At 40.7% G+C, this 144,179-nt stretch overlaps 2 non-coding genes and 1 pseudogene across 2 annotated transcripts; 2 read left to right on the top strand and 1 right to left on the bottom strand.

Annotated features, from left to right (window-relative positions):
* Nucleotides 1–9,247: 9,247 nt before the first annotated feature.
* LOC131219808 (small nucleolar RNA R71) lies at nt 9,248–9,354 on the bottom strand. Its single transcript, XR_009158451.1, has one exon. It is a non-coding gene; the product is annotated as a small nucleolar RNA R71 (small nucleolar RNA).
* Nucleotides 9,355–28,600: 19,246 nt separating this feature from the next.
* On the top strand, nt 28,601–28,707 carry LOC131219776 (small nucleolar RNA R71). The gene has a single exon (XR_009158420.1). It is a non-coding gene; the product is annotated as a small nucleolar RNA R71 (small nucleolar RNA).
* Nucleotides 28,708–52,206: 23,499 nt separating this feature from the next.
* On the top strand, nt 52,207–118,405 carry LOC131218096 (uncharacterized; annotated as a pseudogene).
* Nucleotides 118,406–144,179: the final 25,774 nt, after the last annotated feature.

Genomic DNA, 144,179 nt, shown 5'->3' on the forward strand with positions numbered 1-144,179 from the left:
CCACTCTCTGTATATGATGTGCCAACTAAGGTTGGTTATCTCATGATACGTCTGATAACATGCTGGGGTATTTATCCTAGTAGGACACACTAATAACATGTCTAGTATAATGGATATTATGCCCATTTATATGCCCATACGCATCATTTGTATGCTCGCTGTGGATGAAAATTGTTCATAACATGTCCTTCGTCTTAAGACACGTATAGGACTCTATATGAGATAGGTCCACCCCATATGCTTGCACAATACACGCAAGTTTGGTTCATGACTTAGATAGTTTGAATCATGTATTTCGCATCTTGTATCTCATGATCACTTTTACACTCTAGCGACATCGAGGTTGAGGCCTCCACAGACATATTGTCACGCCCCAAACTCGAAAACCAGGCTCACAGAATTCCCGATTGCCAAATCCGTCGCCGACAGCCTCCGTAGTACCCCATTCTCAGCTTCCTGTGCCCATACGCCAGATTCTGATCCTGGGATCCTACAAGGAGGATTTTCATTGTGATTTTTTTTGTAAAGGAGCATAACCACAAGCATAACCAAGTCACAAATGACAACATCAACACCACATATCCTCAATGCTAAAAGGAAAATACATAAATAACAAAATCTCCAAAGTAATCTACCATAAGCTCTTCCCTCAATGCTACTGTGACTTAACGTCACCTGCATGCAACGGTCGTGCATAAGTTTATAGAAAGCTTAGAGAGTGGTGTAAGTGTGTGCGCAAGATAAGTGCCAAACACAAAAATATCAGAGTTAGCAGAAATACTGGCAAATCCATAAGTCATACAATATCAGAGTATGTAATGCAGATCGGCTATGCAAATGTGGAGTCATAGTGAGCCAAATATCATATGCCGAGGATGCAATGCAATATATAATTCTTGACGAACCACGATTACCATTAGCCTCATTTAGGCCTTATAAATATAGAAACATAGCAACCCAAATGCCATATGCTGCGGATGTAATGCAATATGCAGATCCTGGCAAGTCCATAATACCATCAACCTTATTCAGGATATGCAATATAGAAGCATAGTAAACCATATGCTATGTGTTGAGGATGCAATGCAATATACGGCTGGAGTGTGAAATCGGGATGATAGTATGTAGTATCATAAGCTTGGGGTTCATCACAAGGGGCTTCTATCCAAACTGGCCCATACCTGATTTGGATAGCTGGACACAATGTGATAAACTCTTGATTTCAGGTTAGTTGCGTACTTAACCTAAATCATGGCCATTACGAGGGTACACATAATGATCTAGTTATGCACCACCAGCCTGAGTGAATAGTGAATGAATGACTGAATGAGATGCTGAGTACACAACTCCCACTCAGTAAGTCCACATATCAGTATCGAACATCTCTGGGATCACACTGGCCGCCACCTCCCTAGCCACGCGAGTGAAAGAGACCTCACTACCTGCCTACTAATATCGGCCTGGCTCATCGGTAGTGGACTCACTCATGAGCTGGTCAAACTTAGCCTAGCATACAACCCCCTCACTCAGGTGGATAAGGCAACACCCCCTTCCAAACGACCATGACATAGTGGGAGACAAGGCCTAATGGTATACGACCCTTATGTGCTCATGTATCCACTCGGTCTGGATGTTGGAGCGTCTCGTAGCCACGGAGGTTTAGAGACTTTCACCCATAGACAACTAACATGCCCAGATGTTCGAACCAAACATTTTCGGTGTCCCATCTGGCCATCCATGATATACTTGCGGAGGCCATGGTCCTGATGTCGCTAGGGCTAATAGTGGTCATATCACAAAATAATAGATGCATGAGTCATGCCATCCAGTCATGCATCAAACCTGCGCATATCGCACACTCATGTGGAGTAATCCCGTCTCACAAGGAGTCCCCTAAATTTCTCAGCCCAACGGTAATGCTATGATTAAACATTCCTTACAACAAGCGTACAAATGATACGTATGAATATGTGTCATGATGTAATACTAAGCATGTTCTCAGTGTGTCCTACCAGATTATGTACACTAGCATGATTATCAGATATAAACAATAATCGACTTTAATCGGTATATCACATAAAAAGAGTAGGAGCTAAATGACATGCCCCTTCTACAACTATAGTAATCTATGTGGTATGTCCTACGTTAGACTAACATTTGCCTCCCAGGTACTAATATATCATATATGCCAAGATGGGGTCCATTGGAAGGATGATGGATCTAACCCATACATTGAGATAGGTTCTACATAGTGGATATACTAAATCTGGTACCACATATTCTTCCATCTATGGTAAGAGGTGATGGTGCACTAACATTAAGGATAGGCCTCACACCTGTCCCAAAGAAGTAAATGGACGATGTGGACGATATATACGTGACACCGAGGTCCTAGCAACTGGATACAAGGATTAGATATGTCTCATGGGGTGAGTCAAGTGGGTGTACCACAAGGTGAGCTAAGAGGGTGAATCTATATACAACAAGTGGGCTTCCTCACCCTCTCTATCATGTAATAAGTTAGGCTTTCCTACGGGGAGCCTGATATGTACACAAGGTGGCTTGGTGGGGTCCATACATTTAGGACTATGTGTCCTTCCAAGCAGATTGGGTAGCTCGCCCAACACCTAAGTGGACCATGGGTATGGTCACTAAACTTAGGCAAGCCCAAGTATCTAAATGGGCCACACTTCCCATGGAAGGCGTGGTGTAACACAAGGTGGGCTTCATTGTTTAGATAATCCTACAAGGTATGGTGGAAAGCACCATAATCAAATGGGGACCTAATGGATTGAGATAGCCTAATCAAGGGAAATGTGGGTATCACTAGCATCAATGGGGGCCCAAAGGTTTGGGTTTGCTTGGTGGGGGTGAGATGGGTATCATCAATGGGGGCCCAACGGTTTGGGATAGGCTAATAAAGTGAGATGGGTCATACTAATAACAGTGGGGGCCCAACGAATTGGGTTAGCCCATTAAGAGGAGATGAGAATGGACCTAACAACGGGCCCCAGTGAAGATTACAATGTGGACATTTAACCATCATTGCCCTTTCAATGTGGACATTTAACCACCATTACTCCCAAGGTGCGATCCATTTAGGATCGGAATCAAAATCATAATGGGGCTCTCGGCCCTCCAATTATCTTGAAAATGGATGGACAACACGTGCCCATCACTCACACATGGTGGGCCTGAATAAGGCAGCCCCATGGTGGGCATATAATCCATAAATTAGGGTGGGCCTCTCAAGGCAATGGGGCCCACGACCTTAGAGAAATGGATGAACGGTGTGAATATAACACATACATCATGGTGGAATCACTTATCATAATTGGGCCTCATATAAGGGCCTCGTATACATCACATTGGGCCTCACACAAGGGTCACATATACATTACTTGGGCCTCTTACATGGGCTACATATACATCACAATGGGCCTCATTACATGGATTGCACATACATCACATTGGGCCTCAAACACAGGCCGTATATACATCATAATGGGCCTCTCATACATCACATCGGGCCACAATCCATGAGCCTCAAATACATCATGATGGGCCTCATATCTGGGCCTCAAATACATCACAATGGGCCTCATATATGGGCCTCAAATACATTAGGTGGGCCCTGCATCACATGAGTCTCCTATACATCAAGATGTGCCTCATCACGGTGGGCCAAATGGACGGACTGCTTGCATGAAACAGATACATTAGTGCGTCCTACGTCCAGCCTTTGGGCGATGTGGATATAACACGTACATCATGTGCATCTAGCATTGTCCCAAATGGCTAGACGGTGCAGATGAAATATATAAATCATAGTGGGGTCCACATCCAATGGACTGGACGGTGGATGAAACACCACATCAAGGTGGGGTCCACATCCAATTGACTGGATGGTTTGGATATAACACATACCTCATGATCAGACCCACATAGCTTGTTGACATCAATGCAGCGGCTATGTAGCTGGTGGGGTCCATAGATGGACGGTATAAATATAACACATACCCATGATCAAGCCCATAGAACTTGTTGACGCCAACACAACAACTGTATTGCTGGTGGGGTCCACATAGATGGACGGTGTTAATACAAATACATACATTACAGTGGGCCCCACCCCACACATGCAGCATGTGTGGGTGAGCCCCACGTCCAGCCAGATGGACGGATGGTTGGATATACAGATACATCACGGTGGAGTCCCACGCAGCACCGTCCATCGATGGACAGTGTGGATACAAAATTCATACATCAAGGTGGGCCCCACCCCTCACATTCTGCACGTGTGGGGTAGGTCTCACACCCAATAAAATGGATGGACGATGTTGGATATAACTCATACCACACGATCAGATCCACAGACTTACTGACGTCAATGTAGCAGCTATATAGGAGGTGGTCCCCACTGTTGGGCGGCTTGGATGAAATGCGTATATCAGGGGTGGGTCCACACATATGTGGCCCACCATTCATGACCTAGACGGTCTAGATAAAACACTTACATCATAGGGGTGTCCCACTGTCTAGCAGACTGGACGGTTGGACAGTGTGGGTATTCAACACATCATCAAGGTAGGATCCATCGTCCAACCAATGGCCGGTGGATGGCATGGATGAAGAGCATACATCAGGTGGGTCCACATGTATGGCCCACCTGCTTTGCATCAAACTGATGTTTGTGTTATCCCAATCGTCCAGGCTTGTTGGACGTCATTCTGACGGACAGCCTAGATGAAATTCGTGGGCCTACTGGGCCACTGCCCTTATCAGGCTGGATGGTGTGGACATTGTCCACACATCAAGGTCGGCAACAAAGGGGAAAGAGAGAGAGAGAGAGAGAGAGAGAGAGAGAGAGAGAGAGAGAGAGAGAGAGAGAGAGAGAGAACGGTGATGGAGGGAGCTCCGCCACTATGAGCTCCCTTCTATGATACAATGCATACATAAAGATGGGTCCCACCACATGTGGGCCCTCAAATCATAAAAATCAATGGTGAAAATCCTAAGATCACCCACCGATTTCACTTCTTCTTGGTTCCTTGGAAAGCTAAGCTCCTTGGCTTCTTTAGCTCTTAAGCTCAACCTTTAATGGTGGAAGATGAGAATTGAAGGGTGGAGATGGGAGATTAGGTGGGTAGGAAGTGGGCCACACTTGGCTCCTTGCTCTCGTTAGAGCTTGGACGGTCCTCTCTCTTGGAATGGGTAGAGAATGAGAGAGAGAATAGGATTTGCTGTAAGGGATATGGATGGGAGGAATGGGTGTTGTAAGGGAAGTGACATGAGAGGTATAGGCTTGGTTGACTTTGGGAATGGAGAGGTATCGGTTGCTATGCATTGTTGGTAAGAGAGGGATGGGTTGTGTACTTGACTAGTACTTGATTGATTGATGTGATGGATGGTAGAGATTCTCTCGGGATTCGCAATGCGCGACGTTTCTTCGAGATAAACGCGGGCCCACAACTCTTAGCCTGGGTATCGCATCAGTGCGCAAGATGCGGCGTCAGAACCGCGACAATGCTGCGGTCACTAGGGTACAAGTCTTAGGTCAGGCCGACTCAAATCTATGGGATGCGACTTAGGGTCGTGTGCAAACATCGATTACTGGTAGCGGGTTGTAGGAATTCGACGGGGAGGATCACGGAAGTCTAAGGAATGGTATGGACTAGGATATGGGCCTTACACATATTGTAAATGGTCGGATTGGATACCAGAAATATCTATTCTAATACTTGGGCACTATGGATATCCATGGGTAAAAGTCCCTAAACCGTTGTGGTACTAGTACGATACTTCAATGTCGAGACCGAGTGGATATCATGAACGACTGAGTGCGAAATACCAGTAAGCCACATCTCCCGCTGTGTGGAGATCGGTTGAAAAGGGTTGTGACCTTCTCTGCCTAAAGGTAGGGGGTTATAAGCTAGGTTAAGTCTGACCAGCTCATAAATAGTTCCACTATGGACAAGTAGGTGAGCATTGGCATACCACTGATAAGGTAGATAGTGAGGTCTTTTCCACTCACTTTGTCATGTGTGCCATGGGCAGCAGCTTGTGTTGGAGCGTACTAGACCCCGGTGATTTTTTTTAGATACGATCTATACAGATATGTGGACTAGTTAAGGATTGGCATGTTTGTGTTGCATCTCTAGCATATGGCACTCGACCATATAGGCCTTGCATTATATAGCCTTGCATTACATAGCCTTGGTATGGATAACAACATTCATGGACTTTTCAGCTTAGCCCTTCATCATCTTCTGTATACTCTGATATCTGAATTATTTTCATATGCATTGTGCGCCCGCGCGCGCACACACACACTCTATTGAGCTTTGTAGGAAGCTTATGTGCATTTATTTATGTTGTAGGTGATGTTAGGGCATATCAACAACGTTGAGCCCGAAGCATGAGCCTGATCTTTTGAGTTCTAGTTATATCATGTATTTCTTTTCCAAGACTATACTCAAAGATTTTATTAGTAGATATGTGGTGATGATGTTTTGTGACTTGGATACATTTGTGGTTATGCTCCTTTACAAAAAAATAATAATTCTCCTTGAAAATACTCCTTGTAGGATCTCAGGATCGAAACCTAGCGTATCGAAGCCAAGAGCCAGAAGTCGAGAATGGGATACTACGGAGGCTATCGACACCAGATTCGGCAACTGAAATTTTGTTAGCCCAGTTCCTAAGTTTGGGGCATGACATTAATCCTGATCTTGATTGTCTAAGTTCTATACAGAATGATTTGGACATTAAACGATGGATCAACTCCATTTCATTTCATCCAGTGCATCTGATCTTGACCGTTTAAAGCTCTGATTGATACCATTAGTTATGAAAAGACAAATTTGATCCAACATATCCTTTTTAAAACTTATTTCCTTGTCAATTCATACGCTACTTTGCTGGAATTCCTTTTTATATTTACATAGGCCCTATAGGCTACTATAATATTTTGATTTCTTTAGTTTGTTAGAAGTTTCTTGAATCCCTTTTCAAAAGCATACAGCTTGGCAAAGTTAAAGGTCATGCTCTAAAAAGGCGGGAAAGGGCACCTAGCCCCTTCCTTTTTTGTAACTGAGGCCTTAGCCCAAATCAATGGTGCAAATTGATCTAGGAGTTATGTTAAGTGTCAAATATTACATATTTTTCCCTACTTATATCTTCGTTTTATGAACATGATACTATTTAATGTTATATTTTATACATATTTGTGTTACAAGGTGAATCTGAGAGCTTGGATTGAAAAGAATGTTAAAAGCATGGATTTGATGCTCAAGAATCACCAAAGCAAAGGATGGATCTTAGGAGACCTAAATTGAAGAATTCACATGCCAAAGATCCAAGGAAACCAAGTGAGGAATGAAGAAAATTGATGATTTGAAGTGAATTTGTGTGATTCTCGACTAGCCTAAGCCCTGGCTCTGGCTTGACTCGTCTAAAAAACTTCGGTTTGAACTCCACCAACATTACCTATTAGATTCGCATGATCCTCGACCAGTCGAAGGTGACCCTCGACTAGTCGAAGACTGTCCTCGACTAGCTAAGGGTTACGCAGATTTTGCGTGAACTACGTAAATTTGAGGCGGTTTTCGGACTTTTCCAACTCAGTGCGAAAGTTGGAGCTCCCCAGCTATAAATAGGAGTTTGTAGGCATCTTCTAGGGTTTGATGAGTGGAACAAAAGGGTGGAGCCACCATCCAGGATTTTTTCTTCTTCTTCCTTAGTTGATTTTTATGTTTTATTTAAGAGATTTTGGTTTAATTATGTCTATGGTTAACTTAAACCTCTTAGCTAGGGCTAAGAGGTGAAGCTTGTAGTGTGATTGGGATGTTTACTTTGCTTTGATTCATGTTTTATTGAACTTCATTGTTTCTATTTTGATTATAAGGAATATTTTCAGTTTTTAATGGTTTGTTGTACTCAAATTACAATAGATCTACAATAGCTTAGAATATCTTCTTTTTCTATTTGAGATTGTGGGATTGGTAAATCCTATTGTTCACCATTGTCTCCTGGGCATGATTGGGGGATGGAATCTCTTCCAATCATCACAATTCTCCTTCATTGAGAATTAGGTCAATGAAAATTCAGATTTGATTTAATTACCTTACTTCTAATTGGGTAGGACAGGACTCCAATTCCAATTGTGTTTATTGAAACAAGAAAGGTAGCATCTTGATAGCTACAAGTGGATCATTGGCACCCTAGTTCCCTTTCGATATTTGATCAATCCTTCATAATTACTCTTTTTTATTCCAGATTTAGGTCTAGATCTTATTTTACTTCTACTTCTAGTTATTTTCAGAATACGTACAAGTTTAGTCCTTGTGGATTCGACCTCAGTCTTACCGAGTTATTACTATATCGCGACCCTACCCTTGGGGTTGTGAACAAGTTTTTAGTGCCATTGCCGGGGACTACGGTTGCATTTTTCTGAATTTAATTAGTTTTAGAATTAGGTTAAGATTAAGATTAACTTTCTATTTTGTTTCTAGGTTTGGTATTTTTCTAAACTTATTTTTTTAGAAACTAACTTTGCTATCTGTTTTGTAAGATCCTAACCTAGCATCTCCTATCTGGTAACTTCATTCTAACTCTCTTTCTCTTACTTCTTGTTTATTGTAGTTTTCAATTCTTAGATTTTAGGTTAGATTCTGAACTTGAAAACTGAGAGTATTTCATTCCCAAGTGGGTCCCTGATAACACTCTACGTCTCTCATGTGAATGAGGATTAGTCGAAGGGTTGCCTATCCATCATCGGATTAGACATCGCTTGAGATCCTTAAAGTTAATAGAAGTGATGGCTGCTAATCAACCTTAACCTCCAGTTGAGGAGGCCCAGGATAAGAATGAGGTGCATCATGTTCCCCTGCCCCATACTTTACGAGATTTCTTACAACCGGTGGGGGTGAGCACACCTTCCTGTATGATTTTTCTAGAAAATACAAGAAATATGGATATCAAGCCAGGGGTGATCCAACTCCTTCCAAAGTTCCATGAACTTGAATATGAAAGTCCATAACTGCACATGAAAGAGTTTGATGAGATCATAGCCACTTTATACTTTCCCAACATGTCAGAGGACACGGTCAGGCTGAAACTCTTTCCTTTCTCATTAAAAGAAAAGGCTAAGACATGCTTGCATTCACTACGTCTACGATCTATTGGCAGATGGAATGACATGACAAGGGAGTTCATAAAGAAATTCTTCCCATACCATAAAACGAACACTATCAGAAAGTCAATCATAAACTTTACCCAAAAGGAAGATGAAACATTCTTTCAATGTTGGGGGTAGTTCAAGGATCTTGTTAGTTCATGCCCACAACACGGGATTGAAATGTGGTGCATAACAAGTTTCTTCCATGAAGAACTAACATCTTCCATGCGCCAATTCGTTGAGGCGATGTGCAATGGGGAATTCATGAACAAAGATGTCAATGATGTGTGGGATTACTTTCACAAACTCGCTGAAACCGCACAATCATGGGACATCTACCCAAGACCTAGCACCACTTGCAAGCCTACTCAATCAAAGGAGAAGTGTGGAATATATATTCTGAAAGAGGAAGATGATATAAACGCTAAAGTGGTTAACCTCACCAGGAAGATAGAGGCCATGGAGCTTAAGAAGGATAAGGCTAAGGAAACTGTTTGCAGTATTTGTGCTTGCAATGTACATACAACTAAAAATTGCCCAACCATACCTACTTTTCAAGAGGTACTGAATGAGCAATTGAATGCCGTGAACAATTACCAAAGACTTTTTAGTGGACTCACCTTAAATACATACAATCCTAGTTGGAGGAACCATCCCAATTTCAGTTAGAGAAATGGGCAAACAGCTAACCCTCAGGGGGCTCTATCTCAACTTTTAAATTAAAAGAAGCCTCATGAGGATCCAGTTTTAAAACACATTCAAAATCAGGAACTTTTCAATAAAAACACATTACAGGCTTTCCAAGACCTTAAAAAATTCATTCAAAGGATTGAGGCACACTTAGCGATTGGGGAGAAAGGGATGCTTCCAGCCCAACCTCTCCCTAATCCAAACTTGCAATGTGAAATTAGTGACCTAAGCTCCTCAAATCAAATGGAGCAAGCTAAGTCTATCAACACTCTTAGGAGTGGAAACGCAATTGACAAAACTATTTCGGTAAGGGCTGAAAAGCCTAAGGACCCGAAAATAGATGAGAATGATGAACTTAACATTGCTCCACATGGGTTAGAACCAGAACCTCAAAGAAAACCAATTGGTCCATTCCCCTAGCGGTTGATTGCACCAAAACCTCTGGCCAATTCTTAAGATATTCTAGAGGTGTTAAAAGAAGTGAAGGTCAACATCCCTTTGCTGGATGCGGTGAAACGAATTCCCTCCTATGCCAAATTTCTAAAAGATTTATGCATGACCAAGAGGCGACAAAGTATCAAAAAGAAAATTTTTCTAACAGAAAAAGTAAGTGTCATCCTCAAGCAAAGTGTGCCACAAAAATACAAAGATCCTGATAGCCTAACTATCACTTGTATAATTGGGAATCACCAAATTGAGAATGCACTATATGACTTGGGGGCAAGCGTAAATCTGATTCCTTACTCGGTTTATGAACAATTGGGTTTAGGTGAATTAAAACCCACCCAGACCACACTACTGCCTGCTGATTGCTCAGTTCATGTACCGAGGGGGATGAATGAGGATGTGTTGGTCCAGGTTGACAAATTCTACCATCCAATAGATTTCATCATCCTAGATGCTCAACCTATTGCAGATATGAGCACTTAAATTCCTGTCATACTTGGTCAGTTGTTCCTTGCTACATCAAATGCTATCATCAATTGTAGGAGGGGTCATGAATTTATCTTTTGAAAATATGACGTTGGAGCTCAATATCTTTTTCAACGTGACTAAAAAAGTAGAGGATAATGACGAGGCCCATGACATTAACATGATAAACTCTTTCATGGAAGATAGAGATCTGATGACCTTAACCTCTGACCCTTTAGAGACGTGCTTAGCACACTCCCCCAATTTGGATGATGATATGATTAAGGAGTTGGATGCCATGCTTGATACTATGCTGGTACTTGAAGTTAACCAGTGGAGGCCACAATTTGAGAAATTGCCTCTAAGCAATGTAGTGCCTCTGCCGAAGCACCGAAGCTTGACCTAAAACTATTGCTTGCTGATCTTAAATATGTCTATTTAGGTCAAGATGAGACATCTGGTGGTGATTTCTTCCCACCTTGAGAGAGGACATGAGAGTATGCTAATCACAAATTTCATTAAACATAAAAGAGCCATTGGATGGTCAATTGCAGATCTCAAGGGAATCGATCCTTTGATTCGTACCCATCGCATTCATCTTGAGGATAATGCGAAAACCTCTTGACAACCACAACATCGACTGAATCCAAATATGAAAGAAGTGGTTAAAGGAGAGGTACTTAAATTGTTGGATGTGGGCATCATATACCCTATATCCGATAGTCAATGGATGAGTCCAACTCAGGTGGTCCCTAAGAAATCCAGAATCACCATCGTAGCCAATGCCGACAATGAACTCGTGCCAACTAGAGTTACTACTGGTTGGAGAATGTGTATAGACTATAGAAAATTGAATACCGTCACGAGGAAGGACCACTTCCCCCTTCATTAACCAAATCTTGAAGAGGTTAGCCAGTCATTCCTATTACTACTTCCTCAACGAATATTCTGGCTATAATTGGATAGAGATAGCCCTTGAAGATCAAGAGAAAACAACGTTCACATGTCCCAATGACACCTTCGCCTATCGGAAGATGTCATTCAAACTGTGTAATGCTCATGCCACATGTTAACGATGTATGTTGAGTATTTTTTCTAGCATGGTAGGGGAATATTTAGAGGTCTTCATGGATGACATCTCTGTCTTTGGTCCATCCTTCAATGAGTGCTTAAAAAATCTCAAATGTGTGTTGAAGCAATGAGAAGAGAAGAATTTGGTTCCGAACTAGGAGAAATGCCATTTTATGGTTCCCAAGGAAATTATTTTTGAATATATAATTTTGTTTAAGGGAATTGAGGTGGACAAGGCCAAAATCGATCTTATCTCTAACATACCACTGAAAGTGCCTTGGTTTGTCAATTAGCATGAGTGTTGAGTCAGTCAAAATGCAGAGCCTCATAGGAAGATCTATTGAAAGCGTCTACCTCAACCGGATGTGTGCAAGCTTGTCACAGGTAAATCTAAGCCTCACATCCCAAGTCCCAAAACACTAGGTATATAGAACCCTTAAAATCTATTAGAACATTATAGGGTTTTTGGGTTAGAATTTTTTTTTTACAAAAACCATAAAATCTCTAAGTTTTCTAGCTCTGTCGATTTATCGACATCAAGCTCAATAAAATCGATAAGCGCTGTCGATGTCCTCGAAAGCTCAATCGATAAAATTGAATGAGGACATAAAGTTTCTAGCAACCACATATTCATTTGGATGGAATTATTGATGTATTGATACCCCTATCGATATCATCGATATTTGAAAATCGAGTTTATCGAACTAGACTCAATTTGATCGACAACAGAGTATCTAAGTCCCTGTTTTTTATAGGAAAATCATGAAGACCTTCGATATATCGAAGTACCATCGATATCATTGGAATTCAAATCTCGATGATATTGGAAGGTCTTCGATGATATCGGTCTTGGACTCAGTTCTCCAGCAACAATTTTTCAGGTGATTTTTATTTCAGATCGAGGGTCACTCGATAGAATCGATATTCAAATATCGATGATAACAAGGCCAGATCGATGGCATCGAGAATGGACATAAACTTATCCAGCAAGCTTATTGGAAAATCCTTTGGATTTATCGATGCACCAACACGACCTTCGATATCATCGACATTCAAATTTCGATGATATCGAGTATCCCTCGATCATATCTAATGACCTGAAAAATTTCAACGCAAGTCTCTATCAATTTTCAAATGTCGAGGAATCGATCCTCGTATCGATAATATCGGAGTTGGAAATTCGATGACATCAACATGGGTTTCAATGCCCTCGACCAGCTGGCAATTGGTTTCAAAAGCGTATGACATTTGAATTTGTGTCATCGAGCGGACCATCAATGCTATCGAGAGTATACGCTTGATGATATCAATCCCGCTCGATGATATCGAACTCTGTCATAAATGTGACCATATTATATCCGTTGGAACCTTTTGCCTATATAAAGAGAGCTTTGTCTATTGTTGCTAGTAAAGAAAGAAGAGAGTGCTTTTGAGTGTTTCACTTCCGATCATTTACCCAAAGCCCTTTCTCTCAAGGAAGTTCATCCTCCAATCCACCCTCATCATTAATATTCAATAGAGTGGGTTGGGGAATGAACTTCCGCATTCAAGGATCCTCCAGCTACTACCTTAATAACATATCATTAAGCTGGGATGCCTTGAATGCAGAGATGATTGGAATCACTCTATCTCCTTTATAGGAAAATATTTGAGAGCAGGATTTCATCATAACCTTGACCCAACCTGTCGCCATATATTGATATATCTTTTGAGTTGCGGTTCAGGGGAGCAAAAGACTCTTCATTAACAGAGGAGATCTTCATCAACGTGCTGAATGAGACTCATCCACTTATCTGTAAGTTATCAGAATCCAAAGGACCCTTTGATCATTCCTTTGTAGGATTAGCTCTAAGGTGTTTCTCACCCTTGCAAGTCCTCTAGGAGGCCTCTGGTGGGAGTGTACGTGGTGGGTGCGTTGTGTGGACCCTTGCTCTGTGGAGAGCATAAACATCTGGTTAAAGGTGAACCAGTCAAAACCTTAGGTTTGAGGTGAACCATGTGAAACCTTGGGTTTGAGGTGAACCATGTAAAACCTCGAGTTTGAGGTGAATCCTGTAAAACCTCAGGTTTGAGGTGAACCGTGTAAAGCCTCCGTTAGGGTCTTGTGGAAGATCCTTGGCCAATGTGCCTAAACGTGGGTGCAATGTGTGGACCCTTGCTTGTGAGAGCATAAATAGTCAGCCTTAGTGTAGGTTGTAAAGGTTGAAGGTGAACCTAATTTATAACCTTAGGTTTGAGGTGAACCGCTGTGAAACCTCCTTAGTGAAATCCGGTACACTCAAGGGTTGAGTACGGTTACCGGGAGTGGAGTAGACATGTAGTCGAACCACTATAAAAATGGCTGTGTTTGAGATTGCTATTCTTTTTTTTTATGTGATTTACTTTAATATTTTCATATCTGAATATTTGAGATCACACCTCACACACATACACAGTCATATCCATCATAAACTAGTTTACACATTGTTCACTTTCTAAATAGTTTGTGATTGGATCCTCTACCGGGCTTGGAAGCCAGTAGAGTTACTTATGAGTAATCTTAGTATGTGCTTGTTTTTAGGATTGGTGTAATAGAAATTTAAATAAACCATAAAAACTACAAAAAATAATCCTATTCACCCCCCCCTCTAGGACATATTGGCATATTACTACTTCAACTAACGCGGTCTTCACTGCTATTTCAATTGGTATCAGAGCGGGTCTCTCTTTAAGGGCGTCACTACCTAGAGAGTGATCTTGAATGAAGTTGGGAATATAGCCAAAGGAGAGGGCTCATTGGTCTCTGGATCTCCAGTATTTGATGGTTCAAATTATGCTTGTTGGAAGTCTAGGATGCACTGTTTGGATCATGATGTTTGGACATAGTTGAAACTGGATATGTGCCACCAAGCGATCAAATTGTTCCTAAAAATGGCACAACTGTCTCCAAACCTAAATCCAACAAAATGTGGACTGCATTCGCGAAAGAAAAACAAACATCTGAAGCAAAAGCAATTAATGATATCTACTGTGCTGTGTCCCAAGAAGTATTCATGCGACACATCTAAAGAGGCATAAGGTCTATTGAAAACAACCCATGAGGGAGCAAGAACAGTAAAAAGGTCCTAGGTACAACTCTTAACATATCAATTTGAACACATTAGAATGGTGGATGATGAGACCTTCATGGAATTTGTTACAAAACTGAATATCATTTGTAATTCCATGGGTGGATTAGGAAAGAAAGTTCTGGTCTAAAAATTTGCAGGAAAACTAAAGGACAAGCCATGGCAGCTACTTGGGATGACACTGAAGAATCAAACACTGACTTCAGTGATTCAGAAAGTAAGGGAGACTAAAAATCATTGAAAATACTCATGACCTCCACATCCACAAACATCCCAGTATTAAATGAGAAAATTGATGAACCTCAAATCAAAGAGTCATTTCCATCGAATGATGAGAAAGAAGAAGAAAAAGATGAGAAGGATAAACTGCAGGATGCCTATAATCAACCTTATAAACATAGCATTCATATCCTTAAAAAACTTGGAATGAGGGAAAATGAGAATAATTTTCTGTAAGTAGATCTAGTTAAAACACCGGAAATTAATACACATGTGATCAACAATATGCAGCCTTACCACTCTAAAAATGACAAGCTAGAAAGAATGAATCTATCCCTAAAATCTGAATCCTTAAAATTGATCAAACAGATTGAACTACTGAAAGAATGAAAATCATACACTTAAATTTGATGCAGAACAATCTAGAAAATCTATTGAGCTAAACTACAAAATTTCCCAGAGTAGTGACAAATTAGAAAGACTTTTAAGGATGAGAAGACCTAGTAAAGACAAGAGTGGATTGGATATGTAAAAGGCAAACCAAGCTCCAAAAGTGCAGCACAAACACTTGAGAAATCAGCTGCATCAGGAAGTAGAACTAGGGCCACTCTTGTTTGTCATTTTTGTGGAGACTCAGGCCACTACAAATTTGAATGCATTACAACTGGAAGGACTCAAACAAAATATCAAGAGTCCACCAAGGTACATGGCAAGAGGTAAGAAACATCCGTCTCCACCAAGAATGACAAAGAGAATGGATGAGCTATTGAATCAAGTGGCCCAACTGAATCAGAAAAAAAAATTGAACAATCAAGGGAATGTGATTCAATTACCAAATGTGTCCAGACAAACCCATAGTGAAGTAAAAACAGCGTCTTCAAGAAAGACTGTCACAAAAAGGGGTAGTGAAAAACAAAAGAAATTACCTTGTGACTCACTCATTTTTAAAAACAAGCAATAGTGCTAAGGGGTTCCTCGATAGTGGTAACTCAAGACATGTAACGGGTGACAAATCTCTTCTCACAAATTATTCAAATCTTGATGATGGGGTGGTCACATTTGGAGACGGATGCACCGCTAAGGTAATGAGGTATGAGACTATTGTTAGATTAGAAATGCTCAAAAATGAGAATGCTCTCCTAGTAGAAGTGTTGACACACAACCTTTTAAGCATTTCTCAAATATGTGACAACAAGCATGAGGTTACATTCGACAAGCTAAAGTGCAAGATCCTAGACTTATCATGAAAACTAGTTATGAAGGGTCTTCGCACCAGTGATCACTGCTATGTTATAAAAAATGATGATCCATATGCCCAGTAAAAATTGAGTGTGGAAAATAAGTCCAAGTCATGGCTTCAAGATCTGGATGGATGAGAGAAATGATGCATTTTTGGCAATTATCATAAGATATCTGAGGTTTCTATCCCTTAAAAACTTTTTTGTGTATAAACATTCTGATGTTTATAATTTTGGATGGTACAACTATTTTTTGTATACTGAAGCTGACATGAAAATATTTAAAGATTTGCATGTATGGAAGATTATCAAAGACTGGAGATAACTTGTCCCATCTTTCCTCTTGATAAATGAATCATTGGATCGAACGAATTATCTGCACAAAATCAATCCCATCAACGACCTTTCAAGAATCTGAATCGTCGGGTCGATTAGTTTGCCCTCGAACTCATCATTGATAACATCGATTAAGGGTATATCGATAGAAGTTGGGCGAGCGTGGCATTTCATCTTCCAGAGCATTTTTCTTCTCTTGGTTAGCTATTTTTCCTTCAAAGTTTCAATGTTTAAAGACAAGAGTCTTGCCCTCATACAAAGTGCCTCAACTAGAAACAAGCAAGGTAAGAAAAGTGTAACTGCCTCATATTCATTTTCAGATCTAGAAATTGTGGCAGAACGAGCTGTTCATAGTAAATGTGTTGAACCCTTTGGGATCATCAATCTCTTAGAACTGATCGGATGGGGCAATATTGTGAATGTTGGAGGGGAATTTCAACATAATCTTGTGCATCAGTTTCTAAACTTAATCTAAAATGTTGAAAATAATCCTCCATTCATTTCAGTTGCTGTAAATAAATCAGACTAAGCACATCACTCCCAGACTGATAAGTCGTCTGGTTGGTGTAGAAGTTACTAGGATACCCGTGTTGGAATGAAATATGAATGGTCTTGGTGTATGGGGAGAAGTTACTCAACGGAGCTACGATCCCCAGAAATGCAGAGAATGTTCTTCATTTCAAATATCTCAATCCTGCATATAAAATTCTTCACAGTATTTTCAGAACAAATGTCTATCCCTTTGAAGTCTCTGGAAACAAGTTGTCTCCATACATTCTAAATGTGTTGTATGATGTTCATCTTGGTATTCATGTCTGCCTACCCACTCTCATTCTTTAACAATTAAATCAGGTGTCTTCAGATGAATCCATCACTACACTTGCATTCCCATGTCTTGTGTCTAAGCTATCATGACAATTTGGGCTGCCTCCTACTAATGATCTCCCACACCCGTGCGTCTGGTTTAATCATGAAGACATCTACAACATCTTTGCCAACGTGCCTTGTGGGGGAAAAATTGATTCAAGCTCAGACAAAGGCTATCCTGTGCATAGCCCTGTCTCAGTTAAAAACATTCAAGCTGTCACCAAACAAGACACTATACAGGATCTGCTTGATAGACAATCTTACATAATGAAATGGCTGAATGTCTGTGAATCCTGTCTATTGGAGATTAAAACCATGCTGAAAACTCTGCAACATGATACACAACAAATTCTAAATGTCTTACCAGCACAGTAAAGGTTTTTGTTTATAGTACGATCAATGCATCACATACCTGGATTCTCCCTTGAAATGCTTAGGGCATAAATATGCTTTTTGAATGCTCTTCGCTCATACATAAGTGTGATGCATTACTAACTTACAAAATTGAAAAGTCTCATTTTGGTGTAATATCCTCTCTGTGAGAAATATTTTCTTATGGTTTTCCGTCATACTACTGCAAATCTTGGGTAGTATATATAGATATAGATGTGTGTGTGTGTGTGTGTGTGTGTGTGTGTGTGTCACTACTTTAATTGATCTGATATGCATCCATACCTTCTGAAATTGATGTATGCTTAAAACTAGTTTAATCTTTTTACATCTATATCAGTTTGTTCTCCCACATGTCTTTAAAAACTTCAGTCAATATCTACTGTCTTGTAATCTTTGTCAATGACTGACAAAAAGGGGGAGAACGATTCAAACACCCTGTCAGGAAATGTATATCTGCTTGAGTATGGTGTTGCAGGTGTTAGGGGGAGCAGCTAAATCAAGCGAGGGGGAGTTTGTAGTTAGGGGGAGCAGCTACTGGTTGTGTGTACTGTACTTACTAGATATTGTAAAATTGTGTAAAATCATGTACACACAATTTAGGATGTTGTGTGTAGATATTGCTCTAGGGTGTTTTGGTATTTTGTCATGTAATTAACAAAGGGGGAGATTGAAAGTGCCCTGGTTTGTCAATTAGCATGAGTGTTGAGTCAGTCAGACTGCAAGCCTCATAGGAAGATCAATTCAAAGCGTCTGCCTCAACCGCATGTGGGCAAACTCGTCACAGGTAAATTTAAGCCTCACATCCCAAGTCCCAAAACACCAGGTATACATAACTCTTAAAATCTATTAGAGCATTATAGGGTTTTTGGGTTAGAAAACTTTTTTATAAAAACCAGAAAATCTTTAAGTTTTCTAGCTCTATCGATTTATCGATATCAGGCTCGATAAAATCAATAAGCGTTATCGATGTCCTCGAAAGCTCAATCAATAAAATCGAATGAAGACATAAAGTGTCCAGCAACCACATATTCATCTGGATGGAATTATTGATGTATCAATACCCCTATCGATATCATTGATAGTTTATTGAACTAGACTTGATTTGATCAACAACAGAGTATCCGAGTCCTTGTTTTTTATAGGAAAATCATGAAGACCTTTGATATATTGAAGTACCATTGATATCATCGGAATTCAAATCTCGATGACATCGGAAGGTCTTCGATGATATCGGTCTTGGACTCAGTTCTTCAGCAACAAATTTTCAAGTGATTTTTATTTCAGATCGAGGATCACTCGATAGAATCGATATTTAAATATCGATGATATCGAGGCCGAATCGATGGCATCGAGAATGGACATAAACTTGTCTAGGAAGCTTACTGGAAAATCCTTTGGATTTATCAATGCATCGACAGGACCTTCGATATCATCAACATTCAAATTTCGATGATATCGAGTATCCCTCGATCATATCTAATGACCTGAAAAATTTCAACGCAAGTCTCTCTCATTTTTCAAATGTCGAGGAATCGATCCTCGTATCGATAATATCGGAGTTCAAAATTCGATGACATCGACACAGTTTTCGATGCCCTCGACCAGCTAGCAATTAGTTTCAAAAGTGTATGACATTTGAGTTTGTGTCATCGAGCGGACCGTCGATGCTATCGAGAGTATACGTTTGATGATATCGATCCCGCTCGATGATATCGAACTCTGTTATAAATGTGCCTATTTTATATTTGTTGGAACCTTTTACTTATATAAAGAGAGCTTGTAAATTGTTGTTGTTAGAGAAAGAAGAGAGTGCTTTTGAGTATTTAACTTTAGATCATTTATCTAAAGCCCTTTATCTCAAGGAATTTCATCCTCCAATCCACTCTCATCATTGATATTCAATAGAGTGGACTGGGGAATGAACTTTTGCATTCAAGGATCCTCCAGCTACTACCTTAATGGCATATCATTAAGCTGGGAAGCCTTGAATGCAGAGATGATTGGAATCACTCTATCTCCTTTATAGGAAAATATTTGACAGTAGGATTCTATCATAACCTTGACCTAACCCGTCGCCATATATCGATATATCTTCTGAGTTGCGGTTTAAGGGAGCAAAAGACTCTTCATCATCAAAGGAGGAGATTGTCATCAACATGCTAAATGAGACTCATCCACTTATCTATAAATTATCAGAGTCCAGAGGACCCTTTGATCATTCCTTTGTAGGATTGGGTCTAAGGTGTTTCTCACCCTTGCAAGTCCTCTAGGAGGCTCCGACAGGAGTGTACTTGGTGGGTGCGTTGTGTGGACCCTTGCTCTGTGGAGAGCATAAACATCTGGTTAAAGGTGAACCAGTCAAAACCTTGGGTTTGAGGTGAACCGTGTGAAACCTCGGGTTTGTGGTGAATTGTGTAAAACCTTGGGCTTGAGGTGAACCGTGTAAAACCTCCATTAGGGTCTTGTGGAAGATCCTTGGCCAGTGTGCCTAAAAGTGGGTGCAATGTGTGGACCCTTGCTCGTGAGAGCATAAATAATCAGCCTCAGTGTAGATTGTAAATGTTGAAGGTGAACCTTATTTAAAAACTTAGGTTTGAGGTGAACCGCTGTGAAACCTCATTAGTGAAATCTGGTACACTCAAGGGTTGAGTGGAGTTACTGGGAGTGGAGTAGACATGTAGTCAAACCACTATAAAAATAACTGTGTTTGTGATTGCTATTCTTTTGTTTGTGTGATTTACTTTAATATTTTCATATCTGAATATCTGAGATCACACCTCACACACATATACAGTCATATCCATCATAAACTAGTTTGCACATTGTTCACTTTCTAAATAGTTTGTGGTTGGATCCTCTACCGACCTTGGAAGCCAGTAGAGTTACTTCTGAGTAATCCTAATGTGTGCTTATTGTTAGGATTAGTGTAATAGGATTTTAAATAAACCATAAAAACTAAAAAAATCCTATTCACCCCCCTCTAGGACATATTGGCATATTCCTACTTCAACAAAGCAGCCTTCACCGCTATTTCAACCACCTCCAAAAAGCATGCGTGACGTGCAATCGTTCTTAGGACACGCTGGATTTTACAGATGATTCATAAAGGACTTTAGTCACCTCTCTTCATTTATGTAAACTGCTTCAAAAGGATGTCCCATACGGGTGGCCGAGCAATGCCAGGAGGCTTCTACTAAGCTCAAGGGCATGTTAACTACCGCACCCATCATACAACCACTTGATTGGAACATCCCTTTTGAAATCATGTGCGATGCATCTGATTATGCTATTAGGGCAGTGTTAAGCCAGAGAGAAGAGAAGAGGCCCTATGTTATTCACTACACAAGTAGAATTCTAAATTCTGCCCAAATGAACTACTCTACTACTGTTCACAACCCCAAGTCTAGGGTCGCGATGTAGTAATAATCTCGGTGAGACTGAGGTCGAATCCACAGGGACTAATCTTGTGTGTAGTCTGAAAGCAAGTAGAAGTAGAACTAGAAGAAGATGTGAATCTAAATCTGAATTAATTGATAGAGTAATTATTATTAAAGTGATTAAAACTAACAAATTCAAAGGTGGTAACTAAGGTTTCCAAGGATCCACTTGTAGAGATCAAGGATCCCTCTTACTTGATTCAAGTCACGTGATTGGAATTGGAGTTCTATCCTATCCACTTGGAAGATATACAGTTAAGATCAATCTGAACTTTCCTTGACCTAATTCTCAATGGTGGATAATTGTGATAATTGGAAGATATTGCATCACCAAAGCATGCCCATGAGACAATAGCTAACAATAGGATTTACTAATCTCACAATCTTAAAATTAGGAAAAGAAGATACTCAAAGCTATTGTAGATCTACTGTAATTTGAGTCAAAATAAACCATTAAGAACTGAAAGTATTCCTTTAAAATCAAACTAGAATCAAAGAAGGTTCAACATAAACATGAATCAAAGTAAAGGAAACATCCCATCATGCTACAAGCTTCACCTCTTAGCCCTAGCTAAGAGGTTTAGCCAACCATAGACATGATTGAACTAAAATATCTTAAGAAAAGCATAAAAACAACTAAGGAAAAGGAAGAAAAACTCTTGACGATGGATTGTCCACCCTTTTGCTTCACTCCACAAACCCTAAAAGATGCCTAGGAACATCCTAGGGAATTCTATTTATAGTTTTGCAACTCCAACTTTTACACCGAGTTGGAAAAATCCAGAAACCGCCTCAAATTTATACAGTCCGTGTGCTGTCTGCGTAACCTTAGACGAGTTGAGGAAAACCTTTGACTAATCAAGGATGATGGGAAATTAGAAGATTTTGTTGCTAGAGTTTGAGTCGAGAAATCTTTGACTAGTTGAGCAAGAGCCTTAGACTGGTCGAAGGAGGGCCTAGACTAGTCGAAGCAGACAGATTTTTAGGGTTATTTTTCTTTACTTCAAGTCTTTAATTCTCTTCACTCCTCACTTGGTTTTCTTGGATCTTTGGCGTGTGAATTCTTCATTCTTAGTCTCATAAGATCCATCCTTGACCTTGGTGATTCTTGAGCATTAAATCCATGCTTTTAGCATCCTTTTCAATCCAAGATCTTCAATTCACCTTGCAACACAAACATGAGTAAAATAGGATATTAAGAAGTATCATGTTCATAAAACCAAGATATAAATGGGGTCTAATATGTAATTTTGACCCTTAACACAATTCTTAACCAGCATTTTTCTAGTCCCAAGCAAAGTATGCGAAAAATAAATCTCAATGCTTAATGTCAGAAATCTTTTTCAGAAAACAATCTTTTGTGCGCTCAAGGATGAATGGGTAGAATTAAGATACGAAAGTGAGATCTTGAAAACCTAGAACACAATCACATAAGTAACTAATCAAATAAGTTCTTTATCCACTAAATCAAAGCATAATTTGTATATCAAGTCTTTCAATGTGCTCAGCGAAAGTCAATTTACTTCCCGTACAAATATTATCAATTCATCATGTTAGCTATGCTCATCACTTCACGATCAGTTTGAAACTCAAATACTGATTCCGAACTTATCCCCTTTTCCTTCTTTTTCCAGTTTTAATTTTATATCGACGGTCAATTTTTATTCATTCTTTTTATTTTTGCATTCTTTTCCATATTTTTCACTCTTTTCATTCTTTTTCATGACCTCTCTGTTGATCTCCTATTTTTTTAAATTGGTTCTTTTCTTCTTTTAAGGTGGATAAAAGTCTCCAGACCTGATTCTTGCCATCTATCAGTGATTCACATACTAATAATTAGAACTTTTAGTATATCTTACAGAAGACAAATTGAATGTGTTTTGTAATTTAACATGATATTCAAACTTCCTCTTAATCAATTGAGCGCAAGAACTATAATTGATACATTACTTAGATGATCAAACTCCAACAATTTAAAATTCAATCTATATCTTATCATCACACTCAAAACATTCTTAAATACACAATTTATCGCTTCTAAACAGATAAACATTGAAAAATTTTCAAAATTTTTGCAAATTTTGCTCAAAACTGAGAAAACACTGATTAGTTTACCTAATCTCCCATCCCCAACCTAAAATCTACATTGTCCTTAATGTAAAAGAAATAAGTATGATTTGCAAAAGAGACAACGTAATTGAAGGAGAAGTGATGGAAAGATATTACCTGATGAAGGAATTTTAAGGCATTTTTCCAAAGGATCTCAACGTGAAGGTGAGTTAGCACAAGAATTAAACAACTGAAAAGAAAACTATCCTAAACAAATGGAAAGCAAACTATCCTATAACAGCGGAAGCAAACTATATTAGTCTTAAATTCTATGAAAGCAATAAACCTAACTATATCTCCAACAGACGAAGAGGTTAATCCTGGTAAACAGGATCAATCAAAGGTATGGACATGTCTTTTGAATCAAATTTCTCAACAAATAACTTCAACCGATGTCCATTTACTTTAAAAGCATGGTCATTGTTCGGATTCTTTATCTCGACGGCCCCATGAAGATAGATATTAGTAACAGTGAAAGGACCGGTCCAACGAGATTGGAGTTTACTTGGAAAAAAGATGTAATCGAGAATTATACAAAATGACTTTCTTACTAGCTAAGAATGATTTTTGAAGGATGTTCCTATCATGGAACACCTTCATCCTGTCCTTGTAAATTCTCAAGTTCTCGTTGCGTCATTCTGGATCTCCTTGAGTTCATTCAATTGTAGTTTGTGCAGCGAGCCAGTGTTGTCCAAATCAAAGTTCAAATTCTTAATAGCCTAGTAGGCTCTATGTTCCAACTCCATAGGTAAGTGCCAAGCTTTCCCATAGATAAGTCTAAAGGAAGACATTCCAATAGGAGTTTTAAAGGCTGTATGGTAAGCCCATAAAACATCGTCAAGAGGATTGACTAATCCTTACGGTCAGGGTTAACCATTTTTTCCAAGATATGTTTAATCTCCCTATTGGAAATCTCAACTTGCCCACTTGTCTATGGGTGGTATGAAGTGCTTACCTCATAAGAGATGTTATATTTCTTTATTAACTTCGCGAATGGCCTATTATAAAAATGTGAGTCCCCATCACTAATGATGGCTCGAGTTATTCCAAATAGGAAAAGGATGTTCTCTTTTAAGAATTTAATGATAATTTGATGGTCACTGTTCCAACATGGAATCGCTTTGACCCATTTAGTGACATAGTGTATGGTGAGCAAAATATATAAACTTCTGAAAGATTGGGGGAATGGTCCCATGAAATTGATGCCCCAGCAATCAAATGCTTCAATGATCAGAATGGGGTTCAAAGGCATCATGTTTTGACGGGACAATGCTCCCAATTTTTTACAATCTCACAAGCTTTGCAAAATAAATCAGTGTTCTTGAACATAGTGGGCTAGTAAAAGCTGTACTGCAGAATTTTAGCCTTAGTCTTTTTAGTAGAAAAGTGACTGTCACAAGCCTGAGAATGACAGAAGGAGATGGCACTTTGGTATTCATTGTCTGGCACACATCTCCTAAAGATTTGGTCTAGGCAATATTCAAATAAATATAGATCATCCTAGAAGAATTTGCATACCTCGGTGAAGAATTTTTTCTTATCTTGCGCAGTCCAATGCGTCGGCGTGAAACCTGTAGCAAGATAATTAGTGATATCTGTAAACCAAGGTGAATGGGAGACTTTGAACAATTGTTCGTTAGGGAACATGTCATTTATGTGTGTTATCTCAAGGGAATCAGAGAGATCAAGGTGAGAAAGATGGTCAGCCACTACGTTCTCTACTCCCTTTTTATCTTTTATTTTCAAATCGAATTCTTGGAGTAAGAGGATCCATCATATTAAGCGAGGCTTAACATCATTCTTAGAAAGAACATACTTGAGCATCGCATGATCTATGTAAATGATGATCTTGGATCCTATCAAGTAGGACTTAAATTTGTTCAAAGCGAATACTACGGCTAAGAGTTCCTTTTCCGTAGTAGAGTAGTTCACTTGGGCAGGATTTAGAGTTGTAGTTGCATAATGAATAACGTAGGGTTTCTTTTCTTTTCTCTGGCCTAAAACTGCCCCAATAGCATAATCAGATGCGTCACACATAAGTTTAAAAGGAATGCTCTAGTCAGGTGGCTGCATGATAGGTGCAGTGGTTAACATAACCTTGAGCTTAGTAAAAGCTTCCTGGCATTGCTCAGTCCACTCGTATGGTGCATCCTTTTGAAGTAGACTGCAAAAAGGATGAGAGAGGTGACTAAAGTCCTTTATGAATCTTCTGTAAAAACCGTGGTGTCCTAAGAAGGATCACACGTCTCATATGTTCTTGAGTGGAGGTAAGTTAGAGATAAGATCAATCTTAGCCTCATCGACCTTAATTCCCTTGGACGAGATGATGTGTCTAAGGACAATTCCCTTAGGAACCATGAAATGATACTTCTCCCAATTCAGTACCAAACTCTTTTCCTCATATCGCTTCAGTACACATTTAATATTCTCTAAACAATCGCTGAAGGATGGACCAAAGACAGAGAAGTTGTCCATGAAGATCTCTAGATATTGCCCTACCATGTTAGAAAAAATACTCAACATGCATCGCTGAAAAGTGGCGAGGGCATTACACAGTCCGAATGACATCCTTTGGTAAGCAAAGGTGCCAAAGGGACATGTGAATGTGGTCTTTTCCTGATCTTCAAGGGCTATCTCTATCTGCTTGTAGCTCGAATACTCATCAAGGAAACAGTAATAGGAATGACCAACTAGCCTTTTCAAGATTTGATCAATGAAGGGCAAAAGAAAATGGTCCTTCCTTATGACGGTATTCAGCTTCCTGTAGTCAATGCACATTCTCTAACTAGTAGTAACTCTAGTTGGCACGAGTTCATTGTTGACATTGGCTACGATGGAGATTTCGGACTTCATAGGAACCACCTGAGTTGGACTCACACATTGACTATCGGATATTGGGTATATGATACCCACATCTAATAGTGTAAGAACCTTGGCCTTAACCACTTCCTTCATGTTTGGATTTAATCTACATTGTGGTTGCCGGGAGGTCTTCACATTATCCTCTAGATAAATGTGATGAGTACAAATCGAAGGGTCAATTCCCTTGAGGTCCGCAATCGACCATCCAAGGGCTCCCTTATACTCAATGAGAGTAGATATGAGCATACTATCTTGTCTTGCTCAAGGTGGGATGAAATCACCACCGGGTATGTCTCATCTTAACCTAAATAGACATATTTCAAATCAGATGGCAAAGTTTTAGGTCAAGCTTCAGTGCCTTGAGGTTAGACGGTAGAGGCGTTACATCAGTTTAGGGCAATTCTTCAAATTATGGCCTCCACCGGTTAACTTCAAGTACCAGCATGGTATCCAGCATGATCCTTATCTCCCTAATCATATCATCATCAAAATCATGGGAGTGGCCTAGACACATCTCTAGAGGGTCAGAGGATAAGGTCATCAGAGTTCTATCCTCCATGAAAGAATCAATCAAGTTAACATCATGGGCATTGTCATCATCCTCTAACTGTTTACCTATATTGAAAAAGATATTCAACTTTAATGTCATATTTCCAAAAGACAAACTCATGACTCCATTCCTGCAGTTAATGATTGCATTTGTTGTGGTAAGGAATGGGCGACCAAGAATGGCTGGAATTTGAATGCTCATGTGCATGATGGGTTGAGTATCCATGATGATAAAATCTACTGGGTAGTAAAAATTTTCAACCTGGATTAACACATCCTCAATTATCCCTCTCGATACACAAACTAAGAGATCAGCCAGTTGTAATGTGGTTTAGGTGGGTTTTAATTTACTCAACCCTAGCTATTCGTAGACCAAGTAAGGAATTAGATTTATGCTTGCTCCTAAATCAAGAAGTGTGTGCTTAATGCGGTAATTCCCAATTACACAAGCAATGGTTAGGCTACCGGAGTCTTTATATTTCTGTGGCACATCTTACTTTAGGATGAAACTCACTTTTTCAGTTGAAAAGATTTTCCTTTAAATATTTTGTCGTCTTTTGGTCATACATAAGTCTTTCAGAAATTTGGCATATGAAGGTATTTGTTTAACTACATCCAGTAAAAGGATATTTACCTTCACTTGTTTTAACACCTCTAAAATGTCTTGAGAGTTAAAGAGAGATTTTGGTGCAATCAACCATTGGGGGAATTGTGCAATCAGCTTGCTTTGGAGTTCTAGTTATAACTCTTGAGGAGTGTTGCTAGGTCTATTAGTTTCATCTACTTCCGGGTCTTTAGACTTTTCAGCCCTTATTGGAATAAATTTGTCAATTATCTTCCCACTTCTAAGAGTGGTGATAGACTTATCTTGCACCATTTGATTTGAAGAGCTTAGATCACTTCTTTTGTATTCTGGTTTAGGATTGAGGAAATGTTGGGTTAGAAGAATCCCTTTTTCTCCAATTGAATTTTTTGTCTCATGCCCTTGTATGGCCTTTGAAAGGTCTTGAAGGGTTTACAATATACTCTGAGTGATAAGCTCTTGGTTTTGAATATGTTTCCAGACCGGATCCTCTTGAGGTTTCCCTTTATTCAAGAATTGGTTAGGCATTCCTTGAGGAGTAGCGATTTGTCCATTCCTCCAACTAAAGTTCAAATGATTTCTCCAACTAGGATTGTATGTGTTAGAGATGGGTCCATTGAAAGGTCTTTGGTAGTTGTTCATGACATTCGATTGCTCATTCAGTACCACTTGAAAAGCAGGTATTGTTGGACAATTTTCTGTTGTGTATGCTGCAAGCGCATATACCTCAAATAACTTCCTTAGCCTTATCCTTCTTAAGTTCCATGGCCTCGACCTTCCTTGCGAGATTGGCCATTTTAGCATTTATATCATCATCCTCTTTCAGTAAGTATATCCCACCTCTCTCCCTTGCTTGAATAGGCTTAGATGTGGTGCTCAGTTTTTGGGAGATGTCCCATGACTGTGCGGTTTCAGCGAGTTTGTCAAAGTAATCCCATACCTCATTGACATATTTGTTCATGAACTCCCCATTACACATCATCTCGACAAATTGGTGCATGGAAGATGTTAATCCATCATGGAAGAAAGTAGTTATGCGACACGTTTCAAAACCGTGTTGTGGGCATGAACTAACAAGATCCTTGAACCGTTCCCAACATTGGAAGAATGTTTCATCTTCCTTTTGGGTGAAGTTCATGATCAACTTCCTGATGGTGCTCATCTTATGGTATGGAAAGAATTTTTTTATGAACTCCATCATGTCATTCCATGTGCCAATATATCGCGGACGTAGTGAGTGCAACCACGTCTTAGCTTTCTCTTTCAAGGAGAAAGGAAAGAGTTTCATCCCAACTGTGTCCTCAGACACGTTAGGAAAGTATAAAGTGGCTATAACTTTGTCAAACTCTTATGAGTGCAGGTATGGACTTTCAAATTTAAGTCCAAGAAACTTTAGAATGAGTAGGCTTCATATCCATGTTTCCTGTGTTTCTTGGAAAAACATACAAGAAGGGGTGCTCACTTCCGCCAATTGTAAGTAATCTCGTAAAGTACGAGGCGGGGGTGTATGGTGAACCTCATTCTCAAAATGGACTTTCACTGGTTGATTTGCAACCATAACCTCAATTAACTCTGAGGATCTCAAGTGGTGTCTAACCTTGTGATGGATAGATAACCCCTCAACTAATCCTCCTTTGCTCAAAAGACGTTAAGTGTTGTAACAGACCCACTTGGGCATGAAACACTCTTAGCCCTCAATTCATAATCTAACCTAAACCTAGAAAGAAAAAGAAGGAAATATAAATCTAGAAATAGAAAGAGAAATAATTAGGAAGAAGTTACCAAATTAGAAGGTTCTATGTTAGGATCCTACGAAAGAAAAAGGAAAGTGAATTAGTTTCTAAAAAGAAATAAGAAAGTTTCTAAAAATAGAATTAGAAAGATGAGTTAGTTTCTAAAATTGAAAAGGAAAGTTTCTAAAAAAAAAAAAACACAACCTAGTTTCTAAAAACTGATTAGGAAAGTTCTAGACCTAGAATTAAAAAGTAAGTTATTTTCTAAAAATAAATCAGAAAAATCTTAACCTAAAAATAGAAAGTAAACAAATCCTAATCTTAACTTAATTCTAAAACTAGTTAATCTCAGAAAAGTGCAACCGTTAGTCCCCGACAACGGTGCCAAAAACTTGTTCACAACCCCAAGTGTAGGGTCGTGATGTAGAAATAATATCAGTGAGACCGAGGTCAAATCCACAGGGAGTAATCTTGTGTGTAGTCTGAAAGCAACTAGAAGTAGAACTAGAAGAAGATGTGAATCTAAATCTGAATTAATTGAGAGAGTAATTGTGATTAAAGTGATTAAAATTAACAAATTCAAAGGTGGTAACTAGGGTTTTCAAGGATCCACTTATAGAGATCAGGGAGCCCTCTTACTTGATTCAAGTCACACGATTAGAATTAGAGTCCTATCTTATCCTATCCAATTGAAAGATATACAATTATGATCAATCTGAACTTTCCTTGACCTAATTCTCAATGGAACAAAATTGTAATAATTGGAAGAGATTTCATTACCAAACCATGCCCCTGAGACGATGGCTAACAACAGGATTCACTAATCCCACAATCTCAAAATCAGGAAAAGAAGATACTCAAAGCTATTGCAGATCTACTGTAATTTGAGTTACAATAAACCATTAAGAAATGAAAGTATTCTTTTAAAATTAAACTAGAATCAAAGAAGGTTCAACATAAACATGAATTAAAGTAATAGAAATATTCCATCATACTACAAGCTTCACCTCTTAGCCCTATCTAAGAGGTTTAGCCAACCTAGACATGATTGAACTAAAATCTCTTAAGAAAAGCATAAAAACAATTAAGGAAAAGGAAGAAAAACTCTTGGCAACGGCTTCTCCACCCTTTTTCTTCATTCCTCAAACCCTAGAAGATGTGTAAGAACATCCTAGTGACTCATATTTATCGTTTTGCAACTCCAACTTTCGCACCGAGTTGGAAAATTTCGGAAACTGCCTCAAATTTACGCAGTCCGTGTGCTGTCTACGTAACCTTAGACGAGTCAGGTAAACTTTCAATTGGTCGAGGATGATGGGAAATTAGAAGATTTTATTACTGGAGTTCGAGTTGAGGAATCTTCGACTAGTCGAAAAAGAGACTTAGACTGGTCGAAGGAGGGCCTATACTAGTCAAAGCAGGCAGATTTTTAGGGTTCCTTTTCTTCACTTTAAGTCTTCAATTCTCTTGATTCCTCACTTTGTTTACTTGGATCTTTGGCATGTGAAGTCTTCATTCTTGGTCTCATAAGATCTATCCTTGACCTTGGTGATTCTTGAGCATTAAATCCATGCTTTTAGCATCCTTTTCAATCCAAGCTCTTAAATTCACCTTGCAACACAAACATGAGTAAAATAGGACATTAAGTAGTATCATGTTCATAAAACCAAGATATAAATGGGGTCCAATATGTAATATTTGATCCTCAACAACTATAGAAAAGGAACTCTTTGTCGCAGTGTTCACTTTGGACAATTTTAGGTCTTATTTAATCGGATCTAAGATCATCATCTACCCAGATCAAGTGGCGCTGAAGTACCTTCTTTTTGAGAATGATGCTAAGCTCTGCTTGATAAGATGACTCCTACTCCAGGAATTTGATTTAAAAATAAAAGATAAAAGGGAGTAGAAAACATAGTGGTTGACCATCTTTCAAGACTTGACCTCCCTGATTCCCTTGAGATGATACATATAAACGACATGTTCCCTGATAAACAACTGTTTAAACTCTCCTACTTATCTTGGTTTGCTGATATTGCTATAAATCTTACCACAGGTTTCACGTTAATACATTGAACTATGCAAGATAAGAAAAAAATTCTTCACCGAGGTTCATAAGTTCTTTTGGGATGACTCATATTTATTTAAATATTTCCCAGATAAAATTCTAAGGAGATGTTTCCAAACAATGAACACTAAAGTGTCATCTTCTTCTATCACTCTCAGGCTTGTGATGGTCACTTTTCTGCTAAAAAGACCACGACCAAAATTCTGCAATGCGGCTTCTATTGGCCCATTATGTTCAAGGATACTCATGAGTTCTGTAAAGCTTGTGACTATTGTCAGAAATTGGGAGCGTTGTCCCATCGAAATACGATGCCTATGAATCCCATACTGATCATTGAAGCGTTTGACTCCTCAGGGATTGATTTCATGATGCCATTCCCCCAATCCTTTGAAAATTTATACATTTTACTAACAGTAAGACTATGTCACTAAATAAGACGAAGTGATCCCATGCCAGAACAATGACCATCGAACGGTCATTAAATTCTTAAAAGAAAACATCCTTTCCCGGTTTGGAACACCTCAGGCCATAATTAATGATGGAGGTTCACACTTCTGTAATAGGCCATTTGAAGGCTTAATGAAGAAATATGGCATCTTGTACCTCCCTGAAAATCAAGGGTGGAGTAAAGCTCAACTCCTAAGTTCCAACGCATCACTTATGCAACATAGATAATGATGTTTAAATGTTATCCATACTAGTGCATTAAACATGAGTGGGATTACACTAAAACAGCATATCATACTTTAGAGTTAATGTAATTATGCAAGCGGAAGACTGAGATAGGTATATAAAGTATATGTACGGGTGTCATAACCTCCAGAGTATGATCATGTAGCCAGGCTGAATATATACATATTTCTTTTCAAAATTCACAAAATATCAAAATGTAAATGTTAAACTAATCCAATATCCTTGTAATCTCGACGACGCAGCTCTAGGTCTACACAGACCCGCCTGAGAGCTGTACGTAGGAGAACTCCTCCTCGTCAATGAAATTTGGCTCTATCGTGAAAGCCTCGTCGTAACCTGCATTTAAATCAGAGTCTGGTTGGTGTTTTCAAAACACCATCCCAGAGTGGGAGTGAGTGATCAACTCAGTGGTACTATAAGACAAAGGTTAACATGTTATCAATTCAATCAAGCAGTAATGATAAAGCAATACAACAATCACTTCCTAATTACTCTTGTTAATGTAGGAATGATATGTAGTGATGATGCATGCCCTCTCCTGCACTCCCTTAGCGACTTCCTCTAACGATCGCGCATGACAAACTCCTTAAACGTGCACTTCCTCGCCAAAGCACATGCAATGCGGTGCCTGGTCGTGTTAGCCAAGTAATTGATTAAGCTTATTCATACAGCAGATTCGGGAAGCTAAGGTACCTCCCTTTTTTATCATTTACCCAAACAAGGATCCATCTAGGATTGTCAATCCTAGTTAATCACATACGATAGACAAGTTGTAGGGAATCACCCCTGATGAAAATAGTGGATAGGCAAGTTCAAGAGTTTACACTCGAGGTCACTACGGAGAGGCTCATCACCTCAGCGTAGGCCTAGTTTATATTCGAGGTCACTCGTCACCTCAGCATAGGCTGACAGCTCGAATACAGTGTCTTATACCACCGTATTCAGCTCACGAGTTTAGGTTGCTCACTGGTCATTACGGGGAGGCTCGTCACCCCAGCGTAAGCCGACAGCTCGACCACGGTGTCTTATAGCACCATGCCTGACTTATGAGTCTTAGCAGATCATAGTACCATAGTTGAAATGGGTCTTTACAATGGAAGGGGTATCTTAGATTCAAGTATTCATACATGGTAAATACACAATAGCCAATTGGGTTATTTGACAAGTTCGATTGGTATAAGCGCACACTGAATTAATCGACATGGAGCGCGCAAGTACTCCATGTAGCCTAACTACTGTCGACAATCATTGTACGGTTCGGATTCATCAAACGTATCCAATGTGGCGAAACTAGTTCAACCACTCATCAAGAACCGTTACCAATTGCCTGGACTATGTAGTAGTCCCAATTGTACTCAAACGTAGTAGGTAGTTACATATGTTAATCATAACAACATTTAACAAACAATTCAAACATAATTCTCATTTGAGCATTTTATCAAACACATTAAACATGTTGTTATACATATGCATTTCATCCATAAATCACATAGTAGCAATTTACATTACATGAAGGAAACTATAAATATAGATAAGGTAGTTAAGAGCCCTATCTCAACACCCTTATTAAAAGCGATTCATCAAATAATTTCTCATTCAGACATTTTATCAAACACTTAGACTACACATTACTACATACATGAACTAAATTAGTTATAATATATATTATGACAAATCCTTTCACAAAGGAGTTGTCATACATACAATAAACATGTATTCTAGATTAATGGTCATGGCAAGCATAAATCATAATTACACTTTCATTCAAACATTTCAACAAACACATGGAATGCATTAAATATTCACATAGTTCACACACATGTATAGTTTATCGAATACATCGTAACTAAGATCATATGGAAGTAATCAAGTCAGGCATAAATCATTGTTGACATTGAGAGCCTTGAAAACCATAACCTAAATGTTTATAGTCCGCACCTTTCGTCAGTTAACTCGTTTCGAACTCGATTCGAATCCTATGCACCCGAATACAGAACAACGGTACCTAAACATCGAAATAAGATAGCTATTTCACTGATTCCTCTACTTGGATTCGTAAAACAAGATTAGGGTTAGGATTCCTTACCCAAATTGTAGCTAGAATCAATGGTATAGTGATGGTGGGGTGGCGATTCGGCGTGTGGAGTCGTGGGAAAGAATCCTAGCAACGATCTCCTTATCTCACTCTCTTCTCCTCACTCTTTTCTCCTCTTTTCTCTCTTCTCTTTCCTAGGGTTAGAGAAATTCGTATGGAATGAGAGGGGTGGTTTAAGGTCCTTATATAGGCTCAAAACTGATGTCAATGGCACTAGAGCCATGGTATACTTAGGTTATAGCCAAAGAGTGCTTGTTTTTTACAAACAAGGCCCTTATGAAGGTTCATTTCTCACCTAAGTCATCGAGCAAGTTCCCTGAAAATGGATCTACGCCAAGACTGTGTTTATGGTGCGATCTGACAAACGAATCGGCCATGAAGGTCCTGTATCAGATCAACGATCGTCGTTCCTCGATCAAGGCCACAAGTATACCGATAGGTGTAGGAAAATTTTCCTGATCCATGGGTGTATTTAGGTTAGAATCTGATGGTATGAAGTCTTCAATTTTGCCCACAAGCGAATGGTCCAATTCACTTAAGTTCTAGTTCATTTTCTAAAGATATTCGCATTTCTCACACACTTCGCTCAAGGCTCAAGTTTTGTGTTTCTGGATACTATTTGGGCTCGATTCCCATGATGGTTGTCAAGCCCAATAAGGTGGTCATAACCTTATAGTTTCATGGTCATCAGACTTTCGATGTGCGGTCCAAGTCCGATACGGAGTTTTAATGTGCTCGCGAGAGCATCTGGGTTTTGAGATTTCCTCGAGCTTTTCAAGTAATGTTGCAATTTTAATGGTTTTGGGTCTTGCAATTTGTATAGATAGTGGTTCAAGCTAATCCACCGATTAATTTAGTTTAGTACTTAATTTCGTTTCGTTTAATTTCCGCAGTATATGGTCTTTAGGGATTTCTGCCTGAGGTGGTACTCGGGTCTTTGTACCAATTTTTTTGAGACGTTACAATCTACCCCCTTTAAAGAAAAATTATCCCCAAAATTAGTACCTTTTCCTACTCCTCGAGGATCTGAGGGTAGTTCTTATGGACTTCGGCCTCCGTTTCCTAAGTAGCATCTTCCTCGGTGTGGTGAGTTCATAATACTTTCACAAGCGGGATAACTTTGCTGTGTAGCACCTATTCCTTCCTATCCAGAATATGTGTCGGTCACAGTACATAGGTAGCATCCTCACTTAACTACACCTACTCCCACTTGATAATGTGAGTAGGATCAGGAACGTATTTCTTCAGCATCGATACATGAAATACGTTGTACATGCCGGCGAGTGGAGTGAGCAAAATAAGGCGGTACGCTACCATACCCACTCGATCTAAAATCTGGAATGGCCCAATAAATCGCGGTGTGAGTTTCCCTTTCATGCCAAATCGAAGCACTCCCTTCATGGGGGAAACCTTAAGAAACATATGATTTCCCACTTCAAATTCTAGCTGTCGCCATCTGGTATCGGCGTAACTCTTTTGTTTGATCTGGGCTGCGAGAAGTCGACGCCTGATAATGTCGATCTTCTCTAAGGTCACCTGTACTAAATCTGGCCCAATTAAACTCTTCTTGCCAACTTTTACCCAATAATGCGGTGCTTGACATGGGCCTCCATACAATGCTTTGTAAGAAGCCATGCCAATGTTCGCTTGAAAGCTGTTGTTATAAGCAAACTCAGCATAGGGAAGACAATCATCCCAACTGTCCTTGAAATCAAGAACACATGCTCATAACATATCTTCTAAAATCTGGTTTACCCGTTCCGTCTACCCATCAATCTGTAGGTGGAATGTGGTACTGAACTTCAGTTTCACTCCCATTGCTTCCTGGATTCGAGTCCAGAAAATGGACGTGAATCGCGTGTCTCAATTCGACACAATCTCCATAGGAACTCCATGCAGCCGTACAGTCTCCTTGATGTACAGCTTGGCCAAATCATTTGCTGAGTTTGAAACTTTAATCGGGAGGAAATGAGCTGATTTCGTCAATCGGTCCACAATCACTCAAATGGAGTCATGTCCCTTCCTTGTCTTCGGTAACCCAAAAATGAAATCCATAGATATGAAATCCCATTTCCATTCATCTATGGGCATGAGTTACAGTAAACCAAGAGGTCGGCAATACTCGGCCTTGACCTGCTGGCATATGAGACAACGGGATACAAAACTTGCTATCTGGGCCTTCATGTTGTCCCACCAATATGAACGGTTCATGTCTTTGTACATCTTTGTACTGCCCGGATGCTTTGCCATCCTTAAATTGTGAACAGCGTCCAGAACTTCCTTTCTCAAGTCATGGAGATTCAGGACGTATAGACAACCACGATATCTCAAACCTCCATCTAAGCCAACCCTCCATTCGGAGTCTTCACTGTCGCTTACTCGTTCTCTCATCTTCACCAACAATTCATCTTCCTTCTGAGCCACAATGATTTCATCATCAATGAGTGGCTGTACACAGATATGTGCGACACTCTCGAACGGCTCCTCTACCGTAAGCTTCTGTTCAAAGTCCCACATGAACTCTACCATATTCCATTTTTCTACCATATTCCATTCTTCTATCATCAGTGGAGCTACAAATTCTATTGTCTTCTTGTGGCTCAACACATCTACCACAAGGTTCGCCTTGCTAGGATGGTAGGAGACCTCAAACTTGAAGTCCTTCAAGGTTTTCATCCAACGTCGTTGCCTCATATTCAGGTCTCTCTACGTGAATATGTACTTGAGGCTCTTGTGGTCACAAAAGAGCTTGAAATCCTCTCCATAGAGGTAATGTCTCCAGAGCTTTAATGCGAAAATAACTGCTGCCAATTCCAGGTCGTGCGTGGGGTAGTTTTCTTCGTGCTTCCTCAATTGTCGCGAGGCATAGGCGATCACCCTATCCTTCTGCATAAGAACACATCCTAAACCAACATGAGACACGTCGGTGTATATACTATATTTGGCCCCTTGCTCTGGCAATACTAGCACGGGTGTGGACATCAGCTTGTCCTTAAACTGCTGAAAGGCTGCTTCTGCTTTCTCGTTCTAGGAAAAATTAAGATCTTTCCGAGTGAGTTGCGATAATGGTCTGGCTATCTTGGAAAAGTCGTTAATGAATCGATGATAGTAGCCTGCAAGTCCGAGGAAACTTCTCACTTCTTTTACTGAACCAAGCTATTCCCAGTCCTGTACCGCAGTCACCTTAGCAAGGTCTACGACAATACCTTCCTTGGACACCACATGTCCCAGGAACTTGACTTCTTTCTTCCAGAAGTTGCATTTTCGGTTCTGAGCAAATAACTGATTCTCCCTGAGAGTATCGAAGACTGCTTGCAGGTACTCTTTATAATCCTTTCGGCTCTTAGAGTATATTAAAATGTCATCTATAAATATGATGATGAACCGGTATAGATATGGCCGAAACACCTGGTTCATGAGATCTATGAACACGGCCGGTGCATTCGTAAGTTCGAATGACATCACAAGGAATTCATAGTGCCCAAAACTAGTTTTGAATGCTATTTTTTGCACGTCTTCATCCCTGACGCGCAACTGATGATACCCTGACTGCAAGTTAATCTTAGAGAAATATTGTGCCCCTTTCAAGTAGTTGAGCAAATCATCTATCCTGGGCAAAGGATACTTGTTCTTTATTGTCACTTGGTTTAAACTACGATAATCAATACACAACCGCAGTGATCTGTCCTTCTTCTTTACAAATAATTCATAGTGCCCAAAACTAGTTCTGAATGCTATTTTTTGCACGTCTTCATCCCTGACGCGCAACTGATGATACCCTGACTGCAAGTTAATCTTAGAGAAATATTGTGCCCCTTTCAAGTAGTTGAGCAAATCATCTATCCTGGGCAAAGGATACTTGTTCTTTACTGTCACTTGGTTCAACCTGCGATAATCAATACACAACCGCAGTGATCCATCCTTCTTCTTTACAAACAATACAGGGGCTCCCCGAGGAGATACGCTAGGCCGTATGAAATATGAATCCAATAGATCATCAATCTGTTTCCTCAATTCCTCCATTTCACATGGAGGCATGCGATACGTTGGTAAAGAAATGGGTATCGTACCAGGCACAAGGTTGATCGTAAAGTCGATCTCGCGCGGAGGAGGTAGTCTAGGTATCATCCTGAATACGTCTGTGAAATCTTGGACTACAGGGGTGTCCCTAAGTGTTGGACCATCAATATTCTCCAACAAGGAAGCGTAACAATTAATACAATAGGGCCAACTGACCTGAACTGGGAAAGTAAAGGTCGCGCCCTCAAGTCCATGAGCTGTCACCAATCTAGTATCGCAGTCGATTTCTGCCTTCATCTTGGTGAGCCAGTCCATACTGAGGATGACATCATAATGACATAGTGGGGCAACAATCAGGTCAACAAGCACTGTTTTGCTACCTAAGTCTATCGAGCAATCCTTACAAATCTTGGTAGCATCTGAGAAGGTCCCTGTGGTGGTAAGGAGTCTCATCCCAATTATAGGAGTAGTTTCCAACACTTGTCACTTGACTGCTGCACATGATACTATCGAGATAGTGGACCCGGTGTCCACCAATAGAAATATAGGTGTACCTTGGATGTGGGCAGTGACTTCAAAGGCTAAAGGCACTGCAGTTGCTGTCTCAAATGCACCAGTTGCTAGTGCATGTACACATGCCTGTTGAGGATGATTTGGTTGCGCTACCATAGGTCATTGAGGTGGCCTATTTCGAGGTATAGGTGGTCGGTAAAATGGCTATGCTAGCGGTACCGATCGTAGAGGCGGAGATGATCTAGCTTGCAGTTGCTGACGGTTGATCTTCTAAGGCGATGTAAAACCATTGTCCTTCATCTTAGTAAAGCAATAGGTGTTTGTATGGCCCATTCTCTTACAGTAGGTGCACTAGAATCTGATCGCCTTTGCTGTGTTGGTGGCCCATACGCCTAGGAGGCGAATCTGCATATGGCCTCTTGCCGAGGAACGGTCGGTTCGACAAATCAGGTCGAGGCCTCGAGTCCATTGGTAAACGGGTGTGAGACAATCTGTCTCCATCCTACTCAGCTCGCAGGGACATGTTCACTAGCTCAGCATAATTGGGAATGCTAGCGCAGTACATCTTCGTAAGGATATCGAGTCGCAGACCATCTGAGAAATGCCATATTTTCATTGGCTCATTTACTAGGATCAAAGGAGCGTATCTGGCTAGCTCTGTAAATTTGTTTTCATATTTTGACATGGTCATTCCTCCCTATCGGAGGCGAAGAAACTCACCCTCCTTTTGATTATGGTAAGTGAGAGGGAAGTACTTCTCATGGAAGCGGGTCTCAAATGCCCACACGTGTCCTGAGGGAACTGTTCATATGATGCTATCCCACTATAGACTAGCCTCCTTCTCAAAGATATATGTGACCAGCTCAACTTGTTCTGCCTCAGTGTAGTGCAGCAGCTTCAGCAACTTAGAGATGCGATCTAGCCAGTATTCAGCCTCCTCGGGTCTGTGAGTACCTACAAAAGTGGGAGGACAAAAACACTGAAAGCGCTCAAAAAGACCACTGGTATTCATATTCCCAGCAGGTTGCACAGGTGGTGTGGACGGGATCATATTCACGTTCTGGGCAATGGCTCCTATAATGGTGGCCAAAAACTGCTGCTGCTGCTGAATCAAAAATATCATCTGCTCCAACCTATCGGGAAGAGGACCCAACTGAGGTACGTGTGGCATCGATGTAGATGCACAGTTTTGTCTCAGAACCGGTGGTGCATTCTGTGTTGGCCCATTGGTGGGGCCAATGGCCGGCTATGAATTCGACATGGTATCACTATCCGGGCCCAAGCTGGGGTCCGTATGGCTATCATTCAGGGGAGGTGCCCCATCAATTGATCCACCAAGTGCAAGACGTGTCATATTCCGACTGGTCTTCGGAGGCATTCCCTATATATGATGTAGGGTGAAACATGTGTAAGATTTAGAATAACATTACTCATTTTCCCAAACATTCTACACATTCCAATTCAAAAGAGCTTCATGCATTTCATTTAACCAAAAATTGTCATAATACATGAGATGTAGTATTCAATAAATCATGACAGAAGATGCATGTGAGCTAATTTAGTAAAAGTTTCATACTAACTAATCCAACACATAACTAAACCTACCAAGGCTATTACATAGAAAGCAAGAAACAAAGCAAACCAAAACACGACTGCAAAATATGTCTAGTCCTCTGACTCTGGAGAAGGTGGAGGCGCACCCTTATCCTACATACAACACAGGAGAGTCTTCAAGGTGCGTGACATTCTCTTAAATTTTTGTTTCAGATAGGCCTGATTTTCTTTAAGCTTTTGCTTTGTCTCCTTGATTTCCTGACTTAGGGTGGCCCGATTTTCTTCAATCTGAGCCATGCGGGCTTCTAAGGCATGCCGATCATGGTGGTCATCATGTGTAGCAGAAGGAGGCTCCCTATGCAGATCTTGGGCCTCCTCTTCTTCCTCTTCTTGCTCTTCCTCATCACTTCCCTCTTCATCACTGCCTTCCCCCAGACTTCCTTCCTTCTCACTTCCTTTCTCTATCTCATCTTCCTCCTCTTCTTCACTACTTTCTTCATCTTCCTCTATCTCATCCCCATACTCATCAAGCCTTGCTTGTCGCTGCCTAGGGCCTATGCCCATATTGTTGAGTATAGTGTCACTGATGATATGAATTGGGGCAACGTCACCCATATGGAGTTTGAAACTGAAGTAGCGGGCAATTTTACAAATAAGTCGATCGAAGGGAAGTGAGGCATCTCCCTATATGGATCGTATAGTACCCACAATCTGAGACAGGCAGACATAACTTGTCTCCCTGACCAGCTCTATATAAGAATCCACCATAAGCCGAGTACACTCCGTGCGATTACTCCACCTAGGATATACGTTATACGTAAATATGTCGTGGAGCAGGTGGAAATCGTTTATCAATTTGGTCGATGCAAGGCTATTTCCTCGCCTCCACCGCTCAAGCTGGCTGCAGAGGAAATGGGTGTGGCGATTCCTTTCTCGTTCACTAGCAAGGTTTGTCTCACTAGCATGTACAAGTCCATGCTCGATACCCATGATACGAGCTATCATGTCAACATTGACTATGACTTCCTCTCTTCCCAAAGGGATAGTAAACTGCAGCGGCTCCAGTAGTGGGTCCTGTATATGAGTATAGAAGGCATGCACTGCTCCTTCACTCACATGGGTATTTCTCTCAAATATGGTACCCCATCCATTTTCCAGGAGCTTGTCCATTACTGGGTACAACCCGAAAAGCCTTTCATCCACATGAGCCTCGAAGACAACTCTTTGGTTATGGAACCTACCTAATTCGATGCCCGCCGATAGTAATCTTTCGATAGGGATCCATGGATCAAGATCCCATTTTGATCTCCTCTCTTGCTCGGCGCTCATGCTTGTTTTGGCGCCCATCTTCTTCCTCGAATGGGTTGGGTGGCTAGGCCCGGCTTCATCCACGGATGCCCTCTTCTTTCCCATAAGGGAAATGAGTGTAGAGAGGGAGAAAATAGTATCAACTAGCTCAAAAAGAGCCATGGGGTTGGAAAAGCTTGAAAGGTGGGATGGGTTCATGGATTTGGAGGGCTATGAGGCACAAAAGAGAGCCTTTATGCTCAAATAGGTAGGAAATGGGAAGATGGGGGGTTGCAAGAAAGAGTTTTGAGGAAAATGGTGGAGGATGGGTGTATAATGTAGAAGAAGAAGCCTTGTGTATAGGAGGGAGATTTGAGAGAGGAAATGTGAATTTGGATGGGTTTGGAAGCTTGGAAGGGGGGTGCAATGGACAAAGGGGAGCAAAGGGGACCAAAATAGGGTGGTCCCACACGAGTACAAGGCCTCACACATGTGGGTGAGGGCGGTGAGCTGCCGGATCCGCGGTCTCGCCGTGTCCCTCTGGAGGAGGGCACAGCGTGCCACCGTCGGGGTGGTGCCGCTGTGGTCCTCTAGACTAGTGGCGGTGGCCTCCCCCTCCCGAGAATCCGAAATGGTGTGGGCGACCCCCTGGGTCCCACCGAATTTTGCGGTATGGGCTCCTACATCCGTGAAATGTGTTTCCTTGGTCCATTTCACACATATTCACGCCATTTGGTGTGTTTTAAGTTTAGGATTAGTCGACTAATAGTTTAAACCCATCGATTGACGGCCTAAGAAGGAATCGAGATCATTTCATAGGATCTCAGATGCGTACTGGTCATATTTCGACCGTCAATCTCGTTCGTCGGTGAAACTTGGGATCCTAGGATCATTTCTACATTTTTTACCCCCTCCTAAGTTAAAGTGCATCAAAGTGCATCGTGTTACCATAACCCAGGTCCAGTTTAATCCAAATCATGCTCTGATACCAACTTATAACGCCCCAAAAATTGAGGGTCGAGCAAAGCTCAACTCCCGAGTTCCAATGCATCACTTATGCAACATAGATAATGATGTTTAAATGTTGTCCATATTAGTGCATTAAACATGAGTGGGATTACACTAAAATAGCATATCATACTCCAGAGTTAATGTAATTATGCAAGCGAAAGATTGAGATAGGCATATAAAGTATATGTACGGTGTCATAACTGAAAGGGCCCTGGTTTGTCAATTAGCGTGTGCGTTGAGTCAGCTAGTCAGAAGAGCCCCAAAGGAAGATTGATTAAGTGTCTGCCTCAACTGGATGTGTGACCAGAACTCGCCACAGGTAAACCTTAGCCTCACATCCGATGTCCCAAAACACCAGGTAATTAAAATCCTTAAAATTGGATGGATCACCATAAGGGATTATGGTTAGAAATTTTTTTCCAAACTCAAAAAAATCTCTAAGTTTTCTACCTTTGCCAATTTATCGACAAGTGGTTCGATGAAATCGAACCTTGTTGTCAATGTCCTCGAAGCTCACTCGATATTATCGAAATAAGGACATAAGTTGTTCAGCAACCACAAAGATATCTAAACGGAATTATCGATATATCGATAGAGGGTTTGATATCATCAAAATTTGAATCTCGAGTCTATCGAGTAGACTCGATAAAATTGACATCAGGTCTGTTGTGTCTAAAGTTTTGCTAAGGCAAATCATATAATCTTTGATATATTGAAGAGCTTCTCGATATCCTCAGAATTCAAAACTCGATGATATCGAAAGCCCTTCGATGATATCAGATTTGGACACATTTATATCCAGCAAGGTTTTCAGGTTGTTTTTCCTCAGATCGAGGGTCACTTGATAAAATTGATATTCAAATATTGATCTTATTGAGGCATGGTCGATGTCATCGAAGATGGATACAAACTATCCAACAAGCTTATAGGAAAATTCCTTGGAATTATCGATGAATTGAAACTGACCTCGATATTATCGATATTCAAATTTCGATGATATCGAGTGATGCTCGATCATATCCTTTTCCTGAAAATCTTCAAAGGCAAGTCTCCTACATTTTCAAATGTCGAGGAATCGAACCTCGTGTCGATGAAATCGGAGTTCAAAATTCAATGACATCGATCCATATTCGATTTCATCGACCAGCTGGCAAGAGGTTTCAAAAATGTTTGACATTTGAGTTCGTGTCATCGAGTGGCCAGTCGATGCTATCAAGAGTATATGCTCGATGATATCGAACTCTATCAAAAATGTGACCATTTTATATCTGTTGGAACCTTTTGCCTATTTAATGAGAGCTTACCTTGGTTGTTGTATAGAGAAAATAGAAAGTGCTTTTATATGTTTAACCCTAGATCATATACGCAAAGCCTTTTCTCTCATGGGAGTTCATCCTCTAATCTATCCTCATCATTGACATTCAATAGAGTGGATTAGGGAATGAACTTCCACATTTAAGGATCCTACAGCTTCCACCTTAATGGTAAATCATTAAGCTGGGATGCTTTGAATGCATAGATGATTGGAATCGATCTATCTCCCTTATAGGAAAACATTTAATAGAGTAGGATTTCATTACAACCTTGACCAAAACATCACCATGTATTGGTATATCTTCTAAGTTGCGATTCAAGGAAGCAAAAGATTCTTCGTGATCAAAGGAGATCTTCAACAATGCACTGAAAGGGGCTCATCTACTTATCTATAAGCCGTTAGAGTCCAGAGGACCCTTATGATCATTCCTTTTATAGGATTGGGTCTAAGGTGTTTCTCACTCCTTGCAAGTCCTCGTAGGAGGCCTCCATCGGGAGTGTAAATAGGGGTGCTTTGTGTTGACCCTTGCTCTATGGAGAGCATAAACCCTTAGGTCCGTTTGTAGGTCCTTGGCCAGTGTGGCCTAAAAGTTGGGTGTTATGTGTTGACCCTTGCTCATGGGAGCATAAACTGTGTTGTGTAGACACCCTGTGTTTGCCTAAGTGTAGGTTGTACTGGTTAGAGGTGAAGCTGATTTAAAACCTCTGGTTTGAAGTGAACCTGTTGTGAAACCTCCTTTAGTGAGATCCGGTACACTCAAGGGTTGAGTGCATCCACTGGAAGTGGAGTAGACAAGTAGTCGAACCACTATAAAAATGACTGTGTTTGAGATTGCTATTATTTGTTATTGCTTATGTTGATTGCCTTAAATACTTTCATACTTATTTATCTGTGATCACACCTCACACATACATAGTCACATCTATCATAAACTAATTTACATATTGTTTATCTCTCAAACAGTTTTATGATTGGATCCTCTACTAGGCTTGGAAGTAAGTAGAGTTACTCTATGGCAATGCTGATGCATGCTTACTTTTAAGATTAAAGTGATAGGATTTTAAATTGTCATAAAATATGAAAAAGTCTTATTCACCCCCCTCTAAGACATATTGGCATATTCCCACTTTGACTAAACTGGTCATTACCGTAATTTCAATTGGTATCAGAGTGGGTATCTCTTAAGGGCTTCACCGCCTAGAGAGTGATCTTGACTAAAGTTAGAATCATGTCTAAAAGTGTCTCAGAGGGTGTGACAGATCGGAACAATTGCCTAGTAATCCATACTCCTCTGAAAGTTGGCAATAGTTCAAAATGGTACCTTGATAGTGGATGCTCCAGACACATGACTGGTGATCAAACTCATTTTTGTGAGTATTCAAACTTTGATGGAGGATTAGTCACATTTGAAGATGGTAGCTCCTCCAGAATTATTGAACAAGGAACGATAAATGTACCAGGCCTTCCAAAAATCAAACATGTTCTTTGTGTAGAAGGTCTGAAACATAATCTCCTCAATATCTCCCAAATCTGTGACAAGGAACACTTGGTCACTTTCTTAAAGGATGGGTGTAGAATCTTAGATCATATAGGAAAGTCTCTCATAAAAGGTTTACGCACTAGTGATAACTGTTACGTTATTGAAAGTACTAGTGAGAGTGTGTTATCCACAAAGTGTAATATGGCTGTAAAGAGTGAATCCAAATTATGGCACCAAAGGTTGGGACATGTTCACTACCAAAATTTAGCTAAGCTTAGTTCAAAACATTTAGTTAGAGGACTTCCCAAGATTAGAAAAGAAGAAAAAGTTGTCTGTGGAGAATGTCTAAAAGGGAAACAGATAAAAGTTGGTCACAAAAAGACAACCATCATAGAAACAATAAAACTTTGGATTTACTGCATATGGACCTAGTTGGCCCAACCAAATTGGAAAGCCATGGCAAGAAAAGATACTTCCTGGTGGTAGTAGATGACTACACCAGATTTACCTAGGTTGCATTTCTTCGAGAGAAATCAGATGCCTTTGATGAATTTGTAATTTTGGCAAAGCGACTTCAGAATGAAAAAGGATATTGCATAAATCGTATCAGAAGTGATCATGGTAGAGAATTTGAAAATGACCAATTTGAAAAAATATTGTGATTAGAAAGGTATTCGTCATGAATTCTCAGCCCCAAAAACCCCACAACCAAATAGAGTTGTTGAAAGGAAAATTTGAGTTTTGCAGGAAATGGGATCAGTTATGCTAAATGGAAAAGATATGGCAAAGAGTTTCTAGGTAGAAGCTGTCAACACTGCCTACTACATCGTAAATAGAGTATATCTTAGAGCAGGTTTGAACAAAACTCCATATGAACTATGGTACGAAAAACAACCTAGTGTGAAATACTTTCGTGTCTTTGGAAGTAAATGTTATATCTTGAGAGACAGAGATCACCTAGGGAAGTTTGAGTCTAAAAGTGATGAGGGTATCTTTCTGGGGTATGCCTTGAATAGTCGTGCTTATAGAGTGTACAATCTAAGGACTCTCACTATTCAAGAATCAGTTAATGTGTTAATCGATGACCAACCTCACCAAGAAGATAACCCTGTGAATGAATTAGAAGATGATGCAGATTCATGCATTCTAGATAAATCAGATAACAAATCTCCATCATCAAATGAACCACAACCGTCATCTAACATACCCATCATTATGGATCACCCTCGAGAGCAAATTATTGGAGATTCTAATGATGGTGTGAGAACTCGACGGCAGATAAAAAATATCTATGGTCATTTCTGCTTTACCTCAAAGATTGAACCCAAGAATATTGTGGAAGATCTTCAAGATGAACACTGGATAAATGCTATGCAAGAAGAACTTCAACAATTTCAAAGAAATGAGGTAAGGGAATTGGTTTCCAGACCACTTAATACAAATGTAATTGGAACCAAGTGGGTCTTCAAGAATAAATCTGATGAATCTGGGAATGTGATTAGCAACAAAGCAAGACTTGTGGCTCAAGGGTATTTACAAATAGAAGGCATTGACTTTGATGAAACATTTGCTCCTGTAGCTCGTCTTGAGTCTATTAGAATACTTATGTCTATTGCATGTGTGTTGAAATTTAAACTATTCCAAATGGATGTAAAAAGTGCATTCCTTAATGGGGACTTACTGAAGAAGTCTATGTAGAACAACCCAAGGGATTTTTAGATCCTAAATATGCCCATCATGTTTATCGTCTGAACAAAACTCTCTATGATCTCAAATAAGCACCACGTACTTGGTATGAATGATTGACAAATTTTCTTTTGGATCATAAATTTTGTAGAGGAAGTGTAGATAAAACACTATTCACTAAATCGACAAAGGAGTCATTACTCATTGCACAGATTCATGTGGATGATATAGTCTTTAGTTCAACATGTGAAGATACTGCATACAAATTTTCCGACCACATGAAATCAGAATTTGAAATGAGTATGATTCGTGAATTAAACTTCTTCTTAGGATTACAAGTCAAACAACTAAATCATGGAATCTTTATTTGTCAAACCAAGTATGCAAACGACTTGGTGAAAAGATTTGGGCTTGATTCTGGTCATACTTATCATACCCCTATGAGCACTACACTCAAACTCTCCAAAGATGTTAATGGCAAAAGTGTGGACCAACATCTCTATCGGAGTATGATATGAAGCCTACTATATCTCACAGCTAGTCATCCAGATATATCATTTAGTGTGGGAGTGTGTGCTCGGTATCAGGCAAATCCTAAGGAATCCCACCTAACGGCCGTTAAGAGAATCATTAAATACATAGTAGGAACTACCTCTTTCGGGCTGTGGTACCCATTTAGAACATCCACCATCATTGCAAGATACTCTGATGTTGATTGGGCTGGAAATCTGGATGATTGGAAATCAATAAGTGGAGGATGTTTTTACATTGGCAATTGTCTGGTCTCATGGTAGAGTAAGAAACAAAACTCAATATCATTATCTACAGCCAAGGCTGAATATATTGCTGCAGGTAGTTGCTGTACACAACTCCTTTGGATGAAATAGATGTTGTTGGACTACGGGATTGAGCAACCCATAATGAGTCTTTTCTTTGATAACACAAGCGCTATCAACATTTCTAAAAATCTTGTTCAACTTTCTCGGACCAAGCATATTGACATGCGTCATCATTTTATCGGAGAACTTGTTGAAGACAAGATTATTGTGTTGGATTATGTATCCACAGAAAAGCAACTCGCAGATATCCTAACTAAACCTCTTGATACTAGGTTTAGTGATCTTCAAAAATCAATTGGAGTATGCACTCATTGATGATATCCTAGTGACCACGATCCTCATAGGTAAATCTTCACGCTGGGATGTTCATGGTTAAGTATCAGCCACAAATCTAAACCTCATGAATAAACCATGTTAGTTTTAGGAATAAAAATGCCAGATTGTCACATTCTCGATGATATCAAGACTGTGTCGATATCATCGATATTTAAATTTCAATGATATCAATATTCACCATCAATGCAACGAAGGATCTCAGGAATGCAGGGTCATAACCAGCAGTCCTTCCCAACGGTTGGACTGCCTCAGTTTCCACTGGATATTTGCCTCTTCCTAACGGTCATCGGCACAGTCTTTGATGTTACTATGAGAATAATTTCGATGCCATCGATGAGGACTCAATATCATCAAAGACTCTGGTATAATAGAGAAGCGTGGATTCGATTTCAATCCACACAACTATTCTCTTCTCTAGTTGTCTCCTCTTACCTTTACATATTTTTTTCTCTCACCAACAAATCATGGTCAAAGGCAAAGGAAAGTCTCTTCCTCAATCTTCAAAATCTAAGAACAAGCAACCTGAATCTAACCAGTATCATCTCATTCTGGTGGAAAGAAATCCAGTCCCTATAGTTGAACGTCTTGTTTTGAACAACGCCAGTGAGCCCTTTGGCATGGATCTTCTCCCGGAAGTGATCGGATGGCAGAATATCTTGAATCTTGGTGGATCTTATCAACTAGGTTTGATCCATGAATTCTTCAATAGCTGTGATATCATTCGTGATGATCCTCCTTGTATTCGAATCGAACATGTGCATCACTCAAAACTCATCACTCCCATCACTCTTGCATGGCTTCTAAATCTGGAAGCCACTTGGATCCCAGTAACAAATCGAAATCTAAATGGTCTGGGTGTTTGGGGAGAAATAATCCGTGCATTATGTCTTGGCACCACTATCCCCTGGAATGATGACAATTCGCTTCACATCAATCATCTAAGACCCACTTTTAAAATTCTCCATAGCATTCTCGGGTCTAATGTATATCCATGTGATGTAAAGAAAAAATACCTTCCTCCCTTTGTGTTAAATGTTCTTTATGATGTGTATCAAGAAATTTAAGTGTGCCTTCCAACACTGCTTCTCAAGCAACTAATTCGTGTAATCCAAGGCGATCATCAGGATACACTACCCTTTCCTGCACTCATATGTAAACTCACTCATTATGTGGGCCTCCTTACCTCATCTGACGCCATTCATCCAGAAGCATGGTTTGACAGTGACGGAGCCCAGGAGGCTCAACAGTTGTGTCTCACTTCATCTCTTCCTGAGAATAGTGCTCCCATACAGTCGGCTGCCCAACATGCTCAACCTTCATATCCTCCTACTCCTTGGGGATCCAATCGAACGTCGCTACTCAGTCCGGAGTCTATCAAAAATTGTGAAGCTCATCACCTAGAATGTCACCTACTTAACAGGATGGCTAGTATGGAGGAATGTCTTTACAACTGTGAAAGGCGCCTCACCGCGATTGAAGAAAAAGTCGATGTCCTCCAGCAAACAAGCCAGCAAGTAGTGGACTTGCTCACGCATGGCGAGCCTCGTGGACGTTAGGTGTTAACTGAAAGTCCAATGTTACTGCGGTCTACACTATGTTTCTTTTTTTTGTGATCATATTTGAGCCAAATTGGATGGTTTTGTTGTTTTAAACAGAATGATACTCTACTATTAATCCTGGGCAGTATATATTTTTTTTAAGAAATTTTGGGCTATGGCTAATTACATCTAATATATCTTACTACCATATTTTATGATTCCCTGTTCTCCATGGTTTATCTGGTTTCTATCAACTATGCTTGTGATGCTTGATTTTTCTCTAAATTATCTACTTCAAGAAATGATCGTTTGCATCTATTTCCTATGCTTATGCTGTCTAAATTTAGGTTCTCCCATATTCTCTACACTTTAGTCAATATCAATTGATACGTTATCTTTTGCCAATGACAGAAAAAAAGGGGGAGAACAAATCCACACCCCAAAGGAAACTTGTGTGTGTGTGTTTGTGGATGGTGGTGCAGGTATTAGGAGGAGCAGCTGCAAAGAGACAGGGGGAGATTGTTGTTAGGGGGAGCAGCTATTGATGTGTATATGTGCAAACTAGATAGATTTGTAAAATTGTGTAAAGTTCATGTACACATAATTTAGGGTGTTCTTCTAGACGTTGTTCTAGGGTGTTTTGATGTTTTATCACGTAATTGACAAACGGGGAGAATGAAAGTGCCCTAGTTTGTCAATTAGTGTGTGCGTTGAGTCAGCTAGACAGAAGAGCCCCACAAGAAGACTGATCAAGCGTCTGCCTTAACTAGATGTGTGACCAGAACTCACCACAGGTAAATCTTAGCCTCACATCCCATGTCCCAAAACACCAGGTAATTAAAATCCTTAAAATTGGATAGATCACCCTAAGAGATTATGGTTAGAAAACTTTTTTCAAACTCAGAAAAATTTCTAAGTTTTCTGCCTTTGTCGATTTATCGATAAGTAGTTCAATGAAATCGAACCTTGTTGTCGATGTCCTCGAAGCTCACTCATTATTATCGAAATGAGGACATAAGTTGTCCAGCAACCACAAAGATATCTAGATAGAATTATCGATATATCGATAAAAGGTTCGATATCATCGAATTTAAATCTCGAGTCCATCGAGTGGACTCGATAAAATCGACATCAGGTTTGTTGTGTCCAAAGTTCTGCTAAGGCAAATCATGTAATCTTCGATATATCGAAGAGTTTCTCGATATCCTAAGAATTCAAATCTTGTTGATATCAGATGCCCTTCGATGATATCGGATTTGGACACATTTATATCCAGTAAGGTTTTCAAGTTATTTTTCCTTAGATCGAGGGTCACTAGATAAAATTGATGTTCAAATAACAATCTTATTGAGGCATGGTCAATGTCATCGAAGATGGACGCAAACTGTCTAACAAGCTTATAAGAAAATTCCTTTGAATTATCGATGAATTGACACTGACCTCGATATCATCGATATTCAAATTCCGATGATATCGAGTGATGCTCGATCATATCTTTTTCCTGAAAATCTTCAAAGGCAAGTCTCCCACATTTTCAAATGTCGAGGAATCAAACCTCATGTCGATGAAATCGGAGTTTGAAATTTGATGACATCGACGCATGTTCGATTTCATCGACCAGCTGGCGAAATGTTTCAAAATCATTTAACATTTGAGTTCGTGTCATCGAGCGGCTAGTCGATGATATCGAGAGTATACGCTCGATGATATTGACTCTGCTCGATGATATCGAACTCTGTAAAAAATGTGACCGTTTTATATCCGTTGGAACATTTTGCTTATTTAATGAGAGCTTGTCCTTGGTTGTTATATAGAGAAAAAAGAAAGTGCTTTTGTGTGTTTAACCCAAGATCATATACCCTAAGCCTTTTCTCTCATGTGAGTTCATCCTCCAATCCACCCTCATCGTTGACATTCAATAGAGTGGATTGGGAAATGAACTTTCATATTTAAGGATCCTACAGCTACCACCTTAATGACAAATCATTAAGCTGGGATGCCTTGAATGCATAGATGATTGGAATCGCTCTATCTCCCTTATAGGAAAACATTTAATAGAGTAGGATTCCATTATAACCTTGACCCAACACGTTGCCATGTATTGGCACATCTTCTGAGTTGCGGTTCAAGGAAGCAGAAGATTCTTCATCATTAAAGGAGGAGATCTTCAACAACACGCTGAAAGGGGCTCATCTACTTATCTATAAGTCATTAGACTCCAAAGGACCCTTGTGATCATTTCTTTTGTAAGATTAAGTCTAAGGTATTTCTCACCCCTTGCAAGTCCTCATAGGAGGCCTCCGGTGGGAGTGTATGTAGGGGTGCTTTGTGTTGACCCTTGCTCTGTGGAGAGCATAAACCCTTAGGTCCGTGTGTTAGTCCTTGGCCAGTGTGGCCTAAAATTTCGGTGCTATGTGTTGACCCTTGCTCATGGGAGCATAAACGGTGTCTACTGATTGCCCAAATAGAAAAACCAAAGGAAAGGCAATGGCTGCTACATGGGATGATATAGAAGAGTCAAACTCAGAATCTAGCGACTCAGAGAGCGATGGAGTCCAAAAATATCTGAAATTTCTTATGATCTCCACTACCTCAGCCATTCCCACTAAAACTGAGAATGTGAAAGAACTGCAAGCCAATGAATCATTTCCATCGGATAATGGGGAAACTAAGAAGGTAGAAGAAGAACAAGATAAATTACAGGATGCTTACAATCAACTCTACATTCATAGCATCAACATCCTTAAAAGACTTGAAATATCTGAAAGCAAAAAGGAATTGCTGCAAAAAGATCTGGATAAAACTTCAGAAATTAATACACATCTAATTAATGATTTACAGCAATATCATTCAGATAATGATAGATTAGAAAGAATCAATACCTTCCTTAAATTCAAGTCTAACAAACTAAACAAATAAGCTGAACTATTAAAAGATAAAAACATACTCCTTTAAAATGAAAATCACACACTCCTGTTTGATTTAGAAGAATCCAAAAAACTTGCTAAGCTAAACTATAAGTTTTCCCAGAGTAGTGAGAAATTAGAAAAACTCGTAGGTATGGGAAGACCCAGAAAGGACAAGAATGGCTTATGATATGAAAATTTTAAAACAAAAGCAAGAAATGCAACACAAATGGCTGAAAAATCTGCTGCTTTAGGAAGTAGAACAAGAACCACTCCTGTTTGTCATTTATGTGGTGATTCTAGTCATTATAAGTTTGAATGCATGTCACCTAGGAGGACTCAACATAATTCTAGTCAAAATCATACCGGTAAACATAGACTGACCTGAGAAACAATATAAAATGTCAGGAGTCCACCTAGGAATATGGTAGAAGAAATACACATCCATCACCTCCTAGAATGACTAACAGAATAAGGAGTTATTAAATCAAGTGACTGGATTAAATAAGAAAATAAATGAATTAGGAAACATGATTCAGTTGCCTAACCTAATTAAAGAAATACCAAAGTTAAAAATCCTGTCACAAAATGGGTAGTAAAAGAAAAGAAAAAATGCCTTGTTACTCACTCAAATCATATAATAGGCAATGGCACTAAGTGGTATCTGGATAGCGGTTGCTCAAGACATGTCACAAGTGACAAATCTCTCCTTTCAAATTATTCAGATCTTAATGATGGAATAGTCACCTGTGGAGACGGAAGCACTGCTATGGTAATTGGAAAGGAAATTATTAAAGGAATAAATTTACTCAAGAATGAGAGTGTCTTTTGCATAAAAGGATTAATGCATAATCTTTTAAGCATTTCTCAAATATGTGACAATGAGCATGTGGTTACATTCAACAAGGAAAAATGTGAGATCCTAGACCTTTCAGGTAAATCAATGATGAAGGGTTCTCGCATAAATAACCACTGCTATGTTATTAAAGGTAAAGGAAAAGCTAATCCATATGCTTAGAAATATTGAGCATAGAAAAATAAGTCCAGGTCATGCATCTAGATTTGGATAGTTGCTGAAAAGATGCAATGCTGCTAAGCTCTTAATGATATATCTGAGGTCTCTCACCTCAATTTTTTGTATATAAACATATTGATGTTTATAATTTTGGATTGTATAATGCTTGTACAAATTTATGTTGTGTATACTAGTTGATATAAAGAGATACTTTATTATACATAGAAGATTGTCGATATGCTGATGAATGAAAAATATACACTGTCGATAGGTCTGTCGATAAATCATGTGGACACTCGATTACATCGACTAAGGATCGATATCATCGATGCCTCTTTGGAATCTGAAAAGTCCCATGATCAAGAATGTTATCGAAGATAGTCTCGATAACTTCGATTGTGGTATATCGATATAATCGAAACAAGTATCGATGACAACGAAGATCACCACCTGATAAATAGCTAACGAGCGAGAAAAACTCATTTTTTATCTTCCCTGCTCGATTTGTCTGGGATTTTCTTCTGTGACCTTCATCGTTTGTCTACCTTAGGCCATCTAAGGTGTCTTAAATCAGGTAATCTCTAACACATTCTCTTGACTCCTCAAAGTATACTTCGTTGTGTTAGGGTCTTTCTAATTAGAAATCTCAGGTTGGTTCTCAAGATCCTCAGATTCTTCTTTTCCTTGACATTTCCTTATGAGTTATTCGGATGAGTATGGGGAAAGGAAAGTCTCCTGCCATTAGTGAGTCATCTCGGCTGATTAGAAAGAAATCTGTCACTTCAAGAGAAAGAGGAAAGGCTCTGGCTCAACGGTCCCTGGCACACCCACGAAGTTCCTCTACCCGGCAGTCGTCTCGAAGAGAAGCCCGGCTGAAGCACCAGTACTGCCACATACTTTTGTGGGTCCTCCTCCACAGATACTTGAAAACTACTCAGGGAGGCGCTTAGTGTATGAGCGTAGGATCAACAGGGAATGCATAAAACCCTACAATATAAAAGCTCTATTAAAGGCAATCGATTGGCTGCCTCTTCTTGATTTTGGGGGTCCTTGTCATATAGAGTGGACCTACCACTTCTTTGCATACTGTCACTCTCCAACACTAGAACCACCGTCCATTACTGTCACTGTTGGAGATGATAGTGTTCAGATTACTGTAGAATCCATCACTAGCATTCTTGGTCTAACTTTATCTCCAGTTGGTTTGTCTGACCTTGATCTTGAAAATCCTATCACCCGGTCTACAATTACAAAATTTTTGTGTAAGGATTGAGATATCCCATGGTATCAGGGGAATACTTTAAAAGCAAAATATATGCATCCTCGATACCGTATCTTGCATGGGATATTCTGCTCAAATGATTATGCTCGTGGACCAAATCACACTGACCTTACTGTGTTCATGGTCATGGTTATGTATTGCATTGCCACTGGAGTCAAACTTTGTCTGCCTACCTTAATCCTTCACCAAATAGCAAGTGTCATTCACCAGTCCAGAGTAGTATATTTGCCCTTTCCCCACATCATTCATGTAATCTGTGAAACAATTGGTATTCCTCAAACAAATGATCTTGAGCGTTCTCTCCAACACTTTAACAAGGTCAATATATAAAAATTGGATCTTAAATTTCACGACTATGTGGAAGAGGATTCTGAGGAGGCTATTCATGAAGGTGGAAAAACAGGAGAAGGCACAACACCAACTGGTGCAGATCCTGTGGAGCCACAGCATGCTCCAGATCTAATTGGTTTGGCTTCAACCCAATGTGTCAAGTTTCACCAAGATAGGGTTGGTGCAACACAACAGGGTTTAGCTTGGATGGAGGACAAGCTAGGGAGATGATGCGAGGTTCTCGGCATTGGCGAGAATGATGTCTAGTGTACAATAGTCGGTGGAGCAATTGATCGATCTGATTACTTGCCAACGAGATGATGCAACTCCATCTTCATCAACCCCTCCACAGTAGCATCAATGCTTTTCATGCCATCTCATGCATCAAATACTCAACTCAACGTATGGTCATATATATCTTTTTGATTGTCGTACGTTCCTGTGTGTGTATGAGACAGCTATCTAACTGACTGGTCTAACAGTTTTTTTTTTTTTTTTTGCTTATGAGTATCCTCTGGGTGAGGTAGATACTTGTTTTTAGGTGCCCATGGATGGGCCTGATTTTATTTTTTTTTGAGATGGATGTCACTCTACTGCAAATCTTGGGCAATATATAATTTTTTTTCGATATTTTGGATTATGGCTGGTTATAATTCACACATATTTATTGCCTTGTGCATATTTTGAGATCCCCTATTTTATCTGGTTTCTATCGCTTAATGGTGTGTGATGCTTGATTTTTATCTCCATAGTATCTGCTTATTTCACTGTTCTACTTGATCTTCTATGCATCCATGGTTTCAGTAACGAGATGTTCTTTTACATCTATCTATCGTGCTTATGTTCCCTGCATTTTGGTTCCCCCATATACTTCCACTTTAGTCAATATACTCTGCTATGTTATCCTTTGCCAATGTTTGACAAAAAGGGGGAGAACAAATCCACACCCTAAAGGAAAATTGTGTGTATCTGTTTGTAGATAGTGGTGCAGGTGTTAGGGGGAGCAGCTACAAGGGTCAGGGGTAGATTGCTGTCAAGGGGAGCAGCTGCAAGGAGTCAGGGGGAGATTGCAGTTAGGGGGAGCAGCTACTGAATGTGTGTATGTGGGCGAGAAGCTGCAAGGAGTTAGGGGGAGATTGCTGTTAGGGAGAGTAGCTACTGAATGTGTGTATGTGCAAACTTGATAAACTTTGTAAAATTGTGTAAAGTTCATGTACACACAATTTAGGGTGTTAGTCTAGATATTGTTCTAGGGTGTTTTGGTATTTTGTCACGTAATTAACAAAGGGAAAGATTGAAAGTGCCCTAGTTTGTCAATTAGCATGAGCGTTGAGTCAGCTAGATAAAAGAGCCCCACAGGAAGATTGATCAAGCGTCTGCCTCAGCCGGATGTGTGCCCAAATTCATCATAGGTAAATCTTAGCCTCATATCCCATGTCCCAAAACACTAAGTAATTAAAATCCTTAAAATTGGATGGAACACCCTACGGGATTATGGTTAGAAAACTTTTTTCAAACTCAGAAAAATCTCTAAATTTTCTGCCTTTATTGATTTATCGACAAGTGGTTCGATGAAATCGAACCTTGTTGTGGATGTCCTCGAAGCTCACTCGATATTATCGAATTGAGGACATAAGATGTCCAACAACCACAAAAATCTCTTGACAGAATTATCGATGTATTGATAGAGGTTTCGATATCATCGAAATTTGAATCTCGATTCCATCAAGTAGGCTCGATAAAATCGACATCAGGTCTGTTGTGTCCAAAGTTCTGCTAAGGCAAATCATGTAATCTTCGATATATCGAAGAACTTCTCGATATCCTCAGAATTCAAATCTCGATGATATTGGAAGCCCTTCGATGATATCGGAGTGGGAGACATTTATATCCAGCAAGTTTTTCAGGTTGTTTTTCTCAGATCGAGAGTCGCTCGATAAAATGGATATTCAAATATCGATCATATCAAGGCATGGTCGATGTCATCGAAGATGGACACAAACTGTCCAGCAAGCTTATAGGAAAATTCCTTAGAATTATCGAGAATCGACACTGCCCTCAATATCATCGATATTCAAATTTCGATGATATCAAGTGATGCTTGATCATATCTTTTTCCTGAAAATCTTTAAAGGCAAGTCTCTCACATTTTCAAATGTCGAGGAATCGAACCTTGTGTCAATGAAATCGGAGTTCGAAATTCGATGACATCAATGCATATTCGATTTCCTCGACTAGCTGGCAAAAGGTTTCAAAAGCGTTTGACATTTGAGTTTGTGTCATCGAGCTGCCAATCAATGCTATCGAGAGTATATGCTCGATGATATCGACCTTGCTCAATGATATCGAACTCTGTAAAAAAATGTGACCATTTTATATCTGTTGGAGCCTTTTTGCCTATTTAATGAGAGCTTGCCCTTAGTTGTTGGATAGAGAAAATAGAGAGTGCTTTTATGTGTTTAACCCTAGATCATATACCCTAAGCCTTTTCTCTCATGGGAGTTCATCCTCTAATCGACCATCATCATTGACATTCAATAGAGTGGATTGGGGAATGAACTTCCACATTCAAGGATCCTACAGCTACCACCTTAATGGCAAATCATTAAGCTGGGATGCCTTAAATGCATAGATGATTAGAATCACTCTATCTCCCTTATAGGAAAACATTTAATAGAGTAAGATTCCATCATAACCTTGACCCAACCCGTAGCCATGTATTGGTACATCTTCTGAGTTGCGGTTTAAGGAAGCAAAAGATTCTTCATCATCAAAGGAGGAGATCTTTGACAACACGCTAAACGGGGCTCATCTACTTATCTGTAAGTCATTAGAGTCCAGAGGACCCTTGTGATCATTCATTTTATAGGATTGGGTTGAAAGTGTTTCTCCCCCCTTGCAAGTCATCATAGGAGGCCTCCGACGGGAGTGTACGTGGGGGTGCTTTGTGTTGACCCTTGCTCTATGGAGAGCATAAACCCTTAGGTCTTTATGTAGGTCCTTGGCCAGTGTGGCCTAAAAGTTGGTGATATGTGTTGACCCTTACTCATGGGAGCATAAACAGTGTCGTGTAGACACGTTGTTTCAGCCTAAGTGTAGGTTGTATTGGTTAGAGGTGAACCTGATTTAAAACCTCCTATTTGAGGTGAACTAGTTGTTAAACCTCCTTTAGTGAGATCTGATATACTCAAGGGTTGAGTGCGTCTGCCGGAAGTGGAGTAGAAAGTAGTCAAATCACATAAAAATGACTGTGTTTGAGATTGCTATTGTCTTTCATTGCTTATGTGATTTTCTTAAATGCTTTCATATTTAATTATCTGAGATCACATCTCACACATAGTCACATCCATCATAAACTATGTTTGCATCTTATTTATCACTCAATTAGTTTTATAATTGGATCCTCTATTTGGCTTAGAAGCCATTAAAGTTGCTCTGAAGAAATCCTGATGCATGCATATTTTTCAGGATTAAATTGATAGGATTTTAAATAACCATAAAATATTAAAAAGTCTTATTCACCCTCCTCTAGAAATATCGGCATATTTCTACTTCAAATAAAGCGATCATTACCGTAATTTGAATTGGTATCAAAGCGGGTCTCTCTTAAGGGCTTCACTGCCTAGAGAGTGATCTTGACTGAAGTTGGTAATATGGCCAAAGGAGAGGGCTCATCGGTCACTAGACCTCCAGTGTTTAATGGATCAAATTATGCATACTGGAAGGCTAGAATGCATTACTTTCTGAGATCTTTGGATCATGATGTTTGGGATATTGTTGAAAGAGGATATGTGCCACCAACCGAACAAATAGTACTTAAGAATGGCACAACTATCCCTAAACCAATAGCCAAAGAAAAGTGGAAAGCATTCGATAAAGAAAACCAAACTGATGAGGCTAAAGCAGTGAATGCATTCTACTGTGCTGTGTCCCAAGATATTTTCAATCAAATCAATATGTGTGGGATAACCAAAGAAGCATGTGATTTGTTGGAAACAACCCATGAGGGAACAAGCATCGTGAAGAGATCCAAACTACAACTCTTAACATCACAGTTTGAAAGTCTCAGAATGGAAGAGCATGAGAACTTCATGGAGTTTTTTACAAAACTGAACATCATTTGCAACTCCATGGGTGGATTAGGTGAGAAAGTTTTGGTCCCAAAAATCTATAGGAAAATATTAAGATCATTACTGGAACGGTTTAATCTTAAAGTAACTACATTGAAGAGTGTAGTAATATAAATGAAATGAACGTAGAAGAACTAGTAGGTTCCCTACAAACATTTGAACTACACTGTAAACGAACTCCAAAATCCAAAACTACTGTCCTCAAAACCTCAAAGAATACAACAACTGAGGACATTGAAAGTGAAAGAGAAAATGAAGATGAGGAAGTGGCCCTGTTGGCACAACGGTTCAGAAAGTTCTTCTAGAAAAATCGTGGTCATCCATTTAAAGGAAGACAGATGAACAACAAACATTTAACAGGTAAATCTGGTAAAAAGTCCAAGGAACCACAATGTTATACCTGTCAAAAGTTTGGACATTTGTCTACTGGTTGCTCAAGTAGAAAAACCAAAGGAAAGGCAATGGCTGCCACGTGGGATGATACAGAAGAGTCAAACTCAGAATCTAATGACTCAGAGAGCGATGGAGACTAGAAATCTCTTAAAATTCTTATGGTCTCCACTGCCTCAACCATTCCCACTGAAACTGAGAATGTGAAAGAACTACAAGCCAATGAATCATTTCCGTCGAATAATGAGGAAACTGAGAAGGAAGAAGAAGAACAAGATAAATTACAGGATGCTTATAATCAACTCTACATTCATAGCATCAACCTCCTTAAAAGACTTGGAATATCTGAAAACAAAAAGGAATTGCTACAAAAGGATCCGGATAAAACTTTGGAAATTAATACACATCTAATTAATGATTTACAGCAATATCATTCAGATAATGATAGATTAGATAAAATCAATACCTTCCTTAAATCCGAGTCTGACAAACTAAACAAATAGGTTGAACTATTAAAAAATAAAAACATGCTCCTTTAAAATGAAAATCACACACTCCTGTTTAATTTAGAAGAATCCAAAAAACTTGTTAAGCTAAACTATAAGTTTTCCTAGAGTAGTGAGAAATTAGAAAAACTCTTAGGTATGGGAAGACCCGGAAAGGACAAGAGTGGCTTAGGATATGAAAAATTTAAAACAAAAACTGGAAATGCAGCACAAATGGCTGAAAAATCTACTGCTTCAGGAAGTAAAACAAGAACCACTCTTGTTTGTCATTTAGGTGGTGATTCTGGTCATTATAAGTTTGAATGCAAGTCACCTAGGAGGACTCAACATAATTCTAGTCAAAATCATACCGGTAAACATAGATCGACCAGATAAATAATACAAAATGTCAGGAGTCCACCTAGGAATATGGATAAAAGAAATACACATCCATCACCTCCTAGAATGACTAAAAGAATGAAGGAGTTATTAAATCAAGTGACTGGATTAAACAAGAAAACAAATGAATGTGGAAAAACGATTCAATTGCCTAACCTAATTAAAGAAACTACCATAGTTAAAAATCCTGTCACAAAATGGGTAGTAAAAGAAAAGAAAAATTGCCTTGTTACTCACTCAAATCATATAACAGGCAACGACACTAAGTGGTATCTGGATAGCGGTTGCTCAAGACATGTCACAGGTGACAAATCTCTCCTTTCAAATTATTCAAATCTTAATGATGGAATAGTCACCTATGGAGATGGAAGCACAGCTAAGGTAATTGGAAAGGAAGTTATTAAAGGAATAAATTTGCTCAAGAATGAGAGTGCCTTTTGTATAAAAGGATTAATGCATAATCTTTTAAGCATTTCTCAAATATGGGACAATGAGCATGTGGTTACATTTAACAAGGAAAAAATGCGAGATCCTAGACTTTTCAGGTAAATCAGTGATGAAGGGTTCTCGCACAAATAACCACTGCTATGTTATTAAAGGTAAAGGAAAGGCTGATCCATATGCCTAGAAATATTGATCATAGAAAAACAAGTCCAGGTCATGCATCTAGATCTGCATAGTTGCTGAAAAGATGCAATGCTGCAAAGCTCTTAATGATATATCTGAGGTCTCTCACCTCAATTTTTTATATATAAACATATTGATGTTTATAATTTTGGATTGTACAATGCTTGTACAAATTTATGTTGTGTATACTGGTTAATATAAAGAGATACTTTATTATACATAGAAGATTGTCGATATGCTGATGAATGAAAAATATACACTGTCGATAGGTCTGTCAATAAATAATATGGACACTCGATTACATCGACTAAGGATCGATATCATCGACGCCTCTTTGGAATCTGAAAAGTCTCATGATCGAGAAAGTTATCAAAGACAGTCTCGATAACTTCAAAGGTGCTATATCGATATAATCGAAACAAGTATCAATGGCATCGAAGATCACCGCCTGATAAATAGCTGACGAGCGGGAAAAACTCATTTTTATCTTCCCTGCTCCATTTGTCTGGGATTTTCTTCCGGGACCTTCATTGTTTGTCTACCTTAGGCCATCTAAGGTGTCTTAAATCAGGTAATCTCTAACACATTCTCTTGACTCCTCAAAGTATACTTCATTATGTTAGGGTCTTTCTAATGGAAATCTCGGGTTGGTTCTCAAGATCCTCAGATTCTTCTTTTCTTTGACATTTCCTTCTAAGTTGTTCTGATGAGTATGGAGAAAGGAAAGTCTCCTACCATTGGTGAGTCATCTCGGCTGATTAGAAAGAAATCCGTGGCTTCAAGAGAAAGAGGAAGGGCTCAAGTTCAATGGTCCCTGGCACGCCCACGAAGTTCCTCTACCTGGCAATCGTCTCAAAGAGAAGCCCCGGCTGAAGCACCAATACCACCACATACTTTTGTGGGTCCTCCTCCACAGATACTTGAAAACTACTCAGGGAGGCGCTTGGTGTATGAGCGTAAGATCGACAGGGAATGCATAAAACCCTACAATATAGAAGCTCTATTAGAGCCAATCGATTGGCTGCCTCTTCTTGATTTCGGGGGTCCTTGTCATATAGAGCAGACCAACCACTTCTTTACATACTATCACTCTCCAACACTAGAACCACCGTCCATTACTATCATTGTTGGAGATAATAGTGTTCAGATTACTGTAGAATCCATCGCTAGCATTCTTGGTCTAACTTTGTCTCCAGTTAGTTTGTTTGACCTTGATCTTGAAAATCCTATCACCAGTCTACAATTACAAAATTTGTGTCAGGATCAAGATATCCCATGGTATCAAGGGAATGCTTTAAAAGAAAAATATATGCATCCTCGATACCATATCTTGCATGGGATATTCTGCTCAAATGCTTATGCTCATGGACCCAATCGCGCTGATCTTACAGGGTTCATGGTCATGGTTATGTACTGCGTTGCCACTGGAGTCAAACTTTGTCGGCCTACCTTAATCCTTCACTAAATAGAAAGTGGCATCCACCAGTCCAGACCAGTATATTTGCCCTTTCCCCACATCATTCATGTAATCTGTGAAACAATTGGTATTCCTCAAACAAATGATCTTGAGCCTTCTCTCCAACACTTTAACATGGTCAATACACAAAAATTGGATCTTAAATTTCACGACTATGTGGAAGTGGATTCTGAGGAGGCTATTCATGAAGGTGGAGAAACAGGAGAAGGCACAACACCAACTGGTGCAGATCCTGTGGAGCCAGAGCATGCTCCAAATCCAAGTGGTTCAGCTTCAACCCAACGTGTCAAGTTTCACCAAGATAGGGTTGGAGCAACGCAGTGGGGTTTAGCTTGAATGGAGGACAAGCTAGGGAGATATGATGCGAGGTTCTCGGCATTAGAGAGAATGGTGTCTAGTGTTCAAAATTCAGTGCAGCAATTGATCGATCTGATTACTTGCATATGAGATGATGCAGCTCCATCTTCATCAGCCCCTCCACAGTAGCATCAATGCTTTTCATGCCAACTCATGCATCAGATACTCGGCTCAACGTATGGGCATAGATATCTTTTTTTATTAATGTACGTTCTTATGTGTGTATGAGACGGCTATCTAACTGACAGGTCTAACAGTTTTCTTTTGCTTATGAATATCCTCCAGTGAGGCAGATACTTGTTTTCGGGTGCCCATGGATGGGCCTGATTTTTTTTGGGATGGATGTCACTCTACTGCCAATCTTAGGCAGTATATAATTTTTTTCAGATATTTTGGATTATGGCTGGTTATAATTCACACATATTTACTGCCTTGTGTATATTTTGAGATCCCCTGTTTTATCTGGTTTCTATCATTTAATGGTGTGTGATGCTTGGTTGTTATCTCCATAGTTTCTGCTTATTTCACTGCTCTACTTGATCTTCTATGCATCCATGGTTTCAGTAACGAGATGTTCTTTTACATATATCTATTGTGCTTATGCCCTAAGCATTTTGGTTCTCCCATATACTTCCGTTTCAGTCAATATCCTCTGCTATGTTATCCTTTGCCAATGACTGACAAAAAGGGGGAGAACAAATCCACACCACGAAGGAAATTATGTGTATCTATTTGTGGATAATGGTGCAAGTGTTAGGGGGAGCAGCTGCAAGGAGTCTGTAACGCCCTGAAAATCGGGGGTCGAGTAAAGTCCAACTCCCCAATTCCAACGCATCACTTATGCAACATATTTAATGATGATTAAATGTTGTCTGGGTTAGTGCATTAATCATGAGTGGGATTATACCAAAAAAGTAATTCATACTCCAGATCAATTCATATAACGCAAGCGGAAGACTGCTAAATGTATATAAACGTGTATGAACCAAAAGATCACGATCGATCTCCAGAGTATGAATACAGTCGTCATATACAAGTAATAGTTCAAAATAGTTCAACTATAAAAATAAACCCTGTATCCCCGTCGATCCGGATGGCCTAAGCGAAACCACCAGAGAACTGCATATAAGAGAACTCGTCCTGATCATCATAGTAATCAGGGTCCGCCTCCTGAGTCGCATCATCATCTGCAACTAAGGCAGAGTCTGGTGGGTGTTTAGAACACCGTCCCAGAACGTGGGAGTGAGTGATTAACTCAGTGGAATAATAAAGCAAAGGTTAACATGTTATCAATTCAGTCAAGCAGTAATGATAATGCAATACAAGCAAACATCCCTAAGTACTGTGATTAATGCAAGAATGATATGAATAATGATGCATGCCCTCGCCTACACTCCCTCCGCGACTTCATCTTACGTTCGCGCATGCAACACTGCCACAGTGCTTGACCTGCTACGCCAAATGCACGCGTAATGCGGTGCATGAGCATGATTACCAAGTTCTTATTAGTCCTTTTCATACAGTAAAATTGAGAAGCTAAGGTAACTCCCTTATATCAATTCCCAAACAATGATCCATTCTAGGGTCGTCAATCCTAGTAAATCTCATACGATGATATGGTTTTAGGTCGCTGTAAAGGGCTCGTCACCTTATCAGTGCAGGCCTAGTGTACTCTTGTTGCTACATAAGGGCTCATCGCCTCTACGCAGTTTTAGTGTACGTTCGAGGTCACTACAAAGGGCTCGTCACCTTATCAGTGTGGGCCGACAGCTCGAATACAGTGTCCTATACCACTGTATTCGACTCACGAGTCTGTGTTGCTAACTGGTCACTATGGGGAGGCTCGTCACCCCAGCGTTGGCCGACAGCTCGACCACGGTATCCCATACCACCATGCCCGACTCATGAGTCTTAGCGGATCGAGGTACCAAGGTTAACGGGGTTTCACTGGTGAGTTTGGTACCTTAGATTCAAGCAGTAGCGTCCATACATGGTGAACATACATCGGGTCAATCGGGTTACTTGATGAGTTCGATTAGTAAGAGCGCACGTTGAGTTAATCGACATGAAGTGCGTAAGCAGTCCGTGTGGCCTAACCACTGCCGACATCTCAAGTACGGCACGGATTCATCGATCACGTCCTATGTGGCGAGACAACCTCAGCCAGCAAATCAAAACCTGTTACCAGTTGCTTGGATTATCTCATAGTCCCAAACACATTCAATGATAACAGATAATCATACAAGCACATCAGAACATTAATGGATCAACAATTTCAATCATACAAGCATGTGAGCATTGATGGATTTCAACTTAAATATAAATTCACACATAAGCAGTGTCGAAGTAAAACAGACAAAGAATGTAAGTTGCATGGAGGAAATCATACACATCGTTAAGGTAGTTGAGAATCTCTTCTCAACGCCCATAAAAAGTATAATATATTACACACTTATTCATTCAGGCATTTCTACAAACACTTAGACTCCACATCCCAACATACATGACGTATGTTGGTGATAGCACATATTAGGACCAATCCTTTCGCCAAGGAGTTGTTACACATACAACTAGCACAAACACACGACAACAAATCATGGGAAACACTTGTTCATATTTCATACGTATATGATACTTCCTACATATACATGGAATACACAAATCTCAATATAGTTCATATATATCAGAAACACAATACAAACATCGCATTGTGCATGTGAAATTGCACCCACGTTAGTACTAAATCATTAACCGACATTGAAAGCCTTGAAAACCATAACCTATACGTTTAAAGTCCGCACCTTTCGCCGGTAGACTTGTAATGAACTCAGTTTAGAGCTAAGTCTTTTTCTACAGCAGATTTGTCAACCTATAGGATAAATTAGGTTAGCTATTTGATAACCTACACTATCAAAAGTCCTAAAATGGATTAGGGTTAGATTTCCTTACCCAACAGTGGAATGAAATTCGCCGGAATAGAGATGTAGATGCGATAGCTAAGGCCGAGGAGCAATGGGATTGAATCCCCGGAAGATCTTCCAACTCTCACTCTTACTTTCTCTCTTTTCCTTTCTCTTTTCTCTTCTCTCTCTCCTAGGGTTTCTCAAATTCGTATGGGATATGAGAGAGGGGGTTTAAGGTCCTTATATAGGCCCAGGTTTGATGGAAATGGCCCTAGGGCCAAGGTATACTTAGGTTATAACCAAATATGGGTCGTTCCAATCCAACGGAGCACTTCTGGTGGCCCCTTTTCCACGTGCGGTCGGACTTAATCTCCTTGACCATGGATCTAGGTCAGGCTGAGTTTTTGTTCCGATCGGATTTACAGATCAGCCGTGGCGGGCCAGTTTCAGTTTAGCGGTCACGGTCACTCGATCAGGACCAAAGTACATCGACATGTGTGGCACTTTTGTCCTGATCTAAGGGTGTATTTGGGTCAGATTCTGACAGTCTGAATCTTTATATTTGGCCTGCAAGCGACACGACTCAGATTACTTAAATTCAAATTTTTATTTCTAAATATTTTCACGTTTCTCACACTCTTCGCTCCGGTCTCAATTTGTGCATTTCTAGACACATTTAAGACTTAGTTTCTAAGGGGGTTGTCAAGTCCAGTAATGCGGTCATATCCGTATAGTTTTGGGGCAATCGGGCTTTCGACGTGCGGTCCAGGTCCGAAACAGAGTTTCAAGATGCTCCCGAGAGTAACTGGGTTTAAGGATGGATTCTAGATTTCAGGGTAATGTAGCGTCAATGATTCTGCACATTTTGGATCTTGCAGATCATATTTAAAGTGATTAGTGCTAATTTCATAAGCACTCTAGTTTAGCACTTGCTAATATTAACCTAATTTCTAAAGGATTTGGTCCTGGATAATTTCTGCCTGAGGTAGTACTCGGGTCTTTGTACGAATTTTTTCGAGACGTTACAATCTACCTCCTTAAAGAAAAATTTCATCCTCGAAATTAGTACCTTTTCGTACTCCTCGAGAATCTGAGGGTAGTTCTTTCGAACCTCGGCTTCTGTCTCCCAAGTAGCCTCTTCTTCCATGTGATGCATCCACAGCACTTTCACAAGTGGAATGACCTTGCTACGCAATACCTGCTCCTTCCTGTCTAGGATACGCGTTGGTCGTAGTACATATGTAGCATCCTCGCTCAACTGTACCTGCTCCCATCTGTTAATGTGGGAAGGATCGGGAACGTATGTCTTCAGCATAGAAACATGAAATACGTTATGCACGCCGCAAGTGGTGTGGGCAAAGTAAGGCGTTACGCTACCACTCCCACTCGATCCAGTATCTGGAATGGGCCAATGAATCGAGGCGTAAGCTTTCCCTTCTTGCCAAACCGAAGGACTCCCTTCATAGGGGAAACTTTAAGAAATACATGGTCTCCGACCTCGAACTCTAGCGGTCCCCGCTTCGTATCGGCATAACTCTTCTCTCTGCTCTGCGCTGTTAGCAGTCGACGCCTGATAATGTCGATCTTCTCTGAGGTCGCCTGTACTAACTCCGGGCCAATCAAGCTCTTCTCGCCAACCTCTGCCCAGCAATGTGATGCTCTGCACAGGCACCCAAATAGTGCCTCGTAAGGAGTCATGCCAATACTCGCCTGGAAGCTGTTATTATAGGCGAACTCTGCATAGGGAAGACAGTCGTCCCAAATGTCCTTGAAATCCAGCACACAGGCCTGCAACATATCTTCCAGAATCTGATTCACCCGTTCCGTCTACCCGTCAGTCTGTGGGTGGAACGCGGTACTGAACTTTAACTTCACACCCATCGCTTCCTAGATACGAGTCCAGAAGATAGATGTAACTCGCGTGTCTCAATCGGACACAATCTCCAAGGGAACTCCATGCAGACGTACAATCTCCTTGATGTACAACCTGGCCAACTCGTCTACAAAGTTCGAAACTCTGATAGGGAGGAAATGAGTCGATTTCGTCAACCGGTCCACGATCACCCAAATGGAATCATAACCCTTCCTCGTCTTTGGCAGACCTGAAATGAAATCCATAGAGATGAAGTCCCACTTCCATTCTGTTATGGGCATGGGCTGAAGTAAACTAGGTGGTCGGTGATGCTCTGCCTTGACCTGCTGGCACGTGAGACAATGGGACACGTAATCTGTTATGTGAGCTCTCATATTGTCCCACCAATACGACCGTCACGATACATATTCATGCTGCCTGGATGCATAGCCATCTTAGAATCGTGAGCGGCCTTAAGAACTTTCTTCCTCAGGTCAGGGAGGTTCGGGACGTATAGGCGGCCATGGTAACGTAAGCCTCTATCCATACTAATGCTCCACGCTGAGTCCTCATCGCTACTAGCCTGCCTTCTCATCTTCGCCAACAGCTCATCGTCTGCTTGAGCTGCGATAATCCTATCATCAATGAGGGGCTGTACTCGAATATGTGCAATGCCCTCATACGGCTCCTCCACCATGAGTTTCTACTCAAAGTCTGGCACAAACTCTACCATGTCCCACTCTGCTATCATCAACGGAGCCACAAATGCTAATGCCTTCTTGCAGCTCAGTGCGTCTGCCATAAGGTTGGCCTTGCCAGGATGGTAAGAGACTTCGAACTTGAAGTCCTTCTGTGTCTCCATCCATCGTCGCTGCCTCATATTTAGGTCCTGCTGAGTGAATATTATCTGAGGCTCTTGTGGTCGCAAAAGAGCTCGAACTCCTCTCCGTAGAGGTAATGCCTCCAGATATTTAAAGCAAAGATAACGATAGCTAACTCCAAGTCGTGCGTAGGGTAGTTTTCCTCGTGTTTCTTTAATTGTCGTGACAGGTAAGCAATAACCCTGTCCTTCTGCATCAATACACCACCCAAACCGACGCGAGACGCGTCCGTGTATATCGTATACTTGACCCCTTGCTCTAACAATATTAGCACAGGGGCGGACGTCAACTTGTCCTTCAGCTCCTGAAAGGCTACTTCTGCCTTTTCATTTCAGGCGAACTTCAGATCCTTCCGTGTCAACTGGGACAAAGGTCTAGCTATCTTCGAGAAATCCTGAATAAATCGGTGATAGTAACCTGCCAGGCTAAGGAAACTCCTCACCTCAGTAACCGAACCGGGCTGCTTCCAGTCCTGAACTGCGGCTACCTTGGCAAGGTCCATAGCTATCCCTTCTCTGGACACCACATGTCCTAGAAACTTGACTTTCTCTTTCCAAAAGTCGCACTTCTTGTACTGTGCAAACAACTGGTTCTTCCTCAGAGTATCTAAGACTGCTCGCAGGTGTTCCTCGTGCTTCTCCCGACTCTTGGAGTATATAAGGATGTAATCAATAAACACGATGACGAATCAGAAAAGGAATGGCCGAAATACCCTATTCATCAAGTCCATGAACACGGCTGGTGCGTTCATAAGGCCGAATGACATTATGAGACACTCATAGTGTCCAAAATTAGTCCTGAAAGTCGTCTTCTGCACGTCCTCATCCCTGACGTGCAACTGGTGATACCCTAACTGCAAGTCAATCTTCGAGAAATACCTTGCCCCCTTCAATTGATCGAACAGATCATCTATCCTGGGCAAGGGATACTTGTTCTTCACCGTCACTTAGTTCAACCTATGATAATCAATACACAATCGAAGTGAACCATCCTTCTTCTTTACAAACAATACAGGTGCTCCCCATGGAGACACACTAGGTCGTATAAAACCAGCATCTAACAGATCATCGATCTATTTCCTCAGCTCCTCCATCTCACATGGAGCCATGCAATAGGTCGGAAGTGAAATGGGCATCGCACCAGGCGCTAAATCGATGGTGAAATCAATTTCGCGCTGAGGGGTAGCTCAGGTATCTTCCTGAACATGTCTGAGAACTCTTAGACCATGGGAGTATCCTCAAGTGCTAGACCATGAGCATCCTCAAGCATAGAAGCATAACAATCAATGCAATAGGGCCAATGACCTGTACTGGAAAAGTAAAGGTCGTGCCCTCTGGTCCATAAACTATCACCACTTTACAATCGCAGTCGATCTCTGCCTTCATCTCTGTGAGCCAATCCATACAGAGAATGACATTATATAGATGTAATGGGGTGACAATCAAGTTGAGGAGCGCTGTCCCGCTCCCTACATCTATCGAACACCCCTTACAAATCCTGGTAGCGTCCGAGAAAGTCCCTGTGGCAGTAAGGATTCTCACCCTAACCATAGGACTAATTTCCAAGCCTAGCTGCTTGACTGTTGCAAACGATATGATAGAGATAGTGGACCCGGTGTCCACTAATACAAAGACTGGAGTACCTTGGATATGAGTTGTAACATTAAAAGCCATAGGTGGCGGAGGTGCTGCCTCTGATGCCTCTGCTGTAAGTGAATGCACTCGAGCCTGCTGGAGACGATTAGGCTGAGGTGCCATAGGCCGTTGAGGTGGTCTAGATCGAGATGCAGGGGGCCTGAAAGAAGGATGTGCAGGTGCTGTCTGTAGGGGTGGAGCTGATAGAGCCTGAGGGCGAGGATGGTCGATTCTCTGTGGCGGCAAAAACCCACTATCTCTCATGTGTGCAAAACAGCACTCTGCAGCATGACCTGGTCTGCCACAATACGTACACGTCACTCCAGGTCACCTCATCGAAACTGATGGCACCGCGATCCTGGGAGGTGAGTCGGTACAAGGTCTCTTGCCGAGGAATGGCCTGTTCGGCATATCTGGTCGTGGTCTAGGGGTCATAGGCCCACGAGAACGTGACAATCGATCTTCATCCTGCTTCGCCCGCATAGACATGTGTACTAGCTCAGCATAGGAGGGTATGCTAGCACAACACATCTTCGAGTGAATCTCAGGTCACAAGCCCTCTGTAAAACGCCGCATCCGCATCTGCGCGTCAGCAAGTACTGTAGGGACGTACCTGCCCAACTATGTAAATCGGTGCTCATACTCTGTCACTGACATGCCCTCCTGTCTGAGGTGCAAGAATTCATTCTGCTTCTCGTGCCGGTACGTCTGGGGGTAGTACTTCGCATGGAAGCGGAACTCAAAAGCTGTTCACGTCCATACATAGTCGACTGCAACGGTCCGCAAGACGCTATTCCACCAAGCTGGCCTCCTTTTTAAACATAAAGGTGGCCAACTCAACCTGCTCTGACTCTGTACAATGTAGCATCCTCAACATCTTAGAGATACGGTCTAGCCAATATTCGGCCTCCTCGGGTCTATAAGAACCCGCAAATGTAGGAGGCCGCAAGCGCTGGAATCGCTCGAGGAGGCCACACATACCCAAATTTCCCGTAGGGTAAATAGCAGGTGCAGTTTAGGGCACACCCTCATCCTGAGCAGAAGGCCCTGCAGTCTTAGCAGAACGTACAAATGGTGAAGGTGGAGTCGCACTTCCACCCTGAGCTAGGGCCCCTGCAATCGTGGTCAAGAGCTGTTGGTGCTGCTGGTGCATCATCATCATCAACTGCTCCAACCTATCAGTAGGTGGGGCCGACTAAGGCTCTTGCTGCGTCGAAGAAGACGCATGGTTCTAATCGCGAATCGGTGGTGTGTAAGGTGGCGGCCCAACTGTAGGACCAGTAAAAAGCCAAGGCTCAGGAATAGGCTCACGAACCAGGCCCAAACTAGGGTCCGTATGACCATCACTCTGGGGAGGGGCCTGGTGAAAAGGCCAAGCTATATGTCCTAGAGGGGGGGTGAATAGGACAATGCCAAATAAAAACTTATAACAGCGGAATAATAAAGAAAATGATAGCCAAATTAAATAACAATGCAGGAAAGAAAAACAACCTCAAAATTCAGATCTTGAGAGGTTGATACAAACGTTGTTCTAAGGACAACCTTACACCAAAAACCAGAGTTTATGGTAGGACAACCTTATTTCTAGAAAGGTCTTTGTATCAAGTCTCAAATCGAAGAGGAATACAAAAATAAATATAAACTGAATTGAAATGACTTGTAATTAAAAATGTATTGTTCTAGGGACAGCCATACACCATAAAAATGGCAGGGCAACCTTGCTGGAACAATTTTCAAATGAAATTGAAAATCAAGCTTATAAAGGAATAGCAGAAAGTAAATTCTAAGCTATTACAACATTCTCACAAAGCTTGAAATAATTACAACATTCACCACCATACATACATCCCACAAAAATTAATTAAAAGATTAAAAGAATAAATCAATCAACCACAACTCAAGGGATTATAGTGGTTCGCCTGTGTGTTCACCAACTGTTAAACATCAGCCACACAAAATGCTACTCCACTCCTAATATTCTCACACAGTGGATATTAGCGTTCACTAAAAATAGGTTTTCCCAGGTTCACCCAAAACCCTTACAATTGTGTCTTTGTCTGTGGGCTTACACAATTAAAAAAATCCCACTTCTGAGTTTTCCTGGCTTTCCTCAGATAACCAAAATAACAAGATTTTTCTGGCAAATCTTGAAAGAAACCAAAATAATAGAAAGGAATTTACAATATGTAAAATACCTGAAAATCTCCTTCGTTGTAGCAGCCCGGTAGAACCAAATCAAAGTAGATGATTGAATGTCCAAGTTCAATGTCCAGTACTCGATTACAATGGTTCTAATTCTAATAGATTTTAAATTAAACCAAATAGGGCTTGCCTTAATTGATTTTGATTCCAAAGAAAGGGAATAATAATTCCTCTTTATCAAATCAGATTGGAATATAAGAAACAAAATCAATTAAATAAAGCTAAGGAAAGAGAATATTAAATAAGCACACTTAGCTTAGATGGAGCACAAAATTATCTCTCAGAAGTTCGACGAAGATTGGCTTGAATATTTTAATTAAATCAATGATTTCTTCTGAGATTCGTGCACTATTTATAGGTGAGAAGATCGAGTCTTCGACTGGTCTAGAGTGCTCTTCGACTAGTCTAAGCTCTAACAGATATTTGAAAAATTCGGCGGGATTTGCTTTGACCGTTCTACGACTGGTCGTAGCTCTCCTACGACTGGTCGTAGGTTTCCTTCGACTGGTCGTAGGACCTGAATATCTTCGCTGGACTTCGAGTCGAAGAATGTACGACTGGTCGAAGATCAGTCGACACTGTTCCTACGATCGGGTCGAATGCATTCCGTGACTAGTCGAAGGCTAACAGATTTTATCCGGAATTTGTAACAAACTTACGACTGGTCGAGGAATTTCTTAGACTGGTCGAAGCAAGTCTAGGACTAGTCGAAGAAGGCCTAGGACTAGTCGAAGAACAGACCAATCACATGTAAAATAAACATTCGACTTATGTATCCAAAATGACCTACTTCTAAGGTCATCCTATGGTTAAACAAACCTCAATCATGAAGTATGGACATTGAAATAAGAGACCATGAAGAATGAGCCTTGAAGTCTTGATGTAGATTAAACCTTGAAGTAGCTCAATCTTGAAAGTGGCTTGAGTTTTAGCTTGAGTCTTGAGTTCAGCTTGAGTTTCAACTTGAGTCTTGAGATCAGCTTGAGTCTTGCCTTGTACTTTCTTTTTAGCTTGAGTCTTGTTTTGTGAGCAGTGCTTGTATTCAAGATCTTGAGTCTTGTCTTGTGAGCAGTGCTTGTTGTGAGCTTAGCTTATTCATGAATGTTGATCCTTGAGAGAGCTTCACTTATGCAAGTTATATATAACAGAGTATAATAGTGATTTTGGCACCACAAATTTGACAACAAACAGGGATAGAAACTATAGCACTTACACCTGGTCCATCGAATCAATAAGTGTAAGGCGTGCCGTGCTCCGTGTGACCTTAGGTGGCATTCCCTATATGAAAATAGGGTTCACTTACGTAAGAGGTAGCATAGCAATACACAATCCTTTAAGCATTCCACACAACTTCTTAGCGAAAAGAGACCGCATGCATTTCATTTTCCAAAATTGTCATAATACATGAAATACACATTACATGAATCATGACAGGAAATGCATGAAAGCTATAACAGAGCAAGACTACCAACATAGAGCAACTGCCAAACACAAACACACGATCTACCCATGATGCTACTAAATTCTTAAACATTGAAACACAAACATTCTAAGACCGTAAACAAACAAGCTACGGGGCAACGACTTGGATGACTAGGCATCCAAGTCAGGCGACGGAGGAGGTGCACCCTTATCCTATAGGCAGCACATGATAGACTTCAAAATGCGAGTCACTTTCTTGAACTTGTGTTTCACGAGGCCTCGAAGATCCATAATGTCCTGTCGTAGGACAGCCTAACCCTCCTCAAGTCGAGCTATACGGGCATCCCTGGCGGCCTGATTCGTGCCCTGCTCCAGTGCTGTAGGAGGAAAACTCTCACTTGTGTCCTGGGCCTCCACTTCTTCCTCGTCTTGCTCTTCTTCTTCTTTTATTTCATTTCCACCTTCATTACTCTCTTCCTCTTCGCTCTCAGTCTCATCCTCACTTTCTTCAAGTAGAGCTTGTCGTCATCGTGGCCCGATGTCCATCTGATTAAGGTCGTCTCATTGATGTAACGGATAGGTACCGACCTTTTCGCCCCAAGTCTGTAACCTAACTCATGTGCAATCTTACATATGAGTCAGCCAAATGGGAGTGATTCAGTCCTTCTATTTGAATGTGAGATAAGGACTATCTATTGAAAGATGTACGTAGGCACACACAACTTCTCTCCTTGCCCCACCTGATACTAGAAATCCACCATCAGGCACGTGCACTCACTGCGGTTGTTCCACCTAGGATAGACGTTGAATGTGCAGATGTGGTGAAGCAAGCGGAAGTCGTCCGTCATGCTGGTCGCTAAAAGGCTTCTGTTAGGCTGTCATTCAACCAGACGACTACAAAGGAACCATGTATGGCGATCCCTTTCATGCGCACTACTCAGATTCTTCTCACTTGCATGAACCTCGCCAAGCGGCACGTTTAGAAGTCGGGATATCAAAGCAACGTCGATTGTGGCCTCCCGATCTTGTAACGCCCTGAAATTCGAGGGTTGAGCATAACTCAGCTCCCGAGTTCTAAAACATCACTTATACAACATATGCAATGATGGATGTATGTTGTCTATATGAGTGCATAAAACATGGAATAGTTAAGCCAAACTGCAACATAATTCAGGGATAAGTGAAAGTCGCAAGCGGAAGACTTAAAGAAGTATATATATCAGTATATGTCCCTGAGATATGCATACTCTGCCAGGTTATAATTACATTCTTGTGTGTCTCAAAATGCAAGTATCAAATGAAATAAACCATTATAAAATAAACCCTGTATCCCCGTAGATCAGGACACGACTCACATGAACCCGCCTGAGAACTGCATAAAAGAAAACACGTTCTCATCATCCTCAAACTCCTACTCTGCCTCAGGGGTCGTGTCATCATCTGTATCTAAGACAGAGTCTGGTTGGTGTTGAAACACCATCCTAGAATGTGGGAGTGAGTGATCAACTCAGTGGAATTATACAGTAAAAGTTAACATGATATCAAATCAATCAAGCAGTAATGATAAGGCAATATAATCAAACACGTCCTAAGTACTCTTATTAATGCAAGGATGTTTGAAGAAATGATGCATGCCCTCGCCTGCACTCCCTCAGCGTCTTCATCTTACGGTACGCATGACAACCTCTCGCAGTGCCAACGACACCAACGCACATGCAATGCGGTGCATGAACATGATTACCAAGTTGTTATTAGTCCTTTTCATACAGCAGGATTGGGAAGCTAAAGTACCTTCCTCATATCAATTCCCAAATGGTGATCCATTCTAGGGTCGTCAGTCCTAGACAATCTCATACGATCATATGGTTCTAGGTCGCTGCAAAGGGCTCGTCACCAATCAATACATGCCTATCATACCTTAGTCTTACCCTAAGGCTCGTCGCCTTAATGCAGTATCAAGGTATGCTCGAGGTCACTACAAAGGGCTCGTCACCAATCAATGTAGGCCGACAGCGCGAATATAGTGTCCCATACCACCATAATCTGCTCACGAGTCTGGTGTGCTCACTGGTCACTACAGGGAGGCTCGTCACCCCAGCGTAGGCCGACAGCTCGACCATGGTGTCCCATACCACCATGCCCAGCTCATGAGTCTTAGCGGATCAAGGTACAATGGTTAACGGGATTGCATTGGTAAGTTTGGTACCCTAAATTCAAACAATAACGTCCATACATGGTGTACATCCATCGTGACAATCGGGTTACTTGACGAACTCGACTAGCACGAGCGCACGTTGAGTTGAACGACATAGAGTGCGCAAACACTCCATGTGGCCAAACTATTACCGATAACCCTAATACGACTCGGGTTCGTCAAACACGTCCTACGTGGCGAAAACAACCTCGGCCACGAACTCAAGGTTTGTTACCGATTTCCTGGACTATTTCATAGTCCCAAACACATTCAAGTATAACAGATATTCATACCAGTAATTTAAAACAATAATGGATCAACAATTCTAATCATACAGTAAATGAGCATTTGATGAATATCAACTTAACATGGATATACACATAAGTAGTGCCTGGATTTAAACAACAAGGAATGTAAATTGCATGTAGGAAATCATTCACACCAACAAGATAGTTGAGAATCTCTTCTCAACACCCATAAAAAGTACCATATATAACACACTTGATCATTCAGACATTTCTACAAACACTTAGACTACATATTCCAACATACATGACGTATGTTGGTGGTAACACACATTTAGACAATTCCTTTCATCAAGGAGTTAATACACATACAACTAACACAAATACACGACTATTAATCATGGCAAACACATGTTCATATTTCGTACATATACGATACTTTCTACATGTACATGGAATACACAAATCTCAATATATCTCATATATATCAAGAACACAATATAAACATCGCATTTGGCATGTGAAATTACACCCACAACAATAATAAACCATTAACTGACATTGAAAGCGTTGAAAACCATAACCTATACGAATATAGTCCGCACCTTAAACTAGAAAATGTGCACAGATCTGATTCAGACGATAAGTCTTCGTCAACGGCGACTAGATAACCTAAGGCATGAATAGAAATGAGCTACATCAACACTTAGACTATTCTAAGCTCTATAACAGACTAGGGTTTGATTGACTTACCCAAGAATGAACTTAGAATCGCCGGAATAACGATTCAAAAGTGATGGTTTAGGGATGCAGAGTAACAAGGAAGAATCTCAAGATGATTCACCAACTTCTCTCTCACTTTCTCTCTCTTAGCTAGGGTTAGAAAATTCGTATGGAATTGAGAGTGAGGGTTTTAAGGTCTATATATAGGCCTAAAATGGATGAAAATAGCCCCAGGGCTAAGGTATACTTAGGTTATAACCAAATCAGGTCTATATTGGTCCAACAGAGCACTTCTGGTGGTCCTTTTTCCACGTGCGGTCGGAATTAAGCTCACTGACCATGGATCTAGGTCAGGTTGAGTTTTTGTACTGATCGAATTTACAGATCAGCCGTGTCGGACCAATCTCAATTCAACGGTCACCAAAACTCGATCAGGTCCACAAGCACTACAACATGCCAGGGCTATCTTCCCTGATCCGATGGTGAAATTGGGTTAGAATCCAATGGTCAGAAAGCTTAAAATCGGCGCGCAAGCGACACGACTCAGATTTCATAAATTCATTTTTAATTTCTCAACTTTCTCACACTCTTAACTCCGGACTCAAACAAATCGACCTAGGACATCATCTGGACTTGATTTTTGAGGTGATGGTCAAGCCCAACCAGGTGATCATAATTGTCTAAGATCATCACTATCGGACTTTCAACGCGCAGTCCAGGTCCGATACAAAGTTTTTTAGTACTCCCGAAGCAACTGGATTTAGCGTTGAATCCCAAATTTCAGGGTAACATAGCGCTAACGATGCTACAGGTTTTGAGTCCTGCAGATCAAATTTAAAGTGATTGATGCTAATTTCACAAGCAATTGAGTTTAGCGCTAAATAACCCACATTAAGCCTCTAAAGAATTTGAGGTAGTACTCGGGTCTTTGCACGAAATTTTTCGGGTCATGACAGATCTCTTCCGCAAGGGATCTTGAACTGCAATGGCTCCATCAAAGGTTCTCGAATGTGGGCATAGAAAGCTCAGACAATACACACATTTACGCAGTATTCACCCTCAAATAGCGGACCTCACCTGGCCTCTTCCAAGCGCTCAAATAAGAGATATTCCCCAAATAGCCGCGCATCTACATGAGCTTCAAAAAGGACCCTATGGCCCTCATAAACTCTATGAGATAGCTCCGCTAACAAAGTCCTTCCAACGGGAGCCTGGGGATCGAGTTCCCGCTTTGTCTGAAACTCTCAAGTGGCAGTTGTGCTCGCGGTGGCGCCTCTCGGCCTCCTTGAACGGGTTGGGCGACTAGGCCTGGCTTCATCAACGGGAGCTCTCTTCTTCCCCATGAAAGAGAGAATGGTGGAAATGAAAAATATGGCCATAATAAGTGTAAGATCGACAGGAAATGCATAAAACCCTACAATATAGAAGCTCTATTAGAGGCAATCGATTGGCTGCCTCTTCTTGATTTCAGGGGTCCTTGTCATATAGAGCGGACCAACCGCTTCTTTGCATACTATCACTCTCCAACACTAGAACCATTGTCCATTATTGTCACTGTTGGAGATGATAGTGTTCAGATTACTGTAGAATCCATCGCTAGCATTCTTGGTCTAACTTTCTCTCCAGTTAGTTTGTTTAACCTTGATCTTGAAAATCCTATCACCAGTCTACAATTATAAAATTTGTGTCAGGATCAAGATATCCCATGGTATCAAGGGAATGCTTTAAAAGAAAAATATATGCATCCTCGATACCGTATCTTGCATGGGATATTCTGCTCAAATGCTTATGCTCATGGACCCAATTGCGCTAATCTTACCGGGTTCATGGTCATGGTTATGTACTACGTTGCCACTGGAGTCAAACTTTGTCTGCCTACCTTAATCCTTCACCAAATAGCAAATGGCATCCACCAGTCCAGACCAATATATTTGCCCTTTCCCCACATCATTCATGTAATCTGTGAAACAATTGGTATTCCTCAAACAAATGATCTTGAGCCTTCTCTCCAACACTTTAACATGGTCAATATACAAAAATTGGATCTTAAATTTCATGACTATGTGGAAGAGGATTCTAAGGAGGCTATTCATGAAGGTGGAGAAACAGGAGAAGGCACAACACCAACTGGTGCAGATCCTGTGGAGCCATAGCATGCTCCAGATCCAAGTGGTTCAGCTTCAACCCAACGTGTCAAGTTTCACCAAGATAGGGTTGGTGCAACGCAGTGGGGTTTAGCTTGAATGGAGGACAAGCTAGGGAGATATGATGCGAGGTTCTTGGCATTGGAGAGAATGATGTCTAGTGTTCAAAATTCGGTGCAGCAATTGATCGATCTGATTACTTGCAGACGAGATGATGCAGCTCCATCTTCATCAGCCCCTCCAAGTAGCATCAATGCTTTTCATGCCAACTCATGCATCAGATACTCGGCTCAACGTATGGGCATAAATATCTTTTTGATTATTGTACGTTCCTATGTGTGTATGAGACGACTATCTAACTGACAAGTCTAACAGTTTTCTTTTGCTTATGAATATCCTCCGGGTAAGGCAGATACTTGTTTTTGGGTGCCCATGGATGAGCCTGATTTTTTTGGGATGGGTGTCACTCTACTGCCAATCTTGGGCAGTATATAATTTTTTTGGATATTTTGGATTATGGCTGGTTATAATTCACACATATTTACTGCCTTGTGTATATTTTGAGATCCCCTGTTTTATCTGGTTTCTATCATTTAATGGTGTGTGATGCTTGATTGTTATCTCCATAGTTTCTGCTTATTTCACTACTCTACTTGATCTTCTATGCATCCATGGTTTCAGTAACGAGATGTTCTTTTACATCTATCTATCGTGCTTATGCCCTATGCATTTTGGTTCTCCCATATACTTCCACTTTAGTCAATATCCTCTGCTATGTTATCCTTTGCCAATGACTGACAAAAAGGGGGAGAACAAATCCACACCCCGAAGGAAATTGTGTGTATCTGTTTGTTGATAGTGGTGCAGGTGTTAGGGGGAGCAGCTGCAAGGAGTCTGTAACGCCCTGAAAATTGGGGGTCGAGTAAAGTCTAACTCCTAAGTTCCAACGCATCACTTATGCAACATATTTAATGATGATTAAATGTTGTCTGGGTTAGTGCATTAATCATGAGTGGGATTATACCAAAAAAGTAATTCATACTCCAGATCAATTCATATAACGCAAGCGAAAGACTGGTAAATGTATATAAATGTGTATGAACTAAAAGATCACGATCGATCTCCAGAGTATGAATACATCACTGAGTCATCATATACAAGTAATAGTTCAAAATAGTTCAACTACAAAAATAAACCCTATATCCCCGTCGATCCGGATGGCCTAAGCGAAACCACCAGAGAACTGCATATAAGAGAACTCGTCCTGATCATCATAGTAATCAGGCTCTGCCTCCTGAGTTGCATCATCATCTGTAACTAAGGCAGAGTCTGGTGGATGTTCAGAACACCGTCCCAGAACGTGGGAGTGAGTGATCAACTCAGTGGAACAATAAAGCAAAGGTTAACATGTTATCAATTCAGTCAAGCAGTAATGATAATGCAATACAAGCAAACATCCCTAAGTACTGTGATTAATGCAAAAATGATATGAATAATGATGCATGCCCTCGCCTAAGCTCCCTCAGCGACTTCATCTTACGTTCACGCATGCAACACTGCCACAGTGCTTGACCTGTTATGCCAAACGCACGTGTAATGCGGTGCATGAGCATGATTACCAAGTTCTTATTAGTCCTTTTCATACAGCAAAATTGGGAAGCTAAGGTACCTCCATTATATCAATTCCCAAACAATGATCCATTCTAGGGTCGTCAATCCTAGTAAATCTCATACGATGATATGGTTCTAGGTCGCTGCAAAGGGCTCGTCACCTTATCAGTGCAGTCTTAGTGTACTCTTGTTGCTACGTAAGGGCTCGTCGCCTCTACGCAGTTTTAGTGTATGCTCAAGGTCACTACAAAGGGCTCGTCACCTTATCAGTGTAGGCCGACAACTCGAATACAGTGTCCCATACCACCGTATTCGGCTCACGAGTCTATGTTGCTCACCGGTCACTATGGGGAGGCTTGTCACCCTAGCGTAGGCCGACAGCTCATCTGTGGTGTCCCATGCCACCATGCCCGGCTCATGAGTCTTAGCGGATCGAGGTACCAAGGTTAACAGGGTTTCACTGGTGAGTTTGGTACCTTAAATTCAAGCAGTAGCGTCCATACATGGTGAACATACATCGGGTCAATCAGGTTACTTGACGAGTTCGATTAGTAAGAGCGCACGTTGAGTTAATCGACATGAAGTGTGTAAGCACTCCGTGTGGCCTAACCACTGCCGACATCCCAAGTACGGCTCGGATTCATCGATCACGTCCTATGTGGCAAGACAACCTCAGCCACCAAATCAAAATCTGTTACCGATTGCCGGGACTATCTCATAGTCTCAAATACATTCAATGATAACAGATAATCGTACAAGTAAATCTGAATAGTAATGGATTAACAATTTCAATCATACCAGCATGTGAGCATTGATGGATTTCAACTTAAACATGAAATCACGCATAAGCAGTGTCAAAATAAAACAGACGAAGAATGTAAGTTGCATGGAGGAAATCATACACATCGTTAAGGTAGTTGAGAATCTCTTCTCAACGCCCATAAAAAGTACAATATATTACACACTTATTCATTCAGGCATTTCTACAAACACTTAGACTCCACATCCCAACATACATGACGTATGTTGGTGATAGCACATATTAGGACCAATCCTTTCACCAAGGAGTTGTTACACATACAACTAGCACAAACACACGACAACAAATCATGGCAAACACTTGTTCATATTTCATACGTATACGATACTTCCTACATATACATGGAATACACAAATCTCAATATAGTTCATATATATCAGAAACACAATACAAACATCACATTTTGCATGTGAAATTGCATCCACGTCAGTACTAAACCATTAACTGACATTGAAAGCCTTGAAAACCATAACCTATGCGTTTAAAGTCCGCACCTTTTGCCGGTAGACTTGTAATGAACTCAGTTTAGAGCTAAGTCTTTGTCTACGACAGATTTGGCAACTTATAGGATAAATTAGGTTAGCTATTTGATAACCTACACTATCAGAAATCCTAAAACAGATTAGGGTTAGGTTTCCTTACCCAACAGTGGAATGGAATTCGCTGGAATAGCGATGTAGATGCGATAGCTAAGGTCGAGGAGCAATGGGATCGAATCCCAGGAAGATTTTCCAACTCTCACTCTTACTTTCTCTCTTTTCTTTTCTCTTTTCTCTTCTCTCTCTCCTAGGGTTTCTCAAATTCGTATGGGATATGAGAGAGGGGGTTTAAGGTCCTTATATAGGCCCATGTTTGATGGAAATGGCCCCAGGGCCAAGGTATACTTAGGTTATAACCAAATATGGGTCGTTCCGATCCAACAGAGCACTTCTGGTGGCCTCTTTTCCACGTGTGGTCAGAATTAAGCTCCCTGACCATGGATCTAGGCCAGGCTGAGTTTTTATTTCGATCGGATTTACAGATCAGCCGTGGCAGACCAGTTTCAATTCAGCGGTCACGGTCACTCGATCAGGACCACAAGTACATCGACATGTGTGGGACATTTCTCTTGATCTGAGGGTATATTTGGGTCAGATTCTAACAGTCTAAATCCTTATATTTAGCCCGCAAGCGACACGACTCAGATTACTTAAATTCAAATTTTTATTTCTAAATATTTTCACGTTTCTCACACTCTTCTGACGGTCTGAGTTGTGCATTTCTAGACACATTTAAGACTTGATTTCTAAGGAAATTGTCAAGTCCAGTAATGCGGTCATATCTGTATAGTTTCGGGGTAATCGGACTTTCGACGTGCGGTCCAGGTCCGATACGGAGTTTCAAGATGCTCCCGAGAGCAACTGGGTTTAAGGATGGATTCTAAATTTCAGGGTAATGTAGCATCAATGATTTTGCACATTTTGGGTCTTGTAGATCATATTTAAAGTGATTAGTGCTAGTTTCATAAGCACTCTAGTTTCACACTTGCTAATATTAACCTAATTTCTAAAGGATTTGGTCCTAGGTAATTTCTACCTGAGGTGGTACTCGGGTCTTTGTACGAATTTTTCCAAGACGTTACAGAGTCAGGGGGAGCTGCTACTGAATGTGTGTATGTGGGGGAGCAGTTGCAAGGAGTCAGGGGGAGATTGCTGTTAGGGGGAGCAGCTGCAAGGAGTCAGGGGGAGATTGCTGTTAGGGGGAACAGCTACTGAATGTGTGTATGTGCAAACTCGATAAACTTTGTAAAATTGTGTAAAGTTCATGTATACACAATTTAGGGTGTTAGTCTAGATGTTGTTCTAGGGTGTTTTGGTATTTTATCACGTAATTGACTAAGGGAAAGAATGAAAGTGCCCTGGTTTGTCAATTAGCATGAGCGTTGAGTTAGCTAGATAAAAGAGCCTCGTAAGAAGATTGATCAAGCGTCTACCTCAACCGGATGTGTGCCTGAACTCGTTACAGGTAAATCTTAGCCTCACATCCCATGTCCTAAAACACCAAGCAATTAAAATCCTTAAAATTGGATAGCACACCCTAAGGGATTATGGTTAGAAAACTTTTTTCAAACTCAGAAAAATCTCTAAATTTTTTGCCTTTGTCGATTTATTGACTAGTGGTTCGATGAAATCGAACCCTATTTTCGATGTCCTCGAAGCTCACTCGATATTATTGAATTGAGGACATAAGATGTCCAGTAACCATAAAAATCTCTTGACAGAATTATCGATGTATCGATAGAGGTTTCGATATCATCGAAATTCGAATCTCGAGTCCATTGAGTAGACTCGATAAAATCAACATCAGGTCTGTTGTGTCTAAAGTTCTGCTAAGGAAAATCATGTAATCTTCGATATATCGAAGAGCTCCTCGATATCCTTAGAATTTAAATCTCGATGATATCAGAAGCCCTTCGATGATATCGGATTGGGACACATTTATATCCAGCAAGTTTTTCAAGTTGTTTTTCTCGGATTGAGAGTCACTCGATAAAATTGATATTTAAATATCGATCATATCGAGGCATGGTCGATGTCATCGAAGATGGACACAAAATTTCTAGCAAGCTTATAGGAAAATTCCTTAGAATTATCGATGAATCGACACCGCCCTCGATATCATTGATATTCAAATTTTGATGATATCGAGTGATGTTCGATCATATCTTTTTCCTGAAAATCTTCAAAGGCAAGTCTCTCACATTTTCAAATGTCGAGGAATCAAACCTCATGTTGATAAAATTGAAGTTTGAAATTCGATGACATCAACACATGTTCGATTTCCTCAACAAGCTAGCAAAAAGTTTCAAAATTGTTTGACATTTAAGTTCATGTCATCGAGCGGCCAGTCGATGCCATCGAGAGTATACGCTCGATGATATCAACCTTGCTCGATGATATCGAACTCTGTAAAAAATGTGACCGTTTTATATCCGTTGGAGCCTTTTTGCCTATTTAATGAGAGCTTGCCCTTAGTTGTTAGATAGAGAAAATAGAGAGTGTTTTTGTGTGTTTAACCCTAGATCATATACCCTAAGCCTTTTCTCTCATGGGAGTTCATCCTCCAATCCACCATCATCATTAACATTCAATAGAGTGGATTGGGGAATGAACTTCCGCATTCAAGGATCCTGTAGCTACCACCTTAATGGCAAATCATTAAGCTGGGATGCCTTAAATGCATAGATAATTGGAATCACTCTATCTCCCTTATAGGAAAATATTTAATAGAGTAGGATTCCATCATAACCTTGACCCAACTCTTAGCCATGTATTGGTACATCTTCTGAGTTGTGGTTCAAGGAAGCAGAAGATTCTTCATCATCAAAGGAGGAGATCTTCAACAATGTGGTAAACGGGGCTCATCTACTTATCTGTAAGTCATTAGAGTCCAGAGGACGCTTGTGATAATTCCTTTTGAAGGATTGGTTCAAAGGTGTTTCTCACCCCTTGTAAGTCCTCATAGGAGGCCTCCGGCGGGAGTGTACGTGGGGGTACTTTGTGTTGACCCTTGCTCTATGGAGAGCATAAACCCTTAGGTCCTTGTGTAGGTCCTTGGCCAGTGTGGGCTAAAAGTTGGGTGCTATGTGTTGACCCTTGCTCATGCGAGCATAAACAGTGTTGTGTAGACACGTTGTGTTAGCTTAAGTGTAGGTTGTACTGGTTAGAGGTGAACCTGATTTAAAACCTCCAGTATGAGGTGAACCAGTTGTGAAACCTCCTTTAGTGAGATCCGATACACTCAAGGGTTGAGTGCGTCTACCGGAAGTGGAGTAGACAAGTAGTCGAACCACTATAAAAATGACTGTGTTTGAGATTACTATTGTCTTTCATTGCTTATGTGATTTTCTTAAATGCTTTTATATTTGATTATCTGAGATCACATCTCACACACAGTCACATCCATCATAAACTATGTTTGCATCTTGTTTATCACTCAATTAGTTTTATGATTGGATCCTCTATTTGGCTTGGAAGTCATTAGAGTTACTCTAAAGAAATCCTAATGCATGCATAGTTTTCAGGACTAGATTGATAGGATTTTAAATAACCATAAAATATTAAAAAGTCCTATTCACCCCCCTCTAAGACATATTGGCATATTTTCACTTCAACTAAAGCGGTCATTACCACAATTTCAGATTTTAGGTTGGGGGTGTGGATTAGGTAAACTAATCAGCGTTGTTTTAGTTTTGAACAAAAAATTGTAAATTTATTTTTCAATTTTTCAAGATAAAACCTGTTTGGAAATTGATAATTTGTGTATTTAAGAATGCTTTAAGTATGATGATAAGATAGGAAGTGAATTTTGAACTGTTGGAGTTTGATCAACTAAGTTGCCTATCACTTACGGTTCTTACAGTCAATTGATTAAGAGGAAGTTTGAATATCATGTTAATCTAAATCACAAGACACTTTCAATTTGCTTTCTATGAATAGTAGTAGATTTTCTGATTCTTAGTTTGATGATCATTGAAAGAGATTGAGAATTGAGTCCGGAGAATTTTATCCACCTGAAAAGAACAAAAGGGCCAGATAAAAAATAGGAGATCGACAAAAAGGTCATGTATGGTAAAAAGACTGAAAAAGTTTGAAAAAGAATGAAAAATCTAAAAGAAAAGAGAAAAGATAAAAATACTGAAAAGACTGAATGGATACAAATGACCGTCGATATAAAATCAAAAACTAGAAAAAGAAGAAAAAGGGGATAAGTTCGGAATCAGTACTTGAGTTTCAACCAATCTTAAAGTGGTGAGTATGGCTAACATTATGAAAAGATAGTATTTTTCTGAGAAGTAAGTTGATTTGCACTAAGCACATTGAAAAACTTGATATATGAACTTATGCTGTGAAAGAATTGATAAAAAATTTATTTAATTGATTGCTTATGTGATTCAGCTCTACGTTTTCAAAATCCCTCTTTCTCATCTAAATTCTACTCATTCATACTTGATTGCACAAAGATTGATTTCTGAAAAAGATTTGAACATTGAGAATTGAAGATTATTTCATGCATGTTTTGCTCGGGACTAGCAAAATGTTGGTTGGGGAGTGTGTTGAGGGTCAAATATTGCTTATTTTCCCCTATATCTTGGTTTTATGAACATGATACTACTTAATGTTATATTTTATACATATTTGTGTTGCAATGTGAATCTGAGAGCTTGGATTGAAAAGAATGTTAAAAGCATGGATTTGATGCTCAAGAATAATCAAAGCAAATGATGGATCTTAGGAGACCAAGATTGAAGAATTCACATGCCAAAAATCCAAGGAAACCAAGTGAGGAATGAAGAAAATTGAAGATTTGAAATGAATTTGCATGATTCTCGACCACACTAAGATTTAGCTCGACTAGCCCTGGCTCTAGCTCGACTCGTCTGAGAAACTTCAGCGCCAACTCCAGCAACATTACCTTTTAAATTTGTGCGATTCTCGACCAGTCGAAGGTAACCCTTGACCAGTCGAAGATTGTCATCGACTAGTCGAGGGTTATGTAGATTTTGTACGGACTGCGTAAATTTGAGGCGGTTTCCGAACCTTTACAACTCGGTGCAAAAGATAGAATTCCCCAACTATAAATAAGAGTTCCTAGGATGTTCCTAGGCATCTTATAGGGTTTGAGGAGTGGACCAAAAGGGTGGAGACACCATCTGAGAGTTTTTCTTCTTCTTCCTTAATTGATTTTTATGTTTTATTTAAGAGATTTTGGTTTAATCATGTTTATAGTTAACTAAACCTCTTAGCTAGGGCTAAGAGGTGAAGCTTGTAGCGTGATTAAGATGTTTACTTTACTTTGATCCATGTTTGTATTGAACTTCACTGATTCTAGTTTGATTATAAGGAATATTTTTAGTTTTAAATGGTTTGTTGTGACTTAAATTACAATAGATCTGCAATAGCTTTGGATATCTTCTTTTTCAATTTGAGATTGTGGGATTGGTAAATCCTGTTATTCACCATTGTCTCCTGGGCATGGTAGGGTGATGAAATCTCTTCCAATCATCACAATTCTTCTCCATTGAGAATTAAGTCAATGAAAATTCAGATTTGATTCAATTGCCAAATCTTCCAATTGGATGGGATAGGACTCCAATTCCAATCATGTTTATTGAAACAAGCAAGGTAGCATCTTGGTAGCTACAAGTGGATCATTGACACCCTAGTTCCCTTTTGATATTTAATCAATCCTTCATAATTACTCTCTTTTATTCTAGATTTAGGTTTAAATCTTATTATACTTCTACTTCTAGTCATTTTCAGAATAGGTACAAGTTTAGTCCCTGTGGATTCGACCTTGATCTTCCCGAGTTATTAGTACATCGCGACCCTACACTTGGGGTTGTGAACAAGTTATTTGAGGCAAGGATTCTACAAATTTCTTATTCTCTAGGCAATCCTATAGACCCTAGTTGATCATAGATTCTTGAGCCTCTCTTCTGACTAGTGGCAACTCCTTAAGTGCTAAGAGAGCAATTCAGTTAACCATGAGAAAGGTTTTGCACAACTAAGGAAAATGAACTAAGTAAATCCTTCACAATCTTGAGATTTCTTGCCAAAGGAAATGAGTGGGGTGCACATGATGTGAATGACATTCATAACATCATTACTTCTCTCCCCAACCCCTATTTGCTAGCTTTCAATTAGGTCTATGCTCTAGACTTGCCGGAAATTTGGATCATGTCTTATAAAAAAAAACTCATGGTAGCTTAGCTCTCATGCATTGCATTCTAGATCCTCCACTAGTTTATAGCTTTGTGACTTGCCGAAATCCCAGATCCTGTCTTTTCTAAGCAAGTGGTATCTAGATCATTACACATCACATGGTGAACATTCATTGGACGTATACTTTGTGACTTGCTGGGATCTTGGATCCTGTCACATAAAAAATTTGTGTATGCTTTGCCCTATATCTATTATCCTATCATACATGCCCACGCTCGACATGTGCAATCATAACCAATCCGATAGGGCTGCGTGAATGCCCTCGATGGCTGTCTTCGCCCCGGCGTTCACAACACCATAGAACTTGGGATTGGGGTCACCATACTCGGTTTCAAAAGTTTGGGTGTGACAAATTGATATTAGAGCAAGTTTTAGCATCAGCTAGGGCCTAGGGTTGTTTTATTTATTTATTTATTTTTACACACCCCCACACACTCATGCCATAGTGGGATTTCACCACCTATGGATACTCGAACCCTTGACCGGGTGTTGAAACTCCTGAGAGTCTACCACCCGAGCAAGAGTAAGGATCCTAGGGTTGTTGTTAACACCTAAAGAATCTGAATTTAGGAATTCCCCTATCACTAATGTTTTGAAAGTCAAGAGTGGATGGATTCTAGAAGAAAGTTCAGGGCCCCTAAAACCATAGCGAATATTTTAATGGTTAGGGGACTAAAGTAGAACTAGTGATCCTGGAAGATTTTAATGATTAAGATCACCTGCATTCAAAGTGTTACCCGATCCTATAGAGTCAGAGGACTAGAGGAATTACATCTTGTAAAAAAAAGCAAAAAAAAAAAGAAAGGAGAAGAAGAAGAAGAAGAAGAAGAAGAAAAATGGACTTTATCCGCCTTTGGATTAGAAAGTGAGGCCGAATATTCGTTGAAAACTATGATGTAATCAACTGTAAATGGGGACTGTGGATTTAGAATTAGTTTTAGGAGAAGTTCAATAACCAATATCTCGTTAAAAGCATTCATGCTAGGAAAGAAGTCAATCGAATTCGTAAACTTAAGAGTAACGAGAATTACCAGTTAGGTAGTACTAGGCTAAGCTCTCTAAGTTGTCTAGATTTGCTCTATACAAGGTCTAGGAGGATGACCTTCAACAACAACAATCTAGATTGGGAGGTCAGCTAGTATGGTAGTCAACTCAAGTATGAGTTTACGCCTGGCATCACCTGAAGAACAATTGACTTTAGCATACGACTATGTGGAACCATCATTCGAAGGAAAGGTGCAGCCCGAGGAAGCACCAACACAATGCTACACCTAGATGGGCATGCCACCCAATTCCAACATAAAGATGTCCACTGTGCCTTTTAACACAAAAATTCACACAACACACATGATTTTAACTGCTATGGTGATGATCATCGGATGGAAATCGAGTAAAATATCAAGTTAATTGAAAAAATCAAACAACCAAACATCTAATAATAGAATATCCAAGGTGAACCCTTTGATTTGGACGATTTTGTTGGGGTACATGAGCATAGAATATCCTATCTATCAGGATATCATTGTTTTTCTTATTATCATGGGTGGCCTTATCTGTTTGAGAACTCAAGCCAAGAAAATCTCTGAGCAGCCGTTTGACATCTCTACTAATAAGAGCTAATTCTTTAAAAAAATAAGCTCTAATTTTTTAAATAAACTGTTTGGTAAAGCTCTAACTTTAGACGTTTTTTTTTTTTTAAAATCTTTTATTTTGATTTTGATTTTTATTTAAAATAGAAACTAGTTAAAAAGCTCTTTAAAAAAATAGGAGATGGGAATGTCACTTTTAAGTAATTCCCATCTCACCCTCCTCTCTTCTCTTTACAATCTTTCTAAAGTGGTCCCACATGATGAGCAACCCATATTAAAGGTGGGGCTCCATATGCTGAATGGTCCACATCAAGATGGGCTCACATAATGCACAGTCACAATAAAGGTGGGCCCCAAATGATAGATAGCCCACATCATAGCGTGGCCCCACATGATGGATGGTGAATAATGAATGTGAGACCACATGATAGAAGGTTGACATCAAAGGTAGGGTCACATGATGAACGACCCATATTGAAGGTTGGACCCCACATGATGGACGATCCATAGCAATCCTAGGTCCCACGTGATAGATGGTCCACATCAAAATGTGGCCCTGCATGATGGATTATCTACATCAAGTGGGCCTCACGTAATGGATAATCCATAGCAAAGATGGGACCCACAGATGGATGGTGGACATCAAAGGTGGGCCTGTATGATGAGCGCCCATATTGAAGGTACCCCCACATGATGAATGGCCCACATCAAGGTTGGCCCCATATTGAAGGTGCCACCACACGATGAATGGCCCACATCAAGGTGGGCCCCACATGATGGATGACCCACATCAAAGTGCGGCCTCACATGATGGACCATTCATGTTAAATGGGCCCCACTTGATGGATGATCCACATCAAAGGTGGGACCCACATAATGGATAGTGGACATTAAAGGTGGGCCCATGTGATGAACGATGCATATTGAAGGGGGCCCCACATAATTAATGGTCCACATCAAGGTGACCCACATAATGGACGATCCATATTGAAGGTGGGGCCCACATAATGAATGGTCCACATCAAGGTGGCCCACATAATGGACGAAGTGGGCCACATGATTGATGGCCCACATCAAAGTGTGGCCCCTAATGATGGACAATCTACACCTCACCTAATGGACGGTCTACATCCAAGGTCTTGCATGATGGACGATCCAGATTCAAAGTGGCCCAACATAATGCATGATCCACATACAAGGTGAGCCCCACATGATGGATGGTGGGCATCAAAAGTGGGCCCCACATGATAAACCCACTTTGAAGGTGGGGCCCATACAATGGACACATCAACTGTGCATTCCACATTGTGTGTAGTGGACATTGAGGGGCTCCACATGATAAACCCACTTTGAAGGTGGGGCCCACACAATGGACACATCAACTATGCATTCCACGTTGTGTGTAATGGATATTGAGGGGCCCCACATAAAGGACAATTAGCATGATGCTGGGCCTCATATGATGGGTGACCTACATAAAGGTGGTTCCCACATACTAGATGGTTTACGTTAAAGGTTAATCCCTAATGATGAATGATCCACATCCAAGACAAGCCTCATATGATAGATGACCCACTTTGAAGGTTTGGTTCACACAATGGACAATCCACATAAAAGGTGGGCTCCATGTGCTGGAGGATCCACATTCAATGTTTGACTAATGGATGGTCCAAATGTCTTCAAAGATGAATGTTATATCCATCTATTCTTTTGCCATTTGGACACAGTCAATTTATGATGACATCCACCAAAATAACCATCAGAATTACTCTTATAACGGAGTTGTTATAATCTTTAAAAATGGCATCAACCCGTTTAAAAATACTCCCATTTAAATATTTTACCAAACGTACTTATTTCTTGTAAGAGTACTTTTAATTTTGAAAACTTGATTTTACAAAACAAACTTATTTAAAATAAGACCTAGAATAAAAAGAGCTTATTAGAGTAGCTCTTATTTAAAAAGTTCTTATTAGATTAGAGTAGAGATGCCAAACGAGCCCTCAGTTGGCCATGACTCGTTTGAGTTAGCACTCAGTCGAGTTAACAAAACTCAGTAAGTGGGTCATTGTCTTTTTTTTTTTGAAAATTGTTTCAATAGTCAAGGTGGATTTTTACAAAATAGTACCTCATTAATAGAACATTTACATCTTAGTACCTTTTTAAAGTACATTTTCATTAAGATGCATCATTAATCAAGTTATTGTCAAAGAAGTACCTTTGGTTAGTTTTTCTTAACCTCGTTCTTTGTTTTGTTTTTTGTTTTTTTTTTTTTTTCATTTGACAAAAATGCCCACCAATTAATGAAGTTGCATGAGAAAGTTAAAAAGATTAGTAGATGATGAGGTGTAATCGTATAAAAGAATCTTAAAAGAAGAAAAAAAATCCCATAGTTTTTCTTGTACCCAGTTGGTTAGCGAGATGGGTAGCAGTTGGTGTTATGTGGGCCCATCATGATGTCTGCATTTTATCCATGCTATCCATCCATTTTTTGAGATCATTTTATGATAGTCTAAAAAATGAGGCAAATCAAAATCTAGGGTGGACCACACCATCAGAAATACTGGTGATTGAATACCACCATAGAAAACTTCATAGGGCCCACCGTAATATTTATTTTCTATCCAACCTATTGATTAGGTCACACAGACCTAGATGAAGGGAAAACATATGTACAATTTCATCCAAAACTTGTGGTACCCCAATAAGTTTTTAATGGTTGGCATTGAATCATCACTATTTCTTATGGCGTGGTCCACCTGAAATTTCGATCAGCATATTTTTTTTACTTATGCCATGAGATGATCTGGCAAAATGGATGGACCCACACACTACGCCAAAATTGTGGATTTGCGACGGACTTCATCCAACGCAAAATCCGTCGCTAACGGAAAAGGTCCGTCGCCAATCCCGTCTTTCTCGAAAATCCATAGTTCATAGTCGTGGAATTTTGTGACGGCCCAAAATCCGTCGCTAAAATCTGATTTACACAGATTATGGTCCGTCATAAAATGGCGATAGACTAAATCGGTTGCAAAGTTTGATTTTGTGAGGGAATATGATTAGTTAAAAATTCCCACCCAAAATAGCAATTTGGGACGGTTTTTAGTTGCTTTGGCAACAGATTATGGTATGTTGTAAAACGACTTTTGCCTTCAACATTTATTTTTTTTCATTTTTTTTAGATGATGGTGGAAAATTATGTTTTTTTTTTTAATAATTGTTTTTAATAGAATTTTAGTGGTTTAATTGTACATATTTGTATATAAGATTATTTTTTAACAATTGATTGAATGCAATATATATATATATATATATATATCAAATGAGTGGAAATTATTATTTTTAAAAAATTTAAAAATAATATTTTAATGATTTGTAATATCACATGAAAAGGAATATTGAGAAGTTTAAAAATTTTAACAATGTTTGAGAAAAAATGAGATGTTGAAAAAATAAAAATCGTGATTTAATAAAAATCTATTTTGTGGGGAAAAAAAAGAATATTGAATAAAGTTGATAAATTTAAAAAGAAAAAAAAAGAATTTGATTTTGTGCAAAAAATAATAACCTAAAAAAGAAAATTAAAAATATTTAAAAAAATGTGAAAATTTTCACAATGTTGAAAAATGAAAATATTTTGGAAAAGAAAATGAGAGTTTGTATTTTGAAAAATAAAATAAAATTGAGAAGTTCAATAAAAATTGACTAGTTTGAAAAAAATGCTTTAAAAAAATGGAGAAGTTAGAAAGAATTGAAAATTTTAAAATAAAACGATATTAAAAAATTGATACTTTATCAAAAAACAAACATTTTGAAAAGAAAAATAAAGAAGTTGAAAAAATTTGTGATTTTGAAAAATAATTGAAAATGTTCAAAATTCGAAATTAAAAGAAAAAGTTATTTATAAAAACACTAAGATTTTGAAAAAAAAAAATATCATTTTAAAAAAGAAAATTAGAAAGTTGAAAACAAAATGATGCCTTTGAAGAAAAAAAAAATCAGCATTTTGGAATTTTTGGGAAAAAAAAAAAATAAAATTTGTGAAAATTTTAGAGATTTTGAAAATAAAAATTCAGAATTTGTATTTTATTTTTTTTGGAAATATTTTATAATGAAAATTATATTTTGTTAAAAGTTTTCAAAGAAAAATTAAGAGTAAAAAAAATATACATTTTGAAAAAAATGTTATTTTTAAATGGAAATTGAAATTTATCTGTGAAAGAAAAAATATTTTTTAATAAATTATTAGGCACATCTACTAATTGAACATTTAACCACTTTTGGACAATCAAATTAGTTCAGATTGAAGAGTAAATAACTTTAGATGTTTAAATCAAACTTCACTCAAATTGTTTATTAATCTTGTATGCCCAATATCTTTCTCATATGTAGCCTGATCGGGGCGAGTAACTAGTCAAATTGAGGGTATTGATCAGTAAAATAGAGTGAATAGACCAGACATGTAAAATGGACCAAATATTCTGGTCAAAATTATGACCCAACTTATTGACCTCGTAAGAACCTAAGAATTGATGTTAGTAAGTTTTGTGGGGCCCATCATGATTTGTGTCGAACATTAACACCGTGCATTTGATGTGTCCCCTTTAGGTTATGAGATATCTTAAAAATCATCTGTATACGAAACTTAGGTAGGCCATGCCATCTAAAACTATGTGAAGAGGTACTAAAAAATAAAAAAGCACTTGGTGGGGCCCACATGAGTTTTGGATGCGGCTGAAACTTGGTCTGACCACTCATCCAAGTGAGACATACAGAATGAGTGGGTTGGATATGTGAATCATATTTAGCCAGGCCCAATATATGATTATGAATGTTTTAAGGAAACCCTTCTCCACTCCATTTAGGTGAGTTACTCATTACCCTTGGCATACTGAGTAAACTCTGTGGGGTCCACCATAATTTATTTATTTTATCAACTCCATTCATCCATGTTAACAGATAATTTGAGGTATAAAGAACAAAAAGGAAGCATATCCAAAGCTCAAGTGGACTACACCATAGGAAATAGTGTGATTGAACCTCTACCATTGAAAAATTCTTGGAGACCATAAAAGTTTTGGATAAAGCAGATGTTTGTGTTTTCTCTCCATTCACATATTTTTGATATTATGAACATGTTGGATGGCAAAAAAAACATTACTATGGACCTAAGGAAGGTATCAACTATGGTAATCATTATTCCACACTGTTTTGTGTGGCATAGTCCACTTGAGCTTTGGATTTACCGAAAATTTGGGATCAACCCACACCGTTAATCTATTTTTCGAGATCATTTTAGAGAATTATCCAAAAAATGAATCATATCCAAAGATTAAATGGACCACACCACAAATTCCAGCAGGGATGATGATTTTCACAGTTAAAATTTCGTAGCGCCCACTATAGCGTTTATTTTCCATCCAATCTGTTCATAAGGTCACAAAGACCTAGATGAAGAGGAAAAAAAATTTCATATTGATCCAAAACTTTTGTGACCCCCAAAAGGATTTCAATGGTTGACGTTTAATCCCCCTAATGCTTTCGATTGTGTGGTCCACTTGATAGTTAGATTTGCCTTATTTTTTATCTCAAGCCTTACGACGAGCTCGCCATATGGATGGACGGTTTGGATATAATACATACCTCATGATAGGACCCACAAAACTTGCTGACGTCACCCAGTCCCCTATCTCAAGGGCGTCGATTGGCTACTGAAAAGTTGAGTAGGGAGACTACTACTGAAGTGATGTCACCAAGTTCTGTGGGCCCCCCAATGATGTATGTTTTATATCCATGTTGTCCATCCATCTGAAGAGATCATTTTAGGGTAAGATGCAAAGAATGAGTCACATCCAAAGCTCTAGTGGGCCCCACTAGAGAAAACAGTGGGGAGAATGACACCACCATTAAAAACTTCTAAGGTTTGAGGACTGGTTAGGGCGTCGGCCCTAATCAACCCCTCTCATCCACGTCTCTCTCTCTCTCTCTCTTTGCGCCTCTCCCTCTCCCTCTCCCTCTATCCTTCTCTCTCTCTCTCTACGCCTCTCCCTCTCCCTCTATCTCTCCTTCTCTCTCTCTCTCTCTGCCTCTCCCTCTCCCTCTATGGTCAATCTACCAACAACATGGTTGCCAACAACATTCTAGAAGTTTGTAGGATGACCGATATGGCAAAGCAAGTTATGTCTGCTACACCCGAGCACATTTGCTATGTCCGCTGCACTCGATCGGTATACACACATACACACACTCTCTCTCTACACCTCATTCCTGTAAGGCCCGTATCCTAGACTGTACCATTTTATAGACTCCCGTGATCCTCCCCGACAAATTCCGGTGACCCGCAACTTATAATCGACGTTTGTACGTGTAACGCCCCGAATTTCGAGGGTCGAGCAAAGCTCAACTCCCGAGATCCAATGCATCACTTATACAACATAGATAATGATGTTTAAATGTTGTCCATATTAGTGCATTAAACATGAGAGGGATTACACTAAATTAGCATATCATACTCCAGAGTTAATACAGTTAAGCAAGCGGAAGACAGATAGATATATAAAGTAGATGTACGTTTTCACAACCTCCAAAGTATGAGTGTATTACTGGGCTGAATATATACATGTTTTATTTCAAAATATACAAAATGACAAAATGTAAATGTCTGACTAATCCATGTATCCCTGTAATTCCATCGAAGCAACATGGGGTCTACATAGACTTGCTAGAGAGTTGAACATAGGAGAACTCTTCTTCCTCATCTGTGAAGTCCAACTCTGCTGCATATACAACCTCATCACCTGCATCTATAACAGAGTTTGGCTGGTGTTTTAAAACACCGTCCCAGAGTGGGAGTGAGTGATCAACTCAGTGGTACTATAAGGCAAAGGTTAACATGTTATTAATTCAATCAAGCAGTAATGATAAAGCAGTACAACAATCATTCCCTAGCTACTCTTATTAATGTAGGGATGGTATGCAGTAATGATGCATGCCCTCGCACGACACTCCCTCAAGTGACTACATCAAACATTCACGCATGGCAAACTCCCTAAAGTGCACTTCCTCGCCAAAGCACATGCAATGCGATGCATGATCGTGTTAGCCAAGTACTTAATTAGGCTTATTCATATAGCAGATTCAGGAAGCTAAGGTACCTCCCTTTATATCATTTACCCAACCAAAAAATCCATCTAGGGTTGTCAATCCTAGTTAATCACATACGATAAGCAAGTTATAGAGCATCATTCCTAATGAAAAGTAATGGATAGGCAAGTTCAAGAGTTTATACTCGAGGTTACTATGGGGAGGCTCATCACCTTAGCGCAGGCCGATAGCTCGAATATAGTGTCTCATACCACCGTATTCGGCTCACGAGTTTGGGTTGCTCACTGGTCACTACGGGGAGGCTCGTCACACCAGCATAGGTCGACAACTCGACCACGGTGTCCCATACCACCATGCCCGGCTCATGAGTCTTAGCGGATCGTGGTACCATAGTTGAAACGGGTCTTTACATTGGTAAGTGATACCTTAGATTTAAGCAGTGATGTCCATACATGTAAACACATAATAGGCTAGGCGATTTATTAAACAAGTTTGATTGGTACGAGCGCATGCCAAATTAATCGACATGGAGCGCGTAAGCACTTCCCATGGCCTAACCACCGTCGACAATCGTCGTATGACCCAGATTCACCGAATGTATCAAATGTGGCTAGACTAGATCGGCCACTCAAACAAGAATTGTTACCGACTGCCTGGATTATGTTGTAGTCCCAATCTTACTCAGATGTAGCATGTGGATACATGTGATAATCATATAAGTATTTAACGAACAATCCAAATACAACACTCGTTCGAGCATTTTATCAAACACATGGGACATGTCGCCAACCACTTGCATTAAATCCATAGGTCGCGTAGCGGCGATATGATTTCATGAAAGAAGCTATATATATATGATTAAGGAAATTAAAAATCCTATCTTATTACATTAATAAATACCAATCATCAACATCTTTCTCATTCAGACATTTTATTAAACACTTAAGCTACACCTTACTAAATACATGGACTAAATTAGTTACGACATGTACTATAACAATTCGTTTCTCAACATCGGTTATAAAGCATATAACATACATGGATCTTAGATTAGAAATCATGACAAGCACAAATCAGGATTTCACATTCATTCAAACATTTCAACAAACAACTGGAATGCATTTTATATTCAACATAGTTCACACATGTATAGTTTATCAAAAATGTCGTAACCAAGATCATATGACAGTAATCAAGTCAGACATAAATCATTGCTGACATTAAGAGCCTTGAAAACCATAACCTAAACATTTATAGTCCGCACCTTTCATCGGATTGCTCATTTCAAACTCAGTTCGAATCCTATGCTCCCATATACAAAATAATGGCTACCTAAACATTGAAATAGGTTAGCTATTTCGTCGATTACTCTATTTGGATTCCTAAATCAATATTAGGGTTAGAATTTCTTACCCAAATCGTAGTTGAAAATGATGGTGTAGTAAAACAGGAGAGGTGATTCAGCCCGTGGAGTAGTGGGAGTGAATCCTAACAACGATCTCCCTATCTCTCTCTCTTCTCCTCACTCTTTTCTCCTCTTTTCTCTCTTCTCTCTTCTAGGGTTAGAGAATTTCGTATGAAATGGAAATGGGGTGGTTTAAGGTCATTATATAGGCCCTGAACTGATGCCAATGGCCCCAAGGCCATGGTATACTTAGGTTACAGCCAAAGGGTGCCTGTTTCTAACAAACAGGGCTCATATGGAGGTCCACTACTTTCCTACGACATAGGGTAAGTTCCTTGACAATAGATCTATGTCAGGACTGTGTTTTTGGTGCGATCTGACAAACTGATCGGCCGTGAAGAACTTGTATCAGATCAACTATCATTGTCCCTCAATCAGGGCCACAGCTATACGATAGGTGCAGGAAAATTTCCCTGATCCATGGGTGAAGTTCAGTTAGAATTTGACAGTCTGAAGTCTTCAATTTTTCCTGTGAGCGAACGACCCAATTTACTTAAGTTTCATTACATTTTGTAAATATATTCACGTTTCTCACACACTTCGCTCAGGGATCAAGTTGTGCTTTTTTGGATACTATCTGTGCTCGATTCCTGCGTTAGTCATCAAGCCTAGTAAGGTGGACATAACCCTATAGTTTTACGGTCATCGGACTTTCGACGTGCGGTCCAGGTCCGATTTGGAGTTTCAATGTGCTCCCGAGAGTAACTGGCTTTTGAGATTTCTCCTAGGTTTTTAAGTAGCGTTAAGTCAGTGATTGTGATGGTTTTGGGTCTTACCATATGTATAAATAGTGGTTCAAGCTAAATCCACCAATTATTTAGTTTAGTACTTAATTAATTTTGGTCTAATTCCTAGAGAATATGGTCCTTAGGGATTTTCACCTGAGTTGGTACTCAGGCCTTTGTATGGTTTTTTCGAGACATTACAGCGTGCGACCCTAAGTCGTATCTTGTATATCTGAGTCGACTTGACCCAAGACTTGTACCATAGCGATCACATCGTCACCACGATTCTAACGCCGCATCTTGCGCACCGATGTGATACCCAGGCCAGGAGTTGTGGGCCCGCATATATCTCAAGGAAAATACCACACTTTGCAAATTTTGAAAGATTTCAAAGAATCTCTACCCACCTTTCAAATCAATTAATCAATCAATCAAGCACAACTCATCACTCACTCATACCTCTCTCTTCCCCAAAGTTAACATAACCCATACCTCTCAAGTCAAGTACACCCATCACACCCATCCCTCTCCCTTACAACCACTCCTCTCTCTCATTTCTTTCTTCACTCCCAAGCAACCAAGAAAGAGCAATCGTCCAAGCCATTCCCAAGGAGAGAAAGAGAAAAGTGTGGCCCACTTCCTACCCTCTTATCTTTCATCCTAGTCCTTCAATCTCCATCATCCTCCATCAAAGTTGAAGCCAAGGAACCAAGGATTCCAAGGAGCTAAAGAAGAAGGCTGTCAGTGGGTGTTTGTAGGATTAGATTATGATTTTTGTGATGGGGCCTACCGATTGAAGGTACGGATCCTATTTGGGACCCATCTTGGTGTATGTATTGTAAATCCTAGGAGGGCTCATAGTGGCGTAGCCCTCCATCACACGCCTCTCTCTTTCTTTTCTCTCTACCTCTCTCTTTCCTTGATCGATGACTCACCCCGTATAGATTTCATCCACGCTATCCATTTAAGCGGGCCGATCCGCTGCCCATATATGGGTCCACCTTACTGCCCATTTTCGAGTAGGGCTGGATAAAGGAAAAACATAAATATCAATCTGCTCTAAGGCTGGTGGGCCACGCTAACGTGGACCCCACCTGATGATTGTATGGACTCCATCGTCCAGTAATAAACGGTGGGGATCCACCTTGATATATGTGTGTTTGATCCTAGCTATCTGTCCTGGACGGGCCTGGATAAAGGAAACCACAAATACCAGCTTGATTCAAAACCCTGGTGGGCCATGCTGACATGGACCCACCCTGATATATGTATTTAATCTTAACCATCCATCTGTGGATGGTGGATGGAGACAGATTGGCTGGTGCTCCTTCCATGCAGCAATACATCTGCCATAACTGACGTTAGCAAGTTCTGTGGAGCCCATGGATGTAAGTGTTTTATCCACATTGTCCACTGTCCAGCAATGGACGATGGAGCCCACCGATGTATGCTTTGTTCACGCTATCCACACGTGGATAGTGTGGCCCACATGATGCATGTGTTATATCCCTACCGTCCATTTGTTTTAGACGTGGGCCACCCCACACGTGTGGCATGTGTTGGGGTGGGACCCACCTTGATATATATATTCTATATCTGCATCGTCCATCTGGACGGTGCTGTGTGGTGCACACCATGATGTATGTATTTCTCCATGCTGTCCATCTTCTCTAGATGTGGGACCCACCCCACACGTGCTGTACGTGTGGGGGTGGGGCCCACCTTGACTTATGTGTTTTATCTAAGTCACCTGTCCATCTGGATGGGACCCACCTGATGAGATAGTGGATTGGGTGGAGTACCTTATAGCTGTTATATAGCTGTTGTATTGACTTCAGCAAGTTCCGTGGGTTTGCTCATAAGGTATGTGTTTTATCCTATCCGTCCATCTATTTGGCAGATGTGTGGGGCCCATCCCACACGTGTTGCACGTGTGGGATGGGGTCCACCTTGATGAATGTATTCTATATCCTCACCATCCACTTGATTGGGATGGTGGGATGCCACCGTAATGCATGTATATCCATGCAGTCCATCCGTTATCTGGACGGGTGGGGCCCACCTCGTGGTATGTGTTTCATCAATGTTGTTCATCTGTGGAACCACCATGATTTATATAATTTATCCCACCATCCATCTGGATAGTGGAGACCACCTATATAGCTGCTATTTAATGACAGCAAGTTATGTGGGTCTTATCATGAGGTATGTGTTATATCCCAACAGTCCATCTGTGTGGCACCCACCTGTGATGTATGTGTTTCATCCGTCCGTCCTTTATAGGGACGTGGGTCCCACATGATATATGTGTTTTTTTTATACCATCCGTCCATTTGGACGAGAGACCCACCATGATGTACGTGGGTCATCTATGCCATCTAATCATTTGCAGAAATTGTTTTATGGCATTACAAAGAGGATGAGATAGATCTAAAATTCATATGGGACCCACCTGTTGTATCTGTGTGGCCCACGTGATGTATGTGTGTTTCATCTGCACTGTCCAAGCAAGGATGGTGGGACACACCATGATGTTTGTGTTTCATATCCATGCTTCCCACTCGGTGGGGCCCGTCTGCCACACGTATGTCCCACCTGTTGTGCTGGGCCCACCTGCCATATGTACAGGGCCCACCTGATGTATAAGGCCGTGTGTGAGGCCTAATGTGATATATATATGTGGTCTTGTGTGAGGCCCAATATGATGTACATGAGGCCCATGTGGTGAGGCCCAATCTGATGTATATGAGGCCCATGAGTGAGGCCCATTGTGATGCATATGTGGCCCATGACTGAGGCCTATCATAATGTGTATTAGGCCCTTTGTGTGAGGCCATGGGCCCACTATATGTTAGGCTCTATATGGGGCCACTCTTTGGTAGCAATGTTGGTAAAATGTCTACATTGATGGGAATGATGGTTAGATGTCCACATTGTGACCTTCCCTTAGGCCTTGTTAGGCCCATTCTCATTTCCCCTTAGTGGCCTAACCTAAATTGATGGGCCCCTATTATTATTAGTTTGGTTCATCTCGCCTTATTGGGTTACCCATACCATTGGGCCCCCATTGATAATGATGTTTTTCACCATACCCTGTAGGACTACCCAAACCTTGGAGCCCATCTTATGTTCCTACTGGGCCTTCCATAGTAAATGTGGTCCACCTAGATACGTGTGTTTTCCCAAGCTTAGTGACCCTAGCCCGAGGCCCACTTAGATGATGAGCAGGCTACCTGATCAGTTTGTAAGGACATATAGCCCTAAATGTGTGAACCCTGCCAAGGCCCGTCGTGTATTCATACTAGGCCCCCCATAGGAAATCCTAGTTGTTACATGATAATGAGGGTGAGGAAGCCCACTTGTTGTATTTAGACTTATCCTCTTAACTCACTTTGTTGTATACCTGCTTGACTCACCCCCCTGCAATGTGTCCTACCCTCGTAATCGATTGCTAGGATCTCAATGATATGAAAGTATCATCCACACCGCCATGTACCTTCTTAGGACGAGTGTAAGGTTCATTCTTGACATTAATATATATAACATCTAAGCCATCCACTATCTATAGGAGAGTACATCATTACCCCTTGCTGTAGATGGAAGGATCGGTGGTATCAGATTTGGTATATCCATTGTTGAGGACCGATCCTCATGTTATGGATTAGATCTGTTGTCCTTCTATGGACCCCGCCATATATAGGCCGATTATCGATTACGACTATGTTGGTATACGCACTGAGTATGTGTCAGCATAACATTGTGATTGTAAGAGGCCCATTGTGACTATATGAGGCCCATCGTGATTGTATGAGGCTCATTGTGTGATTGTATGAGGCCCATTGTGATTATATGAGGCCCATTACGATTTTATGAGGTTCATTGTGATTATATGAGGCCCATTGTGAATGTACTAGGCCCATTGGGATTGTATGAGGCCCATTGTGATTGTGTGAGGCCCATTGTATGTGCGAGGCCCAATTGTGATGTGTGAGGCCCACCATGTGTAGGTGATTATGTGTACACCACCCATTCAATTATACGGGCCATGGGCCATCTTAATTGTAAGACCTGTAACCTAGCCCGTACCATTCCATAGGTTTCCGCAGTCCTCCCGGTCAAATTCCGGCGACCTCGCGATCTGTTATCGGCATTTGTGCGCAATCATAAGTCCTGTCCTGTATATCAGAGTTGGCTCGACCCGAGACTTGTACCAGTGCGACCGCACCGTCACCCCAGTTCCGATGCCGCATCTCGCGCAATGAGGCAATGCCCGGGCCAGGAGATGTGAGCCTGCGTTCAATTCGAGGAAAACGTAGTGCTTTGTGAATTCTGATAGAATCTCTACAATATGTCCCATCAATCACATCAATCATAAGTCAAGTACATCCCATCACAAGCCATCACTCACCCTTACCTCTCCTTACCTAAAGTCAATCCAACCCATGCTTAGCCCATTCTTTTCTTACAAAAGTCAAAAGAATCCATCCCTTTCCACTTCATCACCACTCCTCTCTCTCTCTCTCTCATTTCTCACTCTCCCAAGCAACTCCCAAAGAGAGGAAACGTCCAAGCTCCCCATGAGAAGAGCCATGTGTGGCCCACTCCCTACCACCCTATCTCCCATCTCCACCGTTGAAGGAGCACTTTTGGAGCATTGGAAGGCTAGGGAGGAAGAAGAATGAGAGGTGGGTGCTTCTCTCTCTCTCTCTCTCTCTCTCTCTCTCTCTCCCCTCTCTTTCAATATTTTGGTGCGATGATATGGCTGTGTGGCCCACCCAAATGAACCCCATCTTGATGAATGTCTTATCCAAACCATCCAAGCCATGTGGGCCCTACCCTCTAGATGATGTGAAAACATATGTATCAAATTGATTCAAATCAAGTAGACCACATCCACATGGGACCCACCAGCCATGGTCCCCACATGTGGGACCCACATTGATGATATATATATACCCACGCCGTTCGTCTAGCATCCAGGACGCTGGACGTTGTTTTACCGTGAAGGTAGTGGGCGTACTAGCAGTTTCCATTTTAAAAATATATATATTTTTTAAAGGTTTGGGATGGGCTGCTCTTACAGGCCCCACCTTGGTGTATGATTTCAATCCAAGCCGTCCATTCCTTTCCACAGATCATTTTAGGTGTTGAGCCGAAAAATGAAGTATATCCCACTTTTTGACGGGCCATACCATAGTAAATAGGGGTGTTTACCATTGAAAACTACCTGAATTCTTTTACTTGTCAAAAACAGGCCGCATATTGGACTCTTTTGGTCGGTCTTGAGTCGTACGATCCAATGGTTGGAGCAGATTTTCCTGATGCGGGCCCCACCTGTGAAAAACCACAGGAAAATAAAAAAAATAAGGTGGCCCTCACGGCCTAGCTGCTGTCAGAGCACGTGCAGGCGCTGCCTGCGCCTGGGGGACGGACGGGCTGGCCCTCACGGCCCAGCTGTGGGCCCCACTGTGATGCGTTTTGAACATCAACACCGTGCATTTGTTGAGTCCCATTTGGGACAGTGGGCCCTCCAAAGATCAGCCGTATACACGGCTCAGATGGCCCACATGGCAGGAAAAAGTGTGATTGAACGTCTGCCTTTGAAACCCTTCTGGGTATCATAGAAGTTTTAGATCATTATGAAATTCATCTTCCCTCTTCATCATGGTCCGTGTGACCTTGTCAATGGCTCAGATGGAAGATAAACATTATGGTGGGCCGCACATGGGACCCACTGACGTATGTATTACATCCTGTGCCGTCCCAGGGTGGGACGGCTGGTGTATATCACTCCAGCAGCCACTGGAGTGGCGTTACCAAGCTCTATGGCCCCACCTGTGTCATCCACGCCGTTCATTTATGGACCCACCATAATGCATGTGTTGCATCCAAGCTGTCCATCCATTTTGAAAGCTCATTTCATGGCGTGAGCTAAAGAATGAGTCAGATCCATAGCTCATGTGGACCCCGCCCTTGATGCGTGTGTTGCATCCAAACCGTCCAACCATTTGGCAAGCTTGTCTTAACAAGCTTGAGACTAAAAATAAGTCAGATCTAAAGTTCAAGTGGACCCCACTATTTAAGGTAGTGGACAATGACGTCCACCGTTCAAAATTTCTAAGGGCCATGGGAGTTTCCTATTAAGCTGATATTTGTTCCACTTCATCTATCATTACGTTAATTTATGAACACGTTGGATGGGAAACATATGTTATGGTGGGCCTTAGGAACTTAAACGGTGGAAATCATTATCACTACTTTTATTTGGGTGTGGCCCGTTTGATATACATGGGGCCCATTGGTGTGGCCCATTTGATGTACGTATGACCCATGTGAGGAGGCCCACTTTGATGTATTTTGTGGCCCATTGTCGAGCCCACTTTGATGTATTTTGTGGCCCATTTGTCGGGCCCACTTTGATGTATTTCGTGGCCCATTCGAGGTGCCCACCTTGATGCATGCACTCTATATTCACATCGTCTGGCAGCTACTGGGCAGTGGAGCCCTCCTTATTATATGTTATTATATGTGTTGAATAAGCATACCGTCCATATGCAGTGTGGGCCAGCATGATGTATTTATTTATCCACAATGCCCAATCTCTGGCCGTGGGATGCAGAACCCGTGTGACATATGTATTTCATTCCATGCAGTCCATCTGTGTGAGGCCCACCTTGATGCATCTGTTGTACACATGGATCCCACATGATACATATGTTTTTATATCCATACTGTCCAACTATTTGGATGGCATGCACCATGATGTATTTTTTATCCCCGCCATCCAGGGCAGGCACCCCATTATGATATATATCGGGGCCCATGGGTTGAGGCCCATTGAGATGTATTCAAAGCCCATTTGGTAAGGCCCATTGTAATGTATTTGGAACCCGTGAGTAGAGCCCACCTGATATGTTTCATCCTAACCATCCAGGTCATATAGGGCCAGCCTCGATGTATGTTTTATTCACACCGTCTGTGGGATGTGTGACCCACTTGATGTATGCATTTTATATCCACACTAACCATCTGGTGGGGTCCATCTGCTACATGTGCAGGGCCTACCTATTGTGCATTTGTGCAGCCCATTGATGCAACCCACTTGATGTGCATGAGCCCCATTAGTGCGGCCCATTGATGCAAGGCCCGTTATGATATGTTAGAGGCCCATGGTTGAGGCCCATTAGGATGTGTTTATGGCCCATTTGGTAAGGCTCACAGAGATGTATTTTCAGCTCATGGGTCAAGGCCCATTGTGACGTATTTTTTGCCTGCATGTCGTGTCCCATTATGATATGTTTCCAGCCCAGTTATCGAGGCCCGACTTGATGTGTATAAGGCCCATTAGTGCGGCTCACTAATGCGGCCCACTTGTTGGATTGACGCCCATTGATATGGCCTAATGATGCGACCCACCGTGATGTGCATATTAGGCTAATGGTACGTCCCAATGTATCGACCCACCATGATGTGTAGGGCGACTTGTTGGATATTTGGGCCCACCTTATGTTTGACTCTACATAAGTCTCTGCTTGGGAGTAATGTTGGTTGAATATCCACATTGATGGGCAATGACGGTTAGATGTCCTCATTGTAACCTTTCCTTAGACCTTGTTAGGCCCATTCTCTTCATGGGCTAACCCAAATAAGTGGGCCCCATTCGCCATAGACAGATGGCTCCGTGCTATCAGATTGATATAACCACGGCCGAGAGCCGATCTTTACATTATTGATGATTGGTTGTCTATCTATGGACCCCACCTTGTTTATATATGCTGGTTGTCGGTGCCGATTATCGATGCTGATTGTCAATGCTGATTGTAGATGTTGATTATCGGTACCGATTATTGAGGCCGAATATCGAGGTTGATTGTTGTGGCCCAATGAGATGTATATGCGGCTCGTATTTGAGGACCGTTGTGATGTGCATTTAGGCCGTGTTTAAGGCCTAATATGATGTATATGAGGCCTATGCGATGAGGCCCATTGGGATGCATTTGAGGGCCAGGCTATGGAGCCCATTATGATGTATATTAGGCCTATGAGAAAGGCCCATTGTGATGTATTCATGGCCCATGATGCATGGCCCATTAGATGTATTCGAGACCCATGTGTAGGGCCCACATGTCGTGTATTTGAGGCCCATGAGCAGGGCCCGCCTATTGTTTATATGTGGCCCTTGAGTAAGACCCATTGTGTTGTATATCAAGCCTTTGTGTGAGGCCGTGGGCCCATTATATATTTGGCTCTATGTGGGTCATTCCTTGAGGCCAATGTTGGTTAAATGTCCACATTGTCGAGGTCGATTGTTGATGTCGGTTGTTGATACAGATTATGAGTATGTGACAGCTTAGCATCATGATACATACCCATACGCATCATCTGTATGTTTGTTATGAGATGTGGTTGATCATTGCATATGTTGTTGAGCATGCTATTATGAGACTCCGTAATAGGTGGAGGTTATCTCTCATGAGCACATGGTATGTGCAGGATTGATGCATGACTAGATCGTATGACTCATGCATCTCGCATTATGATTATTGTACGCCTTAGCGACACCAGGGCCATAGCCTCCACAGGCATATCGTGGATGGCCAAATGGGACACCGTAAATGTTTGGTTCTAGCATATGGGCGTCATATATGTCCCTGGGTGAAAATTCCTAAACCTCCGTGGCCAAGAGACGCCCCAACGTCGAGACTGAGTGGATACATGAGCGCCCGAGTACCGAATACCAGGAGGCCGTGTCTCCCACTATATCGTGGTCGGTTGGGAGGGGGTGTGGCCTTACCTGCCCGAGGGTAGGGAGAAATACTAGGCTGAGTTTGACCAGCTCATAAATGGGTACGCTATCGATGTGCCGGATAGGTATTGACAGACTATTGGCTAGGCGGATAGTGAGGTTTCTTACTATAACGCCCTGAAATTCGGGGGTCGAGCATAACTCAGCTCCCGAGTTCCAATACATCACTTATGCAACATATGTAATGATGGATGTATGTTGTTTGTATGAGTGCATAAAACATGGATTAGATTAAGCCAAACTGCAAACAAAATCCAAGTATAAGTGAAAAACGCAAGCGAAAGACTTAAAGAAATATATGTGTACATGTGTAAGTCCCTGTGGTATGTATGCTCTGCCAGGTCATAATACAAGTGTTTATCTTCAAAATACAAGTATCAAAATGAAATTCATCTATTCCCAAAAGAAAATCCAGAATTGTCGTCGATCAGGACATGGCTCACATGAACCCGCCTGAGAACTGCATAATAGAAAACGCGTCCTCATCATCCTCGAACTCCTGCTCTGCCTCAGGGGTTGCGTCATCATCTTCATCTAAGACAAGTCTAGTTAGTGTTGAAACACCGTCCCAGAGTGTGGGAGTGAGTGATCAACTCAGTGGAACTATACAGTAAAAGTTAACATGATATCAAATCAATCAAGCAGTAATGATAAGGTAATATAATTAAACACGTCTAAAGTACTCTTGTTAATCCAAGGATGTATGTATAAATGATGCATGCCCTCGCCTGCACTCCCTCAGCGTCTTCATCTTACGGTACGTATGACAACCTCCCGCAGTGCCAACAACTCCTACGCACATGCGGTGCATGAACATGATTACCAAGTTGTTATTAGTCCTTTTCATACAGCAAGATTGGGAAGCTAAGGTACCTTCCTCATATCAATTTCCACATAGTGATCCATTCTAGGGTCGTCAGTCCTAGGCAATCTCACACGATCATATGGTTCTAGGTCGCTGCAAAGGGCTCCTCACCAATCAATGCACGCTTATCATACCTTAGTTACTACTCTAAGGCTCATCGCCTTACTGCAGTATTAAGGTATGCTCGAGGTCACTACAAGGGCTCGTTACCAATCAATGTAGGCCGACAGAGCGAATATAGTGTCCTATACCACCATATCGGCTCATGAGTCTAGGGTGCTCACTGGTCACTACGGGGAGGCTCGTCACCCCAGCGTAGGCCGACAGCTCGACCACGGTGTCCCATACCACCATGTCCGGCTCATGAGTCTTAGCGGATCAAGGTACAATGGTTAACGGGATTTCATCGGTAAGTTTGGTACCCTAGATTCAAGCAATAGTGTCCATACATGGTTAACATACGTCGGGACAATCGGGTTACTTGATGAACTCGACTAGCACGAGTGCACGTTGAGTTGAACGACATAGAGTGCGCAAACACTCCGTGTGGCCAAACCACTGCCAACAACCCTAATACTACTCGGGTTCGTCAAACACGTCCCTCGTGGCGAAAGCAACCTCGGCCACGAGCTCAAAGTCTGTTACCGATTTCCTGGACTATTCCATAGTCCCAAACATATTCCACTACAACAGATATTCATATCAACACTTAGAACAGTAATGGAACAACAATTCAAATCATACAGTATGTGAGCATTTGAAGAATATCAACTTAACATGGATTTCAACATAAGTAGTGCTTGAACTTAAAGAACAAAGAATGTAAATTGAATATAAGAAATCATACACACCAATAGGAGAGTTGATAATCTCTTCTTAACGCCCGCAAATAGGATAATATATTACACATTAGATCATTTAGACATTTCTACAAACACTTAGACTATATATTCCAACATATATGACGTATGTTGGTGAGAACACACATTTAGACAATTCCTTTTGCTAAGGAGTTGACACACATACAACTAGCACAAGTATATGACAATTAATCATGGAAAACACATGTTCGTATTTCGTATGTATACGGTACTTTCTACATACACATAGAATAAACAAATCTCAACATAACTCATATATATCAGGAACGCAATATAAACATCGCATTTGGCATGTAAAATTACACCCACAATAATAATAAATCATTATCTGACATTGAAAGCTTTGAAAACCATAACCTATAAGAATATAGTCCGCACCTTAAACCAAAAAGAACACACAGAACTGATTCAGACGATAAGTCTTTGTCAACTGCGACTAGATAACCTAAGGCAAGAATAGAAATGAGCTACATCAACACATAGACTATTCTAAGCTATAAAATAGATTAAGGTTAGATTAACTTACCCAAGGATGAACTTAGAATCGCCGGAATAACGATTCAGAAGTGATAGTTTAAGGATGCAGGGAAACAAGAAAGAATCCCAAATGATTCACCAACTTCTCTCTCACTTACTCTCTCTTTTCCTCTCTCTCTCTTAGCTAGGGTTTAGGAAATTCGTATGGCATAGAGAGTGAGGGTTTTAAGGTCTATATATAGGCCTAACATTTGAAAATAGCCCTAGGGCCAAGGTATACTTAGGTTATAACCAAAATAGGCTTCTCTCGATCCAACGGAGTACTTCCGGTGGTCCTTCTTCCACGTGCGGTCGGACTTCAGCTCACTGACCATGGATCTAGGTCAGACTGAGTTTTCGTAGCGATCGGATTTACATATTAGCCGTGGCGGACCAATCTCAATTCAACGGTCACCGAAACTCGATCACGTCTACAAGCACTATGACATGCCTAGGCCACCTTCCCTTATTCGAGGGTGAAATTGGGTCAGAATCCAATGATCAAATTGCTTAAAATCATCGCGCAAGCGACACGACTCAGATTTTATAAATCATACTTAATTTCTCACCGTTCTCACACTCTTTACTCCGGACTCAAATAAATCGACCCAGGACATCATCTGGACTTAATTTTTAAGGTGATGGTCAAGCCCAACAAGGTGACCATAACTGTCTAAGATCATCGCTATCGGACTTTTGACGCGCTGTCCAGGTCCGATACAAAGCTTCCAAAAATTTTTGAGAGCAACTGGATTTAACGTTGAATCCCAGATTTCAGAGTAACATAGCGCTAACGATTCTATAGGTTTTGAGTCATGCAGATCAAATTTAAAGTGATTGAAGCTAATTTCACAAGCAATCAAGCTTAGCGCTAATTAACCCACAATTAACTTCTCAAGAATTAGAGGTAGAACTCGGGTCTTTGCACGAAATTTTTCGGGTCATTACACTTACGCTCACTTGGACTGTGCGGCTGGGAGAGAGACAGTGCCATTTGGAGTGTACTAAACCCCGGTGATGATCCCAGAGATGAACTGTACTGATATGTGAATTTAGTGAGCAGGAGTTGCATACTCATTCATGCATTCATTCATTCACTATCCACTCGGGTTGGTGGTGCGCAACTATTTGTTACGTGTGCCTTCGTAATGGCCAGGATTTCGGTTGGGGCGCGCGACTAACCTGAGATCAGGAGTTTACCACATTGAGTCTGACTATCCAAATTTAGGTATGGGACTGGTTTGGATAGAAGTCCCTTGTGATGGACCTCATAGCTTGCGATACTACGTACTATCATCCTAACTTCATACTTCAGTATGGTCATTCTATTCGCATCGCATATTGCATAACATCGGCGGCATACGACATTTTAGTTATTGTGTCTCTGCATTTCTATGGCATAGGTACGGCTGTCGCTATTTGTATTACTCATCAGGAATGTATGTTGTATTGCATCTGATATTTGGCTATCTATGATTCTTCATTTGCATAGTTGTTCTACATTGCATATTCTGACATTGATTGGCTCATGGACTTGTTTGTATTTTCGCTTACTCTATTATCGTATGATTTATAATCTTATCAATATTCTGTTTACTAAGATAATTCATGCTCTTGTCAGTATTTCTGCTTATTTCGACATTATACAAATTATGGGTTACCAGTACTTTCGATATTGTCTGATTTATGGCATTGCATCCTCGGCATCTAATATTTGGCTCGCTTTGACTCCTCATTTGCATAGTTGATTTGTATTGTGTACCTTGATAATGTAGGATCCATGGACTTGTCAGTACTTCCGCTTAATCTGATTACTCTGATATTGAATACTTGGCACTTACCTTGTGCACACACTTACACCACCCTCTAAGCTTTCTATAAGCTTATGCATGATAGATGCGTGCAGGTGATGCTAGGTTGCAACAATGTTGAGCTTGGAGCGTGCAGCGGTCTTCCGGTGCTTAATTTTCAATTTATGTATTTCCCTTTCAGCATTGTACTCAAATGATTATATTAGTGGATATGTGATGATGATGTTGCCTTTGTGAATTGGGTAACCTTGTGGTTATGTTTATTACGAGTTAAATGTACAAAAAAAACCCTCTTTGTAGGACCACAGGATCGGAATCTGACGTATGGACGTTAGGAGCCGAGAATGGGGTACTACGGAGGCATCAGCACCGGATTCGACAATCGGGATTCCTGTGAATCCGATTTCCGGGTTTAGGGCGTGACATTGATACTGACCCATCATGATGTATGTGATTATAATCATGCTTACTATACTTCATGATACATGCCCATGCGCATCATTCACATGCTTATTATGAGGAGTGATTGAGCATAGCATGAGCCATTAGGCTGATTATTTATGGGACTCCTTGAGAGACGGAGTTACCCCATGTGAGCCCGTGGTACGCGCAGGTTTAATGCATGATTGGATGGTATGACTCATACATCTCGCATTTTGTGATATGACCACTGTACGCCCTACTGACATTAGGGTCGTAGTCTCCACAAGTATGTTGTGGATGACTAGATGGGATACCAAAAATGTTTAGTTCTAATATACGGGCTCGATAGATATCCCTGGGTGAAAATCCCTAAACCCTCAAGGCCAGGGGACGCCTTAACATCTAGACTGAGTGGAGCGCATGAGGGCCGTATACCAGTAGGCCATGTCTCCTACTATGTCATGGTCGATTGGGAGGGGGTGTGGCCTTACCCACCCGGGAGAGTAGGCAATGTTAGGCTGAGTCTAACCAGCTCGTAAATGGGTCTGTTAACAATGAGCCGGGTCGATATTGGTAGGAGGATAGTGAGGTCTCTTCCATTTATCCAGTTGTACGCTTGATGAGGTGGCAGGTGGTGTAGAGTGTAGTAGACCCCAGTGATGATCCTAGAGAAGTACGGTACTGATATGTGGACTTACTAAGTAGTAGTTGCATACTCATCATTTTACTCATTCGTCCATTCATTCACTATCCACTCGGGCTGGTGGTGTGTAATTAATTTATTATGTGTACCCTCGTAATGGCCATGATTTCGGTTGGGTACGCGACTAACCTGAGATCAGGAGTTTTCCACATTATGTCCAGCTATCCAAATCAGGTATGGGCCAGTTTAGATAGAGTCCCTTGTGCATCCCGACTTCACGCTCTAGCTTAGTCATTTCATTCACACCACATATTGCATTGCATCCTCAGCACATAGCCTTTAGTTTACTATGCTTCTGTATTGTATATCCTAAAAAAAGGTTGATGGTATTATGGACTCGCCAGGATCTGCATATTTCATTACATCCGCGGCATATGGCATTTGGGTTGCCATGTTTTTACATTTATATGGCCTAGATAAGGCTGATGGTAATCGTGGTTTGTCAGGAATTGTCTATTGCATTGCATCCTCAACATCTGATATTTGGCTCTCCATGACTCCGCATTTGCATAGCCGATCTACATTGCATATTCTAATATTGTATGACTTATGGATTTGCCAGTATTTTCGCTTACTCTGATATTTGTGTGCTTGACACTTATCTTGCGCACACACTTACACCACCATCTAAACTTTCTATAAGCTTATGCATAACTATTGCGTGCAGGTAACGCTAGGTCGCAGCAGCATTGAGGCAAAAGCTTGTAGCAGATCACTTTGGAGATTTTGTTATTTATGTATTTCCCTTTCAGCATTGTACTCAAATGTTTATATTAGTGGATATGTGGTGTTGATGTTGTCATTTGTGACTTAGTTATGCTTGTGGTTATGCTCATTTACAAAAAATTCACACAAAAAATCCTCCTTGTAGGATCCCAGGATCGGAACTTGGCGTATGGGCGCTAGGAGCCGAGAATGGGGTATTACGGAGGCTGTTGGCACCAAATTTGGTGATCGGGAATTCTGTGAGCCCATTTTCTGAGTTTAGGGTGTGACAATTCCTCTCATGCATCTCCAAAAATGCTAACAAGAGGGACCTGCTTGTGCATTTCTGAAACCTTTGCTCGAGGGCCTGTTTGGAATGGTGAAATCCTGAATGTTTTGGGGATTTTTTTATTTGAAAGGATTTGGATCCAGATAAAATCAGTTGGTCATTTGGTTTGGTTTCTTCAAAACATCTCAAGCCTAAGTACAAACATGAAACATGTTTATGGTGCCATTCCAATTGGTTCCCTTCTATCCTCTGCTTAGAAATTAAACTGGTTATATTTTCTATCATATTCCCAAGGGATTAACAAAACCACACATGCAGACTTCTTATTATTATAAGATTATAACAGAAATTGTCAATCATATTACTTAGACTATTATGTTCCTGTCTATTCCATCTGGTTAAATTCTCAGATCTAGGAATGACAACTGATCTCCTAGGACCCACTTTTAGAAGCATTTTAACGCATAAAAGAAACAGGTGTGTGCCATATGGGTAGTTATAGGCAATCAGTCATTTCTCTTCCAGGGATTGCAGGAAATTAGTAAGCGTGGCACGTTCCCAAGCCCATTATAGATGGGCATGGACTGGACTCACCCTGTTTGGATGATCCTGCTATCCAAACAATATCCATTATGGCCATCATCTTTCTTTCATGTGTTTATTTGGTGAGTGGCTCGATCTCCCATTTTGACTGTTTCGACTGCCATCAATTGCATGTAACATATTACTGCATGTGATGATCCATCATATTCTCATATGGTACCATCTGGTGAAAAGAGGGCCACTTCTTTGTAGTTCACATGGCATTTGAATAGTGTTTGTGTGCGGGCACGTTAATGAAAATTTTAGACCATCATTGGGTGGGTCTGGATGATTTTATTTGGAGATCTGACTTTCTTCATATTTCAATGCAGTATTTTTCATAATCGGCAAGGTCTGGGATACAGGCACATACACGATGGGGAATGCTTGATGAGTAGCTCGATTCCTGCACATGCATCTCTTTATCGCTTGGAGGTGAGTGCCAACAAAGTCCTTTTCCACAAATGAGATTTTTTGAATGTGCTACATTAGAGTCGTACATTCCTTTCACTTCTGTACGGAGGAATCACAATTGGACCTTTTGGGTTGCTAAACTGGTTTTGCTAACTATGTTGGGTTACATAATGGATGGACTGCCTGTAAAATCATCTTGATGAATTTGATTGTCTTCATATTCAAATGTAGTATAAGGGGCAAGGTCTTGATAGTTCTATTTGGAGGATTTTGCTATGTGATTCATCCAAAGTGGGGCCTATCTGATGAATAGTCCAGATCATTGGCAAAGTGTTCATTCTATGAAATATGATATTACTTTTAATATGGGATGTGTGGTTGCTTTCTTTTTCTTTTCTTTTTTTTTCTTTATTATTATTATTATTATTATTATTATTTAAGAAAAAGTTGTCTCCGCTTATATATTCCCTGGATTACCTATGGTCTAACTGAAGTTATGGAACTTGATAGAGTGGAATGGCAAAACTGAATTCATGTAGCCGACCACAATTAGTTTGGGATAAGGTTTAGATGAGGATGGCAATCAATTCCCTGGATTTTATCCCCATTAGGAGAGTGGAAAAATAGAATTTTAGTCTTCTCGCAATTTCCCCATAAAACCTCATGCATCAACTAAACAAAATTTAATAATTCCTTAATATTGCACCAATTCAAACATTTCTAGAAACATGAAAAAACAGGGAATAAATTACCCAACAACCGATATGCCCTAATTTGGTGCAAGTCAGATGGTTAGGTTGGGTTGAGGGTCAACCCAAGCCCAACTCAACCCGAGACCCAATCCGAGCTTGGACTGGGCTTGGATTGGGTTGGCGTTGGTCAGGTTTGTTGGGTTAAGAATGAGTGGTTCAATGATCTGAACTGTCTACATCATAGATTCTACCTAGGTCCATGTTTAAGAAATTTACACTAGCGGATGATTGTGACTATTACTATTTGTAGATGATTTCAAAGCAATGAAAAACATGATTTTCAATGGCTCACATTCAATTCTGAAAATTCAAATTCTAAGATCATCATTTCGACTTGGTACAAATCATTTAATCATCTCATAATGTGGTCCTAGTGGACGCAAAGCACCCCTACTAAAAATAAAACCTTAGGGCCTATTTGATTGCTAGGGAATTTTATTCCTTGGTGCTCATCTTTCTTGGGAAACCCGTAATAAGTTAAATATTTCTTGTGGTGGTTGGTTGATTCCTGGAGAAAATCTGAAATGTGTTTGGATAACTTTGGGGAAATTTTGAAAAAGTATTTTTTTAAGACGTTTATTTTATAAGTGGCAAACATGTGTAATTAAAACAACTATTAAATCATCAAGTGGGGCACATGATTCATGGATTGTCCTAAATTCTGGACCGTATAATGGCTGATAATTATATTGAAGATATTGGCAGCAACCCATGGTTCCACATTGCATGTACGCATACATCTTCACTCACCTTTTATCATTCACCGTGCTTTCAAATTGCAGGATGATTTGCAGGCTTTCTAGTCAATAGCATCTCCACCTACAAAGCCAATGAGAGTTGCATGTGTGAGGCTTTCTGGAAGGGGGGATGATTGTGATGGATTTGAGAAGCTCGCTTAATTGTTTTTACTTGTTTGCTTTGGCGAGTGTATCTGCATATAAACCTGGGTAAGCTCTGCCTCTCTAGATCCTTTTATGCCAAGAGATCTAAAAGGTGTAGCTCAGCTAATGGAAAGCTCAAATATTACATACATGTCACATGTCACAATGTGACATGTACCGCATGTGGGTGTTTATGGTTCCCTCATGCATGTGTAATTAGCAAACCTATGTAAAAAATACTGTTGAATAGTTACAAATAATACCAAAAACAAGTTTAAAAAAAAGGTATCCTCCCAATAGCCATGTCGATGTGTTTGTACTCAACAACTTTTTAAAATATGGAATGCATAATAACCACTGCATTGTCAACTTTCAATACTGAAGCATTACCCCTTTCATTTTGCATGACCCACTGTCTTCTGGTGCAGGTTCTCATGCCAATCATGCAATGGGAAGCAACTGCTTTTGGACCACCTATACTTGCTCTTATACTTGTTGTTTCTTTGGCTTTGTTCCCCATCATCTTAATTCCTTCAGGACCCTCCATGTGGCTTGCAGGGATGATTTTCGGATATGGTCTCGGGTTTTTGATCATCACGATTGGGACTACTGTTGGCATGACATTGCCTCGGCATATTGTTTCTTGACCGCATTCATGTAAGGCAACTTGGTTTTTCAGCTATAGATTAATAGTCTAAATGGTGATTGCCATTTGTTGCTGACTTCCCTTCTCTTTTTCTTTTTGCATTGAAATGCATAGAATTGGTTGAAGAGATGGCCTGAAAAAGCTGATGTACTTAAGATGGCTAGGCAGGGGAGCTGGTTCTATCAATTCCGGGTGGTTGCGCTCTTCAGGGTGTTGCCATTTCCATATGCAATTTTTAACTATGCTGTAGTGGTAACTGATATGAAATTTGGTCCATATGTATGTCCGTTGATTGCCGGAATGGTACCCGAATCTTTCATCTACATATACAGGTTAGTAGTCTCTAAATTTCATATTATATGGTTTTCTTATTTGTAAAGCTGGAGTGGGCCATTCCTTCGTTTTGTCCAGGTTGTATGACAGGCATCCAAAATAATTTCTTGATTCCTCAAGTGTATGCACGTAGCTGTTTCATTGAGACTGCTTTCTCTTTTTCATTTCTGGTATTGGATGCAGTGGGTGGTTAATAAGGACATTGGCAGATGTGAAATACGGAAAGCATCACATGACCATGGTGGAGATAGTCACCAATGTCATCTCTTCTATCAATGCTATTGTTACCATAGTTGCCTTCACTGTCTATGCTAAGAGAAGTCTAAACAATCTGAGAAGCATCAGAGCAAATGAGGTTCATTTCCTAATGTTGATGAATGCAAGGAGGTTCAAGCAATGAGTCAATTTACCGGCATCCTTGCTATTCTCTGTTGCATTTGTTGCTCTGTACAATTACTTGTCTTTTAATTGCTCTAAATGACGATTCTACATGGAATGGTATCTTGATTGAATACAAGCCAATATCCAATTATGTTTAAATCTGTGTTTATATTTCTCAGTTCTATGTATGCAACTTGGGAAAATTGTGTAGACATAAGTGTTGGGTGTTACATATTGATTGAAGTGTCTGAGCCCAATTTTCAATGGCCATTATATATACCAAAATACAAGGGCCACAAATGATTTCAATATTTTAAAGAAGTTGCTTTTGAACAAGAAATGGATTCCTGAGTCGAGAGAGCGTCTTTGTGTGTTGGAATGATTTTTTGCATCTGTAATGCTTCTTAGCTTCTTCAGGATAGCTTTTTACCCATAAAAAAATGAAGGAACATAAAATTACAGATTTGCAAATATAGTTGTGCTTTTGGTATAAAAGGCATTGTATTGGTTCCATTTCCATATAATATTCTAGAATATACTTAACAATAATAGGTGGGAAGGTGGGTGTATAATGTGGCTCCCATCTGATGTTGCTGCTTTATTTTTCAGCTGAGCAATTACACTTCACCGGAAGGTGTTCTGTACTACAAGCCTCATTTTGAACAACTTTTCAAGGAAACTAGCAGTTTCAACAAGAGCTTCCAGTCACGTAAGGCTTCTCTCTTGAGTTGTATCAGATTCTTTCTTTGATTTCTATCTACTTAATTGCATGATGTGTTTTTTCTTTTTAGCAGCTGCAAAGTCGGCAGAGAAGTTGACCCCGGAATTGGTATGCTAAAACCATTGGACCTATCCATGAATTTGTGGCAAGATTTTTACTTTTGTTAGAAAAATACATAAAAGGTGTGGAATAATGTTTAAGATGTTCTTCTGTTTGTGGATTTCACCTAGCAAAGTTTCCGGCATGTTTTCTGGGTCCTGAGCTTGGGCAGCAGACGTCAGGGCCTATCGATATCATCAGGCAGAGGATGCATACAGCTCAAAGCCGACAAAAGAGTTTTGCTGATCGCTGGCGTCGTCCCTTGGAGTTTTATGTAGGGGACCATATGTATCTCAAGGTCTCGCCCATGAAGGGCGTAATTCGATTTGGAGCGAAGGACAAGCTTACCCCGAGATTGTAATGACCCGAAAAATTTTGTGCCAAGACCCGAGTACTACCTCTATTTTCCATAGAAGTTATTTGTGGGTTACTTAGTGCTAAACTCGATTGCTTGTGAAATTAGCATCGATCACTTTAATTTTGATCTGCATGACTCAAAACCTGTAGAATCCTTAGCGCTATGTTACTCTGAAATCTGGGATTCATCGCTAAATCCAGTTGCTCTTGGAAATTTTTGGAAGATTTGGATCGGACCTGGACCGCGCGTCGAAAGTCCGATAGCGATGATCTTAGGCAGTTATGGCCACCATGTTGGACTTGGCCATCACCTCAAAAATTAAGTCCAAATGATGTTCTGGGTCAATTTGATTGAGTCCGGAGTGAAGAGTGTGAGAACGGTGAGAGATTAAATGTGATTTTATGAAATCTGAGTCGTGTCGCTTGCGCGACGATTTTAAGCAATCTAACCGTTGGATTCTGACCCAATTTCATCCTCGGATCAGAAAAGATGGCCCAGGCAGGTCATAGTGCTTGTGGACCTGATCGAGTTTCGGTGACCGTTGAATTGAGTGTGGTTCGCCACGGCTAATCTGAAGATCCGATCGGTACGAAAACTCAGTCTGACCTAGATCCATGGTCAGTGAGCTTAAGTCCGATCGCACATGGAAAAAGGCACACCAGAAGTGTTCCGTTGGATCGAGAGAGGCCTAATTTAGTTATAACCTAAGTATACCTTGGCCCTGGGGTTATTTTCATCAATGTTAAGCCTATATATAGACCTTAAAACCCTAACTCTCTTTTCCATACGAATTTCCTAACCCTATCTAAGAAAGAGGCCCATACAAATCAGGCCTCTCTCGATCCAACAGAACACTTCTGGTGGGCCTTTTTCCACGTGCGGTCGGACTTAAGCTCACTGACCATGGATCTAGGTCAGACTGAGTTTTTGTACCTATCGAATCTTCAGATCAGCCGTGGCGGACCACACTCAATTCAACGGTCACCGAAACTCGATCAGGTCTACAAGCACTATGACCTGCCTGGGCCATCTTCCCTGATCCGAGGGTGAAATTGGGTCAGAATCCAACGGCTAGATTGCTTAAAATCGTCGCGACTCAGATTTCATAAAATCACATTTAATCTCTCACCGTTCTCACACTCTTCACTCCGGACTAAATCAAATTGACCCAGAACATCATCTAGACTTGATTTTTGAGGTGATGGCCAAGTCCAACATGGTGACCATAACTGCCTAAGATCATCGCCATCGGACTTTCGATGCGCGGTCCAGGTCCGATCCAAATCTTTTAAAAATTTTCAAGAGCAACTGGATTTAGCGATGAATCCTAGATTTCAGAGTAACATAGCGCTAAGGATTCTACAGGTTTTGAGTCATGCAGATCAAATTTAAAGTGATCGATGCTAATTTCACAAGCAATCAAGTTTAGCACTAAGTAACCCACAAATAACTTCTAAGGAAAATAGAGGTAGTACTCGGGTCTTGGCACAAAATTTTTTGGGTCATTACAGAGATTCATTGGACCTTTCGAGATCACTCAGCGCATTGGCGCCGTGGCCTATCGGCTTGCCTTGCCATCTCAGTTGTCTGGTGTCCACAATATTTTCCATGTCTCTATGTTGAGGAAGTGTGGGTCAGACATCATCCCAGTTATTGATTGGCAGCCGCTAGAGGTTCGTGAGGACGCTTCTTACATTGAGCAGCTAGTTCGTATCTTTAATTGGAAGGAGTAGGTCCTTCGTACCAAGGTTATTCCCTTAGTGAAAGTTCAGTGGGGTCACCATTCTATTGATGAGGCATCTTGGGAGCGCAGGGCCAAGATTCAAGAGCGCTATCCCCATCTCTTCGATAATTGATTGTATGTTGTATCATGCATGTTGTCTCCGATTTTATATGACGATGCCTTGTTTCCTTTTCTATTATGAGTTATGATTACTTGTAATGATTATGTAAATTTCGAGGATGAAATTTTTATTTAGAGGGGAGAGTTGTAAGACCCGTATCATAGACCATACCATTCCATATGCTTTCGCGGTCCTCCCGGTCGAATTCCGGCAACCTTCGACCCATATCCGACGTTTGTGCACGATCTTAAGCCGAGTCCCGCATACCTAAGTCGACTCAACCTGAAACTTGTATCTTAACGACCGCGCCGTCGCCGCGGTTCCAACGCCGTGACTCTCGCATCGAACTGATACCCAGGCTAGGAGATGCGGGCCCCCGTTTATTTCGAAGAAACGTCGTGCGTTGTGAATTTTGAGGGAATCTCTACAACATATCCCACAATCAATCAATCAATCAATGTCAAGTACAAGTCAAGTGCACTCCATACCTAAGTACAATAACCCATCCCTCTTTCTCCACAAAGTCAACTCTCTCTCTCTTCACCTATTCTTCTTTTACCAAAATTTCAACCCAACCCATACCTCTCTTTACAACACCCATTCCACCCATCCCATATCAATCCATCACCTCACTCTCTCTCATTTTTCCAAGCAACCTCCCAAATCCCATGAAAGCACCATACGACCAAGCCCCCTTTCTCCCAAAGCCAAGTGTGGCCCACTTTTCCTACCCTCTCATCTCTCATCCCCACCATCAAAACACCATCAACCACCATCAAAAGTGAAGGTAAGGAGCATAGGAGTCCAAGGGAGCAAGAAGAAGGCCGATAGGTGGGTGATCGACCGTTAAATTTTATTTTATTTAGAGACCACTTATTGTGGGACCCACAATGATGTATGTATGTAGTGAGGGGGCCATAATGGCGGGGTCCCTCTATCTCACTGGTTTTCTCTCTCTCTTTCTCTTTCTTTGGTGTGATGTCTTGTGGCCTCTATGTGCAAGACGATCTTGGCCGTCTGATCGTGAGGCCCACCTTGCAGCGGGTCTATTGGACGGTCAAGATGAAGGAAAAACACAAGTATCAGATTGGTTCCAATTAGGTGGGCGACGTTCATGTGGGACCCACCTTGATGTGTGGGCCAGTCCATGTGGGACCCACCACAATGATGTGTTTATCCATGCCGTCCAGCATCCTGGATGCTGGACAGGGTGTGGTGGCCTAACATGGAGTGCGTGTACTGACATGGGTATGTACTAACGAGCTATAAAAAAAGATTTATATTCGTTTGGGGTGGGCCACCCATGTAGGTGCCACCTTGATGTATGGGGTTGATCCACACTATCCATTCCATTCCTCAGCTCATTTTAGGCGTTAAGCTGAAAAATGAACCTAATCCGACTATCTGGCGGGCCATAGAATAAGAAATAGTGTTTTCTATCGTTAAAACCCACCTGATGATTCTACACATCGAAATACACCCAATATTTAGCTTGTTTTTTCAGTCTTGAGCCATGGAATGCAATGGCTGGGTCAGATTCACCGGATGTGGGCCCCACCTAGGAAAATCTATAGAAAAATGAAAATAAGTAAAAAAAATTTATATGTAGCCCGAGGACGGTAGGCAGCGTCCGCTGCTTGGCATGAATGGCTAGGGGACCATGGGTCCCAGCTATGGGCCCCACTGTGATGTGCGTTGAACATCACACCGTACATTTGGTGGGCCCCTTTCCGATGTGAGCCCCACTCCAAAGATTGGCCACATGTAGTGCTCAAGTGGCCCACATCACAAGGAATAGTGAGGATTGAACATCTGCCATTGAAACCCTTTTGGGTTGCAGAAGTTTTAAATTATTATGAAATTTGTTTTCCTCTTCGTCTGGGTCCACGTGACCTTACCAATATATTAGGTGGAAAATAAACATTATGGTGGGCTCCACGTGGGACCCATGTGGCTTAGTCCAGCCGTCCATTTCTGGACGGTGCTGGATGGGTCGCACCACGTGTGTGGGTCTCATTCACACCATCCAACAATCTGGACGGGTGGAGCCCACTGTGATGTAATCTAGCTGTCCATCCCTTTGTGAGCTCATTTTAAGGCTGAGTTCATAATAATAATAATAATAATAATAATAAGGCAGTTATAATATCAAGTGGACCACCTTACAGAAAACAGTGGTGTTGAACGCCCACCATTCCTTCCCTGTTCAGGTCCTTGTGACCTTATGAACAGTATGGATGGAAAATACATACCATGGTGGGCCCATTGGAAATATATCTGTGGAAATCATCATCACCATTGACATTGTGGTATGGTCTAGATGATCTTTTGACCTGATTCATTGTTTGGATAATGCTCTATATAGTGTCTATAGATGGATGAATGGTGCGGCCTACTTGTTATATTTGAGAGGCCCATTATGATGTACTTGGGACCCATGGGTTGAGGCCCATTGTGATGTACTTGGTTCCCATGGATTGTGGCCCATTGTGATGTATTTGGAGCCCATGGGTTGAGGCCCATTGTAATGTATTTGGAGTCCATGGGTTGAGGCCCATTGTGATGTATTTGGAGCCCATGGGTAGAGGCCCATAGTGATGTGTACTAGGCCCATTTTGAATCACCCCATTTGACCGGCCGAATTGATTCGACCATTTGATGTAATTGGGGTCCATAATAATGTATATTAGACCCTGGTGCGAGACCGTGGATCCATTGTATATTTGGCCCTATGTGGGACACTCCTTGGGGTGCAATGTTGGTTAAAGGTCCACATTGATGAGCAATGATGGTTTGACATCCACATTGTGACCTTCCTTTAGGCCTTGAAGGTCCCATCCTCGTCATTCTCTAGTGGGTTAACCCAAATGCCTGGGCCCCATTGATTTTAATTGGCTATCCATCTATGGACTCCCCCTTGCGTCGAGGATGATTATCGATGCCGATTATCAGTGCCGATTGCCGATACCGGCTACTGTTGCCGATTATGAGTTTGTGACATCATAGCATCATGATACATGCCCATACGCATCATTTGTATGTTTGTTATGAGATGTGATTGACCATTACATATGCCATAGTTCAGGTGGATATGGGACTCTCTAATAGCCGGAGTTATCCCACATGAGCGCACAATATGCACAGGATTGATGCATGATTTGACTACATGACTCATGCACTTTGCATTATGTGATTGTGATTATTGTATACCCCAGTGACATCAGGACCATAGCCTCCATGGACACATCGTGGATGGCCAGATTGGATACCAAAAATATTGTTTCTAGCATCGGGGCTTCATAGATGTCCCTGGGTTAAAATCTCTAAACCTAATGGTACCAGAGGATGACTCCAACGTCGAGACCGAGTGGATTCATGAGCGCGTGAGGGCCATATACTAGTAGGCCGTGTCTCCCACTGTGTCATGGTGTGTTGGAAAAGGGTGTGACCTTATCTGCCTGAGTGAGGGGGCAATTTCTAGGTTGAGTTTGACTAGCTTGAGGAATTGGTCCGCTATCGACAAGCCGGGCCTGATATTGGCAGGCGGATAGTGAGGTCTCTTCCACTCTCCCAGTTGTGCATTAGGATAGGGGCGGCAAGCTGACGTAGAGTATATTAGACCCCGGTGATTATCCAAAATGAGAATTGTACTGATATTTGATGAGGATTGGTATACTTGAGTTGCATCATGCATTACATGGTCTTGATTTGACCGATAGCATTCATATCTTGCACCTCATAGCCTTGGTATGGCTGCTTGCATTCATGTACTCATCAGCATGATTCCGCATTACTCTGACCATGCATTCTGAGAACATTCATATTACGCACACACTTACACCACCCTCTAAGCTTTCTATAAGCTTATACATGATTGATACGTGCAGGTGACGCCAGGACGTAGCCATAGCCTTGTCATAATTGGAGTGTGCAGCCGAGCTTTTGAAGTTTCTGTTATTATCATTATCTTGTATTTCCCTTCATACGCACTGTATTTAAAATTTTTTATCATAATGAATTTTGTGATGGTGTTATTGTGGTTTTTGTTCTTGGGTTATGCTTATGGTTATGCTTATACTGAATCAAAATCATATTTAAAACCTCCTTGTAGGATCCTAGGATCGGAACCTGGTGTATAGGTGTCGGGAGCTGAGAATGGGGTACTACGGAGGCTGTCGGTGCCAAATTCAACGATCAGAAATTTTGTGAGTCCGGTTTCCGAGTTTGGGGCGTGACACCACATCAGCTGACAACCACGACCCGTGTAATATAAAACCATGACCCATATAACATGACAACCATGATTCGTAATAGCCTTCAAGCCACGATCCAAATATCGTTACAACCATGACCCATGTAACCGGACAACCATGATACAAGGTTATGGGCCAAATGTCACGCCCCAAACTCAAAAACCGGGCTCACAGAATTCCCAATCGCCAAATCTGATGCCGACAGCTTTTGTAATACTCCATTCTTGGTTCCAAGCGCCCATATGCTAGATTTCGATCCTGGGGTCCTACTAAGAGGATTTTCCAATGTACATTTATCTCGTAAGAAGCATAACTACAAGTTTATCCAAATCACAAAGACAACATCATCATCAGATATCCATTAATATAAACAGTTGAATACAGTGCTAAAAGGAAAATATACATATATCGAAAATTAAAGCTCTAGAAGACCGCTTCACGGTCCAAGCTCAATGCTGCTGCTACCTAATGCCACCTGCACGCATCTATTATGCATATGGTTATAAAAAGCTTAAAGGTGGTGTAAGTGTGTGCACAAGGTAAGTGCCAAGTATGCAATATCAGAGCAATGTGGAAATATAGTAAGCCAAATATCATATATTGAGGATGCAATACAATATGCAAATCCTGATGAGTCCACGAATACCATTAGCCGTATCTAAGCCATATAAATGCAGAGACATAGCAAACCAAAATTTCATATGCCACGGTTGTAATGCAATATGTAGATCCTGGCAAGTACATAATACCATCAACCTTGTTCAGGCAATGTAATACAGAAAGATAGTAAACCAAATGATATGTGTTAAGGATGTCATGCAATATGTGGTGCGAATGACATGACGAAGCTGGAGCGTGAAGTCGGGATGATAATACATAGTATCGCAAGCTACAGGGTCCGTCACAAGGGACTTCTATCCAAATCAGTCCCATACCTAAATTTGAATTGTCAAACTTAATGTGGTAAACTCCTGATCTTAGGTTAGTCGGGCGCCCCAACCGAAATCCTCGCCATTGCGAAGGTACACATAACAATTAGTTACGCACCACTAGCCCAAGTGGATAGTGAATGAATGAATGAATGATTAAAATGCTAAGTATGCAACTCCTGCTCAATAAGTCCACATATCAGTACCATACATCTCTTGGATCATTACTGGGTCCAGTACACTCTACACAGATCACCGCCCATTGGACGCGCAACCATGTAACATGGATAATGATGTTTAAATGTTGTCCGTATTAATGTATTAAACATGAGTGGGATTATACTAAAATAACATATCATACTCCAGATATAATTAACTTAAGCAAGCAGAAGACTGAAATATATGTATTAAAATAAGTAAGCGATTCACAGCCTCTAGAGCATGATGATGTAACAGGGTTTAATATATACAAGGTTTGTTTTAAAATATACAAAATGTCAAAATGTAGGGGTCCAACTAATCCATGTGTCCCTGTAATCCCATCGAATCCGCATGAGGTCTACATAGACCCGCCTGATATCTAAACATAGGAGAATTCCTCCTTATCTATGAAGTCTAACTCAGCCACATAGACTCCATCATCACCTGCATCTACAACAGAGTCTGGTTGGTTTTTTAAAACACCGTCCCAGTGTGGGAGTGAGTGATCAACTCAGTAGTACTATAAGGCAAAGGTTAATATATTATTAAGTCAATTAAGCAGTAATGATAAGGCAGTACAACAATCATATCCTAAATACTCTTATTAATGCAGGAATGGTAGGTAGTAATGATGTATGCCCTCGCACGAAGCTCCCTCACAAGCGACTCCGACAGCCAAGTTCAAACATGACAACCTCCTTAAAGTGTAACTTCCTCACCAAAGCAAATGCAATGCAGTGTATGGTTGTGTTAGCCAAGTACTTAATTAAGTTTATTCATATAGCAGGTTCGGGAAGCGAAGGTTTTATATCATTAACCCAAACGAAGATCCATCTAGGTTCGTCAATCCTAGTTAACCACATACGATAGGTAAGTTGTAGGGCATCACTCCTAATGAAAAGCAGTGGATAGGAAAATTCAAAAGTTTAAACTTGTGGTCACTATGAGGAGGCTCTTCATCTCAGTGTAGGTCAATAGCTCGAACACGGTGTCCCATACCACCATGCACGGCTCACGAGTTTGGGTTGCTCACTGGTCACTACGGGGAAGCTCGTCACCCAAGCATAAGCCGACAGCTCGACCACGGTGTCCCATACCACCATGGCCGGTTCATGAGTCTTAGCGGATTGTAGTACCATGGTTGAAACGGGTCTTTACATTGGTAAGTGGTACCTTAGATTCAAGCAGTGGTGTGCATACATGGTAAACACACAAAAGGCCAATCAGTTTATTTGGTAAGTTCGATTGGTACGAGCACACGTTGATTTAATTGACATGGAGCGTATAAGCACCCCTTGTGGCCTAACCACTGTTGACAATCGTCGTGCAATACGGATTCGTCGAGTTACCCAATATGGTAAGACTAATTCAGCCACCTGTACAAGGATTATTACCGATTGCCTAGGCCATGTTGTAGCCCCAATCTTACTCAGATGCAATAGGTAGACACATGTGATAATCATATCAGCATTTAACAAACAATCTAAATAAATCCCTCATTTGAACATTTCATCAAACACATTAAACATGTTACCAAGCACTTGCATTTTATCCATAAATTGCGTAGCGGAAAATATGATAACATGAATGAAACTATATATATGATTAAGGTAATTGAGAATCCGATCTTAATACACTTAATAAATACAAATCATCAACATTTTCTCATTCAGACATTTTATCAAACACCTAAGTTACACTTTACCAAATACATAGACTAGATTAGTTACGACATATATTATGACAATTCCTTACAAAAAGAGATCATCGTGCATATGAAAAACATGTATCCTACATTAACAGTCATGGCAAGCACAAATCACAATTTCATATTCATTCAAACATTTCAACAAACACATGGGATGCATCTTGTATTCCACATAGATCACACATGCATAATATCTCGAATACGTCGTATCTAAAACAATATGGCAACAATCAAGTTAGACATAAATCATTAGCTGACATTGAAAGTATTGAAAACCATAACCTAAACATTTATAGTCCACACCTTTCGTCGGAATACTCAATTCGGACGCGGTTCAAATCCTACGTTCCTGAAAATATAATAACAGGTACCTAAATCATGAAATTTGTTAGCTAGATTGACAAACGACTACTCTAAACTTAACTATAATGTTAGGGTTTGGATTTCTTACCCAAATTGTAGTTGGAATGGTTCGTGTTGTGATGGTGGGGTGGTGAATCAGTGCGTGGAACTGTGGGAAAGAATCCAAACAAAGATCTCCAGGAATCTCTCTTCCTTCCTTCTTCTTTCTCTCCTTCTCTCTCTCTCTCCTAGGGTTTGGAGCAAATTCGTACGAGAGAGGGGTGGAGTGGTTTAAGGCCTTTAAATAGGCCTAGAACTGATGTTAATCGCCCTAGGGCCATAGTATACTTAGGTTATAGCTAAAGGGTACCTGTTTTTGACAAATAGGGCACATAGGGAAGCCCATTACTCACCTACATCACAGAGTAAGTTCCCTGACAATGGATCTATGCCAGGATGTGATTTCAACGGATTGGATTGGCCGATCAACCGTGGAGGACCTGTGTCAGATCAACGGTCATGCTTACTCAATCAGGGCCACAAGTACATGGATATGAGTAGTGAAATTTTCCTGATCCATGGGTGAAGTTTGGTCAGAAACTGACGATCTGAAATCCTCAATTTCACTTGTGAGTGAATGGCCCAATTTACTTAAGTTTCAATACGTTTTTTAAAGATATTCATGTTTCTCACACACTTTACTCAGGGCTCAAGTTGTGTATTTTTAAATACTATTTAGGCTCGATTCCCACGATGGTTGTCAAGCCCAATAAGACGATCATAAGCCTATAGTTTTGTGGTCATCGGACTTTCGACGTGCGGTCCAGGTCCGATACGGAGTTTCAATGTGCTCCTGAGGGCAACGAGTTTTGGGATTTCTCCTAGGTTCTTAAGCAATGTTAAGTTAGATATTTAAATGGTTTTGGTCTTGCCATTTGTATAGATAATGGCTCGAGCTAAATCCACCGATTAATCTAGTTCAATACTTAATTAATTTTTGCCTAAATTTTTACAGGATACGATCCTTAGGTATTTCTGTCTGAGGTGGTAATCGGGCCTTTGTACAGATTTTTTCGAGACGTTATCTACCCCCCTTAAAGAAAAATTTCATCCCCGAAATTAGTACCTTTTCATGCTCTTCGAGGATCTGAGGGTAGTTCTTAGAGACCTCGGGTTCTGTTTCCCAAGTAGCCTCTTCCTCAGTATGGTGTGTCCATAGTACTTTCACAAGTGGGATAACCTTGTTGCGTAGCACCTGTTCCTTCCTATCAAGAATTCATGTTGGTCGCAGTACATAGGTAGCATCTTCACTTAGTTGCACTTCCTCCTATTTGATAATATGAGTAGAGTTAGGAACATATTTCTTCTACATCGATATGTGAAATATATTGTGCATGCCTGCGAGTGATGTGGGCAAAGTAAGGAGGTATGCTACCACACTCACTCGGTCTAAAATCTAGAATGGACCATTAAATCACGGCATAAGCTTCCCTTTCTTGCCAAACTGGAGGACTCCCTTTATGGGGAAAACTTTAAAAAATACATGGTCCCCAACTTCGAATTTCATCTGCCGTCATTGTGTATCGGCGTAACTCTTCTGTATACTCTAGGCTGAAAGAAGTAGACGCCTAATAATATCAATCTTCTCTAAGGTTGCCTGTACTAAATCTGGGCCAACCAAACTCTTCTAGCCAACTTCTGCCCAACAATGTGGTGCTCGACATGGGTGTCCATACAAGGCTTCGTAGGGTGCCATGTCAATGCTCGCTTGGAAGCTGTTGTTATAAGCAAACTCAGCATAGGAAAGACAATCATCCCAACTGTCCTTAAAATCGAGCATACACGCTCGCAACACATCTTCTAATATTTGATTTACTCGTTCCGTCTGCCCATCGGTCTGCGGGTGGAACGCGGTACTGAACATCAGTTTCACTCTCATGGCTTCCTAGATTTGAGTCCAGAAAATGGATGTGAATCGCGTGTCTCTATCTGACACAATCTCCATAGGCACTCCGTGCAGCTGTACAATCTCCTTGATGTACAACTTGGCTAAATCATCCACTGAGTTTGAAACTCTAATCAGGAGGAAATGAGACAATTTTGTCAATCGGTCCACAATCACCCAAATGGAGTCATGCCCCTTTCTTGTCTTCGGTAATCTGGAAACGAAATTCATAGATATGAAATCCCATTTTCACTCAGCTATGGGCATGGGTTGAAGTAAACCAGGAGTTCGGCGATGCTCGGCCTTAACCTGCAGGCATGTGAGACAATGGGATACATAATCTACTATGTGGGCCTTCATGTTGTCTCACCAGTATGAATGCTTCATGTCTCAATACATCTTTGTACTGCCAGGATGCATACCATCCTTGAATTGTGAGTGGCTTATAGGACTTCCCTTCTTAAGTCATGGAGATTCGGGACGCACAGGTGGCCACGATATCGTAACCCTCCATCTGAGCCAACTCTCCATTCAAAATTTTCACTGTCACTTGCTTACTCTCTCATGTTCACCAACAGTTTGTCCTCTTTTTGAGCCACAATGATCCGATCATCGATAAGTGGCTGTACATGGATGTGTACGACTCTCTTGAAAGGCTCCTCAACTGTAAGCTTTTGTTCGAAGCCTCACACAAACTCTACCATATTCCACTCTTCTATCATCAGTGGAGCTGCAAATTCTATTGTCTTCTTGTGGCTTAACGCATCGGCCACAAGGTTGGCCTTACTAGTGTTTTGACAAGAAAATATATGCATTTGATTTGGGAGAATTATCTTATTTAAACACAATAGAGAAAGAGTATTTAAAATGATCATCATACTTTATTGATATTGAGTTCATTTACATCCTTCTAACATCCCTTGATTCTAAGATAGATTACTTGAAACAAAAGAGATTATTATAGGTTCTACTATCGTAGTCAAATATTAAATTTGACAGCATTTCGTCAGTGATTTCAGTCATCTCCTAGGAATTAGGAGGAATATGCTCTTCTGCTGATTATTCTCCTTTACACTTGAACAAAAGGAACTTGAAGACTTCAACCATTTCGACAACATAACGGCCCTTTATCTTCACATACTGCAAGGCAATCTGGTTGTGCGGACTCGCGCAACAGATGTCAGTTACGCGGACCCGCGCAAACCTCTGTAGCCCTCTCTCTCACCTTTGATCTTCCTCCTTGCTCCGCTTCCTCTCGAAAATCTTCAATCCCCCCAAATGAAGGAGGGGAGGAGGTATTTATAGGCCCTCACACTATGGTACCTCGATTTTGGCGCCATGGGACCCACCTTTCAGCATTCGAGACCTCTTTATAAAGAATCATTCATGGAACTCGTTGCGCGGACCCGTGCAACGCTTATTTTAGTTGTGCAGTCCTGCATAACGGATATCTATTGCGCGGACCCACGCAAACCACCTTGAAGTCATTTTATTCTTCTTCTTTTTCAATTCTCCTTTCCAATTTCAATCTTTTTTTACTTTAGTCCTTCATCATTTTTTATGTCTCAACAAATGCCCCCTTGATCCTTTCTTTTTTTCCCCAAAATCAAAGAAAAATGATCAAAATAATTCCCTTTTACAGGGTTTGCGCGGGTCTGTGCAATGGAAACCCGCACACAGTACTCGGTCTCTGAATATATAAATATTCCAGACTTCCTTTCATTCGCACGCTGCTTCCGTCCACAACAAACCTTCATTTCTCTGATTCTCCCCGTGCAACGAATATCTGTTACGCGGACTCGCACAACGACTTTCCTCGTTTGCTCAAGTCTTCTAGCAGTTGCACCATTCCGCGCAAGAGACTTTGGTTGCACGAACCTGCGCAACCCAGGACTTAGCAGTTTTTTTCTAGTTTCAGCCTTTCCTCCAAAACTTAGACAAATTTTCAACCTTTACATAAACCTCCCCTTTAATTGCCCTTAAGTCCGTAATTCCTTGCTCATCATGGCCTGCACCAAGCGAACATATCACGTCATAGACCCTCCTACTGACCAACCCTCTCATCAAGACCTACCAGATTCATCTTCCTTCTGCTCCTCTCCTTCCTCAGATCGCCCTCCTGTCAAACACACTAAAACCATAGCCCACAATCCTGCATATTTCAAAGAACCAGTGCTTCCGACTTTTAATTTTACTGACCGAATTGAATCATTACCATCTTCCATTCATCGGGCCATTGCGATGGGAAACTTAGAGCGACCTCTGAAGCATGGTCGCGAGTATGACTGGGATGAGTGGTTGAAGACAACCGCCCATGCCCGCACAGATAGCTAAAGGCCCCCTCCCTAAGAAGATACTCCTCCTACTTCACGCTCGAGGAAGACTCGCTGAAACAAGGTGAAAGAATTTGAAGAGAAGATTAAGGAGCACAATAAGAAGAAGCTCCAAAATTCATGGGAATCGGTTCGAGTCATTGAGGGTATTATGAAATTTGACAATCCTCACTCGGAAGGTTTGACGGTGATTCCCATCAATGTACATCGCTATTAATCTATCCTTGACTGTGAACCAAAGGATTATGTAGATAGAGAAAAGTTGATGTATACTGCTTCGTGGGCAACGAGAGAACCGAGCATCCTCGAGAGGAGATTACAAATGTGTAAGCCACGACAAAGCATTGAGGAAATCCACCCCATGATCTTTCTGACCCCTTTTCATAGTCCGCATAACCTCTTTTCTACGTATTTTTACGAGACCATCAGACAATGTTTCAGAGATCATGATCAACTCTGGGAACCGGAAGATTTATGAACAAGAGGTCTATTGATTTCTCAACTCTATTATTCTGATTAGGTAGAATCTATCTTGAAGAAACACACCAGTACACTTGCCAAGGTTGGCCTATATGATGCCATAGAAGTTACATCTAAATACTTCTATAAGGAGCCCACCGTGATCAAGGGCTTTCTTGAATACTGGTCGCCTACTACCAATTCTTTCCACTTACCATTCGGGGAAATGAGCATCACACTTTGGAATCTACGTCGAATAGCAAGCCTTCCTTTAACAGGAAAATTCTATGATGAATTTATTCCGTTAAATAGAGAACTGGCATTTGCATCTTCCCCCGATCGTAAACCTTCTATTTCTGAAACTACCATCGAGCTTTTTAGAGAGATGGGGAAATTTCTGAATTTTCATAAGATTTCTCCTTTGCAGTGGCTGGTGCACTTCTCCAGAATGGTTAGGTATTTCCAAACACAAAAGTCAACTTTCCCTTTTTTATCACACATTCCTTCGCACCAAACCTTTTATCTTTCCCTACAGATTTCGTAACTGTCGTTGCAAGGAGCTAATAGAACTTCATGACGACATGAAAGAGAGGGCAGATTATAGTTCTTTTGGGGAACTCGTAGCTTTTCTAGCTTATTGGCTAAGCATCACAGCACTTCCAAGTTCCAAATGGGCAGATGTTATTCATCCTACAGTCTTTGTTGCTGCTAGTGCTCTAGCAGAGGGGCAAAAGTATTCCCTTGCACCTCCAGTGCTACGCTCTATCTATAGAGCCTTTGGAGAAATAGCCACACACATCAAGAACCCCACCATTGGATCCTCCTCAGCATATACTTCGTGGCACTATTTCACCGGCTGGTTGGGAGTTTACTTCCCCTGGACCTTCGAAGCACCAGAGAATGCATATGTTCATCTTATGCATCTCCCACTCTGGTTCTTTCAGCAGAGGGCTATGGCTAAAAGGTCATATGAATGGGTGGCCAATAAAATTCGAGATGATGATCAAGTATACTTCTCTAATTCCATCTCTATCGCTATATTAAGGACACTGACATGGTGGATCAGGGAACACTTATTGTAGCGGAAAGAGCTTTCTTCCTCTCCATTAGCTCTGCAGTCTACCTCTCTGAGAAGGGATGAAATTCTAGCGAGAACCTTATTACCCCAGTCGCTTTGCTCGCCAATTCGGCTATGACCAAGCTATGCTAGAAGAGTGTGGATTGGTCACCAAAAAGATGTATTGTTACGGAACTAGTCTTATTAATTGGGCCATGATATGGAAGCAATTACTAGGCGGTCACGTTAATTCTTCCTTCATAATTCCCAATTATGACCGCATAGTTTGCACTTCATATAACTAGATGCGGTGGTGGGATCATCAGTCATACTTGGTCAACAGATGCTTACTATTGGACTCCCCCATCTTCCTTCATCCGCCCAGGCTAAGGGGTAGAAAATTTGAGGGCGGAATTGGCTTTATTCCGGAGAAGAGTCGTGCATCTCATCACGGTGAGATTTGCAGAAAAATATCGAGAGAAGAGCCGATCCGTGAGAGGAAGCCCATTAATACCCTGGATGGCTGGTTTGCTCATGGGGTCTTGATGGAATTTGAGCAAGTCCCACGTGACTTTGGCGGTCGGGCCATAGAAGATGTTGAAGGAACATCTTCTCCCATTCCTACAAAAACCACAACAACTCAGGAAGGACCTGTTCAGGATAAACCAACTCCTCCTACACAACCTACTCCTCCCAGCTCATCATCTCATATGACCAGATCACGGACACGCTTGCAAACGTCGCTTCCTATTTCTCAGGAAGGTGGTAGGCAGACATCTACATCCCTTTCAGTTCCCACTGGCAGAGAGCCTCAACCATCAAGCAGTCGGGCTGCCTCTTATAAAGGAAAACAAGTCGTAATTGAAGAAGTGGATGAAGAGAGCTTAAAGGATGAAAGCTTGGCCTCTTCATCAGAGGGTACCGCCTCTTCGGAATATGAGGATGATGAAGATGACGTGAGCGATAAAGACAAAGATGATGATTTTGAAGAAGGAGAAGTCAATATAGACGAGGAGGAGGATGTAATTGCTGAAAATGTTGAAAAAGAACATCCTCCTATGGCTTTCAAAATCCTTCCCAGTACTAACATTCCTGCAAAGTCTCCTACAACAATTGAGGAAGAAGAAGAACCCTTAGATTATCAGGAATACGGATATTCACCTGGTAATGGATTTTTTAAAAAAAGTTCTCTAGATAATCATATGCTTATTTAGCGACAATTATCTCATCATCATTGTCGTATCTTCATTTCATGCACTCATGTTGCGAATATTGAAACCGGCAATACTCCTTCCTTAAACCCTCCTCCAATTGCACCAGTGACTTCGCTAAGGGCCCCTCCAATTCCATTGACAGTACCAAAAAGGGTAGCCCATGAAATTATCTTTCCTGTAGAGGCTATTGATTTACCTACTCCTATTACCAGAGATTGAAGCACAGAGGCCAGAGTGCCTTCTTTTACTGACATGTTAGGAGTCGGCCCCTCTACAGTCCAAGAAATCCCTCTTCTTGCTAGTCACACTTCTGCGACAGGTATAGTTTTATATATATATATATATTAATTTTTAAGAACTGTACGTCTTCTAACTTGTATTGTTAATCTTAGTTCTCTCCCTCCTTTATACTACAGGGTTCCTTCCTCGTAGTGGAGAGGCAAGTTCTGAGTCCATGGCCACTGCCTTCGAGCTGTCATCTGTTGCAAAGATCCCCACCAACAATATGCTTTTAATAAGAAATTCTTTATTAGTGATAGTTCACATCTTTAAAGATCCCGAACAGTGGTCAGACCTAGATATTGCCATTGAAATTCTGGAAAGTTCTACGAGAATGGCGAAAATTAACGTCTCTGCCCTACACGATTCCCTTCTCGAATTTTGTGATTCAATAATCTCTTTGGCCTCAGTAGAGAATGTTACAATTACTTCCGAGATTCTAGAGTATGGGAAGTAGTTAACCCTGTCTAAGGAAAAGGCTTCTCTCATTGCTTCCACTATTTCTGAATTTGACCAAGAACAACTGAAGATCTATACTAATGATAGGGTGATTATTCAAAACCGCATCGCTACTCTGAAGGAAGAGATCTCACAGCTAGAATTGAAAGATCACAAGAAGGAACTATTCATAAAGGAGACTGAGGAAAAGATTCAAATCAATATTCAGTCTGTCAATACTGAGACGTCTGAGCTACTGAAGAGCGAAGAGATGATTGCGTCCTTGGAAGATAAACTGACTGGCCTTCTTGACCAAGCAAAGATCATACTTGAGGAAAAGTCAAAGCACATCGCAGCTTAGATGCAATTAAAAGAAGACTTGCAAAAGTATATGAGGATAGTGGGAATTATAGAAGAACTTTAAGCATGTAATTCCTTTTGTATATATGCTTTTTGAACAAGTAATCTCTTTTTGATTTTCAATGATCTCTTTCGTGCATTTCTACATCATACATTATTTCGAACATGTTGTCTATGCAGTAATCTTAGCATAATTATTGACTGATGGATTATAATAAACACTAGTATTTTATACTTGTTAGTGTGGGATTTCCTATGTGACTTCATTTATTTATATATATATTTTCATTGGCAGCGCTAGATTTTAATTCAGTTAGTTACACACAGTTTAAGCTATTGAGTAGTGGAGCCGGGTCTTACGTGATGGCCTCTGTAACTCTTAGGAGTTCACTGGGCTTTTCACAGCCTAGGGAGTTCACAAACCGCGATCCATCAGAGGGGCCCAGTGAAGCTATCGGGGCTGTGAACTCGGTTGGAATTACGCATAGGGTTGGCCGCAGTAACTCTCTAGAGTTCACGGGGCGCACAAGGCAACCTTTGGGGTACCAAATCTAGGGCGGCCAGTCTGTCAATGAGTAGGTTTAAGCCCTTCCTCATGAGTTAGTACTGAAATCAAACCATAGATCTAGGGGGTCTTACGCATGGTTGGCCTATCTAAAGCTCACACTACGGTCCTCATTTTCTTCGTCTATAAGGTCGAGCCCATTTACAGGAGGGCATTTTCCTCTATTCCTCATGACACTGCCAAAAAGCTAAACAGACGGCATGGGTGTTACACGTGACTGGCCATTGAGGACTTTTAGTCTTTTTAAACTTTTGGTCACTGGCTCCATCAGTTGCCCGCATGGATATGCGTACGATGGCCTTCACGGGCGTTTTAGGGCCACTGACTTCTCACCGCTGCCTGAATGGCGATCTTGATAGGCCTCATGTGCAATTGGCCATTGGCTTGACTAGGCTGCCTTAAAAGGTCTTAGAAGACATTGATAGGTATGATTAATTGTTGTGAGGATGATAGACATCTCTGTCTGAAATTGATACATCACCACTTCTATTGATATCTTCGATTATACCTGTCTGTTTGTCTGTGTTGTTCATAATATACCAACTTGGAGACGGTGTCAATTTCAGACAGAATTTTGTAGGGCTCACTTGATGATGGTGATGTTCACTTTCCTTTTGTAACATTTGCCAATACATAGTCTTGATATGCTCGCAAACTTCTTCTTTATTCATTCATCAGTTGATACATGGCCATGATCTATTCTTGCCCCCCTTTGATTTAGAGTCATTATTTTGATGATATTCTAGATCAAAATTAGTAGTGTCCTTAAGAACAACATTTTTGACAAGGCAAGCATTGATCGATATATGATTTTGTTTGCCCTATTGGAGTATGCCTCTTTTACGATGTACGACCTGTCCTACTTAGACTTGAATTTGCCCCCTGATATGATTGTGCTTACTGTTGGGCGGTCAAGTATTTCTTATCAAACAAATTCAACTCTTGCAGACTTATCTTTACATTTTCATCATCTGTTATGAACTGATGTACTGATGTTCCTTTTATTTCAATTAGGATCCCTGATTATGCGCCATAGGATCAATGTGGCACTCTTAGTATATTCGACCCCTTAATAAATTTGATCTGTATTAACTTATTCGTTGCTTCTTCTACCAGGGGAACCGAGTCCGGACGGAATCATCTTTGCATTTGTTTAATCAACTCTTTCTCCTTAGAGACATTAAAGCAGTGCATTGTCGTAGAAAACTGCATGGTTGTAATCATATTCGCTGATGATTTTACCCCCAATCCTTGAAATTTTCTTCGCTTATCCTGACCAATTCCAATAGGGATTTGGATTCCCTTCCCATGATTTAAACCGGTGGGTTCTTCATGATCGAAACCCATGTTTTTCATAATCTTCTTACTGGCTGGACTATATTTTTTAAAATCTTGCGACGTTAGCCTACCATGGTAGACATTATTCTCGGTTTCTTCTCTTGTCTTTGCTTCTTCTAAAATATAAAATTCTATTGGTTCAGGGTATTTTGTGCTTGCCTCAACCTGAAATCTCCCTGGAGTGGCCAAAAATGGTTTATTCCTTTCAACATACGGCAGTGGCATTGTGTAATTAGACTGTAAAATTTTCAACTGCTCAGATGACAACAAGGTTAAAGGCGGTTGCCCTGGCTGCCTCAGATATTTTGGCACAAAGTAGAACTTCGTCTTTGCTTCTGCAGTTTCGAACGATTCTGCCCTTCCTGTTTTTTCTTTGATCATATTCGTTTGAATGTCTCTTAGGACCTTGCTTTCATCATTCTTTCTCTCCTTTATAGAAAACCCTTTAAAATAACCGGTGTCTGCAAAGGACTCAGCCACTGTATATGGCTTTGCATCGGCCATTACTTTATGCTGTATTCCGTCTTTACAGTATTTGAAGCATTAATGCAGAGTAGAGGGTATAATGCTATACTGATGTATCCATGGTCTTCCTAGGAGAAGATTGTATGTTGTTACTGCATTTATAACATGACACACGACATTGGTAGTCAGTTCTCCTATATCTAGTGCTACTGTAATCTTACCAAGTGTGCATTGCCCATCTTGATTAAAGCCCTGTATCATCATTCCACTAGGGCGTAGATCTGAATGACAGTAATTCAATTTACTCAACATCGAGAGTGGCAAGAGATTCATTGCAGACCCATTGTCTATTATGATCTGCTTGACTTTCTTCCTACGGATATAACCTTCTATCGTCAGCGGCCTGTTATGCTCTGCTTCGCAGCTAAATCGTCATTAGAGAAGGAAACGACTGGTAGATAGTTTTCCTGTTCATCGTGTTCTTCATGCTCTAATTCTGCTAGCAAAGTTTCTCCGATGCTATGATTGACAATGCTTGAACCAAGCCCTGTCGAAATTCTTCTGATAACTTAAGTGCGTCGTAAACACTTAATCAAGCTTGTATACCCTTTAAATGACTTACTACATCATAAGTCACTTTTGCCACTTCGCTTTTCTTTTCTTTATCGCCATCATTGTTTTGCTTTTCAATGACTTCTTTCCTAGTAATTTTTGGTTTCTGGTTCACAGGACTTGTTGTTATCTTCTTACCTGATCGTAGTGTAATCATTGCTATGTTCTTCGGCATCTTACAATCTTCCTTCTCATTCACATCTTGAAATTTTCCTCTAATTGTAAGCACATTCATTGTAGCCATGATACCCCTTTCCTTTTCTTTACCAAGTACTATTTCACCCCTATCTATCATCCGTTGTATTATACATTTCAGTGTATAGAAATTCTCTGTTGGATGTCCCACCAAGCGGTGATAGCGGCAAAAATCTCTTTCCTTGGTTTTTGTCACATCTTCAAAGCGTTTGGGCTCTGGTAATTCTATTGTGCCGGCTTTTATCAGCTAGTTCATCATAGGGACAACATCTTCCTTGTCAAACACAAATCCTTCATGAGAACTGAGCATCCTGGACCTTTTTCCACTGTATCTATTCCTTAACTGGCTCCATTCCTCTCTTCGGTCTGGCCTCTTTTCCCTCAAGTCCCTTGCATCTTTGCCTCTTTCGTCACGATCGATAGTATTTATGACCATTCTGCTGGATACCCTCCTAGCTGTCTCATGGTGGAACGCTGGCATCTTACGAGTCATTAATTCCAAGGCGTGAGCTTTAGTAGCCAGGTCGTGAAAAGTTCTGATATCGGCGCTGGTGAGTCCAAATGTGATTCTTGTTCCCATAGAATTCAGACACATTTTGACCTGCTCTTTTTCTTCCGGTAACTGCCTGCATGAGGCCCCCAATGTTTTCCATCTGTCTATAAACTTTTCTACCAGTTCTCCATCTCTCTGTCGTATGGAAGCCAACTTCATAATACTGACATCACGCTCTGAAGAGAAAAAATTTGACATGAAAACCTCTTGCATTTGTTCCCAAGTATGTATCAATCCTGGTGCCAAACTGGAATACCATCTAAATGCTTTATGTGTTAGTGATGACCCGAACAATCATAAGAAATACTGTGGTATTGCAGAAAAATTTCCCATGCTAGTGATGAAGTGCATTAAATGTTCCTCTGGAGATCCTTCCCCGTTAAACTTTTGAAAATCCGGATGCTTAAAATTGGCTGGAAAGGGGATATCTTCTACCTCTGTAATGACCCGAAAAATTTCGTGCAAAGATCCGAGTACTACCTCAAATTCTTTAGAAGTTAATTGTGGGTTAACTAGCACTAAACTCGATTGCTTGTGAAATTAGCATCAATCACTTTAAATTTGATCTGCAGGACTCAAAACCTGTAAAATCGTTAGCGCAATGTTACCCTAAAATCTGGGATTCAATGCTAAATCCAGTTGCTCTCGGGAGTACTTGGAAACTTTGTATCGGACCTGGACCGCGCGTCGAAAGTCCGATAGCGATGATCTTAGACAATTATGATCTCCTGGTTGGGCTTGACCATCACCTCAAAAATCAAGTCCAGATGATGTCCTGGGTCGATTTGCTTGAGTCCGGAGTAAAGAGTGTGAGAAAGCTGAGAAATTAAATATGAATTTATGAAATCTGAGTCATGTCGCTTGCGCGCCGATTCTAAGCTTTCTGACCATTGGATTCTAACCCAATTTCACCCTCGGATCAGGGAAGATGGCCCTGGCATGTCGTAGTGCTTGTGGACCTGATCGAGTTTCGGTGACCATTGAATTGAGATTGGTCCGCCACGGCTGATCTGTAAATCTGATCGGTACAAAAACTCAGCCTGACCTAGATCCATAGTCAGTGAGCTTAAGTCCGACCGCACGTGGAAAAAGGACCACCAGAAGTGCTCCATTGGACCAATATAGACCTGATTTGGTTATAACCTAAGTATACCTTGGCCCTGGGGCTATTTTCGTCCATTTTAGGCCTATATAAAGACCTTAAAACCCTCATTCTCAATTCCATACGAATTTTCTAACCCTAGCTAAGAGAGAGAGAGAGGAAAAGAGAGAGAAAGTGAGAGAGAAGTTGGTGAATCATCTTGAGATTCTTCCTTGTTACTCTACATCCCTAAACCATCACTTTTGAATCGTTATTCCGGCGATTCTAAGTTCATTCTTGGGTAAGTCAATCAAACCCTAACCTGTTTTGGAGCTTAGAATAGTCTAAGTGTTGATGTAGCTCATTTCTATTCATACCTTAGGTTATCTAATCGCCATTGACGAAGACTTATCGTCTAAATCAGATCTGTGCGCATTTTCTGTTTTAAGGTGTGGACTATATTCATATAGGTTATGGTTTTCAAGGCTTTCAACGTTGGTTAATGATTTATTATTGTTATGGATGAAATTTCACATGCCAAATGCGATGTTTATATTGCATTCTGATATATATGAGATATTCCTAGTATATGTAGAAAGTATCGTATACGTATGAAATACGATCATTTATTTGCCATGATTAATTGTCGTGTATTTGTGCTAGTTGTATGTGCGTCAACTCCTTGGTGAAAGGAATTGTCCAAATGTGTGTTATCACCAACATACGTCATGTATGTTGGAATATGTAGTCTAAGTGTTTGTAGAAATGTCTGAATGATCTAGCGTGTAATATATTATTCTGTTTACGGGCATTGAGTAGAGATTCTCAACTCTCCTATTGGTGTGTATGATTTCCTACATGCAATTTACATTCTTTGTTGTTTAACTTCAAGTACTACTTATGTGTAAATCCATGTTAAGTTGATATTCATCAAATGCTTCCATATTGTATGATTAGAATTGTTGTTCTATTACGGTTCTAAATTGTTAATATGAATATCTGTTATAATTGAATTGTTTGGGACTATGAAATAGTCCAGGAAATCGGTAACAAACCTTGAGTTCGTGGCAGGTTATTTTCACCATGTAGGACGTGTTTGACGAACCCGAGTCGTATTAGGGTTGTCAGCAGTGGTTTCGCCACACGGAGTGTTTGCGCACTCTATGTCGTTCAACTCAACGTGCGCTCGTGCTAGTCAAGTTCGTCAAGTAACCTGATTATCCCGATGGATGTACACCATGTATGGATGCTATTGTTTGAATCTAGGTTACCAAACTTACCAATGCAATCCCTTTAACCATTGTACCTTGATCCACTAATACTTATGAGCCAGCATGGTGGTATGGGACACCTGGTCGAACTGTCGGCCTACACTAAGGTGACGAACCTCCCCGTAGTGACCAGTGAGTACACCAGACTCGTGAGCTGATTATGGTGGTATGGGACACTATATTCGTGCTGTCGGCCTACATTGATTGGTGACGAGCCCTTTGTAGTGGCCTTGAGCATACCTTGATACTACATTAAGGCGACGAGCCTTAGGGTAGTAACTAAGGTATGATAAGCATGCATTGATTAGTGACGAGCCCTTTGCAGTGACCTAGAACCATATGATCGTATGAGACTGCCTAGGACTGACGACCCTAGAATGGATCACTGTATAGGAGTTGATATGAGGAAGGTACCTTAGCTTCCCAATCCTTCTGTATGAAAATGACTAATAACAACTTGGTAATCATGTTCATGCACCGCATTGCATCTACGTTGGCGTCGTTGGCACTGCGGGAGGTTGTCATGCATACCGTAAAATGAAGATGCTGAGGGAGTGCAGGCAAGGGCATGCATCATTTCTACATACATCCTTGCATTAACAAGAGTAATTAGGACGTGTTTGATTGTATTCCCTTATCATTACTGCTTGATTGATTTGATAATATGTTAACTTTTACTGTATAGTTCCACTGAGTTGATCACTCACTCCCACATTCTGGGACGGTGTTTCAACACCAACCAGACTCTGTCTTAGATGCAGATGATGACGCAACCCTTGAGGCAGAGCATGAGTATGAGGATGATGAGGACGCATTTTCTTTTATGCAGTTCTCAGGCGGGTTCATGTGAGTCTTGTCCTGATCTAAGGGGATTCTGCGTTTCCTTTTGTAATAGATAATTTTATTTTGATACTTGTATTTTGAAGACAAACACTTGTAATTATGACCTGGCAGAGTATACATATTACAGGGACTTGCACATGTACACATATATTTCTTTAAGTCTTTCACTTGCGTCTTTCACTTATCCCTGAATTATGTTGCAGTTTGGCTTAATCTTTTCCATGTTTTATGCACTCATACAGACAACATACATCCATCATTTCATAAGTTGCATAAGTGATGTTTTGGAACTCAGGAGCTGAGTTATGCTCGACCCCCGAATTTCAGGGC

The sequence above is a fragment of the Magnolia sinica genome, chromosome 11 (genome assembly GCF_029962835.1).
Source record: "Magnolia sinica isolate HGM2019 chromosome 11, MsV1, whole genome shotgun sequence".
Taxonomy (NCBI): domain Eukaryota; kingdom Viridiplantae; phylum Streptophyta; class Magnoliopsida; order Magnoliales; family Magnoliaceae; genus Magnolia; species Magnolia sinica.